The following is a 118,920-nucleotide window of genomic DNA, read 5'->3' on the forward strand; positions in this document are numbered from 1 at the left end:
TCCCGACTTGGCTTCCTCTCGGCTGCACCCCTGTGGCCCACAGTCCCTCCAGCTCCACCTAGGATGGGGAAAATCAGACAAGAGGGCCTGAGATGCAGATGGACGTAGGCCTTGACCAGTGGTGGCGGGACATGCGTTAGGGGCTGGATCTGTGCAAAGGGTGGGGCGAGCAGGGGGAGCTGGAGCTTCCCGGAAAATGGGTCCCGGAAAATGGGTCTCACCAGGTGAGACGTGGGGGACATGGGGCCACTGACTGTGGACATTACCTGTGACCTGTCCGAAGGCAGAGGGCTGGACATGGGAGCCCAGGAAGAGGCACCCTGTCCCCTCGCCTCCCTGAGCAAACGGGGGTGCTCACACGGACCCCAGGATGACTCTGAGGTTTCAGGAGCAGGTTTGTCATGGGGTCAGGGTCGCTGCGTCATCTCCTGTGTCCAGGGACTGACTGGTCTGCCTCTGTGACACGGAAGGCTGAGGCTCACACTTCTGAAACCAGGATAATCCCACTGAGGTCCCTGTCACCGCCCTCCTGCTGCCGCGCGGGGATTAGAGAAGAGGCCGGCAGATTAACCGGCTCATTCTGTCCCAGCCTCTCCAGTCAGCCCCTCTCCTGGGAGCCTGCTGCTCAGTGGGGCCGCCCCTCTGCAGGACAGACAGGGGCGCCCCCTCCTCACGCATAGACACTGCAGCCAGGACCCCACTGGAAGCTGGGGAACCCCAGGCTTGTCCAGACCCGGAAGCAGAAGGTGTGGGGCTGTGCGAGGGGTCTGGGCAGTCAGAGCTCAGGGTCTGAGGCTGCTCCCCAGCCTCATCCCACATGGGGACGCTGCCCGGGCCCCCCAGCATCCACGCAGACCCCAGCCCCACCCCTGCGGCCTGGGCCTCCCTGCGGAAGACGGCGATCCTCCTCTGCCTGCTGTCCAGCACATCCCTGTCCCCCACACGGGGGCAGGTCAGGATCCCTGTGGAGACGTAAGCTTCGAGGCCAGCCCCCCACCACCACTGACCCTCTCCTCCCTCCCCTCCCTGGCCCATCTCAGTCCTTGCCCCCCTCCCCCAGCTCCCCTGAGGCTCGGCCACCCAGTCCCCCTGTCCACTGCCCCTGTGAACCTCTTCTCTTCCCCAAACCTCTGCCATTTGCGGCCCCACTCTCATCCTCTCCCCAGACTTGATCATGGAGGCCCCCACAACTCCTGGCACCCCCAGCACCTGCGGGGCAGGCCTCCTTCCAGGGTGATTGCAGGATGAGCAGTTGGAGTGGGAGCCGAGTTGCTGGAAGTGACCATCATGGCCCCCTAAGGATTTGCTAGGAAACCCACATCTTGACATTATGAGGGTAAACGGGCCTAAACTGACCACCAGCTTATGCAGCCAGGAGTCAGGGGGTGCGAAAGAGCGTTCTCCATTCCCTTTTTATGACTGTCTGCCTCCCTCCTGGCCCCAGTCCTACATTCTGTCACTAAGACCAGCTCCAGGGAAGCTTCCAGTCATTCACAACTATGTATAAACTACTGTGTGACTCCCTGGGGGTGTCTGGTGTTTAGCGATTAGTTCTGGTGGTTCCGTTAAATAGTTCTGATTAGGATGGGTGCAGAGCACCCTGGACTAAAGGGGCTACCTGTTCATCACACTTGAGCCCAGCATGAGCCAGACTACTGTCAGCCTTGGTCTTATAGAAGGGGGCCCTGCAGCCCACAGATGCCCAGGGTTTGTGTGGGGCTGAGCCGAGTATGAGGTTTGAGGTTCACTGTCCCCACGGAGGGGGTCCCACCTCTACTTTGTCACCTGCTTGTGGCCCCAACCTCCCAGACAGCTCAGAGGCTCGGCCTCTCTGCCTCACACCCCCCACACCGAGCCTTTAGAAGAGGAGTCGTGGCCCCGGAGTGACCCTGCAAGGGGCAGCTGGAGGACAGCTGGCTGAGGCGCTCCATCTGTGCACATCCTCAGGGTCTCCCGGCCAGCCTGCCCACCCCCAGCCTTGTTCCCTCTCTCTAGCCCTCGGGGTGTAGGGTTAGGGCTTGGCTCCGGGTGGTCAGCTCTGCCCCTCAGCGGGGTCCTAGCCAAGGTGTTCTGATCATAGTTTAACTGTTGAGTCCTGATGGGTCCTCTAGGTCCCTGCCCTACAGGGGGTGGACTGTATCTGTTGGTGTGTTATCCTGGGTGTATGTCAGTGTGTAATTGTGTGTGTGCCTGTGTGTGTCCATGTCTACGTGTATGTCCATGTTATGTGTGTCCCTGCATGATTGTGCAGGTTTGTGTATGTGCAGCAGTAGGTGTCTCTGCGTGTAGTCACAGGCTTCCTGTGTACATGCATCTGTGTGCATCTGTCTCAGTGTGTGTGCATGTGTGTGTACATGTGTGCGCATGGGTGTGCATCTTTGTGTCTCCGTGTGTATGTGTGTGTGTATGTGTGTGCATGAGTGAATCTTTATGTCTCCCTGTGTGTACATGTGTGCAAGGGTGTGTGAATGTGTGTGTGCATGTGTGTGCATGTATACATGCACATGTGTGTGCACCTGTGTGTGTTTGTGTACACGTGTGTGCACATGTGTGTCTTTGTGTCTCAGCGTGTACATGCACATGTGTGCGTGCATGTGTGTGTGCGTGCATGTGTGTGTGTGTGTGCGTGCATGCACACATGTACTCCTTCTGTCCGGCAGAGTGAAGCTGTGGGCAGATAGCTTTGGCCGGGACCTGTATGACACAGTCACCAAGTACTCGGGCTCCCTCCTGCTGCAGAAGGTCAGTGCCACCCAGGGCAGCCAGGCAGTCAGCCAGGCGGTCAGCCAGGAACTCTGTCCTGGTGGGCAAGCAGGATGTCCGTGCTTATGAGGGGCCCTGGGGACCATCTAGTCCAATCCCCATTTCAGATGGTGAAACTGAGGCCCAGAGAGGGGAACGATTTGCCTGAGACACAGACCAAGTTGGTGGGATGTCAGCTCAGGGGCCGGGAAGCCAACGCTGAGATGGGATCAGGGAACAAGAGGTTGTGGGAGTGAGGGACCAGTGGGATAGGGAGTGGGTGGGCCAGATGCAGGCCCTGCACTGGGGAGGGGGGAGGGGCCAGCGGAGAGCCACCCACTCGGTGCTCCAACCTGCCTGCCGTGGTGTCCTGGCTGCAGGGCCCTGGGCAGGAGCTGGCCACCACCCCCATGAGCAGTTCACTGCTCTGTCGATTAAAGACGACCCACCGGCTTCTCACTAGACCCATCAAGCTCCAGTCCCCCTGGCATCGCAACTTCCAGACCATCACAAAGAAGGGTGCTGCTGTACCACTGCCCATGGCCGAGTGTCCATGTTCTCTATCTTATCCCCTCGGCAGCTTCAGATTGTTTCCTAAGCACTGCTGAAAGGAGCCCATGGCTTTTAAGGTCATGTCTGTCCCCTCCAGCTGTTCTGACCCCGGGCAGGTAGCAATGCCAGCTCCTCCCGACTCCCCTTACTCTCCTGACCACCACACCAGCCCCTCAGCCAAGCAAGTTTTCTCCGATTTTCTCCTTCCTCTGACTCATGAGGGAGCTGGAGCCGTGGCTGTCTGAGGTAAAAGCCGTGGACTTGCAGTTTGGGGAATTAAGTAACTCATCCCCAGGTGGCTTCCCAGGGCCTAGACAGTGACTCAGTGGCCCTCTTAGTGCCCAGGCTCACAGGCCGAGGGTCAGGCCATGTCCAGCCCTGCAGCTCACAGGATGTGAGGGGGCACCGAAGATCTCAGGCCTTACAGCCCCTGAGAGCCATCCCTGGAGGCAGCATGTGGAGGTCCAGCCCCTGAGCAGCTGTGTGACTTCAGCTGAGTTTCATAACCTCTCTGGGCCTCAGCCTCTCCCTCTGACGGATGTGAATCAAAGGACGTCTGATAAGAGAAGTCACTTGTCATCTGCAGGGGAGGTTTTGGAGGAGACAGGGCCATCCTGGCCCCAGTGTGAATATCCAGTGGGAGGGCAGAGGCTGCTAGCCATCCAGGTGGACTTACGGGTCCCAGAAAACAGGTGTACATCTCCATGTATCTCCTGAACAGAAATACAAGGACGTGGAGTCCAGTCTGAAGATCAAGGAGGTGGACGGCTTGGAGCTAGTGAAGAAGTTCTCAGAGGACATGGAGACCATGCTCCGCAGGAAAGTGGAGGCAGTCCAGGTGCTCAGCCTGGGGGCTGGGGGTCCGCCCACCCTAGACACTGAACACCTGCCCTGGGCCCATAGCTCTGAGAGCCACCAGACCCTTGTAAAGAGAAGGTGGGGTGGGGGCAAAGGGAGAGGGGGAGGGCTAGGGTGGGTGCCCTGCCTTAGGGAACAGCGTCCGGGGCTGGAGGGTCAGCCCATGGTGTCAAGAAGGACCTGCATCATGATCTCAGGTTCAGTGGTAGGACGGGGTGCAGAGTGAGGACCCAGGAGTCACCATTGAGTGAATGGTGGGTGGGAGGGCTGCGGGGTGACTGCTGGTGAAGTGAACCCCCTCCCTCTCCTCCCGTCTTCCTCCCATCCTCCTCCCTTCCTCCCCTCCTCCCTCATATATACTCCTCCTCCCCACCCTCCCCCTTATCCCCTCCTCCCCTTCCCCCCTCATCCCCTCTCCCCTGCTTCCCTCCTCCCCTCCTCCCCCTTCCCTCCATGGTCACAGCCACAGACCCTCCATGAGGGTGCCCGTGGGGAATCTCCTGCAGAGCAGTACTAAATAACCTTTGCCCCGTGGAACTTCTTCATCTTGCCCTCAGCCACAGGGGTTGGGTGCAGGGCAGCAAGGATTGCTCTGCCCAGTTCACAGGAGGATAAACATAGACCCAGAGGGTCGCAGATGATATAAAATCCCATCTTCCTGGTAATAAATGCCCTGCTGTGTCTCTACTTCTATTTACTGCGCCTTTTCTTTCCTTTATCTTTTTTTTTTTTTTTAAGTTATTTGCTTATTTATTTGGCTGCACTGGGTCTTAGTTGCAGCATGTGAGATCTAGTTCCCTACCAGGGATCAAACCCATGGCCCCCTCCACTGGAAGCTTGGAGTCTTTACCACTGGATCACCAGGGAACTCCTCTTTCTTTTATATATATATTTTATTTATTTATTTTTTTGGCTGCTCCATGAAGCATGTGGGATCTTAGTTCCCCAACCAGAGATCAACCCCGAATCCCTTGCAGTAGAAGCACAGTCTTAATGACTGAACCCCCAGGGAAGTCCCAATGACTTGAATTTTTAAAGCCGTTTTAGGTTGACAGCAAAATTGTGAAGAAAGCTCAGAGTCCCTGTTTACTCCCCCTGCTCTCACAAACACAGCCTTCCCAGCTACCAACACTCCCACCAGATGGTACATTTGTACACCCAACGAACTGACACTGACACGTCATTGTCACCTGAAGGCCGTAGTCTGCTTGAGGGTTCACTCTTGGTGTGCATCACAAGGGTTTGGATGAACGTGTAATGACATGTACCCACTGCCATAGATTACAGGGTAGTTTCACTGCCTTGAGAAGTCCTGCTTGACAGTGCCTGTATTGGACCCTCCCCTGAACACTGTGTACTTGAAAGGACCCTGTGTGTCGCCTTGCAGGCTGGTTTCCTGTCCTCTGACCTGTCTGCCTTTTGGCCACTGTGACTAGCGCTGTTGTGCACGTTCGTGTGCAGGCGCTGGTCTGAGTGTCTGTCCCCGGTTCTCGTGGGTGGACCCCTGGGAGTGGACCTTACACGGCCACTGGCCTCCTTTCCCCGCTCACTCTCCCCCTCGTGTCCCCGCCACAGAATCTGGTGGAGGCTGCTGAGGAGGCCGACCTGAACCATGAATTCAACGAGTCCCTGGTGGTGAGTCCTCCTGCCCCCACAGCCCTAGGAGGTACGACGACTAATATTCCGAAGCCCTTTGACTCGGGTCCCCTGAGGACGGGACTTAGGGCAGGGGGTAAGGGGGAAGAGCCCCAGCATCGTCTTTCAATGCATGCAATGTGAACCGCACAGGTATGAATGAATGTGAGGGTTCGTTCTGAACCGCACAGGTTATGTGTGAACCTGAGAGTTGGTTCTGAACCGCGCTGATGTGAATGAACCTGAGGGCTGGTTCTAAACCGCTCTGAGTCCTTGAGGAGCCATTTGCGGCCCAGTCCAGGGCCAGACTGCAGGCTGTCTCTTCAGAGGGAAGCCCCCGTGCAGGGTCCCCGTTCTGGGTCCCAGGAGCCTTCCCACTCCCATTAGAGCTCAGGCTGCTGATGAGGGCACCTCCATTTGCCCACCTCCCCTGACTTTGTGTCTGCCTGTCTGTCCCAACGCTGTCTGTGTCCACACACCAAACAAAGTGGGGACTGAAGCCATATCCAGACAGTTTTTTCAAAACCCGAAGAATCAACCATCAGGCCCAACTGTTTGGAACTTGCCCCGAATCAGTGGTGGCTGGAATCCTTGGCTCATGCTGACGCCCCCCCATGCCTGGCCCTCTCTCTCCGCCTGTCCCTCTCGGTCACCCTAGTTCGACTATTACAACTCCGTCCTCCTCAACGAGAAGGACTCCAGCGGGGCATACGTGGAGCTGGGAGCCGAGTTCCTTCTAGAGGCCAACGCGCACTTCAGCGACCTGCTGGTGAACACGACCCTGAGCAGCGTGCAGCTGCCCACCAATGTCTACAACAAAGGTGCCCGCCGGACCCCCACCCCGGGGAGCAAACGGGGCCCCCGGGTCAGGGGAGAGTGAGTTTGGGTGTGGATGGCCTCACTGCAGGCATTGAGCTTTCAAGTGTGCGCATGTGTGTGTGCACATATATTCAGCAGGTGAAGGCTGATCTCATCTCCCCTGCATTCCCCCCACAACCTCACCCTTTAGACCCAGACATCTTGAATGGAATCTACATGTCCGAAGCTCTGAACACTGTCTTCGTGGAGAACTTCCAGAGAGACCCGACGCTGACCTGGCAGTACTTCGGCAGCTCCACGGGGTTCTTCCGCATCTACCCAGGTGAGGACTCGCGGAGGCATCTCCACAGTCCTCCAGGCTCTGTCTCTGGGAACAAGGCGACATTGCAACCCAATAAGCACACTTTCAAGTGATAACTGATGAAGGAATGAACCAACGATGCCGTTGGACCCCTCGGTAAATAGCCAATCAATGTCCACCCGGACTCTGGTCCTGCAAGAAGCATGTGGGAGGTGGAAAGGAGGGCCAAAGAGTTCTGACCTTCAGAAGGCTGCATCCTCGCTGGAGAAATGGAGCAAAGTCCATGTTCAACAGCAGGAATGAGGTTGAACTGTCTAGTGGCCAGCCCAGCAGACAGCGGGGGACTCCCCCTGTTCTACTGACCAAACAGAAAACAGAAGCCCATCTATAAGGTCTCCAAGAGCTCTGCCTTCTTTTACTTCTCATTTAAAAGGATTCACCTCCACAGCTCACACCCACTCTTATTTTAGCCCCCTCTCCAGAAAGCCTTAACATGGCCCTCTTTTCTGAGACAAGTGTTACCCCCTTAATCAACAGTAATTGACTAGAAGACAGACAAGAAATTCAGGCAAGGCTTTAAAGTTGGGGCCCCTGCTGCAGCAGTGAGGAACAAGGACAAAACCCAGTTTCCCTTGCTGGCTCCCATGGGGGATGAGCTGGTTCCTTTTATCAGGGTGATGGTAGGAGTGTGGCCCAGGGTTGGGCTGGAGGGGTGCCTATGTGGCCTGCCCACACCTTGGTGGTGTTGAGTGCATGGGACACGCTCAGTGCCCTGCTTTTGCTCCCAGTTCTTCAGAAGTGGCAGTTGTGTTTTTGGTGTTTTTATATCTATTGTCCATAATTTGCCTCAACTGCACACACGTGCAGTTATTTTTTGTCTATAGTTTCTTTGTATTTTATTGCTCAAGGAGACATTCGTCTGGGTATAAGCACTGCAGCCGAGGGTCCCAGGTCCCCAGCCCCAGCCTGTCCTGGAGGGTCCTAAGGATGGTTCAGTGTCCCCCAGGGTTTCTCTTAGGAGGAGTACAAAACAACCTCAGAGCTCACAGGTTCCCCAGAGTGGACCCTCCTGTGAAAAAAGTGTGTGAAATTGTTAGTTGCTCAGTCATGTCCACATCTTTGCAGTCCCTGGACTGTAGCCTGCCAGGCTCCTCTGTCCATGGGATTCTCCAGGCAAGAATACTGGAGTGGGTTGTCATTCCCTTCTCCAGGGGATCTTCCCAACCCAGGGATCAAACTCGAGCCTCCTGCATTGCAGGCGGATTTATTTACTGTCTAAGCCGGGGGACGCTCCTGTCTCACTACCCAAATCCACAGCAAGTCATTGGTTCTTTTCTGTCCTCTGGAGCCTCAATGGGCAAGTTCATCCCTCTTTCATGCAACACCCTTCAAAGGCTTGAAGACAACTCTCATGTCCCTCAGGCCTTCCCCAGGGTGGAATTCCTGCTGCATCAGGGCTCCCAGAGCTGTCAACTTGTGTGCGGACACAAAGCTTGCCCATTTTTGTCCTGGGTTGTTTGCTCTTGTTGTCACTGAGTTTTCTTTACAGTCTGGCTATTTCCTTGCATTCCATGGATTCCCTTTGCACTCTATTCACTGTGACTTTAGACCTGCAAAAGTCTTTGTGCTTCTTGGTGTCAGGGTAGTGTTTTAATGTTGTTTGCTTCTAAGTATTTTTGAATTCCCCTGTGAGTTCTTCTTTGAACTTTTAGTAATTTAACAGTGTGTTTTGTAATTTCCAAATATATGGGGAATTTGTCTTTATCTTTTTATTAAAAAATTTCTAATTCAGTTGTCTGCAGCCAGAGAACATGGTGTATATTGGTGCTGATTGTATGAAATTAGTTGGGAGCTAGTTTAACAGCTTAATATGTCATTAACATTTGTAAATATTCTACATGTGCTTGAGCAGAATATGGGTGCTTTAATTGTTGGATAGAAATTCTGCTCACATCATTAGATGAAGCTTGTCAATCGTATTATTTAAATTTTCCATGCCTTTACTGATTTTATGTCTGCTTGCTCCTCATTAACCTTTACAACACACTTTTTAAGTCTATTTCTTCTGATATTCATAGAGATATTAGTGTGCTCTTGGTTGGTATATGCCTGATATCTATATATTTTCCATCCTTTTACTTCCAATCTTCTATGTCACTTTGTTTTAGCCGTATCTGTTGAAAATAGCATATAGCTTTTTAATTTTTATTCAAACTGACAATCTCTTTTACTATTTGGCAAGTTAAGCACATTTTCATGTATTATATTGATACATTTGGACATGCTATAATCTTATTTTTTAGATTTCTTCTCCTTTTTTTTATGTTTCCTTTTTGCCTCTTTCTTTCTTTTTTAATGATTTACCTTTTTTTCATAAATTTTCCCCCTCCAATTCTCTTTTTTTTTCCTATCACTTCTGAACTTATTCCTCTGTTTCTGTTTAGTCATTAGTCCTGCATGGGTAACAGGGATTTATCAGGCACGTGTAACACAAGGTTTTACAATTAAATCATATTTTACCCTCCTCGCAGTCAAAAAGGCACCTGAGAACTCTCCTGCTTACATCTCTGCCCCCACCCTGACTTCTTAATCTCCCCAAATTAGATGCCTTTACTGTTATCTGATACAAATATCTGGTGTGTGTTCCCGAGCCTTTCCAGATTCTAAGAAAGCAAGGCCATAGAAATGAACATCTCCCCCTCAAGACGTGTGGGTGAGCAGAGCTCTTTATTGAAAAGGGACTGTGTGCACCAGGGCGAAGGCAGGAAGGGTTCCAGCTCCCTGAGGATGTTCAGGGAAGGGGGTTAAAGGCCACATGGGGGAGGGGCCTCGGGAGCCCACTCATCTCCTGCTCAGTTCTCAGATTGGTTGGCATCCAAGTGAGGTTTTGAGCATCACCAGTCTAGTTTCCTCCTGGTGCACCCAGGGAGTCAACTGAAACCTGCAACCTTGGCCCAGCCTCTATACCTGTGGGCTGTGAGCCCTGAAGGGGGTTGTACAGTGTGAAAAAAAATTATATATATATATATATATATATATATATATATATATATATATATATATATAAAAGAAAGGAAAAAGGGGGAAAGAAAAAGGGAAAAAAAGGGAGCGAAATGAAAAAGAAAATCTGGTTTCAACTAGTCCGAGGTCCACATGCTTGCAGTCAGAGGTTTTCATCTGTGGGGAAACCACTTGGGAACATGCATCAGGCCTCACCCGTGTCTTTCGGGGCACTGGGAGTTCAGGAGTTTGGGGGGTCCGACCTGTGAAGTGAACCCAGCTCTGGATCTGTGCAGTTGGGGGTGAGTGTCCATCCATCAGCTGCCTGCCGCCTTGCTGCCCCCTCAGTTTACAGGGTGTGATGACTGGTCCCACACACACTGCCCACATACCCAGCTGGCCCTGCCCCAGGGATCCTGGCCATCCCGGGGTCAGCACCCATCCCAGGACTCTGGAGCAGCCTCGCTGAGTGAGGCCTTCTTTTCCTCAGGCATCAAGTGGACGCCGGATGAGAACGGAGTCATCACCTTCGACTGCCGGAACCGTGGCTGGTAAGCGACCCCAGGGGCCTGGCTTCTGGGGCTGGCATTTCTGTGCAGCCTCTGGGTTTTGCCTAGCTCTCCCCCAGGGCCTGTTCTGCACCCACCCTGGGGCCACGGGTGTGCAGAACTGACCCAGAATAAAAGAAGAAGAGTCTGTCTGCATCACCCCACAGCTGCTCTGCCCCAGGACTGACCACACCTGTCCTGCCGCCCGACACCTTCTTCCAGGGCCCTGAGCTGACAGCACACTCACCGTAGGCCAGATCCCTTCTCCCCCCACACCCTCCCTCTGGCAGATCTATAACCAGGTCTGGGGGCATCCGGCTCCCTCCCTTCCCACTGTCAGATCCCCCTGGGACCCAGGCTGGCCCGAACCAAAGAGGACAAGGGTCACTACCAAGACTTGACCGCCCCCACCTGACAAGCTTGCTCAGTGGGCACGATCCCAACCGTTCCCTCTGCAATGGCTGCCAAACAGCTGGGTGGTTCCAGACACGAGCAAGCCTGGGTGTTGACTTGAACTTCGAGCCAGAGTCTGAATGGAAACAAGGGAGACCTGGCTGATGGTGGTTCTGACTCCAGCTATCCCACTTCTGACCTGACCCTCCCTCTCTGCTAAAGGTACATACAAGCTGCCACCTCCCCGAAGGACATCGTGATCGTGGTGGACACAAGCGGCAGCATGAAGGGGCTGCGGATGACCATCGCCAAGCACACGGTCTCCACTATCCTGGACACGCTGGGGGAGAACGACTTCGTGAATATCATTGCGGTAAACACGCCTCCCATTCGAGAAATACCTCCACCTGCACTAGAGTGACCTGTACCTATGGGCACTTGACGCTTCATCCCCTGTAGCTGGGGGCCCCCACCTAGGATGGGCTTCCAGGGGTCCACAGTTTCTGAGATCATGTGGGAAGTGCATATGTCCATTTCTCTGAGGCAGTAGCTCTCCTTGGTCTCTCAGATGAGTCTGGGGTCCGATCTAGATGAAGGAGATTTTAAGTAGGTCTCTAACTCGGCCCTACCCCTGTGCCCTTGGTGGTGTCACCCTGGGAAGACCCTCCTTTCTGCAGGGTGGGAGACCCCCAGCTCCCACTTCCTTCGTCCCCGAATCCAGACACATCGGGAGGGAAGGACCAGCAGTCCCCCGTCCTGATTCTCCTGAGGACTGCTCCACCTGCCCCAGAAAGGGATGAAGTGGAGGGACAGACAGACAGAAATGGAGAGAAGAGTTGGGTGACTCCTGGACTCTGTGAGGTCAAGGGCTAGATGGCACCCAGCCAGCCTCCCCAGAAGATGCCCAGGCTAGGACTCAGGGGAGAATGTTCAGAGTCAAGGTCATGCTGTTCCCTGTACTTCCTTCCCTCTACTCAGAGAAACTGCCAAAAGCTTAGGGTCCCCAATATCACATTACACAGGGACCCCGGTGAGCCCACCCTGACTCTCCGTGAGTTGTCAGCAAGTCACTGGGCCCTGACTTGCCAAACTGACCTTGTGTGTTCTGCCCTCTGACCTTTGGCCTCCGCCCTCCGCCCTCTGCAGTATAACGACTACATCCACTACATCGAGCCTTGTTTTAAGGGGATCTTGGTCCAGGCAGATCGGGACAACCGAGAGGTGGGTGTACCTGGAACCCGTCCGGCTTCTCCTTCCAGGGATAGGGGGTGGTCTTGCGCCCGGCCACTCACGGCCTCTCAGCTTCTCCTGGGGGCATCTGAGAAACCTCTGCTGCAGGTGCCCAGCTGTGAAATTAGGGGATGGGTCCTGCAGTCTTGCTCTTCCTGGCAAGTAGCTCTGCACAGCCCCTGAGAGCACCGCCAACAGTGAAGGTTCCCAGGGTCAGTGACCACTGAGCCTCCTCTGACTTCTTATCTCCAACAGCACTTCAAACAGCTGGTGGACGAGTTGATGGTCAAAGGTGTGGGGGTCGTGGACCGAGCCCTCCGTGAAGCCTTCCAGATCCTGCAGCAGGTCTGATGTGGGTTGGGGAGCACTGGGCAGGGATGGGGCAGGGGAGCAGGGGAGTCACGACCACGTCTCCCCACAGTTCCAAGAGGCTGGGCAAGGAAGCCTGTGCAACCAGGCCATCATGCTGATCACCGACGGGGCCGTGGAAGACTATGAGCCGGTGCTGGAGAAGTACAACTGGCCGGACCGCAAGGTTCCTCTCGGAGACTGGTGTCGGGGAAGGCGGGGACCGGGGGAGTGCTTCCTCCTGCTGTGTCTGCAGGCTCGGCCCATGAGACCCAGGGTGACATTCCAACATCAGGGTGACTGCAGAGCCCCACTCAAGGGCACAGAATATGGTGGGGATGGAAAATTGCAGGCTGTGAGCCTCACCAGGCAGACCCCCACACCAGGCAGGCATCCCCCCTGCCATAAGCCCAGGCCCTGGGCCCTTCCCCATTAGAAGCGCTGAAAGTGCACAGTCCAAAGCCCAGACCTAGACCCAGATGCAGCCAGGCCCCTAGCGGCCAGGACTCAAGCCTACCGGGTCTCATCCACCAGGTCCGGGTCTTCACCTACCTGATTGGGAGGGAAGTGAGTTTTGCTGACCGCTTGAAGTGGATCGCCTGCAACAACAAAGGTGGGTGATGCCACATGAGCCAGAGGGTCCGGGGCCTCACCTGAGCACAGATGCTGAGCCAAGGCTCTGGTGCAAAACTCAAAGCAGAGGTGACTGCATACACCCCCTTCCTCCTCAGACAATCAAGGCGGGTATCGATTGCTCCCTGTGGGGCTCTCACCCCACGACACATACCCCCCCAAGACACACCCAGAGGTGGTGACCTCAGGTCTGCAGAAGGGAGACCCATCTCTTCAAATGAGGTTTTACCCAAACTGCCACACAGAAAACCAGGCAGACAAGGGGGCCAACATTTCAACGTCAGTGCTCTCTGGTGTCTGGCCTCCATTCCTGCTGCTGCAGATGAAGCCCGTGGGCTTGGTTGTGCTCTAGACTCAGGGCACAGGCCATCACTTTCTTTAGAATAAGGCTTTGTGTGTAGCAGCCCGCATCTCTGGGCCAGAACCCAATACCCAGGCTTCACGGTGCTGACTCAGGCCCCTAGACCCCAGCCGGATGTCCGAGCACCTGCTGTGGGCTGGCAGACGGTCCCAGCCCTGGGGAATGGATGTGGTCAGGATGGCTGGGACGGCCCTGATTCTGTCCGGAGGACGGGGAGGTGGGGCGGGGAGACACACACGTGAGCCGTCAGTGAGAGGACAATCTGAACTGAACTGTGGGCAGAGGGGCACAGGCTGCCCAAAGTGTGGGTGAGGGGGCAGCCCTCCTGCATTTGGGGGCTCAGGGCAGGCCTCCTGAAGGATGTGTGTCTAAGGTGAGACATAAAGAAGTGGTAGGAGTGAGTCAGATGCAGAGAGCGAGGAAGGGCATCAAAGTGTCTGAGACAGGAGGCGTCCTGGGAGTAAAAGCGGCCAGGCTCCCCAGAGCTGGGGAGAGCGTCCTGTGGGTGATGGTGAGCAGACACATGCTAAACCAGTCACAGCCTGTATGGCATTTGCCTCAGCTGCAGCCCCCTCCCCATGACTGATGGAGGACTGTAGTTAGAGAAAGGAGGAGGGAGGCTCTCTGCAAATAGACCTGAGGGGTGGGGGTGGGGGGCAGGTGGTGAGGAGATCCAATATAAAATCAAAAATTAAATTTTGAAAAATGCTATACACTTGAAACTAAAACAGCCTATCCCTTTTCCAGCGGATCTTCCTGACCCAGGAATCAAATCGGGGTCTCCCACATTGCAGGCAGATTCTTTACCAACTGAGGAATCAGGGAAGACATAAATCAACTAGACTTCAATATAAAATAAAAAATTAAAAGACCCAGGACAGAGCTGTTTGCCATGGGGTGCATCCCTGCAGGACAGTCCTGCAGGGGGTGAGGGGCAGCCTTGTGCCCTGACTTGAGGCCCTGCTGCTCCCAGGGCAACTCTAGATCTTGGGGGGGATGGAGATTCTCCCAAATCCAGGCAGGGCCAGGCCTTCATGTCCTTGCAGCACCACCAGCCTCCGGGTGCCTTGGGAGTGGGTGGCCTCGGGAGAAGCAGCACCCAGTGCCTGACCCAGGGCAGCTTCCAGCCAAGAGCCGTCGGTGGCTGCTAGTGTGCACCTTGCATCCACAGCCACTCTCTCCCCAACCAGGCTACTACACACAGATCTCCACACTGGCGGATGCCCAGGAGAACGTGATGGAATACCTGCATGTGCTCAGCCGGCCCATGGTCATCAACCATGACCATGACATCACCTGGACCGAAGCCTACATGGACAGCAAGGTGGGGCCCCAGGGAGCAAGTGGGGGCTCTTGGGTGGGGGAGGGGTGGGCAGAGCACCTCCTGGGGAGGCATTGTGGAGTGACCTCCACACCCAGGGCCGTCCCCCATGGACAGAGCCTTCGGCCCCAGACTGTCCCTCCTCCATGGTCCTTGCCTGCCTCCCTGTCCTCTCCCACCCACTCCAGGAGGAAAGGGGACTGACCAATGGTTTAGATACTGCAGCTTAACCCGACATCCTCCCTTGGACCCTGGTGTCCAATGAGACACTTGTAGGTCCCTCCCATGTACTACCAGACTTGGACGGTAGACAGTCAGATGAGATGTCTGGGAAAGGGGACCATCCTGATGCTCCTCAAACCCCATCATGAACACAGACCCCCGTGTCTGGTTGGGATTAAGAGAGACCTGGGAACAGTGGCTTCCACAGGAGGGACGTGTGTTTCCCTCTCCCGTACAAGAAGCCTGGACATGGACGACGAGCTCCCTGGCCCCTCCTGCTGCCCCTTCCCCTGCCATCCCTGGGGTCCTCCTGGTGCATGTGGCTACAGGGGCTCAGAATGGTGGCAGCCACGTTCCAGGCTTCCGGTGGAGGAGGGGAGGGGTGCACGCCCCAACTCTAAGGGAAACATCCGCAGAGTCTTACCGGACACTTAACCCGGCGTCTCAGTGGCCAGAACTTGTGCCCCGGTGGCTCCTTGACCCGTCCTCTTGCTGTCTGAGCCTTTGTTCCTGGGCTCTTGCACAGATGGACCTGTCTTGTGGGTGGGCCCGCCTCCTGGGCGTGGCCGAGACAAGAGGCCTGGGTGAGCAGGCTCGGGGCAGGGCCGCGGGCCCAGGGCTCTGAGACCCGCCCTGGCTTAGGGCTTTGCTTGCTGTGGTGTCTGCCCCAGCCCCCCTCCAGCCCCCTCCCCTCCATCCTTTCTGCCAACTCTCCTCCTCATGCAGAGAAGGCAAGCCTCCTTGGGGGCAGTCGTGGTGACTCAGGTCCCCATCTGCAGACTCTGTCCCGTCGCCCACCCTCCCTGACAGTTCTCCACCCACAGGCACAGAGCCTGGCACTGCTGACCACTGTGGCCATGCCTGTCTTCAGCAAGAAGAATGAGACGGTGAGTGGCTGCTCGTGAGCAGCTGCCCAGGTTAGAGCTGGGGCCGCGGCATCTTTAGACCCAGGGTTCTTGACACGGGTTCTTGACAGGGTCATCATGGGCGGGTGTGTGCCCAGGAACTCACATCTCTGGGTCGGGAGAGGCGGGGCGGGATCCTCACTTCCGGAAGCTGCCCTGTGATTCTGTTTACCCAGCCGGGTTCTGGCCAGCTGCTCTGGATGTGGGACCCTGCCTGGGGATCCTGGGCCAGAGGGGTCACCTACCTGGTGTCCAGCAAAGCCACTCTGACCCTGCAGGTGTGGGCAGGGTTTGACTTATCTGTGAAGGCTCTGGTGGGGGAGTTCAAGAGCCTCCCCTCCTCTGTCTGGCCAGAAAAACTTTCCTTACAGGCCCCGTGTGCTTCAGAGCCCCCAAACCCCCAGATTAGGGTCTCCCCGGATGCCAATACTTCAGCCTCTGCTGTGAAGGCTGATATTTCATTCAATTCTGTATTTCATTTAAATATTACAACTTCAGTGTTAATACAGGACAGTAATCTTCTCAGCTTGAGGTTACTCCTGGGGCCTCTTCTGCTAAGTTCTAGGTTTTTATTCCAGGATCTCAGCCTAAACTCTAACTGCAGAGGAAGGACTACCTGAGGTGCAAGTGGCTTCCTCTTGCGGGTCTGGGAGGGCCGGGGGTCCAGCCTGGCCTCACACATGGGAAGCCGGGTCCCCTGACACCGGCATTTCCTTCCAGCGGTCCCACGGCATCCTCCTGGGTGTAGTGGGCTCTGACGTGGCCCTGAGGGAGCTGATGAAGCTGGCGCCCCGGTACAAGGTGAGCCTGGATCAGCCCCTGAGTGGGGTCACAGGCCCCCCAGGAGCCACTTCAGTCTCCCTGAAGGGAGGTCACAGACCCTGAGTGGGGTCACAGCCTCCCCAGGAGCCTCCCTGCAGACAGGGTGGCCAAGAGCAGAGCTGGGACGGGGTCTGCATTCCTCCTCCTAATGCCCCCTCCCCAGACACCCTACCCCTGACATCCTGCCTTCCTGTCCCACACCCACGCATGACCCCCAGACATCACACCCCACATCCTGCCTTGCTGTCCCACACCCAGACACCCCCCAGACATCACACACACACACACACACACACACACACACACACACACACACACCGTCGATGTGCAGGCTCAGAGCAGACGGGACGGAGGCTGGGGCCCCTGGGATCCTTGGCCACGTCAGCTGCTTCCTGCTCTGTGGTCTCCGGCACTTCTCCCCATCCTGGTCCTCCTCCCTGCCCAGTCCCAGTTTTCCTGCACAAAGTCCCCTTGATACCCCCTCAATCCCTGTCTCTCCAGCTCGGGGTGCACGGCTATGCCTTTCTGAACACCAACAATGGCTACATCCTCTCGCATCCTGACCTCCGACCCCTGGTAGGTGCCAACCCTATTTGCCTTGGGGTCTTTTTTTTTTTTTTTTTTTTGCCTTGGGGTCTTAATCGTATGGGATTTGGGGGTAGTTCATGTGTGTGTGTTCAGTCATGTCCGACTCTCTGCGACCACATGCACTGTAGCCCGCCAGGCTCCTCCGTCCATGGGATTCTCCAGGCAAGAATACTGGAGTGGGTAGCCATGCCCTCCTCCAGGGGATCTTCCTGACTCAGGGTTGAACCTGGGTCTTCCACATTCTGGGCAGCTCCTTTACCATCTGAGCCACCACACCCAGATTTGGGGGTAGTTTATAGAAACAGTTGAAACAGTGAATGGGTTCCATTTAAGAACCCAAAATAGGGACATCCCTGGTGGTCCAGTAGTAAAAGTCACAGGGAGACAGATTTCCGCCCTGGATGAAGAACTTTCTAACAATTAGAGTCCAAAACCAGGACAAGCTCCTCGTAAAAGGAGATCTCCCTCCAAGGCCGGGAACCATCTGTCATGAATGCTGGCCAGGGCCCCTCTGCCTCGGGTGGAGGAATGGCCGAGATGCTCTGGTTTATGGTTCTGCCCCACGGGCCTTCTGGAAGGGCTGGGCTTGAGCAGGGCCTTGTGTTAACCTCGTGTCTCTCCCCCGACCGGCCCACTCAGTACCGAGAGGGGAAGAAACTGAAGCCCAAGCCCAACTACAACAGCGTGGACCTCTCGGAAGTGGAGTGGGAGGACCAGGCCGGAATGGTGAGTGGCGCAGGGGGAGAGGGTGGGTGGCTGGACGGCAGGGCCCGGGGGTGAGGGGTGCGTAGGCGCTGAGCTCACCCCGCTCCCTCAGCAGAGACTTTCCAGGCTCAAAGCAGAAGTGGTGCTGCTAACAGACGGTTCTCCCTATGGCCCCAGAGAGATAACAGCTGCTTCCTCCGAGGTTGAAGGAGCTCGCGTCTGTAGCCACAGAGGTTGGCTTCGGGTGGCTGTAGGCCAGCCTTGGCGTCAGGAGCTCCTCCTGGAGGAACTTGTGTCTGGAGGGTTGGCCGCAGTGTCCCTCACTCATCAGCCCACTGGGAACCTTATCTTGGTGAATTCTAGAATTCCAGCTAAGGGGAATACAGCCCTAGAAGCAGATCTCTTTTCCTACCCGGGCTCTGCTCGCAGGGGAAAGGTGAAAACCTAGTGTGTTCCCAGGGTTGACCTCTGAGCCGAGGCTCAGAGCACACTCCAGTGTGTGCCAAGCAACTGATTTCGTTTTCTTTTTCCTCGAAGCTGAGAACAGCCATGATCAACGGGGAGACCGGGTCTCTCTCCATGGACGTCAAAGTCCCGCTGGACAAAGGGGTAAGCGCTCCAGGAAAAGACTGAGGTCTGGTCCCAGGATGTGGCATCCTGGTTAATTAAGGTTGGCGGTGGTGACAAGGGACCTGGCTGAATCAGAGTGTAAATCTGGAGAACTTGCTGGAGTCTGGAGGGCCCAAGCGAGCGGCCCAGCCCAGCCAGCATCAGACCCACAGTGCTTTGGCCAGCGAGTGACCCCTCTCCAGGGCTTGCCTCTCAGGGACCTGGGGTGAAGCAGCAGCAAGCCCAGCCCTTCACAGATCTTCTTTTTGCCTTGCATGGATGCTAAGTTGCTCAGTTGTATCCGACTCTTTGCGACCTTCCCAGACAAGAATACTGGAGTGGGTTGCCACACCCTCCTCCAGGGAATCTTCCCAACCCAGGAGTCAAACCTGCATCTCTTATGTCTCCTACATTGGCAGGTGGGTTCTTTACCACTAGCATCACCTGGGAAGACCTCTTTCTGCCTTACCTGCCTGCTATGTGGCCCTTTTGTTGTTTATGGTGGAAAGGGGGAAGGTGTTAGTTGCTCAGTCGTGTCTGTCTATGGACTATGGACTGTAGCCTACCGGGCTCCGCTTTCCATGGAATTCTCCAGCAAGAATACTGGAGTGGGTTGCCATTACCTTCTCCAGGGGACCTTCCCAATCCAGGGATCAAACCCAGGTTTCCTGCTTTGCAGGCAGACTCTTTACTGTCTGAGACACCAGGGAAGCCCCTGGAAACAGGGAAAGTGACAGTTAATTTTGCAAACTGTTAGCAGCTCTTGTAAAGCATGTCATCTGTGAATAAGATGAAAATCACTGCTGCTCCTCAGAGCTGATTTTCAGGAATGGGTCCACCCAGCGATGCCTTCCTGTTCCCACAGACTCGCTTGTCACTTACAAGGAACGGCTTCCTCTTTCTGTGTAAAAGGCCCCGCTGGCTGGCACTGACTCTGCATTGTCCCTTGACATATTTACAAATGTCACCTCCTACCTCCCACTACCGCTGCCCTTTCGCCTCCAAGGGAAGAAAGTGGGCATCCTTCGGCAACAATTAGACCCAGGTTCTTTCACAGACACGGACTTTCCTGGAAGCCAAGCATGGAAGCCCTGGGAAGGAAAGTAACTCTCTGCATTCCTTTTAGATGTACAGGCTGTTTCTCACTGGGACCTGCATCAGTTCTGTGGCCTCTGCTTGTTGTTTTCAAGCTCTGGGCTGAGAGGGCCTCCCTCGGGCAGGCTGCTCAGCATCTCTGATGACCCACCAGGCCCACAAGGTCCTTCTCGTGAACCAGAAAAGGCAGAGGTGGCTTCCAGACACCTCCACCCTTATCTCAACCAGACTCCCACTCACAGGTGTCGGGGTGCTCCCATCTCAAAAAGAGGTGAAATAAAGACAGTTTCAGATAGAGAAGATCAGAGTTCATCCCTAAGAGAAATACTTAAAGAAATTCTTCAGGCAGAAGAAAAATGACACAGATGGAAACCTAGATCGACACAAAGAAAAATGGGCAGCATTGGAAACGATAAGTGCATGGGTTAGGATAGGATTTCATCCATTCTTTTAACTTCTCAAAAAGACAGCTGTTTAAAGGAAAAATGTTGACATTGTGTTGTGGGGTTTGTCATGTGAGCAAGTGTAAGATACAGCCACACAGAGTGAAGTTATCCCACTGCATTAACACACCAGAGGAAGCCACCACTTGGCCACCCCAAAGCATGCTGAACACACATGACAAAACTTCACTGGGAGCAGAAGGAAATGTCCTCAATCTGATTTAAAAAAAAAAAAAAAGGCATGTGTGGAAAAGCTCACTTTCAGTGGTGAATGACTGAACACTTTCTAAGATTGTGAACTTGGTGAGGGTATCTGGTTTTCACCACTTACGTTCAACATTGCCCTGGACCTGGCAAAGACCTATCTTTGCAATAGGGCCAGGAAATGAAATAAAAGGCATGAAAATTAGAAAGGAGAGGCTAAAGCTATCTTTGTTCACAGCAAGATAATTGTTCACATAGAAAATCCCCCAAATTTGCAAAACAGCTGCTGGAACTAATAGATAAATTTAGCCAGTTCACAGAACACAGAGTCACTGTTATAAAAATCAATTATACTTTTATATATAGCCAGAAACATTTGCAAAATGAAAATACTTTTAAGTTCCAATTTCCAGGGCACAAATAATATAAAATAGGAATAAATTTCACATATATGACCTCTACACTGGAAGCTACATAACACTGCAGAAAGAATGTCAAATAAAAAAACTAAATAGGAAAGTATAACCATGTTTATGGGTTGTAAGATCAATACTTCTAAGATGTCTACTCTCCCCCAAATTATTCTATAGATTCAACACAATCCCAATAAAAAATCTAACAGACTTCTCCTAGACATAGAAGAAGAAGGTGATTCTAAAATTTATATGAATGTGCAAAAGACCTAACATGGCCAAAACTTTCTTGAAAAAGAACAGATTCCTTTTGTTGAATGAGATGGATGATTCACAGTACCTGATTTCAAAACTTACTTCAAAGCTGCAATAACCAAGCAGAGTGGTATTGACATATGAATAGACAAATGGATCCATGGAGTAGAGACTACAGAAATGAAACACACAGAAAAACACACAAGTTGCCAGCATATTTTCGATAAAGACACCTTGGCAAATCAATGGAGAAAGGAAAGTGTTTTCAACAAATGGTGCCGGAACAACTGAATAAATGTATGAAAAGTCATTGAGATATACTCATACCATACACAAAAATTAATTTGAATGTTGCTCAATTACAAAACTCTCAACGTAAAAGCTAAAACTATAAGGCTTCTAGAAGAAAAAGCAGGTGAAAATCTTTACAGCCTAAGGTTATTTAGTTTTCTTTGACTAAATTCCAAAGGCATTAAATGTAAAATAACATTTGAAAAATTGAATTTCATCAAAAAACAGTTCTGTTCATCCAGAGACACAATTAAGAAAATGAAAATCCAGACATAGACTGTGTCCAGACCATAAAGAACTTCTCCAGATTACTAACAAAAAGTCTAACAATGTAATAAAAAAAATGTGGGCAAGACACTTTAGCAGAACTTTTAGAAATGAAGAAACAGACATGATCAACAAGCCCAACCAGCAACTTCAGTTGTCAGGGAAATGCAAATTAAAACTACTTCCATACCCTCTAACATAACTACAATTTGAAAGACTGACAATACCAAATTCTGCCAAAGATGTGGAGAAATTGGAGTTCATACATTGCTAGTGGAAGTATAATAAAATAATTTGGGGAAGTTGGCAGTGTTTTATAAAGGCAAACATAATTTGCATATTTTGCAAAGGAATTCCTTCCCTGGTACTTATCAAGAGAAATGAAGACACATGTCCACAAGAAGAAGGTTCACAGCAGCTTTATTCAAAACAGCCTTAAACTGGAAACACCCTGGATGACCACCCATGGAGGGCAAACCTGGAAGTAAACCGTGGTGTGCCCTCCCTGAAGTACTTAGAACTCGGCAGGGAAAGGACCACAGCGCTGACACACCCAACAACACGGGTGGGTCGCAGGGACACTATGTGGAGCAAAAGTGGACACGAAAGAGCTTGCGCTGTGAAAACAGCAAACCTAACCTGTGGGGATGGAGGTCAGAACAGAGCTTGCCCAGGAAGGTGGGGGGCTGACCGGAAGAAGGCAGAGCGATTTCAGGGGCTGCACGCAATCCGTATCTCACCCCGGGAGGTAATCCCACAGCAACGTACATTTATCAAAACTGCTGAAATGATACATTTAGATGTGTGCATTTCAACGTTTTCTTCAATTAAAAAAGAGAGACAGAAAGAAAAAAATTGTTAATGCTCCCCAGTTTCAGACTCAAACCAGCCCCATTTGGAGCCCATCAATGCCCTGGCTGGCCCCCAGCTGCCCCCATGGCTCCCAGAGCCCCCCACCCAACTGGGAGTGGGTTTGCCTGAAGCAGAGGGGACCAGAGGGCATCAGGCAGGACGAGGCCGAAGCTGGGAACTGTCCTTTCTGGTTTGGTCCACGAATGGTTTCCTATTGAAACAATCATTTTTTGCTACCTTCTCACTCTGCGTCCCATGCAACATCTTACTCCAGTTTCCAACCCAGAAGAAAAGCCTGAAAAAAAGGCAAAGGGGCTAAGAACAGCCTCGTGGCCAAGTGCAGTGTGCAGCTTTCCCAGAGACATCCAAGTGTATGCAGATGGTACAGCCTACGGGGCTCCAGAGCCCAAGTCAGCCCTGCCCTTCCCACCCACTACAAACACCCTCACCACCTCCCAGCAATCCACAGGGGATGCTCTTGTCGATTCTGCTTCACAAATGGAACTGCGATGCCCAAAAGCATGAGATCACTCACCCAAGCTCACCAGCCCACGAGTGGCCAGTGGGGCTCAGACCAGGGCTGTCTGACGCCTGTGCCCGTCTTAGCCACTGTGCATACCCCCCGATGCCCAGACTTGTGCAAATTCAACTCAACCTCAACATAACAGCTTTGAAAGGAAAGAGAAGCTGTGAAGGGCAGCAAGGCCTGGAGGGGTCTGGACTCCAGAGGCAGGCAGTTCCTGGTGGGACGTATAAGTGTGAGCTCCAGCCAGTAGCCTGCGCTGGTCCCTCCTGAACCACGGCCACTAGCCAGCGCAGGGGCCACCAGCCAGTCAGACTTTCTAGGTTTCCATTTCTGTTAACTGACAGTAACTGAGATTTCACATTTCCATTCCTGAGTTGTGGTACACGTGGTAACTCATGGGCCCATAGGGACGGTGCAGTCTGGACTATGGCCCTCAGTCAGGCACACCTTCCCCAGGGCTGCAGTATGCCGGTGGGAGAAGGCCTTCGGGTGGGGGTGGGGGGGCAGAATAAGAAGTGGGGGGTGGGGGTGGGTGGGGCACCAGGCAGCACATGGGGAGGGAGGGAGGGGTGGTTGGCACTTCCCCCCCAGCCAGCACCCTTCCCTGGTGCCTCTTTCAGAAGCGAGTTCTTTTCCTGACCAACGACTACTTCTTCACGGACATCAATGACACACCTTTCAGGTGAGGGGCCTGGATCTTATTTGGGGGGGAGGAGAGGGTACAATGTGAGGGCCAACCGCTCAGGTGGGACTTTCAGGTCTGGGACGGGATTCACTCATAAGTAGTTGGCAATTTTGTGATAACTGAAAAAGACCCAGGTCTGCACTTGGGAAAACTGATACCTACACCCACTTTGCTATGTGATTCGGTGTGCAGTGTGGCCCAGGGTGCAGGGCCAGGAGCTAAACTAAGTTGGAATCCCAGCTCTGCCACTCACAGGCTGTGTGATCTTAGGCAAGTTACTTAACCTCTCTGTGCCTTAGACATCTCATCTGTAAAATGGGAGTGATAATAGTAGCTGCTTCTCTGCAGTACTGAAAGAATTATTAATAAATATCATTATCTACCTGGAGGTCTTAAAGCAGTGCAATTGTAAGTAGTTGTAAGATGAAAGGTAAGCCTTGAATGTCTTTCAGTTTCCCTCCCATCATATAAATGTTCAGCTCTAGCATCATACAGTGCAAGGAGCAAAGGCCCCTTCTCTCTGAATTCCGCATCGCTACACGAAGGGTGGTCCCCAGTCCCGACTGGTCCCTGGGGTGCCTACAGGAACTTGTGACATTGTCTCCAGGTCCTTCCTTCGTTACTCGGGATTCCTGGGGTGGGGCCCAGGCGCTAGGACCCTATAAACCCCCTAGGTAGTTCAGGTATCAGCCAAGCCTCAAAAGATGATCTTCCAGGAGGGAGAGGTAGGCGAGGTGGGTTCTCCAGGCGGGAGGGGCCTCCCTGACCACGGGACATGTGGGACCCTGAGACCCTTCTCCATCCTCAGAGCGTGGAGGTCCAGGGTGAATCCAACAGAACGGGAGCAGAGGGGGCCTTCCCCTCTCTTGTCCAGGTCCTTCTCAGGAAAGAGACTGATGACAAAGCAGAAGTCTTTGCCAGGGTTCAGGGAGGGGGGCACTGAGAGCCTAGGGCAGGCGGGGTGTACTCACTGTCGTAGGCTGTGTGCTCAGGGGGTCCGAGGTTGGGGGGCCCATATCAGGCCCCAGCTGACCTCTAGCCTGTGTCCTCTGCTCTGCCTGCAGTTTGGGGGTGGTGCTGTCCCGAGGTCACGGAGAATACATCCTCCTGGGGAACACGTCAGTGGAAGAAGGTGGGTCGGCCGGTGCCCAAGACCCCTGCTCAGTTCCAAGGAAAACTAGGTTCTCCGGGGACACAGAGCAGGGCCAGCCCAGGCGGGGCTCTGTGGGCCGGGCCGTGCAGCCAGAGGGGCCTGTGCGTCCCGGTGCGGCCCGTGTGCTGAGGGTGTGGCCCTGGACACGCACGGCCCTGGGCTCAGCTGGGCACAATGAAGCCAGGCAAGCCGAAGCTTCCTCGAGGTCAGTCTGAAGGGGCAGGGTGCGGACAGGAGGTGTTGGGATGGAAGGCATTTAGGGAACAACATGACCATGACACCATTGGGCTCCATGCTGAGCCCACCTCTGCCTGAGAACCCGGCAGGATGCGGCTGGCCCTCCCCGCCCCTGACGCTGCTTCTAGAGTGCCGGGTCCATGAGCCCCGGACCAAACACAGACTCTGCTTTCAGGCCTGCACGACCTGCTTCACCCAGACCTGAGCCTGGCTGGCGACTGGTGAGGACCTGGGGGCTGGCGCGGTGCAGAGCGGGGATGGGGGGCAGTGGGGACTCGGGGCAACGGGCTCCGCTGGGTTTCCAGGATCTATTGCATCACGGATGTCGACCCAGAGCACCGCAAGCTGAGCCAGCTGGAGGCTGTGGTGCGCTTCCTGACCCAGGAGGACCCTGCCCTGGAGTGTGAGTGTCCCCTGGCCCGAGCTCGGGACTCCGTGGGGACGGAGGGCTGGGGGGGGCTGGAGTACCATGCTTGCAGAGCTCACAGATGGGTCAGGGAGACCAGAGAGACCCCCTCGAAGGAGAGGACACAGCCAGCCCCCCAGGGCCACACCAGTGACGAGGGCTCTGAGACCTGCAAGGCCACAGTTGTGTCCCAACGGCGGTACTAGGGTCCCTCTAAGCCTCTGTCCCCCGGGGACTGTTAAGGGCCTACAATAACGGGCACTGGCCTGCCCATCAGATCTGTCCCTGTCACCAAGTAGGGCCCCCCGCCCCCTCTCCCCAGCCAGCAGGCAAGGTGAGGCTCCCTCAAATCCTCATCTCCTGCAGCCTGTGATCCGTGAGTGTTCCCTTAGCCGGGTCCAGGTAACCCCAAGTCCCTGCATGAATGCGGGACCACCCTCCATGGGGTCCCACCTCTTCGTCTTCAGAAAGAGGTACGGATCATCCTGCCACATCAGTGTCCCGCCGGGAGAAGTCGCCACTTCCTGTGCCATCCCAACAAGGCCTCATTCATTCATTCATTCTACCCACAAGTCTGTGCCAGACACGTTCTCCAGCCAGCCAGGCGGGGCGGGGGTGATGGTGTTTATCAGTGAAGCTTCTGATGACCACAGACCAGGCCGTGCAATTACGGAGTCTGTGGTTGGGGGAAGAAGCCAGGTGACAAGACCAGCACTTGAGTTGAGGTAGGCTAGTCATTGCAGGGGTGATGAGGCCGTAAGTAGGTATTGTGTGGGGAAGGGGGGCCCTCATCAGGGGCGTCACTCAAGCTGAGGGTAAAAGGACCCGCCTCATGGCTCTCCTTCGGGGCCATGAGAACTGGGTGTTGTGGAGGGGGGCTGCCGGTCTCTGTGCAAGTGTAAATGCCAGGTTGCATGCCATCCGTAGGGTGTCCGTTGTGTGGATTTCACCTCAATAAGCATCAATAAACGTTTTAGAGGAAGGGAGGGAAAGAAAGGGCCAGCCAGGCAGAGACAGGGTGGAAACAATCAGACCAGGGTATGCAGAGGCCCCGAGGCCAGTTCTTGGGGAGAGGGAGGCAGGGGTGGCTGGCAGGCAGGCCTCCTGACTTCACGGAGCCAAGAGCTGGAGAGGCCTGGGAATCGCTGAGCTGTGCCCACACACCAGGACAGAGGACACGGCCTCCCGGCCTCTGGAGACAGCAGAGAGCACGGGCTCTGAGTGCTTCAAACCTTCTCTGAGGCACCTCTAGGCCCTGAGGGTCAGGGCTCCTGGGCAGGGGGTGGGAGCTGAGCCCACATGATTGTGGGGGAGTAAGCAGGTGGTCTCTGGACTTTGCCCCAGGTGACGAGGAGCTGCTGCAGGAAGCGCTGTTTGACGCGGTGGTCACAGCCCCCATGGAGGCGTACTGGACGGCGCTGGCCCTCAACAGCTCTGAGTAGGTCCTGGTGCGGCTGGGGTCCCACCCCCAGTGTCCCTGGGTCAAGGCAGGGCCTCCCACAACCTGGTGGGCAGCTCAGGAGACCACCCAGGTCCTCTGGCCTAAGAAGAGGGGAGGGTGGAAAGAAGTGGAGGGTCACACTCATAGATGTGGGAAGACCGTGACCTTCACAGCCCCCCAGGACAGCAGGAACTTGGCAAAGCTTCCACCGAGAAAACACCCACATCATACCCCGTAGCCCAGTTCCCAGAACCCCTCCCTTGGTGCCAGGCTCCAACTGGTGGGGGTAGGGTTGGGGGGTGGGCATCAGCCAAAGTGCCCCCAGACAGCGTAGCTCAAGCCCTTGGGGCCCCCTTTCCAGCAGGTGAGGTCAAGGCTGCGTGTGGTACAAACATGACCTCGGTGAGTCCTCTCTCCCTCTGCTCCTCTTCACCTGGAGGGCTGGTGTCTCACGGGAAGGTGGAAAGAAGAGACAGATGTGAGTGTGTGAGTGCACACATGAGTACCAGGAAGGGGTTAGGCACTGCTGAGCTGAAGGACGCAGGGGCCACACCCGTTCTTGAACAGTAAGAGTCAACATCCACTAGACCTCTCCTAGACATTTAATAATCAGTGCTTCCTCTTGAAAACACCAACAGAATCTTACAGGAACAAGCACTTAATTAAAAAAGCAAGACGTTGAACAGTGCATGGTGATATGCTCCTGTTTCTGTTAAAGGGGCAGAAACATAATAGGGAGGGGGTATGTGTACATATATAAATCTGTGGAAGCCTATGTAGGACTGGCTGCTCCAGGTAAAAGCATAGACAACTGACCCCAGGACAGAGAGATTTTCTCTATATAATTTTTGGTACCGTGTTGAGCCCATGTGAACGTGTGTGCATGCTCAGTCCCTCAGTTGTGTCCTACTCTGCAACCCCATGGACTGTAGCCCACCAGGCTCCTCTGTCCTTGGGATTCTTTAGACAAGAATAACTGGAGTGAGTTGCCACGCCCTCCTCCAGGAGATCTTCCTGACCCGGGGATTGAGCCCCCATCTCCTGCATTGGCAGGCAGATTCTTTACCATCTGAGCCACCTGGGAAGCCCTGTGTTACCTATTCAAAATTAAATGAAACTAAAGAATGAAGAATACGGTGGGCCAGTACTGTTCCAAGTACTTAGTGTACATGAAACCATTTGATCCTCACAACAACCTGACAAAATAGATCCTTTCATTATCCCCATTATACAGATGAGGAAACCAAGGCTGAGTGAGATAAGCAACTTGCCCAAGGTCATTTGCCTCATTAGTGGCAGAGCCAGAGTCAAAACTAGACAGCCTGTTATCAGAGTCTGGACTCTTGGCACCCTGTACTGTCCTGCCTTCTACCATGGGGCGGTGGGGGGCGGGGGGGAGGTGGTCATTGGATTTGGTGAGAAGAGGCACAGTCTTTATGTTTCCAAGTTCAAAAATTAGCTGATGTTTTTAATGTCAGGGGGACATTGAGGAGCAAATATTCTTAACGAGGGAGTGCGTCAGGAAAGATGACCTGGGGTAATCAAAAGAGCATGGTATTGGCAGAAAAACAGACATGGATCAATGGAATGGAATTGAGAGCCCAGAAATACGTGGATAACTCCAACTTGACAAAGGAGCAAATAATATACACTGGAGAAAGGATAGATTCTTTAACAAATGGTGTCGGGAAAACCAGACAGCCACACACACAAAAAAAAAAAGAAAGAAAAGAAAAGAAATGATAGACCACTGTCTCACACCATAAACAAAAATCAACTTAGAATGCATTAAAGACTTAAATATAAGACCTGGAACCATAAAACTCCTGGAAGAAAACATAGGCAGTGTGCTTCTTGACATCAGCCTTTAAAAAAAAAAAATAATAATGGTATTTATTTATTTATTTTTGGATAAACTGGGTCTTCGCTGCTGCGCGGGCTTTCCTCTGGTTGCGGAGAACGGGGGCTGCTCTCCGTTTATGGTGCTCAGGGCTTCCCGTGGTGGTGGCCTCTCTTGTGCTCTAGGGTGCTCAGGCTTCAGTAGTTGTGGCTGCCGGGCTCTGGAGCACAGGCTCAACAGCCGTGGAGCACAGGCTTAGTTGCCCCACAGTGTATGGAAACTTCCTGGATCGGGGATCGAACCCATGTCTCCTGGACTGGCAGGCGGATTCTTTACCACTGAGTCACCAGGGAAGCCCAGACATCAGTCCTGACACGATCTTTCTAGATCTGTCTCCGCAGGCAAGCACAACAAAAGCAAAAACCGACAAGTGGGATTACATCGAACTCCATATAGAAACATGCACGTGCACGTGCTTACATATATATGCTCACATACTTTTAATGGAACAATAAACAAGCAAGCAAAAGGCTTACTAAAAAGAATGAAGGAACAGAGGGATGGAGACAGAAACAGATTCTTCTGAACGTGTCTTGTTTTGCATATTTGCATATTTGACTCTGGGACTGTGTAAATCATGTCACTATTAAATGAAATTAAATTTAAAAAATAAACGCTGAAAATTTGAAAGCAAGTGAAACAAACCTGGTTATGAATCAATAACCACACAACAGGGACTTCTGTCGAGGGACTTGAAAACACGGAACTGTAAACACTCAATAAAATGAAAATCTTAAAAACTGTGTTCCATTAAGCACACTTCTAGAAACTATATTTATTGGCACCGTTATTCCAAACTACATGGATAGACAGAGCAAATAGTGTTGCTAATGTCGTTAGGAACAAGATTTTTAGCCAGTTAGAAAAGAGGCACAAACATTTTTTAAGCTTTTTTCGATGTGGACCCTTTTTAAAGTCTTTACTGAATTTGTTACAATATTGCTTCTGTTTTTTGTGTTTTGGTTTTTTGGCCCCGAGGCATGTGGGATCTTAGCTCTCTGACTAGAGATCAAACCTGCAGCCCCTGCACTGGAAGATGAAGTCTTAACCACTGGACCATCAGGGAAGCCCCACGGTGCATATTTTTTAAATCAAAGAAGTTTAGATGGAACACTAAATATGGATTGGAAATATCAATGAACTCACGATGTATTTTCCCTGAAAGAAACAAAGAGGAGATCCTTGTCCGCTTAAAGGACCAACCTCAATGAGCACCCCAGACCCAACCATGTGGAGCTTCAATGTCCACTCTAAGAAGCCCTCACTGAAATGAGCCAGTGACCCCTGGAGAAGTGTCTGCTTCCAGGACCGGGGCAGGGGTGGGCAGAATGAGCCGGGAGTATCTCGTCATCCCAGGTGCAAGTCAGTAAAGACTAAGGAGGTAGTGCTAACAGGACATTGGGGACAAACTGAAGAGGCTCTCACCAGCCAGACGAGGGGCAGTCGGACAGCATGGGTGGACTCACCAGACAAGAGGCAGCAGATGTGATAACAACAGCTGTGGATCAGAGCACAGTAAACACGTTAAAGTCCTGGGTTCACTGTAATACTGAAAAAAAAAAAACACAATCATCTTTGGAAGATGGCTATTATAAAAAAGACAAGTAATAACAAGTGTTTGTGAGGATGTGGAGAAAAGGAAACCATTATGCACAGTTAGTGGGAATGTAAACTGATTTTGCCACTGTGGAAAATAATGTGAAGTTTCCTCCAAAAATTTAAACAGCACTATCACATGATCCAGAAATCCCGCTTCTGGGTATTTATCCAAAGGAAACAAAGACAGACTACTGAAGAGATGTCTACATGCTCCTGTTCACAGCAGCCAAGACATGGAAACAACCTGAGGAACAGGTTGAACGGATCAAGAGGAGATGTGGTGTATGTACTCAATGGACATTTACTCGGCCTTTAAGAAGAAGGAAATCTTGCCATTTGCAATGGCATTGATGAACCCAGAGGGCGTTAGGTTAAATGAAATAAGCCAGACAGAGACACACGAATACTGTGTAGTATCACTTACACATGCAATCTTTTTTAAAAAGGTAACTAACTCAGAAACAGTGAAAAGGCAATTGCTGCGGGCTGGAGGGACGGTGGGGGTGGAGACGGGGGAAGGGCACAGACCTTCAGCTGTAAGATGAGTAAGGACTAAGGGTGGTGATTCTATTCAGAACACTGGGTTTTGTAACTAACATGAGCTAAGAAAGTGGAACGTAAATGTTCACACACGCACACACACACATACACACACACATATGCACACACAATGGAGGGAATCCTTTCACAATAGATACATATATCAAATCACCATGATACATGCTTAAACTACCTTACAATTTTATATCAGTTATACATCAGTAAAGCTGAAATCTGGCACTTCCCTGGTGGTCCAGTCATTAAGCCTCCGCACTTCCAATGCAGGGGACATGGGTTCGAACGCTTGTCAATGTAGGATCCCATGTGCTGCACAGTGTGGCCAAAAAATAAAAGGTAAATTTTTAAAAAACAGCTGAAATTTTTTAAAAGGTGACGACCTCCTGTGTGGCATGGTCCCCATAGGGCCGCTCTGGGCCTGTGAGAAGGCGCAGAGCCCTCCAGCCCGCGGGCCCTCCCCAGATCTTGTTGGTCCACCCGGATTTCTCTGGGTAGACGTGGAAGTCTGCGCCTTCCCAATCTCAGGAATAAGGCAGATATATGAAACCAGCTTCATGGGACACGGTGCTGAGCATGTACTGGGTATGAGAAGTTACTTTCCTTATGTCCTGGGGCTAAAACCTCCCTTCCTGAGTTCTTTCTGTCTGCCAGAGCCAACCGCCACCCCAAAGCTGAGTGCATGCAGTGGGTCGAGGCCCAGGGGACCCCAAGCAAGGGCCGGTGATGCTCAGGGATCTCACAACAGCAAAAGCCAGTGCCCGGCAGCCCCCAAGAGACCAGCCACAGGGCCTGGCTCTAGGAGGGGCCTGTGGGTCCTCCCTGGCACCCGCCCTGGCCCAGCGTGATGACACCTGCTTTGTCTGCCCACAGTGAGTCCGAGCAAGTGGTGGACATGGCCTTCCTGGGCACCCGGGCCGGCCTCCTCAGAAGCAGCCTGTTTGTGGGCTCCGAGAAGGTCTCCGACAAGTGAGTGCCGCCGGACACCAGGAGAAGAGTCCCTGGGGTGTCGCTGTAGTTAGTGAGCAGACTGATGCTGGACTCCAGGAGTGTGGGGGGAAAAAGGGTTGGGTCCTACAGACTGGGGAGCCAGAGAAGCCCACCTGCCACCCAGGCTCAGACCATCCTGGATAGGTCCCCAGCAGAGGAGGGAGACAGTCACCCCAAGAGGGGAGCAGACGTGGGCTCCCACTGGGATGGGTTTCTGAGTGACCGGCTGGATCTGGCCGTGCCATCCTTGTTGACAACATTCCCCCGCCCTGAGCCCACGATTCTGCCTCCCACTCCCACCCCAGGTTCACCGGGCAATGTCCAGAGACATTTCTGTTGTCACAGCTGGGGGAGAGGGGCTTTCTACCAGCATCCAGCGGGCAGAGACCAGGGCTGCGGCTGTGCACCCACAGTGCAGGGGGCGGCCCGCGACGGTGTCTGCCCCAAACGTCCACGGTGCTGAGTCTGAGGAGCCCCACTCCTGGCAAAGCCTGAATTCCGGGCAAATCCCAGCCCACCTAGGACCAGTCCGCCAGCGTGTCGTAAAGAGCAGAGTCAGACACGACTGAGCACGCATGCATATGTCCCTCTGTGACTATACGGTTTCCTCCCGCAGACACGCTAATTAGCCCAACAGAAGAATTAGGGTGTCTATCCAGAAGAAACACAAAGAGTTTACAGGAAGATGAAGGTCTTTCATTAGGCAGAACCCCCGCTATCTTCCTACAGTGTGCCTGCTGGTGCACCAGCATCTGATTCTGGAAAAGGCGGGAATTGCCAGGGAGCGTCATCTGGGACAATGCCCACTCAGGGGTTAATCTTTCCTGCCTACACGTCCGCCAAGGCAGAGGGGAGTCATTCCCCTGGCCCGGCCACGGTGACCTTGTAAGAACAAGAAGACAGGGAAGACCATGCTCCCAGATCTAGGGGATGTGCCAGGTCTTTGTCCTTGCAGGAAGTTCCTGACTCCGGCAGATGAGGACAGCATGTTCACCCTGGACCACTTCCCTCTGTGGTACCGCCAGGCCGCCGAGCATCCTCCTGGCAGCATGGTCTTCAACCTCCGCTCAGCAGAAGGACCAGGTAAGCCACTCCCAGAGCTCCATGGCCAGGGCATCCCCTCTCCCCCCAAGAGTACAAGACAACCATCCAGACCTCAGGGTCCACTCCCCACTGGCCTTCACCTGCACCCAGGGAAGGTCATTTCATTCCCTGGTCATCAGTCAACAATGCCATTTAAAAGTTCAGCTAGAACAAAGGAGAGAGGTTTGACCCAAAAGTCAGAGTGCTGGATTCCAGCCCAGATTCTGCATAAGAGGCTATTGGGACAGTTGGCCTCTAAGAATTTTCTATTTCTAAACCTCTGAGTGTCTCTGACAGATGCTCATACCATGAAAGGAATAGACTTTATTCCACAGTGGGGATGAGAGGTCTGGGCTGTTGGCATCTCCCAGGAGGGCAACCCTGAGACCTGGCCAGCCCCATGGCCACTCCCAGTAATAACAGGGTGCCTCCCGGCTGCCAGGTCATCGAGGGCTGAAGGGCCTGAGGAGGGTGGAGAATGGGCCTCAGGCCCCAGCCAACACAGGCCTGCTAGTCCAAGGGCTGCAGCGGTGGGTTCAGAACTGCAGCCCCCAACCCCTAACCCAGCCTCCACTGCAAGAGATGGCCCAGAAAAGAAGCCAAGCAGCTTCAACAGAGCCCCAAGCAAGCTGCACAATGTTCAGGACAGCCTGGACCCCAGAAGCACAAAACATTACTCTCTCAATTCACACTTGAAGAGCCTGTGGTCCAGAGAGGGTCCACGAGTCCCCTCTGTGGGGCTCTGAGCCTGCACAGTGAGCAAGAGGGCCTGGAAGTATCCACGTCCATCAGGCCGAGTGAGCCGAGGGGACAGGAGTGGAGGAAGGAGAGGAGGGCGGCTGGGGGTCAACTTGGGGTGGAGGCTTGTCCTCCCTCCAAGGTGCCTGTCCACCACCCCCACCACAACCACCCTCAGGCAGCCCAGCGAGAGCCGCCCCCAACTGAGCTGAGGGCGAGGGAGGCCCAGGCCCCTCCCACAGCCGCCCTGCAGATGCCTTCCCGTCCAACCTCTGATCGCGTTACTGAACGCTTATCCACACGTAGCTCATCTGGTGTGCATGGCCTCTTCTTACACAGGGAGAGTCTGAGGCTCACCAGGACCACACAGTTGGGGGGAAGGGGGCACAGGGCCAGGGTCTCACCACACTTCGCTGTGTGTAAGGTGGTGGTGGGGAGGAGGGAGGCTGTGACCCCAAGATGCGCCACGAGAAGCCTCTTCCCACATGGAGCCCAAGCCTCAGGGGCACCTCCTCCTCCCCGTATGTCTAGGAGGTCCGTGAGGTCCTCAGAGGTTCTGGGGTGACACCCTGCCCCCCCCCCAGGATGACAGGCTCCCTCCTGCCCACACTGTCACCAGAATGAGCCTGCTGGTAGCTTTGAAGAGAAGGGGGTGGTGAGCAGGAGGGCAGTGGGCAGAGCTGAGTGCAAGGCAAGGAGGGAGAGTTGGGGACCAGCAAGGGGACCCGCATACATTCCCGACCCCCCACTGCAGAGAGAGAAAACAACTGGTTTAATGGGTGACCCCGAGGAGGTGGGAGGGGTTCAGCTGTAGGGTGAGGGGAGGCTCGCCTCCCCAGGCTGACTCTCAGCCCTCCGCCTGGCCCTGGAGCAAGCCCGGCCCGAGCTGAGCTGTCTCTTGCAGTTGGTGCTAGGACTGCCAGCACGGAGCAGGGTCTTGCCAGAGCCCTGGCGACTCAGGCCTGTGGCCTCCGTACCCACAGTCCCCCTGCTGGAGCCAGCCCCAGGCCCTGTCTCCACCCCCTGGTAGCTGGCTCATGCAGCCAGGTATGCGGCCGGGTAGCTGCCCGATGACCCAGGTGCTAAGACCCTCAACTTCCCCAGAGACCATGTCATCAGGGCCCCACCCCTCACACAGGTGTCCCCTTCCAAGCCCCTGGAGAACGTACAGTGAGTCTATCCTGGAAGCAGACTGCGGCCAGGGGACACGACGGGGGTCACCCCATCAGTATCCTCCAGACATTTCTAGAAGCAAGCGAGGGAAGCCGGCTTCCGTTTTAGAAAAAGGGAGGGAGAGAAAGGGTCACCCATGCAGAGACATGTGTTCCCTTGTGTCTTCCTCATAGCAAATTCCTAGACCCCATGACAACCTTCCATAGAGTCAGTTCCTAGAATCAGAGTTATTTTCCGTTTCAGTTGAGATACTTGGTCCCAGCAAGGTGTGATGGGTGGTGCTGGCATGGAAACAGCAAATAGGAGAAACCAGTGGTTGATTTAAATTTCCTCACGGCTGACACTAGGAGTCTCATGACCTATTTGTTTCTAGCAGTGTCTGATGAAATACATTCTAACAGGAGAGCACATGATAAAACTGTACATCTTTCTTGGGAATTTTAGTGAGGAACTTGACCCCGTGGACAAGAGCACCCTGAAGAGCAGGTCCAGGGACATGAAGTCCAGGAGCCACGGGTGCGCTTGTCCACACCCCTCAGTGCAGAAGCCCTGTGCGGATGCAGAGCTCGAGCTGGTGCCGCGCCTAGCAACCTGGCTCTCTTCGGAGCTGGGGCTGCACCTCCAGGTGGGCCCCGGAGCCTGGCCGAGTCCCCAGAGCACAGCTGCCAGGCGGGCAGTGACGTGGAGGCCCCCAGGGTTTATGGGGGCTCCGTGAATGTGTCAGACGCCAGCCGGCCTTCTGGGCCCCATGCAGCCCTGGCATCTGACTTCCCAAAGGGGCTGTCATTGTCACCTTGACTCACGTGACTGATGAAGGACAACCCAGGGTCAGCCAGCACCTTGTCGGGGAACACACTCCATCTCCCACTCAATAGGGCACTGAGATGCCACAAGAGTCCCTGGGTGGGCTCCAGCGGGATCCCTGAGCTCCAGCGGGCAGCTGCAAGCAGGCCAGTCTGCAGTTGGGGACCTGGCAATGCTACACCGTTCAGAGGGGCAGGGACCACCTGGCAGCTTCAGAGCTGCACAGAGAGGTGGGCGGCACCCCGCCTTTAGGGCACATATAGGAGACACTCAACAAAAACAGAGTTTCGTAGTACCAGGCAGTCCCCTGAAAGCCCCTCATTCTCTTGGGGAACATGGTGTTTACCGGGCTCCCCTGCCTGCCCCACCCTCAGCTCCTCCTCAGGTGCTGAAAATGTGACTTGGCAATTTGTCCCCCCAGAAAGTCCCGGCGAGCCTGCGGTGGTGACGGTGAGCACAGCTGTAGCCGTGAGCGTGGACAACAGGACGGCCATTGCTGCAGGTAGGGGCTGCCCCAGGGCCACAAGCCCGGGCGGCGGGGAGACAGAGTTGAGAGCAAGGCTCAGGTGTTGCAGGAGGCCCTGCGTGTGGTCTGCAAGGCCACAGTCTGTACAAATAAAATGGGGGGCCAGGGAGTGAGGAGAGTCTTCCTCAGTCATTTTGTTTATAAAACCGTGACGCCTCAGATCTAACAGTATTCATGCATAAAGTGAAGCCCAGAGAGGTGAAGAGATCTGCTCAAGGTCACCCAGGACAGAGACCACCCAGACCTCCTTCCCACCCTCTGCGTGCTGTTCCCGCCCCCACTGTCCACCAAAGGGAAGAGGGGGCTTATGACTCGGACCCTGAAGTCCAAGCCCCTAGGCAAGTCCAGTGTTCCCAAGCCCCTTCTCATCCAGCCCTGGGGTGATCTGGTTTGGCTCCATTTTACAGATGAGGAAACTGAGACCCAGAAACATCATTTGCCCAAAGCCTCACGGCTAATAGTTAATGAACTAGAATTTGAGCTCAGATCACCTCTTGAAGGTGTGGGGTCACAACCCTGTGTTGTAATTGGCGACAGAATCCTCGAGAGCGCCCAGGGAGACTCCTAGGCCGCCCCAGCTTCTTGGAGCCTAGGAGGGTCCTTGGCTCCTTTGACCGTTGTCCAAGAGCCTTGAGGCCTGTGCAATGAGGGTCCTGCATCCAACCTCCAAGGCTCAGACTTGCCAGGCCCTCGGGGTCTCACCACTGAGTGCTGGGGTTGGGCACCTGCCTTATGGGGGACTCCGCAGCTGTTGGGGGCCAGCGCTGGGGGTCGGGACCCTCGCGTCTTCTCCCCCAGGCTGGGTGTAGGATGAAGCTCAGGCAGGAGCCACCAGGCAGGCAGGCTGCCTGCCCCAGCGAGGGCACAGTGCCACCCACGTCTGGATGAAGCGGGAGCGAGTGGCTGGGTCTGGTTGCTTGGCACCCTCGTTCACAAATACGTGGGTCACAGGTGTCCTGAGGCTGTGCAGCAGGGCATTCAGGAGGGACTTGCTCTGTCCCTTTCTGTCCTTCACCTGGGCTGTGATCCCAGGCCCTAGAGACCATCCCGGGGCCCCAGCTGAGTCTGTGGCCCACCTGCCCCCCTGACCAGTTGTGACGTGATCATCTCGGCTCCCGCACACCTGAACGCCCAGTGAAGGGAAGGCATGGGGGGTCAGGCTGCTGGCTGTGCTCTCCTGCTCTCTCCAATTATTTGATATCATTTTTAACTCAGTGCTGAATTAGAGCCGGGAGGGGTTGCCATGGAAACCGTGTCCGGGTGCCTGTGGTTTAACTCGCTGCAGACAATCGCTCTGACGCTCCCGGGGAGGGAGGGCACGGATGCGATAGGATGGGGCTGGGGCGCTGGAGACCTTTCTCCTTCGATTATGTTTCTTTCAGTCTCCTTTTGTAATTTCCTCTTCCTGGCCTGTGGTTCAGCCTCCCTGACCCCTTGAGTGCTGTCCTGGTGGTTCCTTCCCTTGTGTACATGTGAGCGTACACATGCTCACAGGCAGGCCGCACGCCCCACGTCTGTGCAGGGGAGGAGGAGGAAGGACAGCCTCAAGGCCAGCCAAGGGCCAGGCAGGTGGACAAGGAGGGATCCTTTGACCGCTAAGCAGCTGCTTCTCAAGAGTTTATGCAAAACTTCTAGGAATGTATCATTCTGATCAGGACCCACTATCAAGTCTCTGTGAGTGCCAGGCCTGCTTGGGGAATATCGAGAGCATCATGTGCGGCTGCCATCATCTGCAGCTGTGTCCCCAGCACAGTGGCTGTGGTCGGAGGATCTCTGTCTACATCTGCGCCTGCGTGAGCCCGGCAGGCCTTCAGACCTCATGTGCCCAGAACAGCGCACCTGTGTGTTACCCACACCTGTGCAGGCTGCGGGGGCCTGTCCTCTGCCCCCACAAGCACTGGTCTCCCAGCTCTGCTGTACCCGTCAGGGTTACAGGGGGACACCGCCCTCTGGTTATCCCAACCCAGGCAGAGGTCCAGCTGGGTCCTCCCCCAGTTACCCCCCACCCAGGAAGGGGTCCAGCTAGGACTTCCCCCCAGTTACCCCCTCCCCAGAAGGGGTCCAGCTAAATTCCTGGAACAGGGGCCTACTAGTTCTCTTCTCCCTAGGGTTTGCTCCTGTCTCACTGGGCTGGGGAGTTGCGGGGTGGGGCGATCATCCAATGGAGGGCTCCCAGTTAGGAGAGAATTCCATCTTGGTCTGAAGACTGTGACCTGTGTAGGCCAGGCCCAGTCAGCCAGAGGCCAGTCAGGCAAGGTGGGTCACTCGGGCAGCAGGTGGACGACCCACCCAGAGCCCTTCTTGTCCTCCTGCCCACCTCCTCTCCTGGCCACTATCCCCAGGTCTCCAGTCCATAATTCTGATCCTGTACCTGCTGAACCCTTAGGAGAGGTCGTCTGTGTGAGCCCCAAGTCCTGTCGGCCTGTCCCTGGAGTCAGTCTTAAAAGCACAGGACGTTAAATGGGGCACCTCCTGCAAACCCAGAGACCTCCCCTGAGGCTGGTGAAACCCGGCCCCCTAAAGTGCCCTTGGGGAGCCCCTCTTCCATCACACAGCAGGGTCCCTGGGGCATAGGTGCACCTCCTACCCCACAGTGTCAGCCCTTGGCTGCAAGGTGGCCAGGCTCACGGCAGGGCTGATGCAGACCTGGGTCTCTGTGCTCCCCCACTGCCCTTCCAGGGGTGCCCCAAAGCCAGGCCTCGGGCGGGAGTTTCCATCCACCTTAGGGGACTGGGGACACCCCATGCCCCTGCCTGGGGACGCTGTACCAGCTCCCAGTTCCAGGCTCACCTCCCACCCAAGGAAACCAGGAGACACGTAGGAAAATACAGTCTTTATTGGTCATCTGAAACAACAAACCAGAAATATAATTTTGCCTTTAAAAATCTTCTATCTCAGGCTAAGACTCCACCACTGACAACGCCCAGCCTTCCCCCACTCCCCGAATCCCCAGATCCGGTGTCAGCCAGCACCTCAAAAGAAGGAAGACTGTGGCCAGCCGGGTGGGCAGCCTGCGATCGGCAGCCCCGTCCTTGTCCTGCCTCAGACCCGTGTTCTGGGTACCCACCCCCCCAAAACCTCCCATCTCAGAGCCAGAAACCAGCCTGATGGCACCCGACCCTTCATAAGCTTGGGGAGGCTGGTGTCCTGCAGAGAGAGCCCCAGACTCACCTCAGATCACACTGACCAAGGGGGTAGACCTGGGCAAGGAGAGCCTGCACTGCCCCCTCTCGCCCCCGCCCCCAGCCTCGGTCCCTGTGGTGGCTTGGGGGTTACGGGTAGAGAGAGACGGGCTCCCAGGGCCGTGCTCTGGTTTGGGCCCCAGTCCAGGGGCTGTGAGGATTGTGGGAAGCCAGATGGAGCAGACAGAACGCTGGGAAAGGGACCCCCCCCCCCCAATGACACCTCTGAGCAGCACGCAGGTGGCTTTCCCTGCTCCCGGCATCTGCTTGGGATATGCTGGCAGGGCAGTCACAGAGTATGAGCCAGTCCCCCGCCCCGAGGTCACAGGCCCAGGGATGCTGAAGGTGGAGGCGGGGGGATGAAGGTGCAGAGCAACAGTTCTGGGGCTGCAGGCTGCGGGAGTTGGGGTGGGGGTCCCCACAGGGCCTGGCAGGGATGTACTTCAGCAGCTCTGAGGACAAGCCCAGTCGGTGGTCTGTAGCTGGACCCCCCAAGGGCCCGCCGTCCACACACACTGCAGCCTCGAGGCTTCTGGACCAGCGGTGTCCTCAGAAAGCCCAGCAGGAGAGGTGTGAGTGGGTTACCATGGTAACGAGCAGCCTCATCCAGCAGCTCCACCTTGGCCCCTGGAGAGGATCTGAAAGGAATCCTCGTGCCATGGGTTTGGGCTTCTCCCTGTCAGCTGCGGGAGGTTGCATCTGCAAGCAGGAGGTTGCGTGGTCTGGGTGCCAAGACCAAGGGGGAGGCTTGGCTCTGCTCTCCGAGGTCCTACGACCTCTGTCCCCATGCGACTGTGAGTGCAACGCCAAGCAACTGGGAAATTGACCAGTGAGTGGGGCAGGGAGGTCGGTAACGCAGGGCCTGGTGGTGTCAGCCAAGGCCTGGTGCTGGGTTTCCAAGCACCGGTCCCAATGGCAGGGCTGGTCTGACAACATGTTGGTACCAGCCGCTGGAAGCTGGGCCCAACATCGGCCCAGCTCAGAAGAGAGTCCCAGAAACCGGCCTCGCACCCCAGATGCAGGCGAGATGAGTCGAGCCAGAGGTGGGGAGCATCACAGGCTGTGAGCTGTGACTGCAGGGAAGGCTGAAGGGGCATGGGGGCACCAGGCCCAGGAGCCTCTGTGGCACACCTGTCCTTTCTGCCCGCGGTCCAGAACTCTGGGGGGCCCTGGAGGAGTTGGTCACGCTGGTGACTTCCGGAGGCTCAGAGTCCGCGGAGGCTGTGAGGAAGGTGGAAAGGGGACGGCAGAGGGAGAGCCAGCATGCTCCCCCACCCTCTTTGGCGGGCTCTCAGGCCACGGAGGAGATCTGCTTCTGGTCCTCGTGCTCACCCTCCGGGTCGCCCATGAGAGGCTGGCGCTTCTTGAGCTCGCGGTGGTACTTGGCCATGAGGGAGGCGTAGATGCAGCCGTAGGCGGCGGCCACCACCATCATGATGCAGACCACACCGCAGACCACGCCCGCAATGATCACTGTGCCGATGGCCCGCCGCACGCTCACAGGCCGCGGCCTCTGCTTCTGGGGGCAGGCGGTGCTGGGCTCGGGCTCGGGCTCGGGACCCGGCTTGGGCTTGGCAGGCTCCAGGCTGGCCTTGGTGCAGGGCAGCCCGAGGACCTCCTGCCCGGCTGAGCTATTCTGATCCTCCAGCTGGGAGCAGTAGTTGAACATCTCCATGGGGACCATGCGCATGTCCTTCCCCCTCAGCTCCTTGGGCAGGGTGCAGGCCAGCTGGTCCAGGCGCCCCCCTGCATCGGGAGAGAGAAAAGGTGGGATGAGAACCAGCAGTCCCTCTCCCAGCCCCAGGTTCCATGTGGAGGGCCCAGGAGGACCAGTTTCCACCAGCAAGGCGGTGAGTCCTGCAGTCATGGCGATAGGAGAGGAAAGCGGGGGACTAGCGTGTATGAAGCCCAGAGCCGGTGAGGCGGGTACACATGATGGCATTTAATCCATGCAGAAGCCTTGTAACGTGGACAATGTTCCTGTTCCTATTTGACAGAGAAGCACACAGACATCCCCACCTTGCCTGCTCCCCAGAGTCAAACCGGCCACTCCCCGCCCAGTGCTCAGGAAGGAGGGGCAGAGAGCCAAATGCAGTCCATACTCCTCCTTGCCTGATCCTTGCTGACCCATCTGTAACCCAGACACTGTCCTGATCCCTGCTGACCCGTCTGTAACCCCCAGCACCATTCTCCCCAGCGTCTCATGCCCCCGGGCTCCTCCCACTAACATCAAGGGCAGAAGTCGGAGCCACACTCCTCCAAGAGGGACCTTGGTCCCTAAGGTACCTCCTTGGAGAAGGGAGAGGAGAAACCACAAGGGTGGTGTCCTTCTTAGAGCAACTGTGGCCCCATCAGCGCCCTGGCCGCAGCACCCTGAGCCCAGAGGCATCTTGTTAGGGGACTCCGAAGACCCCCAGAGCAGAGGAGGGGCCAGAGTCAACGAGGGCGTGAGGGCCACAAAGGCTGCCTAGGCTCGTCCGAACGATGGCCGGGCCAGACTTGACCTGGGGGAGGCGGGTGCAGAACACAGGTGGGGCGAGAGGAGGGGAGCTGCCCAGACACCCCCTTTGGGCCTCTTTCAGTGTCCGGAGACCGAGATGCAGGCACTGCCTGCCCTCCTGGAAGGGCCTGGGCTCCTGTCCCCTCATCCCTGCCGGCGCCCAACCCAACCCAGCCCAGCTGCCGCAGACTCCCCACACAATAGACATCAGTCTTTCCCGCGTGCAAGAAAAGCCTACGTTCTTTGTTTTGGTTTGGTTGGTGTCTTTTGGAGGAATGCAGGGTGGAAAATAGCTCCAACAGTGAAAAGTTCCTAAAATGTACATTCCCCTCCGTGCTCTTTACTTCCCTGTGACCGGTGACCGTCTGGAGGGGCAAGGACGTCCCCTGCAGGTCACACATCAGTCTGGTTGTCCAATCCTCTGTGCCACCAACTGCCTGTGCAAGGCTTATACCCCGTGAAATGTGTCCAGGGCCTTTGTGCCGGCGGGAACTGGCCATGGAGATGGGGCGACCTCACCTTCCTGCTCCAAAAACCTGAGGCCAACTCCTTCCCAGCCACGTCATCTTATGCAAAGGACCTAAGTCACGTAATCACTCACGAGGCTCGATTTTCGTGGCTGTCATAAGAATGACCATCTCAGCTGCTCTAAGGGGTCAAGCAGGTCATGGGTATGGAAAGATACTCGGAAACTGGAAACTATACAAATGTTCATTATTATTTCTCCTCTCACAAAAAATGGGAGAAATTACCACAGTGACTAATATTTTATGGCACTTCATCATTTGTAAAATGTTTTTAATTAACTAATGTATGAGAATATTAAGCAAATAATGAGATTGTGGAAACACTTTGAAACAAAAGGAGTCAGCCTGATGAAAGCATTAGAGTCCTTTTCACATCAATTCATTCATTTAGCAAATATTCTTGGAGCCCTACAGGGTGCTGGTCATGTGTCTAGTTAAGCCTGGTTAAATATTATGACTTCCACCAGCAAGCATGTGGACATATAAATGAGTAAGCTTTACTGCAGACCCACTTTACACTGAGCACTTTTCCAGCTACTTTCCGCGTGTTTCCGATTTAATCTGCACAGAGATTCTCTGAAGCAGATATTGTTATTTGCCCCATTTCACTGATGGGGGCACAGCCACAGAGGCTAGCCTACTTTCTCAAGATCACACAGCTAGTAAGTGGCAGAGCCATGAAGCCAACCCAGATCTGGTGCTTTTAACCAGGAGGCTTACATCTTTGCCCTCCTGTCCATTTCATTTAATCATTTTGAAGCTTTTTCTAGGACTTGCCTGGGGTTAACGCAAGGAGGAAGGGAAGGAACTGGAAACCAGAGGCTTTGGGCTTCTTAGCCAAAGCTTTGATAACAGAACTTCTTGGGAGGAGGAGTTGAGATCAGTGTCAAAATGCAAATGGGATTGCATCTGTGGATCTGAATTCTACTCTACCTCCCAAAACTGTGGGTGTGTAAGAGGTGGCTGCATTATTCAGAGGAGCGAAGGTGTTTTTAATTCATCCCCTCTTCCCCAGGCCCAGGGATGCCCAGGGGTCAATTATACTGTGTGTTCAAGTCCGTCCTGAAAATCCACAGAAGGGAGAGCACGTGGCAGGGAGTCAGTCTGGAGAGAGAGAGGGCAGAGAAGGGCGGCCGGAGCGGAGGGGACACGGGAGGAAGGAGCAGCACCAGCCCCTCTGCCTGCTGCTGGCCCATCCAGCCTCCCCTGCACTCACCTCGGTAGGAGAACCACTCGAGCCAGCGCTTGAAGTCCCGCAAGTGGCAGTCGCACTCCCAGGGGTTGTCTGCCACCTGCAGCAGCTGCAGGCCGGCCAGGGGCTCGAAGGTCCGGCGGTCCAGGCTCTGCAGGCGGTTGGCGCGCAGAGACAGGGAGCGCAGGGCGGGCAGCCCGTCGAAGAGGCCGGGCGGGAGCCGGGCCAGCCCGTTGAGGGACAGGTCCAGGTGGCGCAGGCGCGGCAGGGGCCGCAGCAGCGCGGCGTCCAGGGCCCGGAGGCTGTTGTTACGGAGCTGCAGCTCCGTCAGGTTGGCCAGGTCCCCAAAGGCCGCACGCGGCAGCCGGTCCAGGAAGTTGTTGGAGAGGTCCAGCCGCTGCAGGCCCGACAAGTTGGCGAAGGCCCCACCAGGCAGGGAGCTCAGCCTGTTGTTGAGGAGCAGGAGGCTGCGCGTGGCGGCCGGCAGGTCCGGGGGTGGCGCAGTCAGGCCCAGGCCGCTGCAGTCCACCTGCAGGCCGCGGCCGTCGCACGTGCAGGGGAAGGGGCAGGCGGGAACGGCCTCCGCCGCGCACAGGGCGATCCAGCAGGCGAGCCCTGGGGGATGGACGGGGGACAGAGGGACAGATGGTCACCACCTCTTCCTGCTGTCCCCTTCGTGCAAATCCCACAACAGGGCCTTGCCAGGATCCCCATGGCCCACCCACAAGCGTGCACTAGCGTGTCCTGACCACGTGAGACAGAACTCAGTACCTGCAGCACCCTCACGTGAACAGATCCCCTGTGGCGGGTCCCCTCAGGCGCCTGGACCCCCGACATGATAGACATTGACACGACAGAGGACGTGGGGCTGTGAGGGGACCCTCCACATCCCTCTCCAGGGGCACTGCCGTGGGAAGGATTCTCTTCCCTTCTCTCGGTGCCCACCCCCGACATGCATCTAGAGCTGCACAGAGAGTGGGTGGGGGCTGTGCTGTATGCACCAAGGGGCACACCAAGCCCCCCCACCCCGGCCTGCAGTAATCCCACATCCAAGACGGGCCAGCACCTCAGGGTGAGGAGGGAGCCCTGGCACCCAGTTCCCATCCCGAGACCACTGTGGAAATGACGGGGTGAGACGCCAGCTCCCCCTCCACGCAGAGGACATTGGGGTGCGAGCCACAGAAATCTTGGGCCCGGACACGCCCCACATCTGTTCTCGCTCTAGGCCTTGCCCTCAGCGGGCGGCTCCGTCCCCAATTTCTGCAGGAGGAATCCGGTGGCAGCGTTCCTCTCGTGGTCTCATGGTTTGCCCAGAGCCCTTGTGGCGGGGCTGCAGGGGGTCACTCAGAGAAAACCGCCTCAGGGCAGCTCACTCCGGGGTCCACCCTTCTAAGAGTGAACGCAAAGCCCCCTCTGCTGTCCTCCTGGGTATCCCCATGGAGAGGAAGGGACGCTGGCCAAGCCCAGAGGAAGGCCCCAGCCAAGGAGTGATGGAAAAGTTCAGACCCACTCTGACCACTTGGCTCCACTGGGAGAGGCAACACCTCCCTGACCAGGTCCAGGAGGGGGTGGCTCTGAATCTATGTCCAGCAGGGGTCTGGTGTCTGGTGTCCCAAAGGGCAGGGCCTGAGGGAACAGGACAGGACTGCACCCCCTTTCCTGGAGGGTCAGTGACACCTGAGAGGCCTGACCAGGCTGACACCTGAGCCTCTCTGTTCTCAGTGGGGAAATGAGCACCGGTAGGGCCGGGGATGCCAACTGGAGGCCCTTCCGTCCACCTGAGGTCACCTGCTGGACCGCTGACCTATCGTCCTCTGAGCTGACTGCAGTCAAGGCAGCCTGCCCAACTCCCCCCGCCCTGCCACTCGGAAGTCAGCCTCCCTTCCTTCAGGCCCCACTTTGCCCAGAGAAACACTCAGCCCTTCCCCATTCAGAAGGACCAACGGGACTAGAGGTCACCGTCCCCCTGCCCTGAGAAATTCAGGCCGGCGTGAAAGCTCTGGTGACAAGAAAACAGAGCCATGTGTTGCGAGGTGTTGAGTGATTCTAGAAGGAGGCTGAAAGGGGAGCTGGGCATCTCGGAGCTCAGCCGCTCTGCGTGGTGAATAATTCAGCTCGCCTATGTCGTGGGGCGGTGGCATCTCAGGGCTGACCAGGCGCCGGCAGGTCAGGTGTAGGGACGTGCCCCCGGGACGGTTTTTACCTCTAACCCCGTGGCCTTGACCTGTCAGCTGTGCGAGAATTCCCAGGGCTTCCTTCACCCGACCGCTCACTAGTCTCCCTTGTGGGAAGTGGGCGGCCCAGGTTCCCCATATACAGGGGAGGGCCTGGACCACACCCCGAAAGCCCTTCCAGCGCTGTGTTCCAGCACTGGTTCCCTCCATCTTGGGGCCCTAAGAGCGGGCTCCAGGCCCACTCAGCCTGCAGCCAAGCAGGACAAGAGATTTGCCATTAAGAGATGGAGCTGGGGCCCCTGGGCTCAGGAGCAGTCCCTTCTAAGGGGACAGAACTGCACGTGGGACCCCGCTCCCGATCCGCCCACCACAGAGCTCAGAGGTGGCTCTTCCCCTGGAACCAAGGGCAGGGCTGGTGACGGACACCTGGGCAGATGGTCCCTGCACCCCCGCTAGCCCTGATGCCCGACCCTGCTCCCCCTCCACCGACTCACAAGAGATCTGCCTCCACAGAGTGAGCCAGGTCCTCGGCCCAGGGCGGCCGCCCGGGGCCAGCATGGTGGCTGCACAGCTGCCAGGCCCTGCACCTCCGGGGAGAGGAGCCCCCGTCCGTCTGCTCGGTCAGTCCTGAGAGAGTGGGAGAGAGAGCTGAGCAAAGCGGGCATCGGGTGTTCCAGCCCAGGGCTTGTGGAGGTGGCCGGTGTCTCTTTACACTCCTCTCCTGTTCTTCTCAGCTCTGATTCCCTGGCTGGGGGAGAAGGGGAGGGAGGGGGCTGAGAACCCAGGAACCTCAGCCTCCCTGGATGAGTCAGGATGCGTGCAGGTGCAGGCGGGCATCCCGGGAGCCCTCAGAAGGAGCCCAGACGGCACTGAGCTCCGGGCTAGGAGATACAGGAGACGTCCATCCCCCCCGCCGCCCCAGCCCCCATCCTCTGCCTGCCCCTTCTCCTTATCTCCCTGCATGATCTCCTGAACGTGTCTGGAGTCATGTGGCCTCCTCTGTGAACAGGTCTCCCCCGCGTCCCAGGTGCTGAAAGCCAGGGCTACCTGGCTCCCCACCCCACTGCACTCTTACCATGGCCCCCGGGGAGGCAGAGACCAGGCCCAGCACAGGGGCAGTCGGTGGGTCAGCCAGTGGGTGGGTCGCGGGAGAGGCCCAGGTCCGCTTTCGCCGCGGGGCAGCCCCCTGCTTTCCCTCCACGGTCTCCTAGTGGGGAAGCGGCTGTGCTCTGTCCTCCGCCTCCAGCAGATCTGGGGAAAAGCTCATCAGCTCAGGGGCTCGTGCTGCAGTGGGGAGACAGGCCGGGCAGAGGGTGAGCTTGCAGGGCCAAGGACAAGGAGGGGGGGCTCCGCCTCCCAGGGGACCCGCTCCCGCCCCAACCCAATGGCACAGGCGCTCCCTGCTTCCCTCCCGATGTGGCCAAGGGCCCCATCACAGCTGGGCCTGGCACCAGGTGGGGAAGGCCAGCCGGGAGGGGGGCTGTGATGCTGCTCGCAGAGGGCGGCCACATGGGTCCCCCCGGTGGCTCTAGGTTGCAGCCTCCCGCTCCCCCTCCCACAGCCGGTTTAATTCTGGGAGCCCAGGAGCCAATGGCAGAGCCGAGCAGACGCTGAGGAGGTGGGAGGAGCTGCTGGGGGCCTGCTGAGCCCTGGAATCTCATCACAGAGCAGGGCTTCCCTCGGGCACCAGGGGCCTCTCCTGCCTCCTCCCCCCCCCCCCCCCCCCCCGCTCCATACAGCTGCCAAGCTGCCTCCTGGCCCTGCGAGCCCAGTCGGAGCACAGCACCCGCGGGTCCTCAGCAGTGGCCAGGCAGGGGCATCTGCTTAGCGTGGGGGCCGCTCAGGATGGAGGGCAGTAGGGAGGGGACCACTGTTGTTGGGGGGGGCACCTGGCTCTGGACTTCAGCCCCCATCCCCTGCTCTGGAGGGCTCACAGCCTCTCAGGGGCTGCAGAGGAGGCACGCTGTGCAGATGTGGGGTGAGGGAGCAGCCTTGAGGATGGACCAGGGTCCTGGACTTGGCGGTGGAGGAGCAGCTCAGGGGTCGTCTCTGGATGCCCCCCTACCTTCCAGGGCCAGACCCCATGGGCTCCTGGCTGAAACGCCCAGGTCAGGGTGGGCTCTGGGTTCAAGTCCCTGTCAGCCGCTCTGTAAGTTAGACCCCATCAACTCTCTGTGTCTCAGTCTCCTTATCTCGAAGATGATGAGCAAAACACACTGTCCCCCATGAGATCAGTCTAATCGTGGGAGGCGAGTTCATGTCTGCTGAACTCAGGACACGTTGTCTTGGAAGACAGTCTAGGTGACCTCAGGTAGATGCAGGGAGACAGTGGGGCCCCCATCCTCCCCAGGGAGGGGTCAGCAGCTTACAAGCCTGGCTGCTGACTGCTCTTTCCTGCCCCCAACCTCACACCTCTGCTCCCGAGCCTGTGCCAGGCCAGCAGTCGTCACATGGTGGTCGCCGTGGGCCGGGCTCACACACAGCCTCCAGACCGCCATCACCAAGGTCACTGTCCACCCTCTCAGCCCCGACCCTCAGAACAGTCCCTCACTGCTCCCGCCAGCAAGGACCTTCATGTCAGCAGCTTGCAGCACCCACCCGGTACCGGGTGGGTCAGCGGCCACCCAGGCTCAGAGACCAAGAGCATCTAGCCTGGTCACACAGCCGGCCAGAGACAAAGGCCCGCTCCCTGGTGACGGTCCCCGGCAGTGGCCCCAGCAGGGAGACATGTAGGTGTGGGCTGAGAAGGGTGCACACACGCTCCCAAAACAGCACGTGGTGAGACAACCCCAGAGAGTGTGCAGCCAGGGCACGTGCAGACACACGCACACGCATGCACTCACGCACCTTCAGATGCCGCCCCTCCGGCAGTTCCCGAGTGCCCCCAGCAGACAGGTGCATGGGGCAGCGGGGGAGGGACGGCCAGCCTAGAAGCAAGGTCAAGAGAGACCCCTAGGGGTCCGCCTCGGACCCACACACCCACTGGCCTTTCCAGCTGCCATAGAGAGGCAGGTGGCCGAGAACCCTCTCCCCCAAGCCCAGGCCCCATGCCCACCTGGGCTCATCCCCACCTCCCCACCCCATCCCCAGAGTGAGCACCTGTCGGTGAAGGTGACTTGAGTGCAGCTCCTGACACCCCGCCCCCCAGCGTGAGGTGCATTAAAGCCAGCCAGGTCCATTAAAGCCACTGTCTGGGGGAGGGGACGCTGGTGGCCCTGGGATCTCCAGAGAAGCCTGACAAGAACAAACCCCTCCCCAGGTCCACGGGCTGCAGACTGTGCTCCTTGGGGAGTGGTCCTGCCTGCCTGGAGACCCCAGAAGCTCCCCTCAGGGACCCCGGGGCCCAGCACTCTGCCCTCCAGCCCACCTCCAACCTGAGGACCCCCTTCCCCCACTCCCCCAAATTCGGAAGCCTTCAGCCTCGTTAGGAAAGTGTGACCTACATCAGGAAGCTAGGGGCACAGCTGCTAAGGAAGGCGCTGGCCGCTGAGGAATAAATTCACACCATCTGGGAGGGGAGACCCCACCCAGGTGGAGAACGGAAACAAGTGAGGGTGGGGGGGTCTCCAGGCTCCAAGCCCCTCAGCCCTGTGGGCATTTTTGTCCAGTCCAGGGACGGGCACAGAGCAGAGGGCAGACCAGGCCCTGCTGAGAGAATCTGGGTGGAGATAGGTCAGGAGTTGAGGGCCGAGCGCCCTGAGTGCACCCCGCCCCAGAGCAGAAACGGGCCTTTCTGCCCCACCCAGCCCCCTGATACTCAAGGCCAGTCCGGGGGTCAACAGCACCAGCCTCCCCAGGGACTTTCTAGACCCAGGCCAGGCTGACAGGGTTGGAACCTGTCTCTTACAAGATCCCAGGCAATTCATGTATCTGGTCAAGTCTGAAGGGCCCTGGGCTAGGTCACTCCTCTCCTGGGGGGCCATGTCAGGGGCCCAGGCAGCAGGGGGCGGTGGAGGAGTGGTAGGGGTGCTGGAAGCATCACCTCCTGCAGGAAGGCTCTGGACCGGGGAGACGCGTTACCATAGCCACAAGCAGCTGTGCGTGGTCCCTGGTCCCCCAGCTATTCCCCAGGCTGAGATGCGCTGTCAGCCCCACTTGCAAATGGGGGAACGGAGACTCTGGAGATTCAGTATCTTGTCTCAGGTCAGGCATTGGAAGGTGGCAGGCTTGCATCGGAGCAGTCCAGTGGCAAGGCTGCTAACCCGGCTGTCTTTGCAGGCCTCTGGGCCAGTTCTGCTCTGCCCTGCCTGCACATGGAGGCTGCCGGAGCGGGAGACAGGGAGCAGGGACGGGCTGCACCCTCTCAGCTGCCCAGCTTCACAGCTGACCCCGTGTCTCCTCGTCCACAGTCTGAGTACCTGACGCAGTTGTTCTTATCAAACTGGTTGCCCCCTCCCCGACGCCCTCCTTCCCAGGGATGCCCACAGATGCTATGGGGAGAGTCCTGGGGGGCAGGAGTCTTCCTGGGTGGGGGTGGGGAGGATGCTTTCTACAACCCCTGCAGCAGGGGCTGTGCACTGAGGTGAACAAGTGGGCTGGGAGCTCCAGGGAAGCTGGGGCGGAAGGTGCTGACGGGCAGGAGGCGGCAGCTGGAGCAGAAGGGCCCACGTGCTCCCTCCCAGCTGCGTGGGGGGCCGTGTCCCCTGGAGACTCGAGGGCCAGAGTCCCCTGGAGACCCAGGGGCGGCCGCCTCACCTGGCCCCAGGAAGGAGCGGCCTGCCGTGTTCCTGTCTCCCGCAGATACCCAGCTAGGGGGGCCTCAGATCTCTCTGTGATTCTGTACCCACCCGCCTCCTCCTCCAGGCAGGGCTGGCTCAGTCTCCAGTTAGAAACCTCTAGCAAACCCCACAGGCCTGGCGTCCACGCCCCTCCTCCCTGCTGCCCAGTCACGTCCATCCCCCTAAGTCCATCCCCCTGAGACCTGTCCATCCTGGGTCCACGCCCCATAGCCAGCAACGTCCACTGTGCCTTGACTGGCACGCCTGCCCCTGGGACATCATGCCAACCAGCTGCACACCCTCTCCCCTGGATCTCCACCCCAGAATGAGACTTCTGCACCCTGTGTTCTGCGGAGAGGTGAAGGTCACAGAGGCGAGAGGCCGGGCTGAGGCCAATGCCTAGGGCCCTGAGGGCAGCGCCTCCTTCCCGCCCACCCAAGCCCAAAGGCCCCCCGTAGGCAGGACCAGGGTGCCCACGCTGAGCCCTGGGGGTGGCACAGGGCTGTGCCCTCCACCTGCGACCACCGGCCTGGCCTTCCGGGCCCTTCCCACCTCTTCCCTGCCCAGCACCCGGAACACAAGCGGCTCAAGCAGTGCGGAAACAGGTTTTTTTAAATCTCTAAATTTGTTCTTGGAGGAGACAGCCTCCTGGTTCATTTTTAAATGCGAGTCCCGTTTTCATCCCCAACTTCCTGCAGTCTGGCTTTCTTGTCAGACTCTCCCAATCTCAAGCAGACCCTCTGGGAAGACGGACATAAAGTACCCCCACCCCCGTCACTTCTCACAGGAGTTGCTCTTGGGCAGGCTCTGGACCAGGCTCAGTGGTGGCCTCGGGCAGGCAGGGGATGAGGTCTGATCTGTGTAGTGGAGGGGAGAGACCTCCCCTGGCACCCCAACCTTTACAAACCCCCTCCCAGCTCCTCAGCTTGGGGATTGAAATGCGGGCAGGGTTTGCTCGCTTGGCCCCAGACACAGCTTCCAGGCAAACGCAAAAGAGCCAGATCGGATCTTAAGAAGCCTCCCCCTCCTCCTTCCGCCACCCCCGGCTGGCTTCCCTGGTCTCCCTCTCTTGGCAGAGCCGAGCCTGTGCAGTGGGGAGGGGGGATCACTGCGGGTTTCCCTCCTGGCTAGACTCCTCCGCCGTCTCCATGTGCTCAGCCTGCCCCCCAGCACCCCAGCCTGTGTAGTTATCTAAGCTGCCGGGTGTCAATCTGAGTCAGACCAGGTGATGCCCAGCCATGGCCTGACAGCCAGGTGCCAGCCTGCCCCCCACCCACCCCAGGCAGGAGACAACAGCTCAGGGGGAGGACAAGGAGGCCCAGACGCCTGGTTAGGGGGCCTCTGACCTGCACTGTCCTGTCCTGGCCGCCCCTAAGCTAAGTCCACCACCCCTCCCAAGGCTTCCTGACCCCTTTGTAGGTAGAGGGGGTGTGCATCTGGGGGACTCCAGCCTCAGCTTGGATCCCGGGGCCCCCACCGGGCCTGGGTGGGCTGAGAGCTGATCCAGCGCCTCGAGGAAGGGCAGGAGGAAGGGCTGGGAGGCACCCCTCCCTCGTCCACTCCCAGCCACGCCCCCCAGGGAGGATCCACTGGAGCCTGGGGACTCAGGCTCCCCTGCACCCCGTCCAAGGGCAGCCTCCTGGGAGCCAGCGCCCCACGCTGAGGGCGTCCTGTAGAGACGTCAGACAGGCCCCCGAGCTCCAGTGCCCCAGGCTGCCCCCTACCCCACAGACGTCCGCTGTGCCCCCTTCCCATGGCACCCAGATTCCGGGGCTGTCTGTGCCTAGCTGGGCATGCAGGTGGCCCAGGGCCCCCGGCTGGCACCCCGCATGCTGCAGGGATGGTTTCTATGCCACCGGGCCTGTCGTCTGGCCCCGTGGCTGCCTCCTCCCTCCTCCTCTGGCAGAATCCTGGCTCCTGTCCCCAACACCAGGAGGTCAGAGTTCCCTGTGCCCTTCAGCCGCCCAGATGTCCGGTCCTGAGTCCAGCCCCAGCCATTGCCCCCAGGTAGGAGGCAGAGCAGCTGTCCCTGCAGGCACAGAACCCAGCAAGGATGGGCTCGGGCCCCAAGCCCAGCTCCTGCAACGCCCCCCCCCCCGCCCCCACCGCACCCCCGCCGAGCGCTCAGCACTCACCTTTGGCGCGAACAAGCCCCTTGAATCAGAGGTCTGAGCCGTCCAGCCAGCCCCTCCTGGAATTCCTGGAGGAATCAGACAGTGGCACAGCCCGATCCCCAGCAGGACCTGGGTCCCCAGCAGGACCCGGCAGCAGCGCACCGGCGGGAGGGACGCCTGCGGCCGGCCGCCTCCTCCTGGGGCCAGGGCTGCCGGGTCAATGACACCCGGAGGAGGAGAGGGAGGGACAGAGGGAGCCGCGGAGAGGGGCAGGCGGGGAGGGGCGCGCGTGTGCGAGCCGAGAGCAGCGGAGTGACAGCGGGGGAACATCCGCGATGACAGCGACAGGCGCGCACACGGGAGGCGGGCGCACGGGCGGGCGGGCGGGCGGGCGCACACACACCGGAGGCGCTCACCCTTGAAACGCTCCCGTTTCAGGGGGAGATGCGGCCGACCCTGAACTCCAGGGGCAGGATTGCTGTTTACCAGCGCTCCCCACCACCACCTTCCCTCCCCGCCTCCTCAGGCTTTCCCGCCCTGGCCGCCCCCCACACAGCATCCTCGGGCTCTGTCCCCTCTCCCCTTCCCTTTGGGGACCGAGCGGCAGGACCCAGAGCACAGAGACCCCGGGGAAGCGGGAAGCTGCTCTGAATCTGTTCTGGGGTGGGGGCCGCATATCTCCCACCGTGCCTGCAGGAGGGGAAAGCTGAACATGGTCTTGGTCAAAGGGAGATCTTCTGGATGGGTGCACGAGGGCCCATCTGCCTGAAGTCCTCCAGGGAGGGGCCCCAGGCCACACAGAGCCAGGAGCATGCGGACATACAGAGGTCACTGAGCCTCATGACCCCAGACCAGGGCTATCTGGGGAGGGAGACGCAGGCAGGCTGGGCCGGGGCCTGGGGGCAGGTTGTCTGGAGAGCCCTGGGGTGAGCCCAGAGGAGCGCAGGGGCAGGGGGCAGGGCGGGGGGGGGAGTGGCGGGCAAACCCAGCCCCCTCCCCAGCCTGGACCTCTGGCTGGATGGGGACAGAGTGACATCAAGAGCTCAGAGGCCTCTCTACCAGCCAGTCAGGATGGATGCGTTAGAGAAATCGATATTCCAAGGGAAGGCAGGGGTTGACCTGAAGGAAAGGACGTCAGGGACCAGTCGGGGAGGAGCCTCCGACCAGAGATGGACCCTGGTGAACTTCCTGGCATCTCTCAAAACCTGCCTGATGGCTGGATCCATGGCGTGTTTGTCAGGGGTACCCAGCGTCTCTCTTCCATTTCGCCTGCTTGCGGGGGCTCTGTGGTCAGCACTGGGTGCAAGCTGAGAGACCCTTTGACCCTCCTGCACCCTCTGTCTCTGTCTGCTATGCTGGGCCACAGCAGGAGCATTTCAGGGAAAGCAACCTTCCCTCCCAGGATCCCAGCCTCCCACCCTGCATTGTGAGACTGGCCCCCACCCGCCCCCCACACCCCCTGGTCCCCTGGCTGCTCCCAGGACAGCACGTCCTTCCCATCATCTGGAACCCTCTCCTTACCCGCAGGACACCTCCCCCTCCTTGAAAACTCAACCAGAACTCCTGTCCTGGTGCATGTGCCCAGCTGGACCATCTCCTCTGACCTGTATCACGGAGGACAGCTGTCTGTGGGTGGGTGGGTCACCCCAGGCCTACAACGGAGGGCTCTTCCAGAAGAGGGGTCCGCCTCCCCTGGCTGAGTGAGGAATGGGCAGGGATGGAAGAGCCCAGCCAGGTATTGGGGTCCAGAGGCTGGACTCCACTGCTCACTGAAAACCAGCCATTAGCTGTTTGTTAACAGGACTGCAGGGTTACTCACTGCCCCGGAGTGGGCAGGTGGATGACGAGGTCTCGGGTCCTTGATCTCCGGCTCCCCAGCTGCTATGTAAAGGATGGGCCCTGCCGACCTGCAGCTGCACCCCCCCACCCCAGGTCAGCACAGCCTGCTGCTGGGTTTCAAGGGCACGGTCAACAGGAGAGCGAGGGAGGGATGATGGAGTTTCCGACTCCCGGGGCACGGCGGCTCTGGCGGGGCGGATTTGTGCGTGTACCGCACGGCTGTTTTGTTTTGCCGTCTGTGATGACAAAGCAACGCGGAGGTGACAGCCAGGACGCAGAGCAAAGAGGAGCATCTTGATAAGCTGTCTGCCGCCTGTGGCCTTATTGAGGCTCTTTGTCTGCCAGCCGTGCGAGCGAGTGGGTCTTAAAGAAAAACTGCTTTGCAGGAAGCAGGCAGAGGAGGGCAGGAGGCGGCATGGAGCCGGGGACAGGCCAGGAAGGGGCAGGGAGGAAGGGGGTCCGATCGCTCCCCCTCCGACAGGTTGTGGCAGGTCTCCCTAGGGACCAAGGTCAGGCTCTGATGCAAGGACCTGCCAAGCACAGGCCTGGGGGAGTGAGGACAGCAGCCTGGGAGGATGGAGGCCTCACCGGCCCTCAGCCTCGGCCAGGGACCAACTCTCTCTTCACCACTCCGTCTGCTAACCCTGACTGAGGGGTGGTCCCACCTGCATGCACACAGCAGACTTCCGGGTGGTGGCGGGGGTGGGGGCGGTGGGGTGCAGTGCCAGGCAGGGGCAGCCAACCTGGGGCCCACCGTAGTGGGGGATGAGGTCTGAGAGCCACCCTGGAGTCTCCCGGGGGGAGGCTGGGCTCTTTGATGGGGTAGAAAAGCATGATTCAGGTTGTGAAAGTGAAATCGCTCAGTCGTGTCTGACTCTTTGCAACCCCACGGATGGTAGCCTGCCAGGCTCCTCTGTCCATGGGATTTTCCAGGCAAGAATCCTAGAGTGGGTTGCCATTCCCTTCTCCAGGGGATCTTCCCAACCCAGGGAACGAACCCGGGTCTCCCGCACTGCAGGCAGACTCTTTACCATCTGAGCCACCACGGAAGCCCTGCCTCAGGTTGTGAGGCAGGCATTGAACAAAAGGGCTTGAAATGATTCGAGCCCCAGGTAAGGCGTGGCAGAGCACAGTGAGTGAGTTGTCCTTAAATCCTTGAAGATGCCCACTTCCTGCCCCCTTGTCCCCCTGCCCCTGCACCTTGCCTTCCTCACACCGAACCAAGCCCTGCTCTCAGCATCTAACCGTTCCTCCCTAGGAAATTCTTCACCTGAACTCCCCATCTCTTAGTGAGTTCCCCTGGGTCCTCGAGGGCACCAGGCCCAGCACCCAGCACCCAGCACCCCCATCTCTAGGAAGGCGGGGCTCCAAGTGGAGGGAGGAGTTCTGTGAGCCCCCACCCCAAGGGAAGGGGAGGCCTTGCAGAACTGGCTCTCCAGTCAGGGGGCCGACTGCAGAAATCAGAAGCATTTGTTTTATTTAGCTCAAAAAGTATTTATCAAGAGCCTCGCTATGTGCTAAGTGTTATTCTCCGGGCTAGGGAATTCCAGCCCCCTGCCCGCTGTTAGCCCCCATTCTAGGTGGGGCAAGACAGATTATGGATGAGGAAAGTAAATGTCATGCTTCCTAGAAAATAAAGAGTGATGAGATAGATTGTGAATGGCCAGTCGAGGGGAGGACCGCGTTATCCGGGAGGTCAGGACACGGCCCCAGGAGATGCTGTTTGCACTGAGATCCAGTTGTGAGAAGGAGTGCTTCATTAATTCTAGGGAAGTGCATTCTGGGGAGGTGGGGGTGGTGGAAGGGAACGGGCAGCTGGTGCAAAGGCCCTGAGTTGGGAGCAGACTTGTTCAAGGGAGTTGGAGATTCGGGCTGAAATCAGAGAGATTGGCAGGGCCTTGGATGCCAAACCACAGAGAAGTTTCTATTTTATTCTGAGGGCAGCGGGAAGGCCTTGGGAGGTTTTGAGCAAGGGAGAGACGCAATTTAACCTTCAGGAAGGTCACTCTCAAGGCTCCGTGGGGAAGGATCCGTTCAGGGGTCTGGGGCATTAATTCAGGTGGATTGGGGTAGTGGTGGGGGTGGAGAGAACAGGGAGGTTCATGAAGTTTGGGAACAAGGGCGGCAGCACTCTGGTGGGATGTGGCAAGATGGTGACCATTAGGTGGGTGACGTGGCCTCATTTGGGGAGGGGTCTCAAGGAGGCTCAGGTTTGGGGAGAAAGAGCCACAGTCGGGTTTTGACCATGTGAAGTATGAAATGCCTACTGGTGACCAGGGTGGACTGACAGCAAGCAGAAAGATGTCCCAAGTCCTAGGACCAGGGCCTAGGGCCTGGGGGGCTCGTGGACCCACTGTGAGATGGACCCTGGTTCCGGAAAACAGGCTTGGGGCCTTGCTCCTCCATCTCCACCCACAAGCCTCAAAACCCTGTCTCATTAGGGAAACCTTGGCCCCGCACTCTCGAGACGCCAGAATTAGAATCCCAGAATTTCTCCCAGTTTGGAAATGCCATACCTCCAGGAGACCCGGCCCTGAGCCGTGGAGTTGCGAGGTTGAGTCTAGCTCTAGAAAGACTCTGAGAGCTTGGACCCAGAGGCCGAGGTCAGGGTTTCTTGAATCCCGAGCCATTCACGCTGCTCCCCTCTGGCTGTTGTGAGAAGGTGCCTCCTCTTTCGCTCAGCTTCTTCCTACAGGTGAGAGAAGTCTGTCTAAAATGAAGGGCAAGGGGACTTCCCAGCAGCCCAGTGGTTAGGACCATGCTGCCAGTACAAGGCTCCATCCCCAGCCAGGGAACTGAGATCCTGCATGCCCTGCGGCACAGCCAAGATTAAAAATGAATAAATAAAAAGGGCATCAGGGGAGGTTGTAATAGGAAAAATGAGGGGTAGGCTGAGGGGCCTCCTGCAGCTGTAGGGAGACATGGGGGACGGGAGCATCATGTCTCCTTCCCACTCACTCCTCTCACACACCCCCACCCCCGGACCCAACAGCAGCAACGAAGCCCCCGATTGTGGTGGGAAACCTCCCCATTGGGACGACGTGGTCTCATGAACATGGCAGAATGCTGGGGACCCCAACCCATCCCTGTTTCACAGAAGAGGGAGCCACAGATCTCAAGGGGGGCTTGCCCTGGTTTATCAGCGCCCTCCCGGCAGGGGCTCACGTCAGGCCCAGAGGAGAGCGCGGTCACGGGCCTTAGAGACCCCGGGCGGTAGGTCTTCGTGTTTAGGGGCTGGTAACTTGGGCATGGAACCCCGCAAGCCGTCTGCCGTGTGGACTCACCCTCGGGATTTGAGCTGTCTGACACCCAGGGCATTTTCTCTTATCCTCGTTCCTGATGGTAGGAAGCGGCCTCATTTCCTTATGCTTTCTCTTTCTCTACGACTTGCCTGTCTTCCTATTCTCCAGGCCCAGGTTTCTCCTAGCCTCTGGGCACCACTTCGCGTTCTCCCAGCCTGTCTGGGGACCAGAGAGGCATGGTGGCTCTTGGAAGCAGCAGTATCGAGCCGGGTTTTCTGGGGCTGGGAGCCTCCTGCAGGCCTGCTCACCAGGTCCTGCCTTGTAAGGAGGAGCCTCTTATGTGGGGGCCTGAGCGGGTGTTGGAGGGGTGTCGCCTCCCACAGCACCCTGGACTCCAGCCTGGGTCTCAGTGGGAAAGTGGGACCGCCTCCCCAGGCACCCACCTCGAGCTCCTGGCTCCTAGACCTCATCATCACATCTTGGGATGTTTTCTGGTGTTGTCGGCTCTGGAGAGACAGAGGCATGCGCCCCCTCACCAGGCTGCCGGGTGCCCCCACCCCTCTGTAGATGCACCCCCTCTCTTGGACTAGGTTCTAACTCCTCTCTCACCATCTCTTTGCTGCGCCCCCGCCCCGCTCCTCGGCAGCCGTGGGCATCCAGATGAGGATGGTGTTCCTGCAGCGCAGCTTCTGGGCCGCCACCCAGCAGGTGGGTGTGGGGGTGTGGGGCGGACACTCAGCGTGAGGACCCCGACCTGTGCACTGAGCTGCTGCCACCAGCGAGGTCCTGCCCGCATCTCAGCCGCGGACCCCACGTGCACACACATGGGGCACACAGGACAGGAACACGCCATAGGTGCACACACACGTCATACCACACACCTCCCCCATGTGTACACACCACATAGGATGTGACACACCCCTGCATGCACACCACAGGTGTCTTGTGGGCTCCATTCCCCACACTTCACACACATGCGTACCATGCACACACACATCACACACATCACATGCATCACGCACACATCATATACACATCACACAGATCACACACATCACATACATCATACACACATCACATGCATCATGCACACATCACACCCATCACATACATCATACACACATCATACACATCATACACACATCACATCACACACACAATCACACACGTCACACATATCACATACATCATACACATCACACACATCACATACATCACACACATCACATACATCATACACACATCACACACATCACATACATCATACACACATCACACATCACACACACATCACACATCACATCACACAATCACACACAATCACACACATCATACATCACACACATCACACATCACATCACACACATCATACACACATCACATACATCACACACATCACAAATACATCACACACATCACACACATCACATACATCACAAATACATCACACACATCACACACGTCACATACATCACATATATCATACACACATCACACACATCATACACACACATCACACACACATCACATCATATACACATCACATACATCATACACACATCACACACACATCACACATCACATCACACACACATCACACACATCACACATACACATCATACACACATACAGCACACACACATCAAATACATCACACACGTCACACATCACATATACATCACACACATCACATACATGTCACACACACACATCACACACATCACATGTCACACACAACACATGTCACACACACCACTCATGTCACACATCACATGTCACACATAACATGTGTCACACGTGTCACACACACATGCATGCACACGGATACACAACTCACGGCTCTGCCCTTCCCTCCAGTGCGGTGCTGCGGAGGGGCCGTGCCCGGACAGCTGCCAGGACAGTGTGAGTGCCTCCCCAGTGGGAAGGGGGGAGGGGCATCCCCCACCCGCGTCCCCCTGATGGGCCAGCCCCTCCTTCCCCAGCCTGAGCTCCACACGGAGGCCTCCCCACATGGTCCAGCAGGCAGGCAGCAGGACCAGGGGTCAGTGTTAGGGCCTGGCCTTGACCTCCTTCTGGGCTTCTCCCCAGGACCTGGACTGCTTCATCGTTGACAACAATGGGTTCATCCTGATCTCAGAGAGGCCCCAGGAGGTAAGATGCTAAGGAGGCGGAACTAGGGGGGGCAGGTCACATCGTCCAATGACCTCGACGGTCAGAAAAAGGCCAGAAGCAATAATCCTGGCCCAGAGACAAGAAGCAGAGAGTCTGAAACCACAGCTGGCACTGAGAGACCCCAGAATCCAGCCTTTTCACCTCAGATGCCCATAGGTGATCTTCTGTCTGTTTTGTCTCCCCCCTCTATTGGTGGGGGATTCCCTGAGGTCCCCGGGTTTTGTCTGCAGCCTTGCCCTGGGGGCCCACCCCAGAGTCCTGAGCCCCCTCCTGCCACCCACCACCTACTCCCATCTGCCTCCCCGCCCCCCACCTTAGTCCATTCAGACATCCGGAGCAGAGCCCACAGCCAGGGCGGCTCACGAACCACAAAGATGCTCACAGTTGTAGGGGCTGCAGCCCGAGGGGGCCCCCCGGGGGGCAGGGTTCTCAGTGTGTTCCCAGCGGCACAAGGGGCAGGAAGCCCCCTGGGGTCTCTTCTGAGAGCACCAACCCCATCAGGTGGGCCCCGTCGCCTTGGGGGCACCTTTCTGCATGTGAATTCCAGGCACAAGCTCAGACCTCAGCGCCCACCCTCCCACTTCCATGAGGCCGGGCTCTGGACTCCCCTCTTCACGCTCTCTCCCCTCATCTGGACCTCCCGGGTGGGAAAGTCCATCCTCACCAGTCAGCCTGGCCTGGAGGTGCCCCATCACACTGCCTGGCCACATGCCCAGGATCCCCTTGGACCCAGAGCGGCCAAGGAGAAAGTACAACCCCACACACACACACACACTTAATGAGCCCCAGGAGGGGAAGTCCAGACGCAGGTGAAGTCTGGAGCTTGGAGCGACTCCCTGTCCCTCCCTCTCCCCCTCTTGTTGCCCTCACAGGTGGGCCGATTCCTGGGGGAGGTGGATGGTGCACTCATGACCCAGCTGCTCAGCATGGGGGTGTTCAGCCAGTAAGTGGGGCAGGCGCCCCCCACCCACCCAAAACACATACAGAGGAGGCGGGGTCAGATGCTAAATGGACCAGACGCGTCTTAGATCCCAACCTCAGAACCCCACAGGGACCCTCAGGGCTGCAGAAGCAACCTCCTTAAGCCCGAGACCTGCGGGGGTGGGAAGGGCTGAGGCCCGCCTGAGAGGGAAAACTAGGTTTGCTGTCCCTTCTCTTTGAGCAGCCCGAGCCCAGAAATGTCATTTTCTGACCTGCTGACGGAAACCCTGCTGCAAAGTCTCCCAGGGCGGGGTGGGGGTGGAATACGGGTGGGGTCCGGACTCACCCCGTTCCGTTTCTGGCTTCAGAGTGACCATGTACGACTACCAGGCCATGTGCAGACCCCCGACCCACCACCACAGCGCCTCCCAGCCCCTGGTCAGCGTGAGTGTCCCCCCAGGGCTTCCCTCCACCAGATGGCGGCCTGTCCCTTTCTCTCCAGGAACCAGGGCCCACCTTGGCCCTCTCCCAGGCCCCCGCCGCCCACAGACCGCTCCCTCCCCGGTCTTATCTGGCAGGGAGTGGGGGTGGGGTGGGGGGTGTCAGGGCAACTCCTCCAGCAGAGGGACAGCTGCAGCCCCCTCCTTGCCTGGTTCCCACCCTCACCCCCGCACCGTCCACAACCCGTCAGGGATCCCATAGATGCCACCCAGAGTGATGACGGGCATCACCCGCTCTACAGCAGGAATTTCCCAGAACAGCTTTCCGCTGATCCCGCTGCTGGGAGGGGGTGGGGGGAGCCCGGGGGCATGGTCTCTGATGGAGTGAGGGGGCCCCAGGGCTCACAGTGTATTCCCTCTCCCCCCAGCCCATCTCTGCCCTCCTGACGGCTACCAGGTGGCTGGTGAATGAGCTCCTGCTGTGAGTGAAGAACTGGGGGCTTCAGGCAGGGGTGGGTTATGAGGGGGCCCTTTGAAGGGAGCTGCTTGAGGTCCCCATGACCCCAGAGGAGGAGGCTGAGGTCCGGGATGGAACCAGCCAGGCACATATGGTGCCCTCTCCTGCACGCAGCTGCCAGGGGAGGGCCTCTGCCCCCCAGGAGCTTCTGGACAAGGGTTCCCTGGGGGAAGGGGCAGACAGCCTGGGGACCGGTGAGGTGGGCAAGCAGATCTCTGATCACTTCTATCCGACAGGCTCCTGCTGGAGTGGAGGGCCTGGGGCTCCTGGCGTGGGGACCACGGGGCCGAGGGTGAGTGCTTGGGTGTGGGAGCCCAGAGCCCGGCATCATTCCAGCCGCCACCTGGGGGGAGGGGACTGCAGAGGGCCCACCGCTCACGTCCATCCTGTCGGCCCCTCCATCACCTTCCCTCACCTCTGTGTGATGTCACGCCATCTTGGGACACCACACACCTGTGTGACATCATCCATGTGCCGTCATCCATCCTGTGTGACATCACTCATCCCATGCGACATCATCCATCCCGTGTGATGTCGTCCATCATGTGTGACATCATCCATGTGACATCATTCATCCCATGTGATGTTGACCATTCCTGTGTGACATCATGCCCACACCATGTGACACCACCATCATCACCATCATCACCATCATCGCCACCCCGTGCTGGGCCACACATCCTGGACAGCCAAGACCGTCTTCCATCATTGTAAGTAGAGTGGCCGAGGAGCCCCAGTGCTGGGCTGGGAGGGTCCCAGGAACCTCTCTCTTTCCAGGACTCCTCAATAACGAAGGCCCCTCCCAACTTACAGCCTCGTTCCTTAAGGGTCAGTTTGTAGCCCAGACCTTATCCCACACAATCACAGCCCTGCCCCGGGGAAAACGGAACCCTCCAGCCCTCTCCTGGGCAATAGCTCTGACGACACCAGAAGGCAGTGTCCTGTGGTCCAGAGGCCAAGGTGCCACACAGGGAACAGCTATCTGCTCACCCAGGAGTGGACGTGGGTCCCCCAGGGCGGCTGCCAGGCCTCTGAGTTTGCCAAGTCCTCTCTGAGCCCGCTCGAGTGACCACACAGGCCCCACTGAGGAGTCCAGCAAGTCTGGGCTTTGCCCCCCGCCCACCTCTAAGTGACCATGGGGTCAGTGGTGGGGGAGGCCCAGGGCTTGTCTGGGAGCTGTGTCTGCAGAGCGCCCACTGGACCATCCACAGGGAGCAGGGCTGTCGTCTCCCAGGCCCCCCACGCCCCGCTTGCTGCCCCTGACCTCCTCCCAGCCCCTGGACCTCACCGCTGACGGTGAGGAGAGAGCCAGGAGTCCCCAGGGTCACCCAGGGCGTCACCCACGCACAGACGCTCCCTCCCCTCCCGACCCCCAAGTCCTGATGGCTTGCCATGTGCCAGCGGGCGGAACGTCTTCCCCCGGCGCAGTGACCGCACTGCCCGGGCTGCCGAGGCCCGCCCCCACGGGGGTGACCGAGGCCCCGCGTCCGTGCCCTTCTGTGTCCCTGCAGCCCACAAGCACAAGAAGCAGGACCTGCTGCAGCCCTGCGACACCGCCTACCCCGTGTTCGTCCACCAGACGGCCGTGCGGGAGGCCAGCGGCGCCGTGGAGTGCCGCGCCTGCCAGAAGTGAGCGGGGAGGGGAGGAAGCCGGGGGGGGTCCCCACGGCAAGGCCTCTGTGCCCGTGTCCTGGGCGGAGGGACCACAGGCCTCGGCCCAGAGCACGGCAGCCAGGTGGGGATGGGGCCGGCACAGTGTCCGTGTTGGCAGACAGGAGAGATGGCCCTGAGGCCATAGCCGACTGGGGGAAGGAGGGCCAGCTCTCGCTTAGACGTCTGTCCATGCAGAGGACCGGGAGGCTGGAGGATGTTCCAGGAGTGGCTGGGGCACCTGGCACCTTGGGTGCGTCACTTTACCCAGAAGGCGTCAGCTTTCCCATCAGCAAAACAGGGATAATACCAACTTCATATGGTGTGAAGAAAGTTGAATATGTACATATGAGTCTGTTGTGCACGTGTGTATGGGCACGTGGGTGTGCTGCGTGTGTGTGCATGTGCACGTATGAAATCCTCTACCCCGTAGGAAATGCCTACGGGCAGTGTCTGTGGCCAACACACAGGCTGAGCCAGTGACCACAACCGGCTTGCACCCACCCGGCTCCTAATCGGGCAGCGTGCGGGCCTGGGGCGCCACCTTGTGGCCAAGCCTGAGCACTGTATCACCGATGGGGGCCGGCCCCTCCACACAGGCCTGTTTACTTGACTCGGTCTTGACTTAGGCCTGTGTTCCCCAAAGACGTCAAGAGCGACTCCTATCCCCCTAGATGTCTGGGCTTCCTTCCCTCCAATCTGTTAGGAAAGGAGCAAGGCAGCTGCAAAGGCTTGTGGGAGACGTAAACCAGGTTGCCTCCCACCAGGGAGCTGACCTGGGCCCCCAAGCCTTCGTGCCATCTCCAGAAGAGCCTCCCTGAAGCCCAGCGTCCGGCTGCTCAGAGCCTCCACGGGCCAACCGCTCTCGTGTCCACAGGTCGTTTGTGATGCAGCAGGTCCCCAGCAGCAACCTCCTGCTCCTGGTGACGGACCGCACCTGTGACTGCAGCATCTTCCCGCCAGTGCTGCGGGAGGCGGAGGAGGTCAAATATATCCTCTGGGGCTCCAGTCTGGGGGGGGACGGGGTGGACGGGGGAGCAGGGAGGGCGGGTCATCACTGAGGGGTTCAGATCTAGAGAGGTGGGGCCAGCCACCCTCACCACCAACACCTTGCCCTTCCCACAGCTCTAAGGGCTGACCTCTGACCCTGGAAGGCAGTGAGGCAGTCAGTCCCACCAGGGGTTCCAGAACTGAGTCCCCAGAGGTTCCCGGGTGGCTCTGACAGTAAAGAATCCACCTGCAGTGCGGCAGACCTGAGTTTGATCCCTGGGTCAGGAAGATCCCCTGGAGAAGGGAAATTAAAACCCACTCCAGTACTCTTGCCTGGAGAATCCTATAGACGTCTGGAGGAGCCTGGCGGGCTACAGTCCTTGGGGTCGCAGAGTCAGACAGGACTGAGCGACTGTCACGCACAGGCTCCAGCGTCAGCTCCGCCTCAGCTGTGTTCACCTTAACAGTGACCTCTGCACATAACGCCTCCGTCAAGTGCAACAGGATGCGTTCCCAGAAGCTCCGCCGGCGCCCGGACACCTGCCACGCCTTCCATCCAGAGGTAGGGGCTTGGCGGGGCGGGGGGGGGGGTCTTCATCCCCAAACCTTTGGCCTGTGCCCTTCAGACATGAGAGCGCTGGACACACAGTGTGCAGCTGTGAGGGCACCTCCTGGAACCGCCATCCAGGTGCATTCATGCAGGGAGGGACCCGGCAGTGTTTTTATGATGAGAGCTGGTCTCCCAGGGGCCAGGAAACACAGCTTCTCCACATCGCCCCCATCGCACTTAAATCCACAGGGTCCGGGCGGGTAGGAGGAAATGGTTAGATACATAACACTGTGGTGACCAGCCCTGAACACCACAGTTGGGCTCTTTGTACTAGAGTGGTCCTTGCTGGACACGCTGCCTCCAGAGCCAGATGCTCCCAGAGTGCCAGGCTTCTCTGCAGTCACTCTGAGAGGATGACTCCCCAGTCCTTCCAACTTCCTTCCCCTAGAAGTCGGGGGGTGTCTAAGAAAGGGGACTCCCACCACTTGCTGGAACTCCCCTCTCCCTCAGCCCTCGGTGCCTCTTAGCCCCAGAACCTCCCTCCCGACTCCCAGTCTCCCGGTCGCTTCTGCCTGGACGGGTACCTTACCGGGAGCGCTCTGGGTCCGCAGGAGAACGCCCAGGACTGCGGAGGTGCCTCAGACATCTCGGCCTCGCTCCCCCTGCTCCTGCTGCCTCTGTGGGCCTGGGTGCTGCCATCCCAGCTGCTGCGGTGACCCCGCCCCATTGGGCCTGCTTTGACGCTGGGAAGAGTCAGCAGTGCACCGTGCTGTCTGGCGCTCTACAGCTGGGTTCTCTCACCCAAGGCCATACTCATCACAGTCGTGGGCCTCCTGAGATTCCTGGAAGAGTCAGAAACCCGTCCTGAAGACCTTCTAGGGTGCTGGGTACCCTCCAGCCTGCATCTCAGTGGGCAGTTTCCCCCCACCTCCTCTTGGGGAGTCCAGCATGAGCTCAACCTGGACCAAGACCAGAGAGCTTTAGTTCCATCTATTCCCCCAGAAATCCAGACCCAGCCAGAGACAGGGGCAGGTCTTTCTAATGAGCCTGGCTGGTCTTCAGTAGAATCCAAGGACTTAAATGTCCTGAGAAGGAGGAGAGGAATGAGGCTGAGGGCAGAGAGGGGAGGAGGGCAGGAATGCTTCCCACTGGAGATGTAGCTGCCCCAGGGTGAGGTGTAGAGCGAGGCAGCTCAGTCTCACAGTTGAAGCTCAAAAAAGGGGTGGGTGTGTGGGGGGGGTGGGGGTGGGGGGGGTGTGTGTGTCTGAGAGAGAGAGAGACAGAAGGCAGGTCCTTTACATGAACATGGCTTCGTGTGATGCCCACAAACTATTGCTATTAAAAAAAATTTCTATAAATGTCTTTGCAAAGCCCTGACTTACCATTTGCCTCTAAGATAAAGGTAGTAGGTTAGCAATACAGCTGCTGCACTGGAGAAGGATGTAAGTCCAGGGCAGGGGGCAGGACCAGTTGCAGCCAGAGGGGTCCTAGCAAAAGACTGGTCTTCAGAGAGGCATAGTCAGGGGGGTCCTGAAGGTTCCAGACCCCCTGGAGGCCCAAGGACCCAGGGTGGTCTTTTTTTGGCTGCTGATCTACAGGAGAGAGCACCTGACTCTGACCTTGGAGCTGGAGCTTTGGGGAGCTTTCCCATTTGCAAACTGGAGTCCAGTGGGGGAGACGGATGCATCTGGGCACGTCCCTCCACCCAGGGATCTCGGGGCCACGGCTTCCTCCCACACAGACCTGGTTCCCTAGGAACTGCGGTCCCCACTGCAGGAGCAACGCTGAAGGCAGAACCGTGCAGAAACCCTGGGGTGGCCTCCGATCTCTACGTTCAGCCGGCCTCCCTGGAAGAGGTGAACGTGATGTGTGAGGCATGCACGTGGTGTCCATATCCTGAACCTGAAACCACATGGCCTATGGCCGGCACCCACAGCGTGTCACCTGCTGTCCTCTGAAGCACCTGCTTTCCTGGTGGAGGGGAGGGGGAAAGGACATTGGAACAACAGGCAAGATCACAGGTGCCCGCCAGGTACAGGTGGGTGAGGAGGCAGCAGGGGGCCTGTCTCCCACCCCCTCAGCTTGACTCCCCACCTTCATGTCACAGAGCCCTCGAGGTGACAGCCCCTCCCTCACCATGCCCTTCGGGGGCATCGGTATGTGTCCAAACCCTGACTTCTAACCTCTCTCCAGGCCACATCCTGTCCCCCACGCTGCCCACTCCTGCCACAACCGGGAAGAGTCTTTTCAGGCAATTTATCGACGCTCTTGGCCACACAATTTTAAAACCACACTTAGGAAGTACTGGGGCAGCTCCCAGCCTCAGCCCTGTCTCTGTGTGGCCAGGAGGGGGCTATGGGGCCAGGACTCCGTCAGAACCAACGGAAGCAAAAGCCATTGATACAATAAAGCTGCCCTTCACCTGGGAGAAGAGAACGTAAGTCCTGCCTTCGGAGGTCAGAGCTGTTCTTGCCCTTTTCTATTTTGGTGGTTCTAACCCTCCGCCACCCCCACCACCACCAACACGGCCCACAGGACAGCAGGTGGCAGCCTAGCTCACGCTAAAGAGCCGTCACCTTGGTTTCAGACCAAGTGAAGTTGCTCACTCATGTCCGACTCTTTGCAACCACATGGACTGTAGCCTACCAGGCTCCTCAGTCCGTGGAATTTGCCAGGCAAGAATACTGGAGTGGGTTGCCATTTCCTTCTCCTGGGGGACCTTCCCGACCCCGGGATTGAACCCAGGTCTCCCACATCGCAGGCGGACGTCTTACCGTCTGAGCCACCAGGGAAGCTCAGACCAACAAAGTTAAAACCAAAGTCACTGAATAGATGACAAGATTCTGGGGGAGAGAATCCTGAAGTCCCTTTTCCTAAAGAACCTGTGGATGCCCGAGGGTGCCAGGGCTGCCAGCTCTGTCCTCCGGGCAGGGGGGTGCCAGCTCCTAAGCCACCACTGAGCGTGTTTTAATGCAAGCGCTGCTGAGGCGAAAAGGCCTGAGCACCGCTCCACAATGTCAAAGGGGAGTTCGTTCCAGAGGGCAAGGGAGCAGACATCTCCAAATCAAAGACACAAACTTGGGGAAGAATAAGGGCAAGAGCTTGGCATAGATGCCAGCCCATCCCTGCGGCTCAAGTGAGGGATGCTGACTTGGGGCGGGGCCAAGTCAGGGGTGACTTGGAGCACTGTCCCCAGGCCAGGGTGGCAGGAGTGGTGATGACAGGCCATTCTTCCAGCCCGGCTAGACTCCCGCCACCACCACCGAAGGCAGAGTCACACTAGACCAGTTTACCACAAGTCACGGGGCTGGAGGCAGGAAAACCCGTCCAGCAGGACACAGGGTGTGGGGTCAGCGCTTGAGCTCCGACCGAGCAGAACACTCAGAGATCAGGGGTTATTCCTGGGTGCAATGGTGCCTGCAGGTGTCTCCAGGCCACAGAGCCCTAGCAACTGTCAGGCCAGGATTCAAATGCGTCCTTATCCACTTCCTTTCCCGCACCACAGATATCACCATGAAAGGGATGCCTACAGACAGCTCAGCGAAGGACTTGGGAAAGCCAGGGGCTATCTGTAGGCCTCGAGGACGGTCACCCGGAGGAGGGCAGGAGGGACTCCCTTGGCAGTTAAGACCTGGCCTTCCAATGCAGATTCAATCCCTGGCTGGGGACTAAGATGCCACATGCCTTGCATCCAAAAAAAAACAAAACATAAAAGAGAAGCAATGCTGTAACAAACTCAATACACTTTTTAAATGGCCCACATTAAAACAAAAACAAAAACAGGACACAACCCAGTGTCCCACCCTCCAGGTTCCCTATGCAAAAAACCTATTCCTACACTTAAAATGAGAATTCATCCAAATGCTGGAAATTCCCCTGAAAAAAACTAAATATACCCAAGGCAAAAAGGGCTGGGACCTCCTCTCTTCTCTCAAATTACATAGAAGGGTTAACAAACCCCCAAAACCTTTCAGTCAAAATACATGAGGCTTTTATTTTTGGCCGTGCCATGCAGCAAGGGGATCTCAGTTCCCCAACCAGGGATCAAACCTGCAAACTCTGCAGTGGAAGCCAGAGTCCTAACCATGACCACCAGGGAAGTCCCTACACGAGACCATTCAATCTGAATTTTCGTCTCAGTGTAAACTGTGTCACAAGTCAGACTTACCTCTTCTGATCTCACCTACAAAACACGAGTGAAACAACAGGTCTGTTCATTGGGTGCTGGTTACAATTACGTGACGCGTGAGTGCTTTAACACACCCCCTTGCATGATGCGTTCTTCAGGTATTATTTTTGTACCTCTAATGATAAATTAGTAACTGCCCCTTGGAGCTGGCTCTCCCCTCTGTTCGGTGCCTGGGACTCCAGTTATGATGAAAGTGTAAGGAAGGCCGGGAAGGCTTGGGTTGGGCATGAGCACTGGTTTTTATACTGCACCCTCTTTATTAACTCATCATCATCCTGCCTGCCATCATTAACACGTTAGGAACATTAAATGGAAATGTGAAATATACAAATTACAAGATTATCTAATTAAAACTGCCAGAGAACATTTCCAACTTTCGCAGACTCTCAACACTACACTATGAAAATGACAGTATACAACATGACTTTCAAAAAATTGGTAGCCCAATGAGTAACAAACCCCTAAGTGTCCTGAGATATTCTGTTCGGTATAGAAAATACCTTTGTGGCCAAAGAATCCTGAATGTTAATAATTTCACAAGAGCTTAGCTTGTTGAACAGTCAATCCATGGAGAGCTTTTTCAGAATGGTCTCCAGCACTCAGAGTGGGATGTTTCCAGAAATTTAAGCTTCAGTATCTAAATGAAGGCTTCAAGCTAAGAAGTACCAAAAGCTATGAAGAGGGAAGCTGAGGCAGTTTTTTCTTTTAAAAAAAAAAAAAAAAAAGGCACACACAAAAAAACACGTTCATATTCCACTTGGTTTTTTTATTAGAAGTTTGAGAATACAGCAAGGAGGGACATCCCATGATGAATGGGGCCATCACACAAATGCCCTTCTGAAATCCCAGCCCTCTATGATCCCCAAAAATGTGCTTTGTGGCTTTGACAATTTATAAACGGGAAGGGGGAAATACTGAGAAGGCCACTCTTCAATGGGTGAGAGTATGAAGCTGCAGAGGTCCGAAATGGCCAAGGGCCCGAAAAGAAAACTAACATCTGCTGCACAGAGCAAGCGAGCCTCTGACTGCTGAGAGTAAGGCATCCAGGCGCCGACCTGTGGGGTTCCCAGCAGGCGGAGGCATGCGTGAGGCGGCCGGGGCTTCGAGGACACACGGAGGTGGGTGCCCGCCCGCTTCCCAGGGAGGGGCCGTCACGGGGTGGGGGACGTCTGGTTGGTGATCACGTCACTTTCTAAGGGGTTGTGCTATGTTGAACCAGGTGCAGCTCCTCTTTGGGGAGGGGGGGGGCGGCTGGGCCCCGGACTGCTGGCGGTGTCCCAGGGGCCGCACCCCACACACCGCTTCCCCAGGCAGGTGACCGGACGCAAGGTGGCTTCTGGGGTGCACCCTGAAGCCCAGGGAGACTGTGGGGGCGGGAGGGACTGTGGGCCGTGCTCCCGGAGGGGTAATACTGTTCTGCCACCGTCCAGACGGCACCAGCGCACCTGGCACCGCAGGCAGTGCCCTCACTCAGGGCCAGAACACTCCCGAGCTCGACAGAGGATTCTTGCTCCCCGGTTCCCGGGTTTTGCTGGAGACGCGGGGGAGACACCTAACCAAGAAAAAAACCCACACTGAGTAAACGGGAGACCTTCCCATGTTCCCAACACTGGTGGGAGGTGGCCAGCCGGGCTTGGGACCTTGTTCACGTCTGACGCCTGCCATCCTGGGTGCGATTCAACTACCTGAAGCCTTTGCTGAGAGTAAAAAATGGAGTCGGGGCTACGTGGGCAGGTGCAGGCCTCCCAGGAGCCAGACCCTCTACACTGGCCTCTGACACCCCCGCAGGACGTCCACCTCTAGGGCTCAAGCAGCCTTATTTGAGCAGCTCCTCAAAGACACAGCTTCAATGAGCCAACCAGACTCCCTGGCAGTCATGTATCACTTCCTTCTAAACCTTCCTACCACACCACCCCTAGAAAACTGGGCTCCAGGGGTGGGTAACGGGCTCTGGCCTCAGGGGTGTGCTGCTGGCTTCCCTGTCCCTGGAGACCTGACCGGGGTGGTGGGGGTGAAGGGGATCGGGTTGGGGTTCATGTGCCCAGCCCCCAGGCACCAGGACAGCACCACAGGGAGACTCCCACCATAGCTGGCGAGCCCTGGGCCCCTGTGCGGCTAGCCTCAGGCCAGGAGCTGTGGTGCCAGGGAAGGTGTCTCTACTCCTGGGGACGGGGCGGGGGGTGGGGGGGTGGGGTGGGGGGGGGGGGTAAGGCAGTGATTCTCCTGGAGGGACTCATACGGAGTGGTCCAGAGCTCCACTGCAGACACCCCTTCCCCACCCCTGCAACCAGCTGAGTCTCCACCACATTGAAAAGGATGCAGGAAGCCCTGTGGGTGCTCCCCCAATCCCCGCCAGCCTCAGTAATGTTTCTGGGTAGGTGGCAGAAACAAGTCACTCAAACTCTGACACCGTCACTACTGCCTCGATCTCACACACCCCACGTCCCCGCCTCGGGCTCTCCAGGGCCGCCGGGTGGGACGCTGCCGCCCCGGGGCCCGAGGTGTCCCCCCCCCCCCCCCCGACAGAAGGCACCTGGGGCGCCGGGCATCATACATTCTGGGGCTGTTGCCTGATCCTCCGGCGGTCACATGTGCAAAATTGGAACAGTGTGTGGCTCTTGCGTGTTTCATTCTGTACAAAAGCCTCCCTCCCTCCCCTAGCCCTGTGGTTTAAACATTTATATAAATTTTTATTTAAACAGTAAGTTAGAAATCTTATTTACATTAATTTCTTTGTTCTCCCAAAAGGGCATCTAAAATCACACTGCCACCCCTCGGAGGACATAATAAATGTTCGCCAACACTGGTCGGTGTCACCATTTCTAAGGAGAGAGGAGGGAGGAGGAGGCACCTCCAGCTGACGGCCCCGCCGGCTACAAGCATGGAGACCAGCGTGCCCAGGGCGCGAGCGCCCTCTGTCGGCCAGACCCAAGAACGAGGCAGGGCTGGGCCATCTTGCCTCTTCTCCACCTGTGAGGTGTGATTTATTTTTGTTTTCTCTTCCCAGTTGCGGACCACGTGGAGCCCTGGGGCGTCACGAAGCCCCGCGCTGTGGGGCTCCTCTGGCGCTGGCGTCATGGCCAGTGGGGGTCACCGTCCCCGGCCTCTGGCCGCTGTCACAGTGCGTCCTCTTCGCTGCAGCCTCCGCCAACCATGAAACGGAACTCCTGGAGGTTCGAGACCCCGTGGAAATGGACGAATGCGCCAGCCACCACGAAGATGTGAAACAGCTGATGCGAGTGAAACTGGAGGCAGAAGCGGGGAGGGCGAGACATCACTAAGTCGGCAGAAGACCCTTAAGACTGTCTGTGCGGAGCCGGGGCGGGGGTGGGTGCGGCGGCTCAAATTCGAGGCATCCCTGATCTCAAAGCACCCAGCAGGCGTATCACATTCTGCTGAGGTGAAGGCCAGCTGTCCCCACAGAAATAGAGCTGCGGACCCAAGCTCGGGACGCAGTGCACCCCTGACGCCGGAGGACCAGCAACACACTGCCTTTACTGTGCACCTATTCCTCCTCTGTGGCCATCTCAGGATACCACCTTAACTTTAGGGCCAGGGTGCTCGCCGCTGTGAGACTCTGAAGGGGCCGCTGACCTGACATAAGGCAGGGCTCAGGCAGTAATGAGGGTGATGGGGGGCAGCTGTGAATACAGGTGAAGCTTCGCTTGCTCCCACCACTCACCTCCTGCAGTGCAGTCTTGATTCCTGACAGGCCACGGGCCGGTATCAGTGTGAGGACCAGTACCAGGCTGCCCACTGGTCCCCTGCACTTTCTCCCCCCACCACCCTTTCCTCCTCTTGGTTTACCTTTAACAACCGGCTGGTTATCCCACCTCCCTTCCAACCACACACAGAGATCAGTCTCCTGTTGCTAATCGCTGAATGCTGGTACTGAAAAGGACCCGGGTAAAAAGAGAGTCTGTCCCCCTCCTCCCACACACAAGGAGACCAGACAGAGGCGGCCTGAAAACCTGCCGCCCGGCACGGGAACGGGGAACAATGACTCCACACCTGCCCTGAAGGGCAGGGCGCTGAGTAAGGAGCACCCGAGCTCCCGGGCCGGTCCCGAGAAGGCACTGACTGCGGCTGCAGCCCATCATGGGGCGGCGGGTCTCACGGCAGGCCGTCCCTGCAGGGCGCGCCCTCAGCCCCGCACTCACCACGCTGAGGCAGCTCACAGGGAAGCCGGGGCAAGGGTACTTCCTCAATCATACATGCACACTTCCCTGGGTGCCAGTAACTAACTCACAGATGGACAGATAAGACAGTGAACCCTGCCCGCCCCCAGCCACCAACCACACTTACCCAGATGTCACACTTGCCGGGGAAGAAGCGCTCGGGGATGCGGGCGGCGTACAGGGCCGCCCCCGTGATGTATAGGCCGGCCATGAGCAACAGCCAGCCGATCTGCCCAATGGTGGCGGCCTTCAGGAAGCCCTCCGAGATGACGTAGTGCAAGGCGGGGATGATCCCACTCAGGCCGAGGCCCAGAAACACTCCTGGGAATCACAAGGACACAATGGAGACAAGGAGAAGGAGGAGGAACAACTTGGCACAGTACCAGTGACTCTGTAAACTGAGTATCTCAAAAGCAAGATGCAACATTAGCTTCTGGTTTGAAAGGAAAAAGAAGGTTCTTCAAACTCTGGGATTCTGCCATGCAATTCAGCACAGCTACATTCTAAAAAGAGATCTATTTACAAAGGCAAAGAGAGAGCTTCCTGCTGAAAAAGCCTTAGCTCCACAAATCAGCAGTCTTCAAGGGGCTTGGAGTGATGTGTTGAATGCCTCAGGAACCAACAATTCGAGTAGCTGGCTTACAACACCCTATATGCGCTTCTTTATAAGACGCAGATTACAGTACAGAGCAGTTCTACATAGTTTATCTTCCCTTGAGACAACGGACACCCCCGGGTGAGAGTGACGTGGGGCAGGCGATGAGAGAGGGAGGGGTCTCAGGGCACCAGTCAGACACCCAAGTCCACCAGCATGGCCCCCCCACAGCCAGACCGTCTTTGAACCCTCTACAGCAGTGATTTGCAAACTTCTGGACATGCCCTAGGTTATAAGACTAAGCTGAGTCTGGATCACCATTTTTTTTTTTAATGAATTGAAATAAAACATATCAGACTGTGTCAAGTTGAAGGTTAAGTACCATTTTGTCCAAGTTTTGTAATTTATGTTACTTATGTATTATTAACATGTGTCTAGGGTTGTAAAAGAAAACGTCACAATCAGAAACAGCCTAAAGGTAACTGGGCTCTAAAGCCACTGTGAAGTGTGTGCCTCAACCAAGCACCACATGGACAGGAACTGCAGATTAACTGTGGCTTGGGCTTTAATACAAAATGGTCTAAAGCAAAAAGGCTGAAAGGAAGAGTACTCCTTTTAGTACTTCCTGTTCATTCTCAGCAGGCACTGGGGTGTGGCACTAGAGGCAAACACTGGGGGCACAGCCCTGGCTCCGGCCCTCGCACCAGAAGGAAGGGGCTTTTGGTTGGTTTCCAACCAAATAGGCATGATCCTGAACATAAAACCCTCTTCATCCTGTACCAGAGAAGGTGTGTGCTATCTCTATAACACCATCAGTTTGGGAGTAATGATTTTTTTTTTTTACACATTTTAAAATGAAAATACATAGAAAGGAACCATCATTTCACAAAAGTTATGGTGCCACAGCTGGAAGGACCACACGTAAACTGTACTACCAGATGCATCAGCTCAGCACCCGCCCCCCACTGACACTGTGAGACAAGCAGGGACACCCCAACATTACAAGCCCCTCAAGAACAGGAACTGTGACTTCTCCATCTCTGCATCACAAGTACCTAGCCTGACGCCTGGCCAGCGGCGGCCCTCTCGTGCAGACTGGCAGCACGGAACGCCGGTCTGGGCTTCTTACCTGCTCTCACGCCCCGGTACTGGGGGGTGGCGAACATGTCCCACTGGGAGACGATGATGGCTGCGATGCCCAGAACACAGATAACAATCAAGTAGACGAAGCAAGGTTGCGGGTTACAGTAGAAGGAGTAATAAAGCCAAGGAACAAAACTTCCCATAATCAGAAGAGCAATACCAGAGTAATCCAGTCTAGGATAGGAAAAAAAAAAAATCCATTTACTGCTGAACATCACTGCCCACTACAGGTTCCAGTCAAGAGTGCCTGGCAGGCAGTATCAAGGGTTCTGCCAACTCTGCTGGATGCTCTCCGTGAGCCCACAGGCTTGGGGTCACTGATCCAAACAGGGACTCTGCAGATACTTACTTAGAGAAGATCCGGGAGACCCCTTCTGAGTGGCAGTAGACTGTGTGGAACAGCCACGAGAAAGAAAGGCAGAGAATGGCCCCCAGGAAGAATAATCCAAAGACCACCTTCTCCTGCAGGGGGGCCACAAAGGAGATGTTGGGGCGAAACATATAAAAGATCCCCAGGCACAAGAAGAAGACACAACCTAGAGAAGAGGATGGAAGAAAGCCAGGGTTACTACCTTCTGAAGAGAGTGTTATGTATCAATTAAGTTTTCAGTCCTGACATCTGAATCAAAATTCTTCCAAACAACTAAACCTTATCTAAAACGCTGGTCTGCTCCAGACACTGTTGGTATCACACGCCCCTCAGCTTCACAAGCTCGGTTTAAGGGAAACTTGTGATTAATCCAAAAAGAAAACAGACAAGGCCTGCTAACTAAGCCCACCGCTACCGCTAGATCCCTAAGAAATCCCATTTATAATGTTTTTGGCACATGTGCCGCAGCCAGGCTTCAAAGGCCCACTTGGCAGTTTCTTTTCAATGAACGCTGACCCCTCCAAACTCTGCTAGGAAATACAGCTTGTCTCCAACTGCTCTACGGAAACACCTGCGGCTCTGGTCCTCACCAGCTGGCCCACAGAGTCAGGAGTTAGGGACAGTGAAATGCCATTTGGGCAATTTCAAACCAGTTTTTAAACTGTTCTTCACAGTAATATACCACATTCTTATTGCTTGGGCAAAGGCTACTTAACACAAGACAAACACAGAAATAAGAAGTTAAAACATTTGCTAAGTGATTCTGCGTGATCATTTAGTAAAGTCAGAAGTCAGCAACAAACTCGATCTGATTCTCTACTCTGATCTACTCTCTGATTCTGGAAAACTTGGAGGCACAGAGGAAATCAAATGTGTGATAAGATATGTACATCAAACAGGGAAAGGCCAGACTACTCCATACATTCACCAGGTTGTGTGGTAGTCACTATTTCATTGCAGAACATTTTCACTGCCCCCAAAAGAAGTCCCATACCTGCTCAGCCATCGCCCCCCTACACCCCCCAAGAACCCTAACAAGCACTGATCTACTGGACCTTGTAGCTCTATGGATTTCCCTATTTTGGGTACTTCGTGTATATGGATCGTACAGTACCCGGCCTTTGTGTCCGGCTCCTTTCACTTCACACAAGGTTTTCATGGCTAGCCCGTGCTGTAGCCCATTCTCAGCAGTCCAGCCCTTTTAAGGCTATGTAATACTCCACTGTATCCATATATTACACTTTATTTATAGGTCAGGTGATAGACACTTGGTTGTTCCCACTTTCCCCTTACAATGAATAAAGCTGCTAAAACAATTCATGTACACACCTTTGTGGGAATATGTCTTCAATACTCTTGGGTATATACCTAGAATTGCTGATAACTCCGTTTAATTTTCTGAGGAACTGTTAAACCGTTTTCCAAACAGATTGCGCCATTTTCCATTTCACCAGCAATGACCAGAGTTCTAATCTTTCCATATCCGGGCAAAGACTTGTCACTTTCTATTTTCTTGATAACAGCCATTCTTGTGAGTGTGAAGTGGTATCTCACTGCACTTCCTCAAATGACTCAAAATGTCATTAAGCACCTTTCTCATATGTTCACTGGCCATTCGTAATGACTTTTAAAAATCAACTTACTTCTGTGAAATAACTACTTTCCTCTTCGTGCTCGTTAAAACATTACAGCCAATTCTGCATAGTGCCTTTTCCTTGGCCTGGTTTAAGGACATGTCTGAAAACCTAGTGTAAACTGGGACAACCAGGGACAACCACAGAGGAACTGCATCACTAGAAATCCAGCAAACAAAAACAGCAAATTCAAAACACACATTTTAAGTTCTGTCCTTACCCTTAAATATAGCGGTGGGGGGAGGAACAGAATGGTCACATTAACCATTACTACTCAACATACCCAGCAGATGTGTCCAGATGTTGCCTGTCTCGGTGTGTATTCTGAAAATGCTCTTAAAACAGGCCCGGAAAGAAGGCATTGGGGGCCGGTGTCCATGCAGGAGGAAGTCGTTATCCTTGAGCCACTCAGGCAGCACGTCGTGAGGGATCACTCGCCATCGACCTTCCCAGACCTGGAAGAGTATCAGCAAATACCTCTGCGGGTTTAACCGTTGATTCAGCAACACTGACAGCTATCTCTTACTGAACTGCCTTACAATGAGATAAAGTAAACTATCTTTAGGAAGACAGATGCATTCAAAGGCATAATGTCCTATATTCTGAAAAAACTGAGCAAAAAATACATTCTTTTTATTGGGGTAGGGGAGCTTTTCTAAGGAAAAGGAGAGAGCAAATGAAGTCACAGAAAATACCCAGGTGACTTCCCTGGTGGCCTAATGGTTAGGATTCTGTGCTTTCACTGCTGAGGGCCTGGGTTCAGTCCCGAGTCGAGGAATTGACATGGGCAAGCCACGAGACATGGCCAAGAAGAAAAAAAAGTGCTTTCCAGCTCTGTTTCGGTCTGGCCAAGGCAAGATGAGGGGCTGAAGTCCCGCCCGTACAGATGCCCCTCCTTCATCCTTCACTACAGACTTCGTGTTAATCGCTCAGTAGTGTCCGATTCTTCGCAACCCAATGGACTGTACCCCACCAGGCTGCTCTGTCCATGGAATTCTCCAGGCACAAACACTGGAGTGGGTTGCCATTCCCTTCTCCATGAAGTCGCTCAGTCGTGTCCGCTTCTTTGTGACCCCATGGACTATACAGTCCATGGAATTCTCCACACCAGAATACTGTAGTGGGTAGCCTTTCCCCTCTCCAGGGGATCTTCCCGACCCAGGGATCCAACCCAGGCCTCCCGCACTGCAGGCGGACTCTTCACCAGCTGAGCCACCAGCGGAGCCCAAGAACACTGGAGTGGGCAGCCTAGCCCTTCTTCAGCAAATCTTCACAACCCAGGAATCGAACTGGGGTCTCCTGCATTGCAGGTGGATTCTTTACCAACTGAACTACCAGGGAAGCCCCTAATATATACCAGGAAAAATCCCTGTTGTATTAAGTTAGACCATTTTCATACTTAATATTCCTGTTGGTGGGGAAAAAACATAGACTCACACTTAGGTGCCTTTTGTTAAAATTGCCTCCCTCTCCTTTGGTTTCTCGTCTAATCACAACAAATATAATGAAGCAGAAAGAAGGAGCAAAGGGGTCAGAAAACCTTGGATCTCTGCCATTACCCAGTTGAAGGAGCTTTCATTAACTACAAAAATCCTCAAGCCTCAGTTTCCTTGTTTATAAAATGAGGACAAGAGTGTGGGAACTTACGAGGATCCACAGAAATGACCCATGGCACCCTCACCCCAAAGGTGGTGTGCAATCCTGCTGTCCCCACAGGCGGACCACCCGAGAGCTAGTGCCTGGGGAGCCAGCAAAGGAGCGCAGCCTCCCACCCTTCCTCTTCCTCACTGTCATTCCCCGATCAGGCTCTAAAGGAAAGGGATGGGGGGTGGGGGAGCCCCTCCTAAAAAACACGTCAGCCTCAGCGCTCCGCTCTTTTCATGTCTCTCAGCCCAGTGAGCTCACACTGTAAGATCACTTCCACCTAAACTATCCTGCCCCTGCTGAGTCAAACAGACACCAAGGAGGTAGGAGAATGTCCACCTAGGGCTTCCCCTCGGGCCCCACCTGCCGGCCACCGCGCCCACCCTAGCCCTCCCCTCCCCCTGCACTCCACTGGGGTGGGACGAAAAACCAAAGAACAGCAGTGACCCCCTCACAATGGCACAGAAGCTCCATTTCCACCCTCCTCCCGACCCCGGGCCTGTGCTCACCCGCCTTCCCCCTGCCGGTTCCTAACGTGCAACAAAATAAACTCATCTGTCACCAGATGCGGCTACTCAGCTTCACTTGGGGAGAACTTTATTTTCTAAGATGGAAACCAATCTTCGCCTCCCTCCAGGCAGTTCACAGCCTGCGAACAGCTCTGCTGTGATCGTATGAGAAGAGCTACTGTGTTATCACATGAGCAGTTACTAGCTCTTACCAGTGACACCGGTACACAGCGTCAGAGCAACTTTCCCCGAAGTATCTAAACACACACTCTGGCTTCTGAAGACGGGTGCCTCCATCACTACACTGCACCCACCACTCAACTTGCAGGGCAGCCAAATGCCGACCCAAAGAGGTGTTCCCCCCTCAACTCCAGGCAGGAAGAACAAGGTCAGAGCTTAGTCAAAGACACCTTTGTTTACAGGCTTGAAAAGGGCAATGCCTAAATCAAACATCTTAGCAAGGGCTCACTAGGTCGGTATTAGACCATATGATACACAAAACATATTTTAAAAAAAATGACCCACAGAAGACCTCTATGTCCACGTGGGCCAGACTATGCTGGTAGACTAGCAACGACTGAAGGCTGGAATAAAAGAGATGCCAAACACAAACACTCTCTAAAGCCTAGATGACTTTATTTACTCCCCCTATGCCTGTAGGAAAGCCTTCTCCACAAGGGAAAGCACACAGGCAAGAGGGCAGGACAGCACATTCTCAACTGTCTGTTTACTTGCTTCCAAGAAACAGAATCCGGTGTCACCAAATACAGGCAGGCGGGTTTATCAAGGACAGTCAGGAGCTCGGCCTCGGTGGGTGGGGTGCCTCAGGAAGCCTGCCCCTTCCGCACAGACACACTTCTAGGGGATAACAGGGGCTCTTAATAATTTTATGACCCACTCCTTTTCCTTCAGTAAATCATAGTCTACAGCAAACAAGTGTCCTATTTATTCACCACCTGTTAGCTCTTAAACTGCAAAGTTTTATTTGCCTTACTCTCTACTCTTGGTTCAGAAGGGAGAACAAAAAGTCAAGTTACCTACAGCACCCCACTGATCCATAAATATAACAATCCCTAGTGAGTGACTGAATACTCAACTCTGAGATTTAAGGGAAAAACTTGCTTTTGAAAACCAAAGTGCATCTTTTGTATCCCTTTGCTCTAACTCTACTGAGACAGTGATTACTAGAATGGGTTTAATGTTTCGATTGGCTTTTTCTTCACCAGTTTTCAAACACTGATTAAAATTTTCTGGGCTCTAAAAGTAGATCCATAAATGTTTAGACTTTGCCACCCTCTCCCCGAAATCCCTCTGGTCTTGAAAGAGATGTCTATATTCAGATTATAATGTTTTCTTCTCAGCTCTGGTCCAAAGTACCGGACTCTAGGTCAACTGGCCCCAATTATTTCTAGCATCATTGTAAATGTAGAAAAACCTAAATTTAGTTTTTAGGATCTAAGACTATATACATAAAAAGTCTTGGTTTCACAAAACTCATGAAAAATCAAAGTGTCAGAAAAAATTTTCTCCAAATGATCAAGAGTTCTTCAAAAACGTTTAATAATAAATTTACACACACAGGTTGAACTGTGTTGACCTGAGGTCACACATGCCAGGATCAGATGGATCAAGTGGCTAAACCCATACATACCAGTGTCCCTGATCATGTTTTCGAAACAAGCAACCCCAATTCCAGATGCCATTTTAGGAGAACGGAGGCCCACGGGGATCCTAATGACTCAGAAAACACAGCAGCCACACTGGCAACACTGGATGCGTGTGAAGACTAGGCAAGTCCCACCTGAGGAGGAGTCCATCACCCGCTGGACCCGGAGAGAAGCGGCATGCTGCAGAGCAGACTCAGGGTCTCAGGCATCGAGCACCCCCAGTTCTGTCTCCTTCTGTGTGTCTAACTGGTCAACAAGACGTCTACTCTGTGAGCCGGTTTCCCGGCCAGATGATCTAGTTTTCCCAAACCTTTATCAGGGCTGCTGCAGGCACACAAGGACTGGTGCACTGCACGGGCTCATGTCCTGACGCTGCTCCTACCGACTGGGACACACACTCGCCCCAAAGAGACGGCACCCCCACACTCCTAACTCGCAGACTTCTGTTTGGGAAGGACTAAACACACAGCATGGAAATGACCAGGAACGGCCACCTTACCTTACAAACAAACTCTTCCATCCTCTCCATGGCATGGTGGGCTTGCAGGAGGGGGGACATGCCCATGAACCCCTCGTCTTCCTGAGATGCTCCATCATCATCATCACACTCACGCTCCTCCACGCTCTGCAAGGCAATCACAGAGACAGTCGGGGACAGAAATCAGGAGCCAGAGAAAGCGAACAATACTTTTACCTTGAAAAAAATACAGTGAAAACTCTCTTAAGGTTAAAACAAGGCCTCAGACAAGTTAACAATATAGGAAGTGAGGTCTGTTTATTACAGAGTTACTATGAGCACTAAAAATAAGAGGTGCCTGATTCTTCTCTGCAGACAGCTGAACTACGGCAGCAGCATTCCTGTTTGCTTAAGTAGCAAGGTTCAGGAGTGGCCTTGGACGCTTTGTTTTTTGTTGTAAGAATTATACTCATGTACCACAAAATACCATTACATATACAAAGCTGAGAGATTACTGATGGGAAAATCTCCAAGAATCCCACCCGGAACGTGTAAAATAAATACAATGCAGGAAGTGCTCTAGGAGAAAAGACGAAAAGGAGGAAAAAACACTGCAAAACTATTTACTAAATCTTCAAAACACACCAAGTACAAAAGGCAGGCCAGTTAATTTAATCCTGACAACCACCTTACTGTGCTGGTATTCTTGTCTAAACCTATAATGCACAGTGGGCAGGGACTTCCCTGGTGGTATGGTGGATGAGAATCCATCTGCCAAGGCAGGGGACCTGGGTTCGATCCCTGGTCTGAGAGGGAAGGCCACCACACGCTCTGGGGCAGCTAAGCCCACGCGCCACAACTACAGCCTGCGCTCTAGAGCCCAGAACTGCAACGATGGAGCCCACATGCCACAAGTACTGAGCCCGTGTGCCTGAAGCCAGCAAGGCACAACTACTGAGCCTGTCTGCTGCAACTACTGAAGCCGTGCACCTAGCACCTGTGCGCCACAGCAGGAAAAGCCACCACAGTGAGAAGCCTGAACACCACAACTAGAGAAAGCTCACACGCAGCAAAAAAGACCCAGCACAACCAAAAATATTAGTAAAATAATCCCGTGCACCACAACTACTGAGCCCTCTTATAACAGAATACTCACAAACATGGCCTCAAAAAACAAATGTCTAAAACACAACATTGTAAATAGTTATTTATTGTGGTCAAGGATTGCAGAGTTGCTAATCAGAGATCTTCACAGAGTGGGTGGTGGTAAATGTAGTTTCCTTGGCTAAACAGAGGATAACACAGTAGGAATTAAGTGGCCAGAACAAAGACAAAAATGCTTTCTCCACGACACACAGTCAAGTTTATAGCTCTGCCACATGATGAAGGTCTGGAAAGTCTGCGCTGGGAACGATATACATTATATATAAAAGCCTCTGTCTTCCAATATGAACTCTAAAAAGAATGACCCTGTCAGGAGTGGAAATTACTTTCAATTCCCCTTCCAGTAGCCACTAAACCACAGACCCAAAGATCTGTTTCAACAACAAACTTCATCTAAGATGATCACACATGGGGGCTAAACGCACGCTATGTTCTGCTCCTATCGTCACACCTCTAACTGTCCTCAACACGAATTATGAAGAGAAACAGGGCAGTGCGAATGGTGAACGACGAAAACCCAAGCTGCCTAAAGTAAAGGCAGAAACCGTAATGCTCTAAGGCTTCCTATGAATAAATCACTATATCTACACTTAAAGAGACGTCAGTGCTCTGAAGTGAGTACAAAGACGCTTTCAAATCTTTTTTTCCTGCTCCCGTCATCTGTGAGATAAGTTAAAGTGGGTTATCTCTCAAAACACAACAATATCCAACTGATGACCCATACAAAGTACAAGCTAAAATGTTAATTCACCGGGGTGTACTTTACCTCTGGAAAGAGAACCAGAGTGATAAAGACCAAATTCCTTAAAGATCAGTCTAACAAAATGACAATAACCCATCAGTCTACTGGGGGTTTGTCTGCTTCAGCCCAGCTCAGCTCAATTCAGTTTAATAAATATTTATTAAAAGGACGTTTTCTATAAAGTGAGTAAGATACAGTCTCTGCCTTCCATGGGTGTACAATCTAATAAGGGACCAAATTAGCCACAGAGATAACTGTAACAAAAATAAGGTACAGTCAGTTTAGAAACGGAATGTGGAGCTCAGGAAAGGCTGCATGAGGAATTAGAATTTTGGAAAGATAAAAGAACTGTCGAGAGGGGAAAGCAAAAGCACTGTTTTGAAGAAAAGAGACTAGTTCAGTTCAGCTGAAATTTAGGGGAAGAGCTGGACATAAATCACATATTTACATACTAGAAGTCAGTAGACAAGTGCCACAGGCTACAGTCGTTGTTCAGTTGCTCAGTCGTGTCCAACTCTTTGCAACCCTATGGACTGCAGCATGCTAGGCTTCCCTGTCCTTCATCTCAAGAAGTTTGCTCAAACTCATGTCCACTGAATCAGTGATGCCGTCCGACCATCTCATCCTCTATCGCCCCCTTCTCCTCCTGCCCTCAACCTTTCCCAGCATCAGGGTCTTTTTCAATGAATTGGCTCTTGCAATCAGGAGCCAAAGTTTTGGAGCTTCAGCTTCAGCATCAGTCGTTGCAATGAATATTCAGGGTTGATTTCCTTTAGGACTGACTGGTTTGATCTCCGTGTTGTCCAAGGGACTCTCTAGAGTCTTCTCCAGCACCACAGTTCAAAAGCATCAATTCTGTGGTGCTCAGCCTTCCTTATGGTCCAGCTCTCACATCCATACATGACTATTAGAAAAACCATAGCTTTGACTATATATACTTTTGTCCACAAAGTGAAGTCTCTGCTTTTTAATACACTGCCTAAGTTTATCACAGCTTTTCTTCCAAGGAGCAAGCATCTTTTAATTTCATGGCTGCAGTCACCATCAGCAGTGACTTTGGAGCCCAAGAAAATAAAATTTGTCACTGTTTCCACTTTTTCCTCTTCTATTTGCCATGAAGCAATGGGACTGGATGCCAGGATTTTAGTTTTTTGAATGTTGAATTTTTCACTCTCCTCTTTCACCCTCATCAAGAGTCTCTTTAGTTTCTCTTTACTTTCTGCCATTAGAGTGGTGTCATCTACATATCTGATGTTGATATTTCTCCCAGCAATCTTGATTCCAGCTTGTGATTCATCTAGCCTGGCATTTCACATGTCGTCACTCTGCATATAAGTTAAATAAGCAGGGTGACAATATACAGCCTTGATGTACTCCTTTCCCAATTTTGAATCAGTCCATTGTTCCATGTCCAGTTCTAACTGCTGCTTCTTGACCTGCATACAGGTTTCTCAAGAGACAGGTAAGGTGGTCTGGTATTTCCATCTCTTTAAGAATTTTCCACAGTGTGTTGTGATTCACACAGTCAAAGGCTTTTTCATATAGCCAATGAAGCAGATGTTTTTCTGGAATTCCCTTGCTTTCTCTATGATCCAACGGACGTTGACAATTTGATTTCTGGTTCCTCAGCCTTTTCTAAAGTCAAACTTGTACATCTGGAAGCTCTTGGTTCACGTACGGCTGAAGCTAGCTTGAAGGAATTTGAACAGAACCTTGCTAGCATGTGAAGTGAGTGCAAGTGTACGGTAATTTGAACATTCTTTGGCATTACTGTTCATTGGGAGTGGAATAAAAACTGACCTTTTCTGGTCCTGTGGCCACTGCTAAGTTTTTCAAATTTGCTGACATTTAAGTGCAGCACTTTAAAAGCGCAGTCTTTTAAGATTTTGAATAGCTCAGCTAGAATTCTATCACCTCCACTAGCTTTGCTTGTAGTAATGCTTCCTAAGGCCCACTGGACTTCACACTCCAGTATGTCTGGTCCTAGGTCAGTGACCGCATCATCATGGTTATCCAAGTCATTAGGACTTTTTTGCACAATATTCTTGCCACTTGTTCTTAATCACAATCGTAATGCTGTCCACGACGAGAATATAAAGGTCAAGGAAACGGAAAGGTATCCGGGGCCAGGACACCAAACCTGGGTCAAAGTGTGTGTGCTCCTCCAGAAGTCTGAGAACTGAGGCCTGCTGCATCCACATAATCACAAGGACTATAAGCTAAGGCCCCCATACAGTATGACTTCATGTGTTCAGAAAATACCTGCCCAGGAAGAGTAAGGATACAAACCACTAGGTACCTTTATTATGAGCTTCAGAACTTCTCAAAAATTCACTAACATTAGACTGCTCAACTAGCTCTTAGTACAGCTGCTGAACTGGGCAGATCTGCTCCCTTATCAAGTATCTGCTCACTAGACTTGCTCCAACTACCAAAACTATCATAAACTCTGTGCAATGTCAACATGATCTCGGGACTGAAAGACCTGCCATAAGCCACAACAGTAAGGCCCCAAAGCACACACACAGCTATCCGCAAACTCTCCTTTCTAAACAAGACCCTTAGGGTGCTGCTCACTCTTACTGCAGTAACAAACTTCGCTTCATCTCATCAACAAGTTATTGTGTGCTTGCTTGCTTGCTTTTTTTGATTAACCATTTCTTTAACTGAAGTACAGTGAACTTACAATGCTGTGTTAGTTTCACGTGTACTGCAAAGTGATTCAGTTATACATCAACGGGCTATCTTGATAGTCTTTTTGGAAAGTTGACAGGTTGAATCCAGCCTTAAATTTAGAAATCTGCAGTGTGTAGTAAGGGCACTAGCAAGCTGATATATCTAGCCCATACACACACAGGGGTCAGCGGAAACTAAGGTGTCCACAAAAACAGGAGCTGAAAGAGTTAAGCGATGATGGCTGAGTCTCTGGTATCATCCAACACAGTAAGTACAACAGCTAGTCTACATGAACATTCATTCTGGTCTGCCTAGAAATATACATACTCTTAACCTTAAAGACTAGTTCTCTCTTATCAGTTTGATGGAAAAGATCTTTAAAATCATCTAATTAAAAAATAAATCATCTAATTTTTTTTTTAATTCTCACAAAGCAACTGTTTTCTAATCTTTTGAGTTTCCTAAGTAGACCTCAAGAAAAGAAAATGAAGTGACTGGCAGACAGGAGTCTAAGTACAAATCAGCTTTCTTATGATAAACTAACAAACTGTGGCATTCTTATGAGTTTGGTTAAAGCAAATCAGTCCAATAAATCCTAGGTTGAATGAATGAAGAGTTGGCTCCAGCCCCCACTTATGAGGAAGAATCTGGAGCAGAGGAAAAGTAGGACAACCATAAAGGCTGCTCTCTTTATTTAACTTTATACCTTAAAAACTCAGAGATATGAAATAAAGCCATAAAACTAAAGATCAGAGTAACCTGGTTTGAAATGGTTTGAAATGTCTCTTTTGTGTTATCTATAGATGCTTATGAAACACAAACTATAAACTTCAGCAAATACAGCTGAAAGAGCCAAGGCTTTAGAGTCAGAGACCTAGAAGTAATAGTCTATGCCCTTCAACCAGTAACACTACACATTTCAGAAAGAATTTTGGCTGATAAAATACTGGGACAAGGGTTAAAGATCTGGATTTTAGGCTCCACTGTCTAGGCTTACTTGTTAACAAACTGACACCCTGTACCCTCTGTCCTTCATTCCAGCCATACCGAACATTCTACAGGTTCACACGTCAGCATACACCAGTGTGCACTGGACACACTTAGCTACGATCATTTCTGCTATTCCCTAAAAGCACTGTGCCGTTTCTGAGTCTGCACATCTGCTACTCCCTTTGCCTGGAATGCTTTCCAGTCCTTTAGGAACCAAGTCAAGCCTCATCTAGTTTCGCTTAATATATGTCCACTTCCTTTTAGATAACCCCAGTCATAGAAAAAGCAATCCTAAAATTCATATGGAATGACAAAGGACTCTGAACAGTCAAATCAGTCTTGAGAAACAACAACAAAGTGGGAGGCATCACATTTCCAGACATATTACAAAGCTACAGTCATGGACACGGTATGGTACTGGCATAAAGACAGCCATACAGACCAGTGGCCCTGCTCACAGACATCTACACCTTTGCTCTCCAGGCAGAGTTGCTTGAGTCACCTAAAAGGTGGTCTTTCCTCTGGAAGGTAAAAGAAAAGACTAGGTTCTTTTCCCAGAAGCCTACTGTCTCCCACGATATGCACTGGAGACAAAGCATCTAGAGAAGCAGTTTCAGCATACACTCAGAATTTCTCCAAAAATAGAAATAATAATGCCCTCACTAAAGCATGGTCAAACTATAAGGGATGTATGGTAACTACAAAACCCATTTCATTCAACAAGATAGGGCAGCTTAAGTGTGGTTTTACATGTCAACAGAAAAGGTGTCTAGATAACTTAAGAGACTTCAAAATCTTACAAATGTGCTTGAGATTCCTTTTCAAAACGCCATCCTCTCTCCAGCAGAGTCCCCATAATTTTTTAACATTCTTCCTCCAGGCACATTCTCATAAATCTGTTTTTACTCACCATTCTTTCACTTTAACTTACTTTTCTATGATAGGAAGAAAGGACAGATGCCTCTACAAGAGGCTCCCGCCCTCCGGGGCGGACGTCACTGTCACCGCTCCTCGCGCCATCGAGCTGGTGCCCTTTCCTGAGCCTGAGGGCTGGCTCTGGAGTCTTGCTGTGCTCCAGCCGGTTTTCCTCTGCCTCGTTCATGGGACACCCCAGGCTTTCTGACAAAGGAGTCTTTCTTTCTGTCCCTTCTTCTTGGGAGGGTGGATATTTAGGATACTGAGTTGACTCTACAGGAGAGAAAGCTCTGCATTAACATATTTGCATGAGTGATGTGGGAAGACACAGGTTGTATTATTATACACTAAAACTAAAATTTTCTGTACTCATTAAGAACAATAAATAATGTATGAAAAAAAAACCTATTTTGTTGAAAAAAAGGACTGCCAAGATCTACTTTTAAATGAAAAAATCAGAATACAAAAGATACATGTATAATATTCCCACTTACATATTCTAATAAAAGAATATAATCATAAACACATATACTTCTGTACACAGGATAACTATTTAAATATTCAAAACTGTGTTTTCGGTGCACAAATATATACACAAGGAAGAACCTAGAGTTAGGAGGGAGGCAGCTTACTTTTCACTTTATTCTGCCTGCATTTTTTTTTTTTTCCCCATATGCCATATACTACTCTTTCAGTTAAAAAATACCTAATATAGAAAGAATATATGTGGATTTTATGTACTACAACTAGGTTTTACATATTCAATTTCATTTACATCATCACAACGATTCTTCAGGGTATTCTAACTTCTACTTCATAAGTAAAGAAATCAAAATTCACCACACTTTTATGAAATAAAACAATGCCTCTGACTGGCAGGGCATATATTAATGGTAATGTTTTGCATTTAAGTTGCTTAATGTCTGATATTTCAGTATTTTTAGCTGTTTTGAACTCTAACTGGACTACCCTGGAAGGTAAAACCTCAGGGCCAGAGCACACTTTCATACCCCTCTGAGCTCCCAGAAAGTGCTGTGCACATAAATGTTTAATGAATAGGATGACATTTAAATGTTCTTAAGTGGTAAAAACACTTTCAGAAGTCATCAATATTTCTCTAAACTGGATCACATAAGTTTCCTAGGAGTTCAATAATTCCAAGTCCTTGGCCCTCTAACTCATAAACTCGTAGGACAAAAGCTTATTTTAGAGATTTAAGTTACATATCCAAATAAGGAGATTATCATAGCCAATCCAACTAAAAAAAATGAAAACAGGAAGAAGCCAAGGTACATGTTATGCTCATAAATCCCAGGAGATGCAAAATTCTTACGGGGGAAAGGAGGAGTGGGGCCAAGTGGGAGGGCCTAGCCAGCATGCAGAGAGGGTGAAAGGTACACTTAGTGTTCATATGTGGTGGACACACAAGACTAAGCATTAGCTCAAGAGTTCAAATTAGACTAAGAATTAGCCAGCTGTTAGTTTCATGAACCATCTGAGTTTGTTGCAAGAGTTCTCTCAAGTTTTTAGAACAAGAACAAACACAATCTTTAAACATCACCAAAACTGGACCTGTGCCTATCACATAAAGGCCTAAGCAAGCACATTCTAGTAGTGAGATTATAAACTATGCTATAAATGTCCACTTCTGAAAGAACAAACAATGTTAGTGGCTTATACATACTTATTTACAAAGCTGTTTCACACCCACCATTTCACTCTGTTTCAGGGAAGAGGGATCTAACATTTACTGTGGATCGGCAAAGTTAAATTCTGTATCACAGGACCTCACACAATTCTTACGGATGGCCCTCTAGGGTATTTTACCCCCCATTATATAGACGTGGAAGCTGAGGCTCAGAGATCAGGTTACTTAGCAGCTGAACTATGGTCCAACAGTACTTGCATAAATGATTTTCTTGCTAAGAAGAATAAAAACAGGGGAAGTATCTGGAATTAGGCTTTAATTTGCTCTAAGATTTTTAACAGGAAAAGGGAGTGAGATGGAGATGGAAAGTAAGACTTCAGAGCACCATTATCTGTTAATCCAAAGAGTTATTCTAAGGGAATAGTTAGCATATTCTAAGTTATTCAAAGAGAAATTTTTCATTCATCAAGATTCTATGAATGCTCCGCTTGCCGTATTACACACAAGTTGAGAGACAGAGAAAGAGAGGGAAAAGAAAGAAAGGAACCCAATACATAACAGCTGGCAAGAAAAAGCAAGTTAACTGAGAGGTGCTCTGAGTCTATGAACAGATGTAGAAATCCTACACAAGTCAAACTGGGTAACTTCCAGCAAGCAGAGCAGATCTAAGGTCTTTGAAAAGTTGCCTCATGTGTTCTAGGAGCAGACTCAAGCGTCACTAACTCTGCCCAAAAGCAATGGGGGTTTGCCAAGCAGAGTAGAGGAAAGGTACTCTGTGAGGAGAAAACAGCATATGCAAGGCAAGGAGTCCAGGGTCTGCCCCAAAATCAGAGAACAGGGACAAACTCAAGATATGCTCAATACAGAAAAATCGACATTTGGATAACTGAATGAGGGTCCATGAAGACTAGACAGAAAGAACTCAGATGACTCAGGCTTTTTGCTCAGGCAGCCAACTGCACAGAACACTACTCACTGAGATGAAGAGATGATATGGGGAGAAGTAAATTCATAGTAGGAGAATGAATTAGTTTTCAGAAATGGGGTCTGAAGTTCAAGAAATGTTCAGCTGGCACCAGGAAACACAAGCCTGGAATTCAGAACAGAGAATGAGCTTGAAAACAGAACTAGGTATTACTAGGATTAAAAGTGATACTAGCATATTAGTTAACAACACTAGACAAAATCCTTTTTAAAAAAGTTATGAATTGTAGTGCTAGAGAAGATTCTTGAGAGCTCCCTGGATTGCAAGGAGATCAAACCAGCCAACCCTAAAGGAAATCAACCCTGAATATTCACTGGAAGGACTGATGCTGAAGCTCCAATACTTTGGCCACTTGATGCAAAGAGCTGATTCATTGGAAAAGACCCTGATGCTGGGAAAGATTGAGGGCACAAGGAGAAAGGGATGACAGAGGATAAGATGGTTGTTTGGCATCACCAACTCAACAGACAAGGGTTTGAGCAAACTCTGGGAGATAGTGAAGGGCAGGGACGTGTGCTGCAGTCCAAGGGGTCACAAAGAATCAGACAGGACTTAGTGACTGAACAACAAAAGGAGTTTGACGGGGTAAAAATCAAAGTAAAAAATCCAGGAGAATGAATACCAAATAGTAGATTGTATAGTCAGGACTGGAACCTACTAATCTCTCGACTGTCAGTCAACTGTACTCACACTGGGTTTCCTTCCCAATGAGAAAACCATGAAAAATTTAAAACTCTACTTCTTAAGACTTCATTTTCCCTTCAAATAATACTGTACAAGGTAAACTTATGTTGCTTAAAAGCAACAAGGTTGCTTAAATGGTTACCTATAAAGCCATTTTTTTCTACCCGAAGAAACTGCTAACTTAATGGTTTGATACTTGTGGTTTAAAAATCTAACTCTATTCCAGGAAAGGTACTTTCTAAAAACCAATAGTTGTCTGCATGTTCCATGAGGCAAGCATGTGCTCACTGCTGAGAATCAACCTGCAACAGATACACAGGTTTCTTGAATGAATGTTTCATTCTCCAGGGGAAAAAGAGAAGTACTTAATCATAGTTACACTGGATTCTTGCCAAGGTAGACTACAGTGCAATGTATTACTTCACCTATTTCATACTGTTCACTTTTATGTTGCCCCCAATTTTAAAAGAGCAAGCAAGCTGTGGAAAACAGTATGGCAGTTCCTCAAATAAATTAAAAATATATTTACTATACGATCCCACCAACTCCACTTCTGGGTATGTATGTACTCAAAAGAACTGAAAGCAGGGTCTTGAAGAGACATTTACACACTCACGTCCATATTCACAACAGGTAAAACAGAGCAGCCCGAGAGTCCATCAGTGGATAAACAAGCACCACGTGCTATCTATACACACAAGAAAATATTCAGCCTCCAAGAAAGAAAACTCTGACACAAGTTACAACCTGAATGAACCTGAGGACGATATGGTAAGTGAGATAAGTACAAAACACAAATACTGCATGATTCCACTTACCATGGGTGCTTAGGAAGTCATACCCACAGAAAGAATGGTGGCTGCCAGGGGCTGGGGGAGGAGGGAATGGGAGTTACTGTTTACTGGGTACAGTTTCCGTTTTTGCAAGATGAAAAAAAGCTTTGTGGATGAATGGTGGTGATGCCTGCACAGCAACATGGATGTACAACAAGGTGACTACACACTTAAAAATAGTTAAAGTAACTTTTATGTTATGTGTATTTTACGCATTTTTAAATTGGGGGGTAGAAATACACTGTAGCACTATATCATATTGCCTCTTTGTCCAGTAAATTTTTTATTGATGTAAAAAATACACTCAGAAAAGCACACGGAGGACACACAGTGGACGAAGCATAAATGCGGTGCGCCCACGAACACCAGCACCCAGAGGGCCTCACTCCCTCACCACTGTAAAGCGCTCATTTTAAGGGGTCCAACCCCTTTCATGGCCAGTTAATGGTAACAGAAATCTTCAAGCAAGGTTCTCTGAAGACTGGCCAACTGTCATGGACCTAAGTCTTCCAGTGCTGAGGGCCGGCGGTGTAATGTCCCTCTGTATAAACTGGGACACAGAGAGTGGGGTGCGCAGGCTAAGACTGGTGGCATATCCTTCCAGTTCTATAATTAGATTCTTCAGTAGTGGAAGACAGGCTGTAAAGTATGTCCCATGATTTTGTTGGCTCCCCCTAAGGTGAAAGTAGCCAATTTCAAAGTGACTTGAAAGTTGTACACTGAAATCACTCCAGTGTGATCTGTCATTCCACACTGGGGTATGTGTTTGAAGTTAGTACATGGTTAAAATGACATTTCAGGTATCAAGTTGACGCTCTTCTTGTTGGGAAACCTGAGTGGTACAGAATGTTCTACGTGAAAGTACCAGTAGGTTATGCCCCTCATGATCTCTTTACGATGCAAATCTAAACTTCTAATAATGAAACGGGATTATTTTTTAGGATGGAATGATTTATTTCAATAATGGAACCAGCAGGGATAGTAAAGGTACAAGATTTTCTTTTGAAAACTAGCTATTTTTTCTCTTTTTAAATCATCATTAAAAGTAAATACTAGATGTGTTACCTTGGCTGGCTTTCAAGTCTTCCAAGAACCTTGCTGGAAGATTTCTATCATGTTAACTGGCAAGGAAAAGGGCTAGACCTCTTACAATTAACCTTTTTAAAAGCTTTATAGTGGGAATTCCCTGGCAGTCCAGTGATTAACACCCAGGTTCAATCCCTGGTTGGGGAACTAAGATCCCACAAGCTGTGAGGTATGACCAAAAATAAAATAAAAACATAAAAACTGTTACAGTGATGGGGGAGAGGGGTCTTCAAACACCCCAATCTACTATTTCCCTCCACTAACTTTCTGATTCAAGCCACCGCCATGTCTTACTTGTCCTAATACAAGAGCCAGTTACCCACCCACCCAGCCCACTCCTGATCCTCAGGACCCGGTTACCACACGGCAGTCACAGGGTAACTTTATCAAAAGGCACTCCCTTGCTTTCTGAGCCCTCCAATGGCTTCTCTTCACACCTAAGGAAGCTCTTATCCTGGCTTACAAAATCTTAAATGGCTTAGCCCCTCACTCTGGCCTCACCCTGTACCCCTTTCCCCCTTGCCACTACGTTCCAGCCTCAATGACCTCCCATCTACTCCCCAAATACTCCAAATGCTCAAAGGGCTCCTCTATGTCACCGGTTCCCACAGCCTGGAATGTTCATTGCTCAGATCTTCCCATGGCTGGGCTCCTCCTTCACATGCGAATCTCAATTTAAAGGTCACCTACTCAAAGAATCCTTCTCTGACCACATAATCTCAGTCTTTCCTTATCATATCACCTTTTAATCTCACAGCACTTGTCTCTGTTATTTTTATTTCTTTATTTACTACTAGTCTTCTCTCACTAGACTGAAAATTCCTCCAAGAAGAGACATTATGTATCTTCTTTACTCCTATATTCCAAGTACCTAAAATTGCTCCTGGCACACAGCAAGTGTATTCACTAAATATATGCTGAATAAATAAGTGGGGAATCACGACCCACACTTCAAGGATAAGTTAGGCAGAAACTAACTTCCCTGACTTCCCAGGTCCCTGACACTAACTCCTTCACTCTTCTCATTTACTAATGTTTCTATTACAGTAGCTGTCAAAACTGACTGCATTTCTCTGTTCACTGGTCTGTCTTCCCCTCTTCAACTGCAAACTTCGCAAGGTCAGGGAGCCTTTTGTGGAATCCACTTTTGTATCCACAACCCCAAGCTTGGTCTGGGATGCAAAGAAGGACCTCACAATCCTTTCCTGTATGATGTGGAGGAGGGAGAAGACAGGGACAGCTAACATGCAATCAGCGCTGACTAAGTGCAAAGAACCCTGGATTCTCTCTTGAAATCCTTACAACAGTTTTGGGAGATTGGCACAACTGTTTCCTCTACTCTGGAGATGACAAACACCCAGAGAGGTTATAAATAACGTGTCTTAAACAACAGTAATAAGGGGCAACCTAATCTGCCCAATCAATCTAGTCCGCCTAACACCCCAGTTAATGCTCTTATCCACAACCCTCTATGTTAGCATGAACCATAAGCTGTTCTCAAATAAACGCACGGTAGCACTTAAATGACAAAACCAGGCGGTAACACTGACAGAATGCTATACTTTACAGAAACGCTGAAAATATTAAGGAACAGGCAAGAAATGGGGAGGAGCACAGAGCCTTGCCACATACCAGAAACAATAAAATGACTCGTTAAAACTGGAATTCTTTCCAAACGCTCAGAACATTTCTGAGTAGGAAAAAAAAAAGTTAATTAAAAAAAAAAAAACGGTAACTGGAAAAAGAATAACTGATAAAATGGGAAAAGTTCCCAACATATGTTACTGACACAGCCCTTAACAAATGGCACAGCTGATAACTGAGACGGAGCAACAGTTAGATTTCTAAGACAGGCAGTATTATGCATTCATGTTCACAAAATCTCAACTGTTGGAAGCACAAAGAAACATTTCAAATCAAATGCAGCTATTTCTTAAAGATGATCTTGAAGCTATGAAGACAGGCAACACTCTTATCATTTACACTACTTTCCTTCTTAGCATGAAGTAGGGTAACTTTTGAGTAATATCACAAGGAACCTCACTCTTCTAACTTACTGCCCCACCCACTGACCAACTTTGCTGAGAAGAAATCAGGCAAAGCTGTTCCTGTGCAGCAGAGCTGGGGCAAAGCCAGTGAGAGCTGACCTCTCAGGCTTGAGACCTACTTCCCAAGTACAGTGTTACTGTCCATCACTACACAAGTTCAGAGGCTAATTCAGAGGGCCGTCAAGTGCCAGAGAAGGTGAGCTTTTACACATACTCTCATTTTAACTTTAAAACCTGCCTGCTACAGACAGTACGAGCTCTATTTACAAACAAGAGGACTGGGGGTAAGACCACCCTAGGTTACACAAGTCACAAAATAGAGAAGCGAGAACTGCCCAGTTAGGCCCCCTCCACGGTACAACACTGCCTCCCACAAAGGGAAGTGGTTCCAGTTTTCCTAGTCATGATGTTATCTCTTTGAAGGGAGGTGAACTGTTGCTCAACACTTAACGGAGCCAACTCTAATAGCTGACCTTTCACCCATCATCTCCTTTAACCCTCTAACAATCCTTATAAAATGGGGTCCTATTTTACAGGTGAAGAAATTGACACTAAAGGAGATCAAGTAACTCGATGACACAAACTGAAGTGGAAGACTACAAATTCAAATCTGTATCTGACTCCAAAGACCAGATCTTAACTCCACCTTGTTATTGTTCAGTCGCTGAGCCATGTCTGACTCTGTGACCCCATGGACTGTGGCCCGCCAGGCTCCCGAGTCCATGAAATCCTCCAGGCAAGAATACTGGAGTGGGTAGCGAATCCCTTCTCCAGGGGATCTTTCCAACCCAGGGATCGAACCCAGGTCTGCTACACTGCAGGCAGATTCTTTACCATCTGAGCCACCAGGGAAGCCCGTAACTCCACATTACAGGGCTTCATTTAAGGTACAAACACTGCTTTATAGTGACTGGTCATGGTAATGAATAAAAAATATTTTTATAAAAAGGACTTTCTATAACTCTTATCGTCGTGTTACAATGTCATTTCTATTTCCCAAGACCTATAAGCAACTCTGAGCTTCTAAAACAAAGAACAGTGCACAAAAATCCACGTGTAGATGAGAAGAACAGCTCTAAACGTAGTCAGTCAGGGAAATCCTGAGAAGTCCAGGGCATATAAACTGTCATACCCACAATGAACCAAAATATGTAAACTATGCAAAGACTGCCAGAAATCATCTGCCCTACAATACCACACGTTGCGCTTAGTCGCTCAGTCATGTCCAGCTCTTTGCGACCCCATGGACTGTAGCCGGCCAGGCTCCTCTGTCCATGGGGATTCTCCAGACCAGAATACTGCAGTGGGTTGCTACGCCCCCCCTCCAGGGGACCTTCCCAACACAGGGATCAAACCCAAGTCTCCCATATTGCAAGCAGATTATTTTACCACATAACCATACTCGTGTTCCAACTATGTCAGAAATAAAATCTTTCCAGGTCTATCTGGATATCTGGCCTGTAGAGTCAATGTTTCAGGCAAAATCAAAATCCCTACACTTCAGTAAAGAGCTGTCTGTGTAAGTAAGGAACCATTACTCAGGGCCCCATCTCACCCTGCATAACACCCTCTACAACACAAGTTTGTTGGGGGTACAGGGGAGGGTTACAATGCTGCAGATGGAGAAACCAAGAAGTGTTTAATTATCTTTCTCAGTATCACAATCAGAAATTTAGAAATAAAACTTGTGTATATAACTTTTCCCAGCATCACTGAATTCCACTAAACCACAGGGTTTTCTTTCAATCACCAATTAAAAAAAAGGAATAGGGAAAAAGAAAAAAGAAAGACACAGAATATATAACTATCTGCAGACCTCACAGCAACTCTTCTCAGACTAAACACTCATTTCAAGTGGAAACAAAAATAGTTTTCATTCTTAAATTGATTTGTAGAAGTTTCTATTAGACATTTCAGAAAGACTCAGATTTATATGTATTAATTCTCCTAAAACCAAAACTGAAAGTCTCAAACTTCAGAACGTATACATAACAGCAACTGGATGACTAGATACACGTAAGGATTCTGAAGTTTCAAGTATCAAGGAGTCGATCTAACACCTGCTTGTCTAGTTTCCAAAGACTGTGGGTATTAACCAACAAGGCAAAGACACCAGCAACCTGTCCCCTCCACGGAAGTTTACCATCAAACCGTCTGCAACCTTGCTGCTGTTTTCAGTCACCCAGTTGTGTCCGACTCTTTGCGACCCCACAGGCTACAGCATGCTAGGCTCCTCTGTCCTCCATTATCTCCCAGAGTTTGCTCACATTCATGTCCACTAAGTCAGTGATGCAAACGAGCTTCTATTTAAGAAGTGGTTGAGAGAAATGACATCTGGATGAGATCTACAAAATGTGCTGTATCTATCTACTCCTCCAGGTTCTGTTTCTGGATCAAGTAATGCACTAATGGATCAAACCTGAACAAGTAAAGCAGCCTGATAAAAGACAGAGCGGCTGTTATTGCGTTGAACCAGAAAATACTTAAAAGATTTACAATTCAAATTTTAAAACACACTGTATTTTAAACAGACAAACAGTGCTGTGGTGATTGGCTGTGTATATATATAAAAAAAAAAAATTGGATCCCTGACTTATACACACAAAAAAGTTCTTTTCAGGCAAGATCAAGACCTAAATATAAAAAACCAAACTTCTAAAGCTTTTAGAAAGAAATGCGGAGACCTTAATGCCCTTGGAGTACAGAACAGATTTCTGAGATAAAGCACAAAGAATACAAATCAACAAGGAAAATGATGATAGTCTGATAGTCATTTCCATTCAACAAAACAAACCACGTAAAAAAGACAGATAAACCACACAAACTAAATGATACCTGCAGGTCACTTCACAAATATAAACAGGATATACAATAAACTGCTAAAAGCAATTTTAAAAGTCAACCCAATTAGGGGTAGGGGAGATGGACAAGGACAGACTCAGCCAAGAAATGGAAATCTGAATGGTCACTCAACATTTCAACATGCTCAATCTCACACACAATCAAGAAAAAATTTAAGGTAATATCATTTCACACTCATCTGACTTGTAAACATGTAAAAAATCTGACAATGCCATGGATCTACAAGGATTTAGTTAGTTACAGCAAATTCTCTTTCTCATGCTAAAAAAAGCCAAGGGACACAATTCTGGAGAACAATTTGGCAATGTCTGATAGAATTTTAAATTCTCATAATCTCCAAAATCTCAAACCAGGTAAATACCACTTCTGGGTAATTTACACCAAAGAACTTCATTTCAAAGTTAGTAACCATACACCACAGACACACACACACACACACACACACACACACACACACACTCTCTCTCTCTCTCTCTCTCTCTCTCTCTCTCATAAAACATTTTATCTGGGTAATTTACACCAAAGAACTTCATTTCAAAGTTAGTAACCATACACCACAGACACACACACACACACACACACACACACACACACACACACACACACACTCTCTCTCTCTCTCTCATAAAACATTTTATCTGGGTAATTTACACCAAAGAACTTCATTTCAAAGTTAGTAACCATACACCACAGACACACACACACACACACACACACACACACACTCTCTCTCTCTCTCATAAAACATTTTATCTGGGTAATTTACACCAAAGAACTTCATTTCAAAGTTAGTAACCATACACCACAGACACACACACACACACACACACACACACACTCTCTCTCTCTCTCTCTCTCTCTCTCTCTCTCTCATAAAACATTTTATCTGGGTAATTTACACCAAAGAACTTCATTTCAAAGTTAGTAACCATACACCACAGACACACACACACACACACACACACACACACACACACTCTCTCTCTCTCTCATAAAACATTTTATCTGGGTAATTTACACCAAAGAACTTCATTTCAAAGTTAGTAACCATACACCACAGACACACACACACACACACACACACACACACACACACACACACACACACTCTCTCTCTCTCTCATAAAACATTTTATCTGGGTAATTTACACCAAAGAACTTCATTTCAAAGTTAGTAACCATACACCACAGACACACACACACACACACACACACACACACACACACTCTCTCTCTCTCTCATAAAACATTTTATCTGGGTAATTTACACCAAAGAACTTCATTTCAAAGTTAGTAACCATACACCACAGACACACACACACACACACACACACACTCTCTCTCTCTCTCTCTCTCTCTCTCTCTCTCATAAAACATTTTATCTGGGTAATTTACACCAAAGAACTTCATTTCAAAGTTAGTAACCATACACCACAGACACACACACACACACACACACACACACACACACACTCTCTCTCTCTCTCTCTCTCTCTCTCTCTCTCTCTCTCTCTCTCTCTCTCTCTCATAAAACATTTTATCTGGGTAATTTACACCAAAGAACTTCATTTCAAAGTTAGTAACCATACACCACAGACACACACACACACACACACACACACACACTCTCTCTCTCTCTCTCTCTCTCTCTCTCTCTCTCTCTCTCTCTCTCTCATAAAACATTTTATCTGGGTAATTTACACCAAAGAACTTCATTTCAAAGTTAGTAACCATACACCACAGACACACACACACACACACACACACACACACACACACTCTCTCTCTCTCTCTCTCTCTCTCTCATAAAACATTTTATCTGGGTAATTTACACCAAAGAACTTCATTTCAAAGTTAGTAACCATACACCACACACACACACACAAAATCACAAAACATTTTATCCTTGCTGCCTGCAAAACCACCTGATACTTCTCTAACCTATTTTAATTCCTAAAGTCATTTCTTTTTTTTTTCTAAAGTCATTTCATAACCAATTTATGGCTCCCAACCTGTAATCTGAAAAACCTGCCAATGATTTCACATATGTGCACAAGGATTTCTAACCAGTAATGTCCACTATAGCACTGTTTTAAAAACAGGAAAAGTGGAAACAACCTAAATACCTGATCAACATGAAAAACAAACTTAAACTGGCTGCATTCATATAATAAAAAACACAGCTATAAGAAGATAAAGGTGATGACTAATTAAGATGAACGATATCAAAGTGCCATTTTTGTAGGTCAAAACAGGCAAAAAATCAGCATTTTCAGGAATCTAAAAAACATGTTTCATGAAAAACAAGTTACAGAATATGTAGAATATTGTTTTACATAAAGTATGAAAATACCCCAAACATAATATTGATTTATGAATAGACTCCAATGTAGTAATTACACAAAAACAGGCATTAGAAATGATCAACACTAAATTCTAGATAGCAATAATTCTGCAAAGTGAAATGTAACCTAAGAAGGTGCTTCACCTGTATGTGGGAAAATGTTAAGATTTTGAGAGAAAGGACACGTTTGGTGGGTATGTGAGTGTTAATTATATTGGTCTCTGTATCTTCCCATGTATCTGAAATGTTAATGAAAAAAAATTTTATTAGCCAAATACAATACACAAGTGCAACCTAAATTCAAACCAACTGCCCTATACAAAACTTCTTTCATTGGTTTGAAATGTTAATGTATCATCCTTCCCCTTTTCTAAACTCAGGCTTCTAGCCAAAAAAAAAAGGGGGGGCTTTATGTAATGCCCAATTTCCTTAAAATCTGTCAAGGGAAGATTTATCCCTAGAAAACTGGTCTAGTTCCTTCTTCCAGTTCAGTGCTACGTATTTTACCATATTTTCATTTTTATCTAGGCTGCCAAGAAAATTCAAATCCAAATTTTATTCTTAGTCATTGAATTAAGCTGCCACTTGGAAAAAGAATATATGCTTCCTCCTTTTCCATATATATATATATATATATATAAAATACATGTATTATATATATAATTATACTTCCAGATCTTTTAAGTTACAGAAATTCTGGAATGAAATACAATGAAAATAAATTTGAAGAAAATAAAAATAACCCTTCTGCTCCACCAGGCTATGGAGGTTTCACCACCATCGCTTATTTCCTGACCAAAGGAATGGGTATGTGGATAGAACTATGCATACATATCCACTACACTAAAATTTCAGGACATACAATATTAAAGTCAACATGCTACCAATGAAAAATAATTAGGTAACATAATAACAAAAAAATGTATACAAAAGAAAGTGAAGTTGGTCAAAATTTAATAGGGTAATTATTTCTTTCTCTTCAAGACCGTTATGCTTTATATGCTTTGTTTTCCTGTGCATGGACTTTGCAGAAAACTCGTAAGTGCAGTAAGAATATGTAACTTAGAAGCCATATATAAAGAAAGTTCTGTATTTGGGGGGGGGGGGGTCTTCGAATGAAAAACTTGAAGTGTCCTTTTGCACAGGTATTTTCCCCATTCCTGAAGATATTCTGGCAGCTTCCTGACTTTGGCTAGCCTTCGCCTTCTGTCTGGACACTTACAAGGTCTACCGAAGCCAAGATACCATTTAGGCGGTACACATGCCCTCTACCACACAGCAAACTCCAAACCAGGGGTTACATGAAACAAACCCCCTAACTAACCTAGTCCTTTACCTTCCAAAACGGAATACGTATGTACTTACTAAATAGGTTTGGTTAATTATTTCCTTACCAATAGGTCCTAGGATATTAACCAGTCTTATTTACCTCATTTTAGAAACAAAGGATGATATAGCTAATATACACCAAGATGACCATTTTATGCTGTAATTTTTCAAGTTTACATTACACAAAGACTTGGAAAAGGTTATTTTTTAACAAAATTAAAGCACTTCACTCAGCAGTAGCCCAGAAGAACACAGTCTAATTTAGGTTTTAAAAAGAACATAACATTTACTCACCACCAGGACTGCAACAGACATGAAGAAGTTATATACGCCTATCCTCAACAAGTATATTGTCTACTGGGCAGTCACCCAGATTCTTTTAGCAGGGTTGGCAAGATTACGCTGCCTTTCAGGGCTAGACAGGGAATCTAAACAGGTGAGCAGCTCTATCTAAGGGAGAACATACTAGAAAGAACTACTGCAGAAAGCTGGTCTTGCCTAAAGTAACTCCAAACCAACTTCAAACAAAACATATCTCCCAATAAGAGAGACAAAATACACTGCCAGATATGTTTAACTGCCAATCAGGTGAAGACTGAAAAAAAATTCAAAATGGTATAAAGAATCTACACCTCAGCCACAGTTCTGACAAGAGCTTACACTGCTGTGACCTTTCTGGGTAGCAGTCTAGTAATATACATCAAAACGAAAAATATGTATTTCCTTCAACCCAGTAACTAGACTCAGAAAGTCACCCTAGGGACTTCCCTAGCAGTCCAGTGGCTAAGACTCCATGCTCCCAATGCAGGGGGCCCAGGTTTGATCCCTAGTCAGGGAACTAGATCCCACATGCCATAACTAAGAGTTTACATGTTGCAACTAAGACCCAGCAGAGTCAAATCGATAAATATTGAAGAAAAAAAAGAAGAAAGCTACAGAAAGTTGGCCTAAAGAGCCACCAGCATGCGACATTGTACATACAATGCATACATATTAAGTTTAAACACTAGACAAACAATTTAAACAATCTAAATACCCAACAATAGTAAAAACTATTAAATTATGGTACACACATTCAATAAAATACCAAGAAACTAAAGGATGGAGTAAATGCAAAAGTATTGACCTGGAAAGCCATCACGGACCTTGGTTTTTAAGCACACTGCATGTCTTCAGTCACTAAGTCGTGTCCAACTCTTGCGACCCCATGGACTGCAGCCCACCAAGCTCCTCTGTGCATGCAATTTCCCAGACAAGAATACTGGAGTGGGTTGCCATTTCCTTTTCTGGGGGATCTTCCCGACTCAGTGATCGAACCCATGTCTCCTGCATTGGCAGGCAGATTTTTTTTTTTTTTTAACCACTGAGCCACCTGGGAAGCCCCTTAAATATATTACTACGACCAAAAGGCCGCCATCAGCCAAGCTCCCAGTGCTACTTCTGGTCACACCTGGAAGAAGGACTCCAAGACCCAGCCTAAGAAGGGCTGGCTGCTATCAGTGGTGTGGGTCTTCTGAGAAACGCTCAAAGTCAGTCTACAGTCAAGCTGTCAAGCAGAAATAAACACAAGCTGCCCAGTTACCTATGGCAGTTACAGGATTAATAAAGTAGACCCTCTGGTCTACACTGAGGAGCTTACACAGCAGAATATTCACTGCAAATCCAATATGGGAGATTTTCAAATTGCAACCAAATAAATCTGGAGAAAGGAATGGCAACCCACTCCAGTATTCTTGCCCTGGAGAATTCCATGGACAAAGGAGCCTGGTGAGCTACAGTCCATGGGGTCACAAACAGTCGGACATGACTCATGACTGAGTGACTAACACACAAACCCAGCAAAGAACTGGCAACGCTGGTGATGTTTATGGCACAGACTGGTCACTGCCACCCAGAACATCTAGACAACTTTCCTCAAGAACCAAAACACCTTCTCTCCTACACTGCCCTGAATGTAGACCTCCCAATAACACTTAGCAAAGCTCTGACCTCACCAGAACCTCATCAATCCATCAAGGCTGCCAGAGTTCTTTTTTGAACCTCTACATTGCCATGTAAGCTTCTAAGACTTTGTACACTCATTTTGTGACTGATGAGAATAAAGGTGCAAAAAACAAGAATAAAGTGAATATGTAATTGCAGAACTGCACACACACATGTTAAGGGACAGCAGCGCCACTGCAGCCAAGATATCTCTGGAAGTGATGACTAAATTACAGAAGAAACAAGTGAAATGATGCCAGGACCATCAGTCAGTGTTATCACAACTGCATGTTTCTCTAAGGTCACCGAAGTATGAGTCGCTGCCTTGACATTCTTCCAAGGGCAAGATGAACAGAAGAACAGGGCAAGGACTTAGAGTGCTAATGTTGCATGCCTTGGGGGAGAGGCTCCAAACACAGGACAAGAATGTTACCAAAGTACTTCAAAAACAGTAGAAAAAATTTACAAGTGTTAACTTCTCAATGATCCATTCAGTTCATGAGCCCCAAGAATTTGCAGAAAAACCACTAAAGCAGCTGAAGAGTTATAAGGAAACTTCTGAAGTGAAGATATTGCTCATGAACTTCATCTCCAGACTGGCAAGAATTCACAAGCTCTTTCTGTCCCACTGTGCACAGGTTTCTGCAGCAGCACCAAGAGGAGGAACAAGACCCTTCTGTTTGCATTACCTACTTCTCTGCACCTGGTAGTCCCAAAGGCCACTGAGGTGCTGCTCAGGACCACACCACCCATTCTGTCATGACAAGAACTCTGGGGAAGTCATGACAGGAGGAAGCAATGTCCTGAGAGAGATAACAGCTCAATGACTGAAAAACTTCCTGAAAACTTGGCCCAGTGTAAAAAACACTCTTGACCTCTCCTAAGACTCTGATTCAGTTCTTCCAAAAACGGAATCCTCAGATATCACAGAAGGAACTCCGGGGTAAGCCTACAGAGGCCTCAATAAAATCAAGGGTGCAAGAATATGGAGACTTAGATGCTAAAGATTACATTCCAGGAACTGAACTTCTGAAAGCTGAGGAACAGAACACTGAGAACCATCCAGACAGGTGGGGAAATACCAGGCTCAGTGAGAGGGAACCTGATGTAAATGGGGGGGTGTGCACCACTCCTTTGATGAAGAACAGCTAGAAATCTCCAAGAAACTGAACAAGCTTCACAGAGAAGCCAAAATGTCCAGTCCAAAATAAGTGCTTCTTCAGAAAAGAGCAGCTGGTGCTATGGGATAAACTTCTGAAAAACAGAAAAAGCAGTAACTTCCCAGCAAATTTTCCATTCCAGGGAAAATGCTAAACTTGTGTTATTAATCTGAATATTAGTGAATTAAGACTGCTGATTTGCATTTAAAAGTCCAGAAGCACTATTTTTTGAAAATCACCCCAAAAAAAGCACACTTGCTGAACAATGACTGGTTTGATCCCACTCCAAAAACTCTACAATACAAAAATGAATCCTAATATGCAGGTTTAAATTAACAATGAAGCAACATTGGTTTATCAATTGTAACAAACATAGTGTGTTAATACAAGATGTTATTAATAAAAGAAAATGGAGTGTGGGTGATATGAGAACTTTCTCTACTAGCCACACAATTTCTATAAATCTAAAACTGCTCTAATGAAGTCTGTTAATTTTTGTAAAACCTGCATGTGTTAGATGGATTTGCAAATAAACATTTGCATATGCAAAGAGAGAGGGAAAGCTCTATATCAAACTTGTTAGCAGTGGTTTCCTACAGAGAGTGAGGAGCATAAGGAAGAATTTTTACATTATGTATCTCTCAACCGTCTAAAAACTTACTACACTGAGCAAGTAGCACATTGAGGGCCTGGGTGTTGAAACCAGACTGTGTGTGCTTAGTCGCTCAGTCGTGTCCGACTCTATGTGACCCCACGGACTACAGCCCACCAGGCTCCTCTGTCCATGGGGATTTTCCAAGGAATTCTCTTGGAGTGGTTGCCAGGCCCTCCTCCAGGGGATATTCCCAACCCAGGTATCGAACTCAGGTCTCCTGTATTGCAGGTGGATTCTTTATTGACTGAGCCACCAGGAAACCAGACTGCATGGACTCAACCCCAGCTCCATCATTATCTAGCTGACCAACTCGGGCAGCTAATCTCTCAATGCCTCCAGTCCCCTCATGTGCAAGTAGGGACAACAGTTTGTGTACCTGTACTGAGCTGCTGCGGGCATTAAATGACTCACTACCTGTAACACATAGACCGGAAAACTATCTGGTCCATAAAGTGTTCAATAGTGTCCACCACCAATAAGCATCTATTATGCCTCATTTAAAAAAAAAAAAAAAACCTTGATTGGTAAGACAAACAAGGAAAACTTGGTTCATCAAGCCCCTTCTAGTAAAATCTTCAATAGAGAAAATTCAATGTATTCAACTGCCAAATAAAAATAATTTGAGTATTTAACAGACTGCAAACCAATATTTGGCAATATAAGCCCATTTACATAGAAATAATCACTAACAGATTCTACAAGGATAATCATAAAAACAAATCCCTGATTTGTGTTGTGATTTTTGCTGTGATCCTATTTACTTTTTCCTTAACATTTTTCTGACTCATTTTAACTTTCTACATTGAATATGTGTTGTTTTTAATAAAGTAAAGGAGTGGCAAACATTTTCTTTTGAAGACCAGATAGTAAATATGTTTACAGTTTACAGGCCATAAAGGTCTCTGTCCTAACTACTCAACTCGCACCACGAAAGCAACCAGCTAAATGAGAGCATATGGCTATGTCCCACTGAAAATTTAATTTACATAAACAGGCAGCAGGTAGGACACTGCCCACAAGCTGTCAAGTTTACCCACCCCTGAAATAAAGAGAGAAAGAAAACTGTGCTCATTTTGGAAAACAAAAAGTAAGTGCATCTGCTAAATTGACACTATTGATTGGGGGGAAGGTACTTGTTCATTTATTAATATATACAAGAGTAGGGACAAAAAAAATCAACTTTTTCCTAAATAGGCTCTGGAAATCCTCCTCTCATCCTTACTGCCCCAGTAAGAGAAAGCTTGCTAAGAAGCCTAAAGTCTGAATGGGAACACATACTAGTAGCTAGGCAATTACAAACACAGGCAAAAAGAAATACCTTTCGTATTTAAATCGATTTGAAATTTCTTCAAATGTCATAATTCACGACCAGTGGCTGCCACCACAGGGCCTGAAGTCCCAACTAACTGATGAAAGGATTTTGGTTTTGGATCAGGACAGCATGGGAAAATTTATGAGAAGAGATGAAAACATCTATGGACAACTACCAGCACTAGATGTGAAATTTCTATGAAATAAACATGAGGAGTGAAAAGAATCAGGAATGAACCATCTAGAAAGTCTAACAGAATTAGAGTCAGAGGGTGGTAAAACGAGACACGCAAATGGCCTTTAGTAGGACACTTCAAACTTCAAAAAGTTTCTGATCTCCGTCCCAAAAATAAAGCTTTGGGTTGGAAGAAACTATTCTCAACATTTCACTTGGGACGCAATTTGAAATGTTATGACAGATTTCTCGGAGTTTTAAATGGTTTCTTCGGAGGATGGATGAAGGGCTGCTTTGGGAGGAGATGCGAGGGGAACAACCCAGGGCTGAGGAGTCCAGAGTCTAAATATAAAGACGTTAGCAGACCCCTCTGCTTAAAAAACACGCCGACCCTGCACGACAGTCCCCGTGCCGGGTACCAACCCGGCAGGACCCGTCCACCTTTCTATCCCGCGACCGCGCCAAATTGTCAAGCCCCAGCGGCGAACGAAAACAAGGTCCACAGCCAGGGGCGCCCACAGCGAGCTCCGGCACAAACGCCCAGGCCCGGAGCCGGTGAGCAGCCGCCTCGAGGGGCGACACCGACACACCGGGCCCAGGACCGGGTCCAACCAAGCCGCCTGCGAGCGGGCAAGCGCCGGTGAGGGGTCTCCCCGCCGCAAAAGCCGGATCCGGGCCCGAGCGGAGCCCACCTCGGAGTGCGGCTGGCAGAGACTCGGAGGGGTGACCCGGGGCCGAGGGGACCCGGGGCTGGGGATGGAGGGGGACCTGGACCGAAGGAAGCCGGGACCCTGGGCCGGGGGAGCCGTGGCTGAAGGGGACCCGGGGCGGCGGGACTCGGGACTGAGGAGATCGGAGGCTATGGGAACCAGACTGCAGGAAGCGAAGGCTGAGAAGATCCCGGGGCTGAGAGGGTCCCGGCGGAGGGGGCCGGGGACTGAGGGGCGCCGGCCCAGGGGTCGGAGCAGAGGACCGAATAGCGCGCTCCTCGCCTGCCGCGCTGCCGGGACACCTGCCCTCAGCCCTCGCCCCCGCCAGCCCAGCCTCCCTCCCCAGTACCGCGCTCCCACTCGAGAACCTCACCAGAGCTCGCCGCCGCCTCGCCGCACGTCTCGAGCTCCTCGGAACCGCGGCCGCTGGGAGCCCAGAGGAGCGGAGGTGGCGCCCGCTGCCGCCGCCGCCGCCGCCGCCGCCGCCGCCGCGACCCAGCGTCCGGGAGGCTCCTTCAGCTGCCGCCGCCGTGACGCTAATCACACGAGGCGGCCCTAGCCAATGATAAGGCGCCTCGTGCGCAGCCGCGCTGATCGAAGCCGGAAGCGCCCCCTGGCCGCTCCCGGACCGGAGCAGTTTGGGTGGGTCGGGAATCTAGCGGGAGGCGCCGAGCACCCGGGGACACGGAAGTCCCTTAGCTATCCTCCCACCGGAAACGGGAGCGTGTGCAGCGGAAGAGGCGTGGCCGGCCGGCTAGGGACGCTTCCCGGTTTCTATGGATACGGCCGGCAAACCGCGGGGGAACCGAAACAAGGGATTGCTAGACACAGTCCGAGGCGGCTTCAGACCTAAACGCGAAGCGTCTTCCCACAAGATAACAGCGATTGCTTTTTATTACCTCACGGAGACACTCCCATTTATGCCTTACGACTTCCAGAAAACGAATGTGAGCCCGCTCCTCTTAAAAGTATAAAATTCAGAGCCATTCTAAAAATGTTTCAGTGTAATAGCAGGTCAGAAACTAACTCAGCAATACTGTGTCCATTTGCCCAAAACGATTTATTTTCTACTTGTTTCAACTGAGCTTTAACTTCTTTAAACCCAAAATCTGCCTACATACTTATTCTATAAGAAAACAAAGTGTAGAAGTTGGCCAGTGTAGAAAATGTTTTCTTCACATTCAGGGCTCTGAAGAGGTTATATTGCCTTAACTGTCAAAAAATCTTGTTATACTAATTAAGGGAAAGCCTTAAGCTTTCAAGGACGCCCATGCCCCAGGCTTTTCCATCTTGAAACTGAGGGGCACCTTGTGAGGCTCCCAGGCATGGAGGCCTCGTTTTTATGTCCCCCATTTCTTGTAAGCAAGACTCTACCCTCCATGTCCTTCCCTGAGTTCCAAAGGGCAGATTTGAACAGTTGCTAATCAAGGGAGGAGACGCCAAGAAACCACCTGAGGCAAGATTAAAGGGACCAGCGGAGTTTAGCTAGATTAGGAGACCACGTGAGACCCTGCCGGGCTTCCCTCCTAGCTCAATCGGCAAAGAATCTGCCTGCAATGCAAGAGACCCAGGTTCGATTCCTGGGTCAGGAAGATCCCCTGGAGAAGGAAAGGGCAAGCCATTCCAGTATTCTTGCCTGGAGAATCCCATGGACAGAGAAGCCTAGCAGGCTACAGTCCATGGGGTTGCAAGAGTTGGACACACTTAACGACTAAACCACCACCACCATGAGATCCTGTACACACCCTAATCTTATCAACAACCCCCACCCTTGGGAAATATTGCTGTATAAATGCATGCATGCTCGGTCATATCTGACTCTTTGTGGCCCCCTTGACTGTACCCTGACAGGCTCTTCTAAAACTCCTTATCAAATCCTCCTGGGTAAGAGGGCTCTCACCCAACAATGCTGGCACCCTGATCTTGAACTTCTAGCCTTCAGAACTATGAGAAATAAACTTAACATTGTTTATAAGCTTTAAAAAAAAAAGTTTCTTGGGTGGGGACACATTTTTTCAAGGCCTACTATATCCGCCTTTGCCTGGCAAAATAATAAAGCTATCCTTTTCTACTTCACCCAAAACTCTGCCTCTGAGATTCAATTCCCCACTGGCGTACAGAGAAGCTGAGCTTTCAGCATCACTCCCTGGGACCATACCAAAAGAAAAAACAAAGGAAGCTGGAAAAGCGTCACAAATCTCATATCAAAAGACCTAGGGGCTTTCCTTTCGCCGCTGCGGCCGCGGCCATGAGTATGCTCAGGCTTCAGAAGAGGCTTGCCTCCAGCGTCCTTCGCTGTGGCAAAAAGAAGGTCTGGTTGGACCCCAATGAGACTAATGAAATCGCCAATGCCAACTCCCGCCAGCAGATCCGGAAGCTGATCAAAGATGGGCTGATCATCCGGAAGCCTGTGACTGTCCATTCCCGGGCTCGATGCCGGAAAAACACCTTGGCTCGCCGGAAGGGCAGGCATATGGGTATAGGTAAGCGAAAGGGTACTGCCAATGCTCGAATGCCCGAGAAGGTAACCTGGATGAGGAGGATGAGAATTCTGCGCCGGCTGCTCAGACGATACCGTGAATCTAAGAAGATTGACCGCCACATGTATCACAGCCTGTACCTGAAGGTGAAGGGTAACGTGTTCAAAAACAAGCGGATTCTCATGGAACATATCCACAAGCTGAAGGCAGACAAGGCTCGCAAGAAGCTTCTAGCGGACCAGGCTGAGGCCCGCAGGTCTAGGACCAAGGAAGCCCGAAAGCGCCGGGAAGAGCGGCTCCAGGCCAAGAAGGAGGAAATCATCAAGACTTTGTCCAAGGAGGAAGAGACCAAGAAATAAAGTTCTCCCCCTCTTCTCTGTACATAGTGGCCTCGGCAATTGCACAGATCACTCATTCAATAAAAGACAAGCCTTTATCTGAAGAAAAAAAAAAAAAAAGACCTAGGGTCTGATACATAAGGAAAAATGTGTATAATAGAGAACTCTTCAGCCTGGAAATGTAAAATCTGAGAAGTGATTAAAGTTACTAAAATCAGAAAAAGCATGAATAAGATGGTCTTAATACTAGTATTTTAGAATGCTGGTATTAAGTCCACCCAGGTAAGCTTGAAAAAAGCCGACAAGGACTTCCCTGGTGGTGCAGTGGTAAAGAATCTGCCTGCCAATGCAGGAGATACAGATTTGATCCCTGGTCTGGAAAGACCCCACACACACCAAGAAACAACTGGGCCCATGTGCCACAACTACTGAGACTGTGCTCTGGAGCCCAGGGGCGGCAACTACTGAGCCCTGGAGCCCATACTCTGCAGTGAGAGAAGCCAGCACAATGAGAAGTGTGTGCAGCACAACTAGAGTAGCCCCTGCTCTCCACAGTAGCCCCTGCTCTTTCCCTGCTAGAGAAAGAGCTCCCGAGGCAAGGAAGAGCCAGCACAGCCAATAATAAAATACATAAATAAATACATTTTTTTTTTAAAAAAGCAGACAACCTTGTACTTCTACAGCACCTCAGAAACAACGCCAGTGTGTCTGCACAGCGAATTTGACTTACAGAAGGCAAAGAGAACTGGGGCCTCAGGCTTAATGAGAGATCTACTGAGGACGACAGAGCTACATAAAGTCAAGATTGTTCAAAGACTTCAAACTTTATCTGCATCCTTCTCTAGGTGATTTTGTTTTGACAAACCAAAGCACTTTACTCTGGAGCAGTCCTTGCCCTGATGAAACACATGAGAGAGAGCCTGATCATTTTCCCCCCAAGATTTACCTCCCATTCTGTCATGATGGTCCCACCCCCAGATCACTGCTGCTAGTTCCTGATGCCCCCCCCAAAGATGAAACAAACCCCACCATTTCTTCAGAATGCTCACACCTTTTCAGTCAATGAAGACATTGTCACCATCCCCAACCTGAGGGACTGTCTGTGAATGGCCTCACCCATATCTCTTATCTAAAGGTCACCATTAAATGTCCCAAAGCAGATTTTTCAGGTCTCTCTTGCCAAATGTCCTTCAGTTCCTAATCTTTGTATATTGTCTTCTAAGTAGCCGTGCAAAAACCAAGGGGAATTCAGTCAAATTCTGCATCCTCCAGTGTCAGCTGGATCTTTAGAATGTGGGTTCCCTCCATCCTGAAGGTGCCCCACTTCTCCACAGGAGGGTGGAGTACTTCCTCTCAGCAGCACCCAGAAAAGAGTCCCTTCCACCCCACTCGCCATCCTAGTCACCGGTGACCCAACACTGCCCAGCAGCATAGCTAGTCGGATGTGGTCATCGGTACAATGACCAGATGCTGCTGACAGAGAGGCGCATCACTGGGTAACATTCATAATCCAGGTGCGGTCACTCCATGATGAGGCATCAGGGGCACTATAGGGTGCAGCTGAAATGGTGACAATGGACTTGCTCTGAGGACAGTCTCAGCCTGCATTGTGATCTGCAGGTCAACAGCCAATGAGAACTGAGGAGGTCCCCAAAGTGAGCAGCAAGTGAAGGTGCAGCTTTCAAATTCTGAAGCATAAAGAAAATACTCTAGACCTCATAGTGAATTTAACTTTGGGATCCCAATTGGTTTTTTTGGGGGAGGGGGGGCAGTGGGGGGGAGCGAAGTTTGTTTCCTTCTCCAATAAAGAAAAGAGAAATTATTTCATTTATTATTTTTTAATCAAAACAATTGCTATTTTTAAGAGGAAAAAAGACAAATTATTCTACTAGTAACAATCAAAATGATGAGTGTTCTTTGAAAGAACTTTTCAAAGTCTACAGCTTTTCCAAAAAGAAAAATTACAAAAGGAAATTTACAGCTTCATTATTACAAAATACCTAAAAACAACCTAAACTTTTCTTTTCTCTTCCAATATCTCTAAGTGTTTGAAAGATAAACAGCTGAAGTAAGGGGGGAAAAATCTGGACAAAGTGGGAAATGGACCATAAAAAAGAGAAACCAAGAAAAAAAGAGCAAGAAACGTCAAACCAGCCCTTGTGTTTGTCTCATATACATGTTGTAGAAAAGGGGGAAATTTATCTATACCCTCTTAAGTTTTGTGGTGGGCCTAAGGAGCAAACAGAGATAAGACATTCACAAGAGAAAAACTTATAAATTTAATATTTTTACACAGGAGCCTTCAGAAAGAAAATGAAGATGTGAAAAATTCATTAGAGCCAAAAGCTTGTATTCCTTTTTACACAACAAAAAATTGTGGTGATGCTACAAGATAAAGGGGCTTTGGTGAGGGATAGTAAATTGGGGTGACCCAACAGTGCCCTGGAGTACAGCTAGTTGGATGTGGTCATCTGTACAAACTGGACAGATGATTGTCCAGATTGTCCTAGGACAATACCTAGGAAATATGCTGCAGGCACTCATGAAAGATCAGGCTCACTCTAGTGGGGTTCTCAGTACAGGTCCATTTTGGTTTAGGTCAGCTCCCAGTCTAAGGAGATTCTTCAGAGTCATCACACTGTATACCATAAACTTATACAAAGTTTAATGTCAATATCTCTCAAGAAAACTGGGAGACAAAAATAAAAGAATGTTCTCTTCCTGTTGTAAGGAGGTAACCTTTTCATGGGAACTGTTAGCCCCTGCTTTTAGGTAGAAAGGGGGAGGGTTGGGACTTCCCTGGCTGTCCAGCAGTTAAGATTCCTCACTCCCAATGCAGGAGGCATGAGTTCGATCCCCGGTCAGGGAACTAAGATCCCACATGCCAAGCAGTGTGGACAAACAATTTTTAAAAATAAATTTTTTTAAGAAGAAGAAGAAAAGAAAGGGGGAGGGAGCATAAAGAGCCCTTCCTGTATCCCAATTGTCCTCAGCTCACAATAATAAATACACCAAAGAGGCATACTTTGGGGTTATGTATTCAGGACCTCTTCAGTGTAGCTCAGACAGTAAAGTGTCTGCCTACAATGCGGGAGACCCAGGTTCAATCCCTGGGTCAGAAAGATCCCCTGGAAAAGGAAATGGCAACCCACTCCAGTATTCTTGCCTGGAAAATCCCATGGACTGAGGAGACTGGTAGGCTACAGTTCATGGGGTCGCAAAGAGTCGGACACAACTGAGCGACTTCACTTTCTTTCTTCTTTCACTTTCAGTGTAGAACCAACATCAAAAGCAGCCAGCTAATCGGACTTTGAAGCATTGGGATTCAATGCTGTTAACCGCTTTGAAACTAATTTACAGCAGAATTAGAGAGAAATACATCAATATCTGTATTCTGGCTTATTGTTCAGTCTCTGAGTCATGTCCAACTCTTTGTGACTCTGTGGACTAAAGCACACCAGGCTTCTGAGTTCTTCACTGTCTCCCAGAGTTTGCTCAATAAACTCATGTCCATCGAGTTGGTGATGCTATCCAACCATCTCATCCTCTGTCGTCCCCTTCTCCTTTTGCCATCTTCTCCTTTTCTAGAATCAGGGTCTTTTCCAATGAGTCAGCATCAGGTGGCCAAAGTATTGGAGGTTCAGCTTCAGCATCACTTGTTATTATGGCTTAATTGTGATTAAACTGATCTCAAATACATATTATGATAAAAAAAACACACACACACATTCATCTTAGATTTCCAAGGAGTCCATTTCAAATGCTCAGGAAAACATCACAACACCCTAAACTCTCATTTGTGCCACATGGTGGTCATGTTTAAAACTGAGGATAAACCGCAGTATAAACATTTTGATAATCATGTAAATTACATTAGTGACTTCTCAAGCAGGGGTTAGGTAATATGGCTCTGGGGAAGCAGCATCATTACCAGTGAGCTGCTGACTCACCGCTCGGCTATGGCCCGTGTGTTAGCTCTTGCTAAGCTTTGTATCATCACCAATGAAAAGAAGATGCTTGCTACTACATTTTTTTTTAATGGACAGAAAGAAAACACACAGCTTTGTGGATGTGCTTGACACTGGGGAGAGGTAGAAGATAGGTCTGAGGACTAAGAAGGCTTCATCTTTATCAGTAATATTTCATTTCTGCCATGTGAAAAAAGCTAAAGCAAATGACAAAAGTGTTTAACATTTATTAATCCTGGGTGCTGTGGTTGTCTATTAGCATCCTGTCAGAATATCTTTTATAGTTTGTTAAAATAGGCTTTTAAAATAAAATGTTAAGATAGGGAAAGATTAAAGGCCGAGGGAGAAGAGGGCGGCGGAGGGTGAGACGGTTATGTAGTGTCACCGACTCAGTGTCCCTGAACTTGAGCAAACTGGGGGAGAGAGTGGAGGATGGGGGAGCCTGGCATGCTGCAGTCCATGGGGTTCCAAAGAGTTGGACATGTCTTAGCAACTGAACAACAACAAAATAGGCTTTATTGAAATACATTTTACATACAATAAGATGCACCAATTTTTTGTGTATAAAAGGATTCCCCCATAAAGTTAATGAACATACCAAAACCTCATTTATTTACTTTCTTTTGTGTGTGTGTGAGAACCTTTAAGCTCTACTCTCTAATTAAATTTCGATTATACAATTCAGGGACTTTGCTGTTTGATCCAGTGGTTAAGATTCTGCCCTTCCAATGCAGGAGACAGTGGAAGGGAAACTAAGATCACACATGCCACAGGGTGCGACCAAAATAAAATAAAATAGTGTCCTAGGATTTTGGTAATGTTGATGAAAACTTAATCAGTAGATCTAAGAAAAAAATTGGAAAATTTATTCCAGACAAATTTGAGGATTATAACCTGGGAAGAACATCTCAGAAAGCTCTGAGAACTGTCCGTCCCACTAGAAGTCAAGACATAGCTTATTTAAGACATTTTTGAGACAGAGGGCTGTACATTAAATGACATACTATTGACAGTTTACCTAATCCAGATTGAAGTGCCATCGTGGTGGGTCATGTGACCCTTTACAAGATCAAGAAGGAATGTTATCTCTTAAGGAGTTGTCTGTTGGTTCAGGGAGAATGTTGCTGTTTATGGCTGAGCAGGTATTTCTGCTTATAGGGGAGGTTCAGTTGATGCCTGATGCAGACACATAATGCACAGTGGGGAGAGGGGAGGTCAAGGAGCAGATCATTTTGTGTTTAAATTTTTTCTTATCTTGTCATAAATATGAATTCTATTTTTACTGTAACTTGAAACTTCAATCTTGCAAAATTAAATTAAATTATGGGAATTCATCGAGAAGCCGTCTCTCGGGCTGTCATTCTCACTGGAACACTGAACAAATGCTACTGTACTCGCAGTTCTTACGTTTTGCGGTTTCCAGTCCACAGTTAGAATCATCTCATAATACTTTTAATTTGCTTTTTCCTGATGACAAATGACATTGAAACTTTATCACATACTTATTGGCCATTCTTTTCTTTCTCAATGTGTCCGTTCAAATTCAAATCTTTTGCCTGTTTAAAAAAATTAGATTGTTTCCCTCCTTATTATTGAATTGTAACAGTTCTTTGCTTACAAGTCCTTTGCTAAAATAAAAAGCAAGCAGAAAAAAAAATTTTAAGACCTCTAGGGTTACATAATATTTCAGTTACAAAGGGCTGTTTACATGTGGTCTCTCATTTGCTGTGAGAATGCAAATAGAAACAAAAAAGTTTTAATTACCATAAACACATCATAACAAAATTTTGTGTTAGAAGGTACAGAAACTGAAAAAAAAAAAAGAAAACAGGAAATGGAGGTGAAAATCAATAAAGAAAAAATTAGTTTCATAAGTAATTTAGAAGCAGCCGTTGGTTTAAAGTCTGTTTTTTCTTAAGGAAAAATTCAAGACGGCATCTGTTCTGCTTAGCAGCTCCTTAAGCAATCATCCCCCACGCAGAAAGCTGTGAGCCAAAAAAAAGAGCATTTGTTGCGCTAAACTTTAAAACCTGTAATACAAAGTAGTTCATGTGCTATATGTGAACTATGTGCTAAGTCACTTCAGTTATGTCCAACTCTTTTGACTCCATAGATTGTAGCCCGCCAGGCTTCTCTGTCATTTGATTTCCTTAGGCAAGAATGGAGTGGGTTGTCATGCCCTCCTACAGCGGATCTTCCCAACCCACACCTCTTATGTCTCCTGCATTGGCAGGCAGGTTCTTTACCACTAGAGCCACAAAGAAGTTTACTAACCTTTAAATGTCTTGACTTTAAATGTTTGACTGTGTAGATCACAACAAACTGGGGAAAATTCTTCAAGAGATGGGAATACCTGACCACCTGACTTGCCTCCTGAGAAATCTGTATGCAGGTTGAGAAGCAACAGTTAGAACCAGACATGGAACAACAGACTGGCTCCAAATTGGGAAAGGAGTACATCAAGGCTGTATATTGTCACCCTGCTTATTTAGCTTATATGCAGAGTACATCATGCTAAATGCTGAGCTGAATCAAGCACAAACTGGAATCAAGATTACCAAGAGAAAAAAAAAAAAAAAAGATTACCAAGAGAAATATCAATAACCTTAGATATGCAGATGACACCACCCTTATGGCAGAAAGGGAAGAGGAATTAAAGAGCCTCTTGATGAAAGTGAAAGAGGAGAGTGAAAAAGCTGGCTTAAAACTCAACATTCAAAAAACTAAGATCATGGCATCTGGCCCCACCACTTCATGGCAAATAGATGGAGAAACAATGGAAACAGTGAGAGACTTTGTTTTCTTGGACTCTGAAGTCACTGCAGATGGTGACTGCAGCCATGAAATTAAAAGACGCTTACTCCTTAGAAGAAAAGCTATGACCAACCTAGACAGCATACTACAAAGTAGAGACATTAGTTTGCTGACAAAGGTCCATCTAGTCAAATTTATGGTTTTTCCAGTAGTCACATATGGATGTGAGAGCTAGACTATAAAGAAAGCTGAGCAACACGACCGAGTGACTGAACTGAACAGAAATGTCTTAATGTACAGTTAAAATCAGAACTTATACCCAGGAGCTTATCAGGGTCATTTGATAAGAATTTTCTCATCAGCTTACAAGGATGAACCCTGGGACCTGGGGCTTGCACTTTGGTAAAGTGACAACTTGCAGAAATAAGTTCCAAGAACTGGCATTTACTGAAGAGGGAACAGGACTGACCTGGAATTGAATTCCAATGCATGTGACCTGAGAGTCACTGAGGATGGAACTGTGTGGTTGGGGCTGTTCTCAGAGCTTGTTTCGCTGGCTCTTGTCCCTTTTCTGTTGCTTTAGGTTAGAAGTTAAAGCAAGCTGGGAGGAGAAGAGGGATGTGGCAGAAAGATAAGATTCCTGCAGGACAAGTCTCCAGGCCCTGCAACGTCTCAGCCTCTCCCCTCCAACTTTCTCTGTTGAGTGATTTTATCAGCCCTGCCTGCGGTGCCTCTGACAGGCCCAAACCAGAAGGGAACAGAAGAGGAAAGGGTGAAAGAAGGTTGAAGAAGGTGTGAGTATTAGGAAGGCTGAAAGTGGTACAAGGTGACCATCTCAACTCATCACTCACTGATGAAGAATCACTGCTTCTTCTTCCCAAGCAAATGGGGGGAAAGAGTCAGAGGTTTTCAATCTTTCGTGCACAAAATCAACACCTGGAGGGCGTGTTAAGAATGTGGATTCCCAGGTGGTATAAATTAGGTGGTTGGGATTAACATATACAAACTACTGTATATAACACAGATAACCAACAGAGACCTGCTATACAGGACAGGGAACTCTATTCAATGTGCTGTAATAATCTAAATGGAAAAAGAATTTGAAAAGAAATGAATATATATATATATATACACACATACACAAAATTGAATCACTTTATTGTATGCCTGAAACAACACAACATTGCAAATCAGCTATACTCCAATATAAAACAAAAATTTAATTTAACCATATGTAAAACAGATAGCCAGCAGGAATTTGAGGGAACTCAAAGAGGGGCTCTGTATCAACCTAGCGCGGTGGGATACAGAGGGAAATGGGAGGGGGGTTCAAGAGAGAGGGGACATATGTATACCTATAGTGGATTCATGTTGATGTTTGACAGAAAGCAACAAAATTCTGTAAAGAAATTATCCTTCAAAAATAAAAATTAATAAATTTAAAAAATTTATTTTCAATAAATAAATAACCTTTGCCTATGCAAGATCTTAAATGAATTTTTAATTTAAAAAAAGATCAAAGACTCTCAGGTGAAAAATGGCTTACATACCTCTAGAAACTATAAAAATAAAAATATTAGCTATATAGAAAATATCAGCAATATGACCATTGCTGATTTCTGTAAATGTACTTAGTCTTAATAAGAAAACTAGAAAACAGAAAGTGAAATAAAAAATCAAAGTTTTGGGGGCTTTTTGTTCCAGGCATACGTTTATTTTATTAAATCAGGTGTCAACC

At 51.6% G+C, this 118,920-nt stretch overlaps 4 protein-coding genes and 1 pseudogene across 4 annotated transcripts; 3 read left to right on the forward strand and 2 right to left on the reverse strand.

Moving 5' to 3' along the window:
* The first annotated feature begins 817 nt into the window (after positions 1-817).
* On the forward strand, positions 818-65,672 carry CACNA2D4 (calcium voltage-gated channel auxiliary subunit alpha2delta 4). The gene is made up of 38 exons (XM_061123929.1): positions 818-972; positions 2,661-2,742; positions 4,016-4,132; positions 5,728-5,787; positions 6,446-6,608; positions 6,797-6,928; positions 10,398-10,458; positions 11,071-11,221; positions 11,995-12,069; positions 12,334-12,423; positions 12,500-12,613; positions 12,961-13,039; positions 14,611-14,759; positions 15,788-15,850; positions 16,589-16,669; positions 17,192-17,266; positions 17,918-18,004; positions 18,521-18,592; positions 23,559-23,620; positions 24,688-24,755; positions 25,189-25,234; positions 25,319-25,416; positions 26,764-26,857; positions 31,788-31,883; positions 32,860-32,987; positions 36,124-36,204; positions 58,363-58,424; positions 59,574-59,618; positions 59,805-59,867; positions 60,761-60,831; positions 61,178-61,253; positions 61,678-61,730; positions 62,003-62,058; positions 62,456-62,476; positions 63,278-63,395; positions 64,294-64,406; positions 64,886-64,968; positions 65,568-65,672. Exons 1-38 carry the CDS (start codon positions 818-820, stop codon positions 65,670-65,672), a joined length of 3,345 nt encoding a protein of 1,114 aa, XP_060979912.1.
* Positions 40,702-46,361, reverse strand: LRTM2 (leucine rich repeats and transmembrane domains 2). Its single transcript, XM_061124051.1, has 3 exons — positions 46,298-46,361; positions 43,654-44,244; positions 40,702-41,156 (listed from the first exon to the last, which is right to left on the reverse strand). Exons 1-3 carry the CDS (start codon positions 46,359-46,361, stop codon positions 40,702-40,704), a joined length of 1,110 nt encoding a protein of 369 aa, XP_060980034.1.
* A 6,142-nt stretch (positions 65,673-71,814) lies between the features above and the next one.
* Positions 71,815-108,152, reverse strand: ADIPOR2 (adiponectin receptor 2). The gene is made up of 8 exons (XM_061124639.1): positions 108,016-108,152; positions 87,846-88,102; positions 81,385-81,510; positions 77,349-77,520; positions 75,411-75,597; positions 75,048-75,235; positions 73,451-73,644; positions 71,815-72,390 (listed from the first exon to the last, which is right to left on the reverse strand). The coding sequence occupies exons 2-8, from the start codon at positions 88,014-88,016 to the stop codon at positions 72,262-72,264; spliced, it is 1,167 nt and encodes a 388-aa protein (XP_060980622.1). The 5' UTR covers positions 88,017-88,102; positions 108,016-108,152; the 3' UTR covers positions 71,815-72,261.
* LOC133043038 (protein SDA1 homolog) lies at positions 101,338-108,201 on the forward strand (annotated as a pseudogene).
* Positions 108,202-109,864: 1,663 nt separating this feature from the next.
* Positions 109,865-110,557, forward strand: LOC133043621 (large ribosomal subunit protein eL19-like). The gene has a single exon (XM_061124641.1). It carries the CDS (start codon positions 109,891-109,893, stop codon positions 110,479-110,481), a length of 591 nt encoding a protein of 196 aa, XP_060980624.1. The 5' UTR covers positions 109,865-109,890; the 3' UTR covers positions 110,482-110,557.
* The last annotated feature ends 8,363 nt before the right edge of the window (positions 110,558-118,920 follow it).

Source organism: Dama dama, chromosome 22 (assembly GCF_033118175.1).
Source record: "Dama dama isolate Ldn47 chromosome 22, ASM3311817v1, whole genome shotgun sequence".
Lineage (NCBI taxonomy): Eukaryota > Metazoa > Chordata > Mammalia > Artiodactyla > Cervidae > Dama > Dama dama.

Coding starts and splice junctions, on each gene's coding strand:
- CACNA2D4 (XM_061123929.1), top strand. CDS start 818: ATGGGGACGCTGCCCGGGCCCCCCAGCATCCACGCAGACCCCAGCCCC. Junction 2,743..4,015: donor GCTCCCTCCTGCTGCAGAAG/GTCAGTGCCACC, acceptor TCTCCTGAACAG/AAATACAAGGACGTGGAGTC. Junction 59,619..59,804: donor CGGACAGCTGCCAGGACAGT/GTGAGTGCCTCC, acceptor GCTTCTCCCCAG/GACCTGGACTGCTTCATCGT.
- ADIPOR2 (XM_061124639.1), bottom strand. CDS start 88,016: ATGAACGAGGCAGAGGAAAACCGGCTGGAGCACAGCAAGACTCCAGAG. Junction 75,598..77,348: donor CATCTGGACACATCTGCTGG/GTATGTTGAGTA, acceptor CCTCTTCTCTAG/GTTGTGTCTTCTTCTTGTGC. Junction 73,645..75,047: donor GTACCGGGGCGTGAGAGCAG/GTAAGAAGCCCA, acceptor TGTGATTCCCAG/GAGTGTTTCTGGGCCTCGGC.
- LOC133043621 (XM_061124641.1), top strand. CDS start 109,891: ATGAGTATGCTCAGGCTTCAGAAGAGGCTTGCCTCCAGCGTCCTTCGC.
- LRTM2 (XM_061124051.1), bottom strand. CDS start 46,361: ATGCTGGCCCCGGGCGGCCGCCCTGGGCCGAGGACCTGGCTCACTCTG. Junction 44,245..46,297: donor TCTGTGGAGGCAGATCTCTT/GTGAGTCGGTGG, acceptor TCCATCCCCCAG/GGCTCGCCTGCTGGATCGCC. Junction 41,157..43,653: donor CGAGTGGTTCTCCTACCGAG/GTGAGTGCAGGG, acceptor CTCCCGATGCAG/GGGGGCGCCTGGACCAGCTG.